Here is a 124,687-nt window from a genome sequence, read left to right on the forward strand (position 1 = left end):
GGGCACTGGCGTGTGTAACGAACGTATCAAAGAGAGAGCGGGTGTTCCCCAGAACGTCCCCCGTTCTGATGATTCACGAGCTCAGGGTGGGCTTTGGGCAGGGTCCAGAGCAGCCGTCTCCCAGGTCAGAGCTGAATCCCGGGGGCACCTCGGAGCACGCGGCCCCACAGCAAACCCCACATAAACCCGCCCCACACCCTGCAGGAGAGCGCAGGGAAAGAGCAAAGCCAGGCTTTGTTTTTCTCCCTGTTTATTGTGGCTAACATCAGCAACGCTCACTTGTCAGAAGCAATTTGCTAATTCCATTGCTGTTTGGGCACCGCGCAGCAAACGTCCTCCTCACAAACCAGGTCAGGCTACTCGCTGCTTGTTTTAGAAAACCCCAATTCCGCCCCAGGGCAGGTTAACTCGCGTCTCAGCCGCCCACCTCCAGTACCTCACAACCTCCTTCTGACCAAGCTCAACTCGCTGTGCACACTTTGCAATTATTCTCCTCCTGGTTCTTGAAGAGTTAGAGCAGAAACGGGAGAGGTTACAGGGGCCCTGCAGAGACTAAAAGCCACTTTAACGTTTACTCTCCAGGAAGCGGAATATTTCTTAGGGCGTGTTCATTAGTTGAAAATCAGCAGCTGAGTAGCTAAAAGGGTATTTACAAAGGCCACCAAAAATCCTTTCCAAGAAGGACCGTGTGTGTGTTTTCATTAGTGCATTGAAATGGCATTGCCAGGCACGGGACACAGAGCGCTCGGCACCTCCCCGTCCCATTACTGAGGGTAGAGCTCCACGATCATCGCGTGGCCCTGGAGAGAGAAGGAGAGAACGGTCACCAGAAGGACGAGCTATCAGACACACACCCCAGCGGATGCCCATCTCCTGGCTGGCTGAAGTAACAGAGGAGATGAGAACGCAGAGCTGTTCACTGGGAGAGTCGATGGACAGACAGCACAATGCGCCTCGGCCGAGGCGGCACGGTCCAGCCTGGCACACGCATCCGGCTCTGCCGGGGACAAATGAGGCGTTCGGGGAGGGGGACACGCTGGGACCGGCGCCCTCGGGCTACAGAACTGCCCCCAGTCACCTCCTGGCACAGCCTGTGGGGCTGCGGAACCGCCTCACCCATTGTCCTTGTGAAGATCTCTCTTCCCAAGGTGAGAAGAATGGTGCTCACAAACCACAATTTGGGAACCACCGAATCACAGATGGTTTGGGTGGGAGGGCCCTTCCCAGCCCCCCAAGTCCCCTGCCATGACAGGGACATCTGCACAGCTCAGGCTGCTCAGAGCCCGTCCAGCCTGGCCTGGGATGTCTCAGGGATGGTTCAGCCACCCCCTCTCTGGCCAACCTGGGCCAGGCTCTCACCACCCTCAGCACAAACTATTTCTGCATCATGTCCGGCCTGAACCTCCCTCCTTTAGTTTAAAACCATCACCCCTTGTCCTGTCACAACAGGCCCTGCTCAGAAGTCTGTCCCCCGTTCTGCAGAGGGCCCAGCGCACAGTGGCGTTACCTGCCCTCCCGCGGCACAGGCAGCGACCAGCCCGTACTGCCCGCCCTCCTTCTTCAGCCTGTGGGCAGCGGTGATGACGAGCCGGCAGCCGGTGGCACCGAAGGGATGGCCCAGCGACAGGGAGCCGCCCCAGTTGTTGAACTTGTCCAGAGGAGGAGCTCCGACCTGCAGGAACACACGGTCACCCGTTGCACCCACACCGCCGCACCGCGGCACCGCCAGACCTCCCCGGCCAGCCCAGCCACGAGGCGCCCGGCGGCACGGACCGGCGCCCGGCGGCACGGACCGGCGCCCGGCGGCAGCACAAACCCGCGCAGAGGCTGTGCTGAGCCCCCATGTCCTGGTTTTGTTAAAAACAAGTTTCTCTTTCAGTGAATTTTGCCTGTCAGCTAAATCCTTCATATTAGCTGCATTTTCCTGGAGAACCAGACACATGTTTTGGCAAACCTAGCAATGGAATGCGAGGTTATTGATAAGCACGGATGGACATCTCGCGAGAGGGGCGACGAGAAACAAGTGACCAAGAAACTGACCAACTGTGTATAACATGCCATTCACGTGAATACTTCATATAAAATGGGAGATCACGAGGATCTCGTCCCTTTTCCCTATGGCCGACATTAGGAGAGGACCTTGCTGGTCGTCCCTGTGAACTGAGGCCAGTGACAGGCTGAATCCAGCTCCGGTTGGCTGCAGAGTCCAGTCCAGGACTTCGGGTGCCGGCTCTGCAGCTGCTGAGACTTTCAAGATTGGTTTTGTATATTTTCTATTATTTTCTCTATTCTTATTAGTAGCATTAGTAAAACATCTTTAATTTTTTCCAGCTCTCTTCTCTCTGTCCTCCTCTCCCTCCCGATCGCCTGTGCTGAGTGGGAAGGGGAGAGGGGGAGGGGCAGAAAGGGGGAAGTGGGGGGGGAAGAGGGGGTTAGCAATACGTCCGCCAGGGTTTTATTGTCACCCCGGAATCTTAACCCTCGACACCCCAGCTGTCAGAAAGCACCAGGGCTGAACCTCCCACCCGTGTTAATTCCCTCCGCTCCAACAACCAGTCACGGCTCCACATCTCCACCTCCTGCTGACAGTGGGAACACCGTCGTTCCCAAAGAAACTGCTCGAGTTGGGGTTTGCCAACCCAGAGTTCCAGAGACATCGTGTCTCCTCGTCGAACATAACAAAAGCCCTGCTGTGCAGCGGGGAACTCAATCCGTCCTGAAGTTAAACTCAAGATAAAAACCTCCTGCCTGTGCTCTTACCTTTGACTTTCTGCCCATGTAGTTCTGTGCAAACCAGTCGGAATCCATCGCTTTCAGGTTGGCCAGTATCTGCCCCTGGGAGGGAGGGAGCAGCAATATTAGCAAGGCAAGGGCAGACTCCAAAGAAAGGCTACGGACAGCATGGACAGACAGGAGACACCTCGAGAGCAGCTGCAGCCAGCGCAACAAATGCATCTGACAGGACCAGCCCTGTTAGTCAACATGAGCTCAGCCTGAGTGAGAAAAACACGCTGTCCAAGGAACAGGCGCCCCAGGACAGCAGCGCAGATCCCCGGTGAGCAGGTGATGTACACAAGCGGTTTCTTTCACACAGGGCCTTGGGAAAGCAAGATACTCTTTGTGTGTTACTTTACCAGAATCTGTATTTCTTTGGTGACTTCAAGCAACACAAGCCACTCTCAGCATGCACTGTGTCAATGTAAAATGGTTACATATTTAAAATACATACGGTACGTATCTACAGACATAAAGGCAGAATAATACCCTATCTACATTTAGTGACGGTCTCAACAAGAGCTCTCAGCAACACAGAACAGAGCAGCATGTTACAGCTCGGGGCACTCTCAGCACTCCCAGCACTTACAGCAAAAGCTTCGTGGAATTCGAAGACATCGATGTCGGCCAAGCTCAGACCAGCCTTCTCCAGCACCTTGGGAGTGGCGTACGTGGGGCTGGGGAAGAGCCAAGGAACAGGAGATCTGCGTTAATGCTTCCTCTCATCATCATCCCCTTTTCCCACAGCGACCACATTATGTCCCTGCTCTCCAGGGTCCGCCTGCCCCGCTCCAACTGAAACACGACCCCCAGAACTACTGTGAGTGCCCCGGGGGAGGAGACCGAGGCGGGACTCGTTCCTGGGGATCAATATGGAAAGGGGCAGTGTCAGGAGGATGGAGCCAGGCTCTGCTGGTGACAACCAGGGACAGGACAAGGGGCAATGGGTGCAAACTGGAACACAGGAGGTTCCAGTGAAATAGGAGAAGCAACTTGTTGGGGTGAGGGTGTCAGAGCCTGGCCCAGGCTGCCCAGGGGGTTGTGGAGTCTCCTTCTGTGCAGACATTCCAACCCGCCTGGACACCTTCCTGTGTAACCTCATCTGGGTGTTCCTGCTCCATGGGGGATTGCACTGGGTGGGCTTTCCAGGGCCCTCCAAGCCCTGGCACTCTGGGGTTCTGTGAGATCGGGGTGAGGATTTCTGCCCTAGCGCTCTCCCACGCGAGCCGGCTCCCTCTGTCGAGTCACAGCTCACACACCGGCTCTCCCCCCTTTCTGAGAGGCCACAAGAGACGTAAGAGCTCACGAGACGCTTCCCAAAAATGAAACATGTCAGGCACATCAAGGCTGTTGCGCCAGGACAGACTGTCAGGGGATGATCCCGATCAGCGCCACCTACCCCAGCAGCAGCTGGTCCTTCGGATCCTGGGACACGTACACAAAGTCCCTGCACGGGAGAAACACCGTCAGTAACAGAAAGAGCAGCAGAAGGAAGCCAGAGCAGGGCTCAGCGGCCGCGCACAGCCGCCCCTTTCTACCTCAGGTAGGCCTTCGGTTTGTATCCCATGGCCAGAGCCTTCTCCTCGGACATGAGCAGAACTGCCGACGCACCGTCCGTCTGGAGGAGCAGAAAGCCCATGAGGTCACTGTGCAAGCACACCCGCACAAAGCACCGCGACGGCCCTCCCGACGCAGCCGGAGCGGACCCGAGAGACCGCAGCGGACCCGAGAGACCGCAGCTCCCGCACACTGCGGGAGCGTTGATCTGCTGGGGGCAGGAACGCCGTACAGAGGGATCCGCCCGGCTGGATCGATGGGCTGAGGCCACTCGTCTGAGGGTCACCAAGGCCAAGTGCGGGTCCCGTGCTTGGGTCACAACAACCCCATGGACGCTGCAGCTGGGGAGGAGCAGCTGGAAAAGGCCCTGGGGGTGCTGGTGCCAGCGGCTGAACGTGAGGCAGCGTGTGCCCAGGGGCCAAGAGGCCACAGCACCCTGGCTGGTGCCAGCACTGGGGTGGCCAGCAGCCCCAGGGCAGCGACCGTCCCTGCGCTGGGACCCGGGGAGCCGCAGGGTACAGCAGACACGCAGCTCGCGGTGCCGGGAAGGCGCGTTACCAGGAAGGAGGAGTTGGCAGCGGTGACAGTTCCGTACGGCTTGACAAAGGCCGGCTTCAGCTTCCCCATCTGCTCCATGGAGGAGGGACGGACCCCGTTATCTTTGGTTACTGTTTCTTTGCCTGTTGATGGAAAAACAAACCAAAGCCCAAAGAATGAAGGTAGGAAAGCCAGTGGTAAACCTGAGTTTGCAGTTCAGGAGTCCGGGGAAAAACACCAAATCAAACCCTGTGTTTTTTGTGAGATGTGGGAGGACGAAAAAAGGGAAAACCACTCATGGTATCAGGATATTTAACATGGCTAAGAAACCAGCACTTAAAAATAGAAGCTATGTTACTTTATCCCTCAAGACCATAAAAATGAAGCACTGCACTCTATTTACTGTAAGAAAACACTGCATGGAAAACCCAGCTGATAAAAGAACTGAAATTCAGATTATAAAGCCTAAATTGGACAACTGGGCCTAAGTCAGTATACATTTATGTGCCGGATTTTGAGGCAGTAAAAGCACTGGGAAGAACCCAATACACGTGTCTTCATCTTGGTGTAGTTGACAGAAAGTACCAATTTTAGCGTATAGATTGTATGTAACTGTGGATCTATGAACGTGAGGTCTGTCTAGGAAACCAACCACAGAGCAGAAGCGCCCAGAATTAGCGGGGTTACACCAGCCGCTGGCGGACGAGGGCAGAAAGAGGCCGCAGCGCTCTGCCGCGCACGTCCCGTTCCAGCGCCTCCCACCCAGCGCCTGCTCTACCAGACAAGGATTTGATCCGGTTTTGGGGTGAACGACGGGTCCTCCTGCCGGACCGGCAGAGCAGGGGGGTTCCGGGCCAACCGTGCTGACTTCCCTTGTGACAAAATTTAGATACACAAGGATATTTTTATATATTTAGATACGCATGTTTAGAAACATCCTCCTATGTCAGCAGTCTTCCAGGGAAACAGCAAACGAGAGACTCCAAATCCGCAGGATACCCAGAATGTTAGGAATCTGACCCCAGTACTTTCCCCGCTTCTCTAATCAAGTGTTTCCTTATGGAACCGGCGCACTGTAGCAACGAAAGGCGCGTGCTGTGACCTGGCACTTTGAAGGGCACCACGTCGAGCAGCAGGCCGTCGTCCTGGGCTTTCTTGGCCAGCGTGTGCGACCGCAGCGCGTACTCGTCCTGCTCCCGCCGGGACACGGCGAAGGCGGCGGCCAGGCGGTCGGCCGAGTGCCCCATGGTCTCGCTGGTGGAGAACTCCGCCACGGCCGGCAGCTGCAACACAGCACAACCGCGTCAGCGCGCGGAACCCCGGCCCGGCGCTCCGCACAGCCCCCCAGGTCACCCAGCAGAGCAGTCAGCGCCGGAGCCGTGCGCGCAGGAACCACGCCGGAAGCGACCTGGTCCAAGTCTTAGAGGAGCCACCACTTGCGAAGATTTTAGAAAAAAACGGGTAAAAATGAGGTCCAGACTGCAGCCGCCTCCGGGGGCTCCAGAAGCGCACTGATCTGCACACGCAGACGAGGCGCAGCCCCCGGTGCTGTTCACGCTCCCCCAGGAAGGGTGACCGGGCTGTTTGCACCAAGGTGACACAGCACGTCCCGGGACCTGAAAACTCCTTGTCAAACACCTCTTCAAGCAAAACCAGAGGCAGCGACCGAGCTCTGCTTCGCTTCTATTCCTCCAGCAGCACGCAGAAAAGCCCTGTACGCACCTGCGCCTGCAGCGCTCGTGTCTTGCGGGGAGCCCGGACCTCATTGCTGTGTGCTCCCTGTGCCGCGCACCCTGTGCCGCGCTCCCTGTGCCGCGCTCCTGCGCGCGGCCGGCAGCACGGATGTGGCGCTCGGTGGTGCTGAGGAGGAAAGTGCTTTTCCTTCCCAGCATCACTACATCATAATTCACCTCTCTCACGGCCTCCATGACACCAAACAACAGTTGAATTAATATACTGAGGGTGCTTCTCTCTGATATTAAGGATGTCATTTCTATTATTTCAGGAACACATTTTTTTCTGTCCCTTTAGGACCCTTGTGTAAGTTTTTTTCCCTTTTATGGGAAAAAGCTTCTACTTTGTAGTGCCCAGCAGTTCGTGCAGGAGTTGCAGAAGGAGAGGGAAGTTTTGAAATAAGTTGGGTTTACTGAAGACCAACACGTAAGAATAAATGCAGAGAGCCATGAATGCTGCGCGATGCATCATCCACTGCAGTTTTAACCACGTGCATCCAATAAAGCGAGCCCCAGGCAGCCAGCTCTCCCTTTTTAAATCCTCTCTGTTGAGGTTAAAAAAATGACCTAAGTCAACTTGTTTTACACCTTATCAAACTGTTTCACACGTTATAAAGCTTAAATATCTAAACGCTGGGAAAAAAATTACCTCGGGAGCAAAGTAGTCGGGGCGGATTTTGGAAATCAGAGCCAGCTTTTGGCCCAAGGTCTTGGCTCGGTTCAGGGTCAGCATCGTCTTCCTCATCTTCCTGCTGTGCCGGATGGGAACGTCCGACATCAACTCCACGCCCCCCGCCACGACGACGTCGCACTGTCCAGCTGCGATCAGACCCACGCCTGCCAGCGACAGGAGACTCCCGTGAGAGACAAGGGACAAGGGACACGGGCCCTGGCAGCGACGTGGATACGACACTTATTTCCTCCTCCAGCCCCTGGTTTTGGCCGAGTTATACAACACGTGCTTAACAGAGACCGGGCAGGTTGAACAGGTGTCCTGAATCACACTCGTTTTGGAACTCGCTTCCACTTCTCTTGGTCACGCACAAACAGTATCCCCGGTGACTCAGGCTTTGTGCTCTGTTTAGGCCAAGTCAAAGCTGAAAGCAGCCTGGAAGGCAGCAACTCGCTTATCAAGTCTTCACCTCCTGAGCTAACAACTGAGCAGAGGCTATCGCTGAACACAAAGGGTGTCAGGCCGCTGCGGGGCTGCAGCAGACACTCCATTCGCATCATATTTTGTTGGTTCAGAAACCATTTCCTTGCATTCCAGAATCTTTTGGGATGCTTACTTATAATCACTAAGCCGTGCAAGTGAGATGAGGGATGGAGAGCTGCCGAGTTCGGTCTCAAACCCCCCGCTGGCTGCTCCAGGGACATACCTGTGGTCATAGCCTGGTTTGAAGAAATGCAAGCCATGGTGACGGTGTGGGCCGGCGTTTTGTCAGAGAAGCCCGCTCCCAGGGCAGCCTGCAAGCAACAAAGAGCGACTGTTATAACCCGCGTGTGCTGCTCCGGGGGCCAGAGCTCCCTCCCGCCCTTGGCGGACTAAGCTCAGAATAAGTATTAACACCTGGAGTTTTCCCTCGGGCAGCCACCGCAGCAGCTCTTCCCCTCTCAGGCTGGCAACAGGAGCGGCTGCCGGGCTCTCGGTTGTGTTATACAGACAGTCGCTGGCCCCTCGTTAACAGAGGGACAAACTAATCACACACCTCAGCATTTCAAAAGAGCTTTCAACTACTTGACCTCATCTTTGTTTCACCTTAATTGCAAAGGCGGCATGTGTAAGGAGTTACTCAGACCCGTCTGTCCGAAGTGCCGTGACTTGTTTTGCACAGAACAGCGTTCGCACGGCAGCGTCTCGCCGGACCCGCCTGAGAGCAAAGCCTCCCACGCCGGGAGAGCCGTGCGCAGCGAGACCTTCCCTAGTTGGGACGTGGCCAACTGGTTTAAAGTTCAACAGTTGTTGCCGAGTTAAAATTACACAGAGCCTCATCTGACTGGCAGGTGACCAAAGCAAGTATCTGCATACGCCAGGCTACAGCCGCGCAACCTCCGCGTCCTCCCGGCCCAGGTTACGTCACGGCTTCGCCTGGTTGCAGAGAACAACAGCACAGGCTCCAGATTACAGAAAATCACATGCTGCCGCTGTAACGTTATGCAGGGGACAAGGTTCTTTCTGTGTGACACGCGAATTGTGCTTTCTGACTGCCAGAAAACAGGGCAGCCCGGCTACTCCATCTCGGGTCCTTCAAAAGCTGCATCTGACCGGCCAACTAAAACAAATGAATACCAGAGCACAGCGGTTCATCAGAGCATGCTCCCGGCCTCTCAGGCACTTGGGACACACCAGCATTTGAGTCCAACTGGTAGTTAAGAGTGACCAGCAGTCATTAACAAACGCTTCCCTTTGGGGAAGAATCAAGCAGAGGCTTCCCAGCACTCAAATGCACTTGATCTGTGGCAGATTCCAATAGGAGGCACAGTCCCACACAGTTATTTCACAGAAAACACTGCACAACAGTTCAAGCTCCCGAATAATGTTTAAATGAACCATAATGATGGAATGTTTCTTTTGCAAATGTTTGCCATCTCCATGCCAGCTGCAGAAATCAGCCCCGCAGGGGAGAGGCTGCACGGAACCCACCTCTCTGGCAACGTTACTGGTTTTCACCTCCTGGATGACGGTGCCATAAACGATGTAATCAACGACATCGCGAGGGACGCTGGTCCGGTTCAGCAAGCCCCTGAGGAGATCAGAACAAACACAACTCGTGCCGCGTCAGCAATAACCTGGTCACAGTCCCCAAACGTCGTCTTTCACCAGCTTGGCTGCAGAACAAGCTGCATCTTCTGCCCCCGCTCCACAAGGAATCTTGTGTGCGTGTGTATTTAATGACTGTATGATAAGACTGCAAATAATCACGGTGATAACATCAGTCTAAAGGATGACATGATTTCATGAAACCAACTGCTCTACCCCCTCCTCGCGCTCCGAAGTGGCTGTCAGTATCTCCCCCGGTTTGGAGTGTTCTGACATAACAATTACAGGCAGAAGGAAGTAACTTAGGGAGTGACGAGGCAAGTCCCCTTTGGTGCAGGAACCACCTGAAACTTCAGCAGACGCACAGAAAGTGAGCGGTGCGTTTTCAGAGTCCGTTAGAAAACCCCGCACAGTGCGCCAGAACACCCTGACGAACACGCAAGCCCCACTGCGGGCAGAGATTTAAGGCCAGTGGGGTTCAAATGGAGTGTTGAGCACTACAAAGCAAAAATGAGACTAAAGGCATCTCAACCAATAACTTCTGTTCTACAGCACATTAACCCCGCAAAGCCCAGGACGCGGCCCCGGCACCGCTGACACGGTGCCGGTCAGTGAACCAGCCTGCGTCAGCTACACGCGGCGTTCAGATCTGGCACGACTGCACCTAAACTCACTGTCCTTCCGTGGGCCTCAATCCCCTTTCCCCCAGTAAATTCTCACATCTCAACAGCGCCTTGTCCTCTGCCCCACAGGCAGAGCCGCTGCTAACGACCCACGGCTTTGTCAAACCCCCGCAGAACGGCAGGGACAGCCAACGCGACAGAATTAGCTTTTATTCTCATTGCCACTGGTTTGCTCTGAATTGCCCAGATGGTTTTTCGCTGAACTCTGAGCACACCCCAACAGCAGCTCCAGTCTCTGCATTAAGAAAACTAGTCAGAATTCAAACTAATGAAAATGTGTCAAACAGGACGGCAATGCGTAACAACACCCTTTACACAAGCCTCTAGTAAACCCCACTGCTTAAGCCACCTACTAATGCAATGCCAGACCATGAAAAATGAGGCACCTGGTTCATATCATTCAGAGACAAAGACAAAGCCTTGGCTTCCAGATCTGTTGAAGCCACCAACACTGGGATCCCAGCAGCAAAACAAGAGAGTTTTCTGGGCCGTTCTGGTATTCTATATACTTACTGCAGTGCAGCTCTTGCTAAGTCATGTGGCATAAGATCCGCATACCTGGAAGGTAAAGAAGAGAGGCAGAAACTTAGGGGTGTCAAAAACTGATCGAGACGTCTGTGCCACCGCTGTGGGCGCAGCTCAGCAGCAGAGAACCGGTGACACGGCAGCAACGCTGCACTGCATTTATAGTCCTGTAAATTACATTAAAAATTTGAGGAATAAATGGTTTGTGCTGAGGGTGGTGAGAGCCTGGCCCAGGTTCCCAGAGAGGTGGTGGCTGAACCATCCCTGAGACATCCCAGGCCAGGCTGGACGGGGTCTGAGCAGCCTGAGCTGTGCAGATGTCCCTGTCATGGCAGGGGGCTGGGGGGCTGGGAAGGTCCTTCAACACAAACCGTCCTGTGATAAGCAAACATTTCAAACCTTGGGTTGTGAAGACTCTGTGTACAGGTCAACACACAAGGGTCGTACTAAAAACACCCAAAAGCAGCAGTAACAGAGTAACAAAATCCCCCACCCACCCTAAGGTTAGGCCTGGTCCTAATTCAGCCGTGAATCTGGTGTCAGCACAAGCAGATTCTCTGCACCTGTCCTGCTGGTTTTGTGAAACTCTTTATCTCTCTAGTTCACCAACATCCTCTAGACGTGCAGTGTGCACCCTCCTTCTTCTTGGAATTCATATACATCGGCAAACTTCTCCAAATCACGTTTTTTTATTAGGGAAGCTGGAATAACTGAAGCAGTCTAACTCGCTGTCATCTCAGTACTTCTAGGCATTAGAGTAACTACATTTAAATGAACAAGACAACAGTTTCCATAAAGATTCTACTACTAACCAAGTCAGCATCTATTTTCTTCTTATTTTATACTTACGTGGTGCCAGACTGCAAAAACGGAATACGGACGCCCTCTACCACAACGATGTTCTTCACGCCACTTTTGGCTAAGGTCTTCTTGGTCTTAGGCTGGACTGCTAAGAGAGGAGTGATATTAACGAAAACACTGCAAGCTTGAAATCAGAGCCTGTAAGAACTAGTAGGAAACTAGGGAAATTGCTCTCTTTTGGTGCCTGGGACAAATGCAGAGCAGGTAGGACACCTGGGCTGCAATCCTGCCTCTGGCTGGTGCATCATGTAAACTGTGAGAAATGAGGTAACAACTCAGTATGTGCCCCTTCAGTGAGAGATTCACCTCCAGCTCCACTGAGGCCACAGCACAGCCGAGAGCAAAGGCACCAAACCGCCAGCCTGTCGGCACTGACGCTGCAGGAAGAGACAGCGCTGAGGCTGCCGCAGAGCTCACGCAGGGACGAGCTGGAGCAGATCCACAGCCTGAGTGAGATCTGTCACTTGGGGAGCAGCAAGGACTGCAAACAGCACCCCATCTTCCACAGGAACAGCCTATACATTGGTCAACAGCGGCTGAACACGAGCCAGCGTGTGCCCAGGGGACAAGAGGCCACAGCATCCTGGCTGGTCCCAGCACTGGTGTGGCCAGCAGGCCCAGGGCAGCGACCGTCCCCGTGCTGGGACCTGGGGAGGCCAAACCACCAACCCTGGGGCAGTTCTGGGCCCCTCACGCCAAGAAAGGCCTTGAGGTGCTGGAGCGAGTGCAGAGAAGGGAACGGAGCTGGTGAGGGGCTGGAGCACAAGTGTGATGGAGCGGCTGAGGGACCTGGGGGTTCAGCTGGAGAACAGGAGCTGAGGGGAGACCTTCTGATCTCTGACCTGCCTGAAAGGAGCTTGGAGCCAGGGGGGTCGGGCTCTGCTCCTCAGGAACAAGCGCCAGGAGCACAGGAAACGGCCTCAAGTTGCCCAGGGGAGGGTGAGGTTGGATCTGGGGAACGATTGGGCACAGTAAAGACAAGATAACTCAAGGTAAACCAAAACCCAGTTCTAGAAGTCAACTGACTTGCACTTCTGCAGGGAAGCAGCAGCAAGAACAGTGCACAGAGCTGCTCTGGGTAACTTGCTGCTTCTCCATAAGGTCTCGGAGCACCTCGGGTTCAAGCCAAACCACGTCACGATACAGCATCGTTCATCCGGCTGCTGTCAGAGCTCTGCTGGAGCAATGACAATTTCCTAATGCCATCAGGCCTGCAAATTTTAGTGGGCACACATGGCAGCACGGGGCAGCTCCTTTTACAAGCCAGAAAAGGACAAAACTCACAAAAGCAGATTAAGTCCAGCTAAATACTGTGCTCAAGCAAGCGTGAGCAGCAGGATGACGCTCCCACGCTGTGCCTGGGTTACAGAAGGCTCCCTGTGCAAAGCCAAGGGGACGAGGGGAGCTGCTGCCGAGACCAGCTTCCAAAATCCAGGCAGCTCAAAGCGTTACTGTCACCTGAGCCACCTCCCCAGCAAATCCCAGAATGCCAGATCACCCTGACCGCTTGTAACGGCCACAGCTTAACACCCCGCAGCGCCGCGTGTGCAGCAGCTGCACCGAGACCCGAGCCTCTTGCTGGTCCCACCGCCAGTTCCACAAGATTCTCCTGGCCAGGGACAGTCCCCTCCCCTCTGGGCAAGCGGTCTGGTTATGGCAGTTTGTAAACCCGAGTTCAGTCTCTCTGCCTAGGTTCTAGAAATAGCCGCCCGTCAGGTGATGGTGGGGTGAGCTGTGGGCTGGGCACGGCTGCGGGCAGCCAGGGACACGCGGGGACACGCGGACTCCGCTGCACACAGGGGTTTGCCCCGAGCTGTAACTGCCTGCAGCTCAAGAGGGGCACTGGCACTGAGGCAGCCTGCGCTGCCCTTCTGAGAGTTCTGTCAAATGAGACTCCGGACACGGGAGGTGGCTTCAAGACCAGTCTTTTCTAGCACAGACCCCGTGAGACTCCTGGTGTTTTCACTTTACCTGCAGCTTGTAACTGGGAAGAGCAGCTGAGCGATCGAGCAACTGAAAAACATGACATGAAAAAACAAGGTCTGTCAAACATGAAGTGTTAAAAACATTCCTGCTTTCCATAAGAACTGTTAAAAAAAAATAAGATAATGTTACAGTAAGACAACTCCACCCGAACATCTCTGAGATATTTTTAGTTTGCTCTGTTCATAAAAATGACACAGTTCATACCACCTCTTAACAGGAGATTCTTCCACATCTGGTGTGGGAAGGGAAAAATAGGACAATAATGGAATTAGCAATTAAAAAAATAAACCAAGATTGTAATTTGCAAGTTGATAACAGAACACAGATTCAGATACCAGCATCCTTTCCAAACCCAACACTTGAACCAGAACTTCATGTCTTACCAATTCAAGCTTTTAATAAACGTAAAGGTACTTACAGATCCTGGCAGCCCATGCTGAGGACGCAGGGAGGTTTCTGATGGCGTTGGTCAGCATGGAACTCATTTTGGTATCTAGAGAGATGGAGAAAGACCGGTATTAGTCCACCCTGGTCTACTTGGAACAACTTCAAGGTAAGCGATCGGCCTGCTTCACGCAGAGCCAAGCAAGTGAAGAAACAGAGGCTGCTCCAAGGGCAGAGAATTGGTTCCTATTACACCTTTTGAACAGAATCTAGCACAGGAGTAGTGCGGCTTGTGACTGTGGCCTGCAACTGTCCCTGTAAATAAACCCTGACTCCCCCAGTGACCCAGCACACTTTCTGCTTGCCCTCCCTAACTGTTCCACCGCTTCCCTCGGAAAACTGTCCCGGTGCCCGGCCAGTGTCGCTGCCAGCGTGACTCTCCTGGCACGCTCTCCTGGGCACAATGTCACCCCGCCACCCTCTTTTCAGCCGCCGATGCCGACCTCGGTAACTTCCCTTGGGCACCCCCACAGGAAGGAGAACAAGATGGAATCCGCTGCTCTAAAAACTTCCTCTGTACTTTTCCCAAAGCTCCTTCCAAACCAGGGTTTCCCTAAGAACAAATGCTCCTCTGCAGTTTTTATTGCCCGGGACAAAACAGAGTCCCCACAGCTCCAGTTCTTTGGCTGCTTCACAGCAACGTCCACCTCGCTCTGCCACGCTTCTAGCGCTCAAGCTAAGAGCGCTCTCTTCACCAAAAATATACGCGTTTGAGTCGCGAGCTCAGCACACGCGGGCGCCGCAGCTTCTCAAAGCCCAGCACACGCTGCCAGCCCTTCCGCTTCTCCAGCTCACACGGGTGACGCGCCACGCGATGCTCCTCAGCCCCACCGCGCCGGCCACGCTGCCACGCACGAACCCAGCCCCGCAAAGGCCCAGAAACAGCTCTGCCCTGCCCGAACGGTTCCTCAGCGGGCCCGGCCCCGAGCCCCGCGCAGCCCGGTCACATCCCCCCGCAACAGGCGCCCTCCGCACACGGGCACGGCTCGGCTGCTCCCCGGGACCCCCGCACGCACCGCTCCGGCCGCAGCTCCCGCAGAGCCGCCGCAGCCCCGCGTGCCCCGGACACCGCCGGACACACACCCGTGCGCCCACAGCCGCCCGCGACCCCGCGCTGCGCCCGCTCCCCCACGGCCCCGCAGAGCCCAGGGCCGCCCCGCAGCGCACACGGGCCGCCCCCCGGTGCACGCTCACAGGGCCCCGTTAGACCCCCCGAATTCACCAACACCCTCCCTCGCGCTCCCGTCCCTCTCGTACAGCACACCTCGCTGCCCCTCCAACCGGGATTGGGACGCCGGCCACTCCCCAGCCCAGCGCCCAGCGCCTGCCGCCCCCCGGAGCCCCCGGGACCCGCCGCCCCCCGGAGCCCCGGCCGCCCCGCACCTCCGCCCGCGCCGGCACCGCCCCGCTCTGCCGCCGCCGCCACTGCCCGCCGCGCCGCCACTCAGCAAGGGCCCCGCGCCCGCCCCGCTCGCCGGGCTGCCCAACAGCCCGCCTGAGGGACGCCGCCCGTCCCTCAACCCCTGCTCGCTCTCTTCTGCTCCCTTGCCCGCAGCTGACGCTCGGCACGGACGAAAAACATCCGAGTTCCCGCGGTGAGCAGAGACCAGCGAGGAGAGGCTGGAGCCGGAGGGGCGGGGCGGACAGGCAGCGCCGCGGGCAGCCGTGGGCGGGGCGGGGCGGGAGGGGAGCGGCGTGGCCGAGCCCGCGGGCGGCCTCTCCCTCATTCGACCTCGCGCGCAGCTAAGATGGCGGCCGCGGTGCGCGCGATCGGCAGCCTGGGGCGCTTCACGGCCGCCAAGTACGGGCCGGGCCGCCGCGCGCCGCCCGCCGGTGAGCAGCGCGGGGCGGGGCTGCCGGGGCTGCCGGGGCTGCCGGGGCTGCCGGGGCTGGCGGGGCGGCGGGGCTGGCGGGGCTGGCGGGGCTGCCGGGGCTGCCGGGGCGGCGGGGCTGCCGGGGCTGCCGGGGCTGCCGGGGCGGCGGGGCTGCCGGGGCTGCCGGGGCTGGCGGGGCTGGCGGGGCTGGCGGGGCTGGCGGGGCTGGCGGGGCTGCCGGGGCGGCGGGGCTGCCGGGGCGGCGGGGCTGCCGGGGCTGCCGGGGCTGCCGGGGCCGCGGGGGCGGCGGGCGCTGTGCCCACGCGTGAAGGTGCCCCCGGCGGGGGATGTGTCACGGGGCTGTGGGAACGGGGCGGTGCCGGGGAAGGGTCCCGCAGGTCCCGAGGGAGCTGCGGGGCGGGGGTGCTGCTGTGGGGTGTCCTGTGAGTGTCCCCGGAGGGTGCGTGGGTGTGTCCGTGCGGGGCGGTGTCCCCACAGCCCGCGAGGCGCGCGGGGGTCCCCGTCGTGTCCCCACCCCCGGGCAGGGTCTGTGCCCCCACGCTGGGGGGACCCGCGGGGGGTGTGTGTGTGTGTGCGTGCGTGCGTGTGTGCGCCTCACGCGGGGTGTGTGTGTGTGTGTGTGCGCGTGCGCGCCCCACGCGGGGTGTGTGTGTGTGTGTGTGCGCGTGTGTGCGCCCCACGCGGTGTGTGTGTGTGTGCGCGCCCCACGCGGGGTGTGTGTCCCCACGGGCTGTGTGAGTGTCCCCACGGGGGGTTGCTCCCCCCAGGTCCCCGAGGGACCTGGCCACGGTCCCCGTGTCCCGGCTCGCGTGGGGGTCTGTGCAGCCCGGGGGTCCCGGTGTCCCGCACGTGTGTGGGGTCTGTGCAGCCCGGGGTGCCCGTGCCCCGCTCCGGCACAGACGCGGCAGGCAGGGCTGCCCTGGGCGCCCGAGCTCACCGCAGGGCAGCGTGTCCTTGTGCGGTGTGTCTGTGTGTGCGTGCCCGGGGACGTCCCCATGTCCTTGTCCCTCTGGGTCCCGGATGCCCTCCGGGCACGCAGGTGTGTCTGTGGGGTGGGGGTGTCCCTGCGTGGAGGGGGAGGGTGTCCCCAGGCACGTTTGCGTCTCCACATGGGGGGGTCAGTCTTTATTTGGTGAGCAAGTGTGTGCAGCCGCTGGCCGAGGCGCCGCCGCGGTGTGCCGGCCCGGCACGGCCTGCGGCTCCCGGCTCGTTCGGCGCCTCCGCGCAGGGACCGGGTGCCCCGGGAGGGCCCAAGGGCCAGGGGAGCTCGGGGAGAGCGGTTCTTAGTTCTGCACCTTGGGGGACATCGCAGTCCGATATTGATGTGGAGCTGCGATCTGGCAGTGTTTAATTTAACCTCGCAGCTGCCTCAGGTGCGCCGCGGGAGCGAGTCTGTTGGTGAGCTGGTGTCTCCGGGAGCGGGGCTGCGGCAATGACAGCGAGCAGGGCTGCGGCAGCGCCAGCGAGGGCTGTCCTTGCATATAATGGACAATATTCTTCATCACAAACTGTCCTGGAGCTGCTCTGCGCTTCCTATCACTCACCGTAATTAATAGCGCTGTTCTGCCCTGACAGTGTTTGTTAAATTGGCTGCAGACCTCTCCAGGGCTGGCTGAAGCGGGCAGCCGGCGGGCAGGGTGGGAGCAGGGCCGGCCCTACCTGCCGAGCCATACGCCGCTGCCAGCGGGTCCCGAGGGGACAGCACAGCCCGGCTCCTCCGGAGTTCCCGGGTGCCAGCGGGTCCCGAGGGGACAGCACAGCTCGGCTCCTCCAGGGTTTCCAGGGGCACAGCACAGCTCGGCTCCTCCGGAGTTTCCCATGGGGCGGCTGGGTGCTCAGCACCACCGACCGGAGCACGGGTGGCCATCCCGAGCCGCGCTGGCTAGCTCTGATGCTGCCGGGCTCGCGCCAGGGCTCCGGGAGCTTTCCTGCCCGGCCTCCATGGATGCCGTTGCCACTTCAAGGGCCGCGGCACGGCCAGGTGAGGGGGCAGGGAGACAGCAAAGGAAATCCCAGGGAGGAGAGACAGTGGGAGGAAGCGGTGCCGCGGGGCGGTGTGGCCGGGCTGTTCTCGGCGGAGCCCTGAGAGCAGCTCTCTCAAGTGCCGGTGTCTCTGTCTGCAGACAGCCTTTCAGTTGGAGTGACCCAAGTGGTGAAAGTGGAGTCTGTGTTCCAGGTGTTAATTCTCGAGTGGGTGTCAGTGGGTCGGTGGAGGTGTCTGTCTGTCCTGCTGCTGCTCCCTTCAGCGCTTTGCAGGAGGCTCTTTGCGGCTCTGATCTTGGCAGGTCACCGTCGTGCTGCCAGATGAACCGATGCCTAGAGCGGACGTGTCCGAGTACCTGCGCTTTTAGCTTTAGATGTGGAACGTGTTTTCCAGAAGTATTCTGGGTTCTAAAATGAAACAGGCTAAAGAAACCTCACTCAGATACCGAGCAGCCGTTACTCTGATGAGATTGCCCTTCCCAAAACAGTTTGTATTAAAAAGTAGTGACATTTATTCACTTGTGCCTTTGCTATTTTATTTTATTCCTACTTCATATTTTGTGCTAGAACTGAAAGTGGGATTCAAGGTTTAAGGTTTTCACGGCAGCAACTCTCAGTCTGTTGGGAATTGCTGTGAAAGCGGGAGGTGTGTTAGATGATAGAAGGAGAAAAAGTTAGTTAGGCCATCCCCTTTCTATTTTTAATGGAGTTTGTGTGGTTTTTACGCTGTCCCTGGCTCAGGGTGTGCGGGGACACACCGTCACTTGCCTGGCGGCCGGGATTCGGTTGGGGTCGCTGTCCCTGCTGCGCCTCGCCGGGTTGGACACAGAAAAGTGGCATTTATTGAGTTGGAATAGTGCCATTGAAAGCGCGTCTGTTCTGCTGCGGGGCAGCTGCCGGCGGAGAAGTTGCTGTCAGACCGCGCTCAGTTTTGTGTGAAACGAGCACCGGTGCTTGGTTCCACAAGCACCTGAGCTGAGCGCACAGAAGGTTTAGGGAGACTGGTGCTGGCTGCAGCCGTCACAATCCGGGGATTGTCCTAGTCCAGAAATACTTTAAGCAGCTTTGGAGTGGAAACCGGTCCACTCTTTGTTTATAAAATGATACCGTGGGCACATGACGCGCGCCGGCAGATGCAAACCTGTTTGCAGGGACAGGCTGACACCGAGTTTCCATCGCGCAGCGTTGCGCGGGTGTCCCGGGCTGGGGAATGGAGAGCAAAGGTCAGTCCCCTGCCAGCACCGGGGACGCTGCGGAGAGGAGCAAAGTGCAGCCCCTGCGCTGGGGCCGCGGGGAAGCACCTGGGCTGAGGGGCCGCAGGGAAGCACCTGGGCTGAGGGGCCGCAGGGAAGCACCGGGGCTGAGGGGCCGCAGGGAAGCACCGGGGCTGAGGGTCCGCAGGGAAGCACCTGGGCTGAGGGTCCGCAGGGAAGCACCTGGGCTGAGGGGCCGCAGGGAAGCACCTGGGCTGAGGGTCCGCAGGGAAGCACCTGGGCTGAGGGGCCGCAGGGAAGCACCGGGGCTGAGGGTCCGCAGGGAAGCACCGGGGCTGAGGGGCACAGGGAAGCACCGGGGCTGAGGGTCCGCAGGGAAGCACCGGGGCTGAGGGGCACAGGGAAGCACCTGGGCTGAGGGGCCGCAGGGAAGCACCTGGGCTGAGGGGCCGCAGGGAAGCACCTGGGCTGAGGGGCCGCAGGGAAGCACCTGGGCTAGGGGGCCGCGGGGAAGCACCGAGGCTGAGGGTCCGCAGGGAAGCACCGGGGCTGAGGGTCCGCAGGGAAGCACACCTGGGCTGAGGGTCTGCAGGGAAGCACCTGGGCTGAGGGGCGGGACGAGGGTTTGGGCTTGCGCTCCCTGCCCCGGGTTTGCTGCCTCTGCCTGCTAGCATCTGTACCGAAGGATCCTCTGAGTGCAGGCCAAGGTCATCTGAGCAGCACTGAGATTGTTGCGAGGAACCATCAGGCCAGGTGCAATTTCTCAGCAGAACAAGGAGATCTGGGATTTGGGAGTCAGGAAAGCAGCATTTCGCTTGTGGACAGAACTCGTTCACACCGTGGGCTCAGTTCTCAGAGCGCTTTGAAACGAGACAAGTTTGTCTAGCTGCTTCCATGTGTGATTAGTGGAGCTGGATCAAGCCTTCTGGTGACAGACGGGGGCACAGATAAATCCTGTGTGTGCTGTTTTCGAGGCTCTCCAGCTGTACACCCGAGGATCTGGCACTAGGGGCAGCCCCGTTCGCTGGCGCGAGTGTGCGTTCACAGGGGTGTCGTGGGGCGGCTGTTTGGGTGGCAGGGAAGTGAACTGGCGGGCTGGAAGCTCTGCGGCGCGCAGCACGGCCTGTGGCTGCGCCGGACTCCGTGTGCGCGGGGCGGAGCGCCCCGTGCCGCCCGCTGCGGCTCTTGGGAAGGAGCCTCTGGGCGGTCGTGGCCCGGTTTGGCATTGCTGGCGGTGGAACATGCGCTGCGAAGGCCACCCCGGCAGCGCGGGCTCTGCTGGTGACGCGGGCCAGGCTGCGGGAGCGGGAGCCGACTCGTACGCGGGGTTCTGGGACACGTTACTCGGCGGGAGAGGGGAAAGGGGAGGATGCATTCCAGAGTTACGCTGAGACTACTGAGAATTCCTCTAACGTCTGTGCCATCTTTCCATCAGATTATGCTTGCCGTAACGTCTCCACCTCCCAGGCTCTTCAGAGTAAGTGTAAAGCTTTTCTCTGCGAGTTTGGTGCTGTGTGAGAACCCACGGAGCAGAAGCTGATAACGCGTTTCGGTTTGTTTCCAGCCAGAACCCACGTTAGCTATGACATCAAAGGGGACGTCGCTGTCGTACGCTTCAACACGCCCAATTCAAAGGTACGGCCGTGGCTGGCTCTGGTTGATAGGCAAACCGGTGGAAATGGCAGCAAGAGCGGTTGTGCGCTTGTACATTGAAAGTTCTGATTTAAGACTAAGAACTCGCCCACCCTGCAGCCTTTCAGAGCTGAAGTAGGAAAAGGAGCATTTAATGAGACATCTGAGATTGCCTCAGGGAGATATTTTGTATATGCTGAGCCAGCTTGTCTCTCTCACTGACATGAGATACTGCTGAATCTTATTAGGTTCTTGGATTCAAGATGGTCAAGGAAAGTGTCTGTTACATATTAAAAAACAGCTTGGGAGCTCATGGGACGTGTGAGGCCACACAGCCGCGTTGGTGAGGTGAGGGAGGAGCTGCCTGATACCGCATTACCTGATGACCTGCTGCAGGGCTTCATTTCAGAGGCTTTTATTTGCTGTATTATCACACAAGATGAACTCACTATTATAGCAAATCCGGGCTCAATTTGAGCACCCCCAGAGCGTTATAATTGTTCTGAGCAATGGCCTGGCTGTTGGGCCAGTTTCTGCATGGCCTAGTCCTTTACTTTTCAGAGGGCAAATCTCAAAAGGCTGTGGAACTGCTGCTCCTCCTGGCTTGGAAAGTCTATTTAGACCTACTGTTGGCTTTGGGTTGTTGTTGTCAGTCTGCCTTGTGTGCAGGTTTTCTGATGGTTGAGTGCAGTCCTTACTCAGGTTAAACCCCACTGTCTGCTGGGCTCCCTGCTTACAGTGTTTATTTGCTGCCTTCAGGTGAACACTCTATCCAGACAGCTGAACGCGGAGTTTACTGATGTAATGAATGAGATCTGGGCCAACGAAGCCGTCAAAAGCGCCGTCCTCATCTCTTCAAAGCCAGGCTCTTTCATTGCTGGCGCAGATATCGAGTGAGTCCGGGGCCCTGGGGCTGTGTGCGGGAGCTGCCCCTGCAGCCTGGCGTTCGGGGCCGCGCTCCGGTGCGCTGGGGGGTCCGAGGGGGGTCCCTGGCAGCTCCCCGGGGTGAGGCACAGGCTGGGAAGGAAATCTGTGTGCGCAGGATGCCAGACTCGCTTTGGCGAAGTTGGGACCTTGATAAACAGGAGCACAGCTCGCCATTAAGCCCCATTTGGCTGTAACGCTTGGTTGCTCCTTCCTGCGTGCTGGGGCACAGCCAAGAAAGCCCTGGCGCCGGGCTGAGCGCTGTCCTTTGGTCTGGGACGCGCCAAGAGCAGATCATTGACATGCAGGACTGGGTTTAAGCTGGGCCTGAGTGCTGGCAGCCTGCCAGCCCGGCCCCTTGGGCTGGGCTTGGCTCTGCAGCGTGGGGCACTCTCCCAGGGGGTGGGGCGGCCCGTGGGGGTGCTCTCACTGGATTTGGAGCGCCATTGGCTCCTAGTCCTGGCATCAGGCAGGACAGAAGAGTTGTTTGAAGACATTTAAAGCCAGAAAGCTCTAAAGAAAGAAGGCACATTACAAATTCAAAACCTTTTAACCTTTTTGCGTGGCTTTATTCAGGGGCAGGGACTTGATGCACGTTGTGGGGAGGAGGCGGTAGCCAGAGCTGCTAAGCAGAGTTAAAGGACAGGCTGTGTTTAAGAGCTGTCTGCTGGGCTCAGCACCACGAGCCCCCTGAATTTCGCCTGCCTGGCAAATGGTCTCTGTAAGAATCATTGGCGCAGGGAGTCGCTGATTGGCAGAGTGCAGCGTCAGCGCTGGCCGTCCGCTCCTCCAGAGGGCGATCCGGCTCTCCCTCCGCCCGCCTGGCAGGGGCTCTGGGGCTGCCTCCCACCCCCCTCTCCCCAGAGGGCTCCTGGGCTCCCCGCAGGGACACTCCTTCAGCTCCTGCGGGTGCAGCCCAGGGCAGCCCCGCGCTCGGCAGCCCCGCGCTCGGCGGCCCCGCGCCCTGTGCTCGGCAGCCCTGCGCTTGGCAGCCTGCCCGCGGTGCCCGGTAATCGGAGACCGGGGTGCTGAATAGCTCCTGTCTGTCAGTCACTGGAGCTTGGTGGGAAAAGGGGAACAAAGCCCTGGCAGCGCTGTCCGTTTCACTGCTGTTCTCTCAGTGCTTTTCCAGTCCTGACCAGCCTTTCTGCCTCCCGCAGCATGATTGAAGCCTGCAAGAGTGCTCAGGAAGTGACTCAGCTCTCTCAGGAAGGACAGAAGATGCTTGAAAAGATTGAGCAGTCTCCAAAGCCCGTGGTCGCTGCCATCAGTGGCTCCTGCCTGGGAGGAGGGCTGGAGGTATTGAACCATCCGGGTCTGACAGGCAGTGGGAACTGATAGGCCGGGTCTCGATCCGAACGATGCCTGCAGGACATTCACATACTACCAGAGGGATTTGAGACCTGCTGCGTTCGTTACATCCATTCAAATGAGTCTGTGGCAGGTTAATGGCTTGGTTGTGCTCCAGGGCTCTGCCGTGCTCATTTGTGTGGTGCTCTTGAGAGCTCGTCAGCTCCGGATCCGCAGGCCAGGCTGATATTTAGATGAGAGCGTCCCAGGGCAAACCGGCTGTTCCCAGCAGGCGCTGGATCTGGGTAAACGCTGCTGGCAGAGTCCAGCCCGGAAATTGCAGCTTTTCAGATGAACTGAGTCTCGCATCCCAGCAACTTCTCCTCTTTTGGAGGCTGTTGCGAGCGGGCTGCGCGTGGGAAGCTGGCCGGGCTCCGCCCCGACCTGTGTACCCCGCTCTGTCGCTCGCCGCTTCGTCATCTCCATTTAGGATTTTGTAAACTCAAAACCTGGTAATTCCTGGGGCAAAGTTGTTAGTGGAACAGAACAACCTCATGGCAGTGGAGTCTGTTCCGTTGCGTACCCATTTCTCAAGCTGTTGCAGCTGTTTGCAAGCGCTGTGGTGACAGATCTGGACTTGGTATCTGGTGATCAGCCAGATATCCGGGCTGACCTGCACACAGGACCGTCCTCTGAGGGCAGCGAGTGACTTTCACCCTTGGTGGTCTAGATGAGGTTCAAAACCAGCTTGGCTCAGGCTGGCCGTGTCACGTTCCCGTCGTGTTTGCCGTCCCCTGCCTGCGGGCGCTTCTGGTGCCGGAAGGAGCGTCAGTGAGCACAGGGGGAGCGGGGGCGCTGGAGCGGGAGGCGGCTCGGGTTTGGGAGGGCGCGGAGGAGACCCTTGCGCTGGCTGCCCAGTTCTTCTCTGGCCTTTCACAGGGAAAACTTTTGTTCTCTCTTTGCTGTTTTTAAGGTGGCCATCGCCTGTCAGTACAGAATAGCAACAAAGGACAAGAAAACAATCCTGGGGACACCTGAAGTGTTACTGGGTCTCCTGCCAGGGGCGGGGGGCACTCAGAGGCTGCCCAAGATGGTGAGTAAAAGGAAGAACGCCACTCAAGAGCACCTTCTGCATTGCACACTCCCAATCTGAACTCCCCTTTCTGCCCTTCCAGGTGGGGATTCCATCTGCCTTCGATATGATGCTGACTGGGAGGAACATCCGCGCCGACAGAGCGAAGAAGATGGGGCTGGTGGACCAGCTGGTGGACCCGCTAGGTCAGACGGGGCGGCGCTCAGTTCCCTGGTCTGCCGCTGCCGCGTAGCCTCTCCACCTCACTGGAATCAGTAGCGAAGCCGTTGGTGCGGCGTCAGTCTCGGGGGGTAGAGCACATGGACTGCAGGGTCCCTAACGGTGCTCTGCAGTGCAGCCTCCGTTCCCACCTTAGAATCACGTGCACGGGGAGCTTGAAATGTCAGGCTCCTGCTCGAGCTGAGTGAGCAGGGAAAGGTTAGCGCAGAGGGCAGGCCTGCAGAGGCTAATTATACAGATAAGAACGTGCGTGCCTCATTTATCATGTCAGAGAGACAGATTGCAGCCCATAATGAAAGGAGGATAGATGACCGATGCCTACATTTATGCAGCCTGCAGATGTTAATCTCCGTGACAAGATCTTGAGAAGGAGCCAGCCCCACAGCCCGTGTGCTCCGAGTTGCCAGTGGGCTGCAGGTTGGATGCAGAAATGCCTTGCAAACTGCAGACCAAACTGCGCTTCCAAGTGCTCAGTGGGCTAGTGAATAACGTCTTGCTCCTGCTGCTCCGTCACCAGAGAGGCTTTCTTGGGGGGTGACTAAACGGAGGGGCAAACCCTGCACAGCCTCCTTGGAAGGGTCCGATGAGCTGCAGCCAGGAGTTGGGCTGGAAAGGGCCGCGCCGGCTGGTGCTGCTGCGCTGTCGCACCGTGCTGAGCTGGGTTTCCCCAGGCAGAGCGTGGCCAGAGCACCTGGTGGCCTGAGCTCCTGGGGCTGTACAAAATGAAACAATCACAGAGAAGAGGTGCCCCTGCCCACCCTGCGAGGCGCAGGGAAGGCGCTGGCTGCGCGGTCTCACGGGCAGCGTTCCGCTGGATAGGATGTCCTCAGCCCTACTCTCGCTTATAAAATGGATCAGTAGTGCATGGGCTTGAGTTAAAATGGGCTGAGTAAGTGTCACCACTTTATACTTAAATGTGAATTGGCTTGTAAGAGCCAGCAAATGTGGCGGTTTATGTTAATGATGACGCGTGGCTTGCTCAGAGGAAACCTGGACTTTCTGAAGAGTCTGGAATCCCGTAGGAGGAGCACAAAAAACCAAATCGTGTGTGAGCATGAGAGGCGTTCCGTGTTAGTTCAGATGGCAGCCAGCGCCAGCAGGCTTTCTGCTGCCCGTTCTGTTCGCAAAAGCAGCTTTAACTAGGGTGATGTTTACCTGGTTGCAGAAAGCTTTGCGGGAGGCAGCTTCATGGGTGCAGCCAGTTCCCCTGCAGGGAGCTCCACGACGTTCTCTGATCTATTTACTGCTGCGCCCAGATCTAATTCTGGCATGTGCCATTTATAGAAGGAAGCAGATGTGAGTGGACAGCCCGGGGCTCCCAGGTTAGGACGCTGTGAAATGCTGAGCGGTAACGGCAGTAGAGCAGCCCCACGTGTGGGTTTCACCTTGCCTGGATAGTTCCTATAGCTCAGACTTAGAGATAAACAGCTCTTTCTTCAGCTGTGGGATCAAAGTGCAGCATTCGTTGGCGTTGAAGACCTCAGCTTTGGCGAAGGGAGAGAGCGGTGGGAGGGGGACGAGGGGGGCAGGTGTCTGGTTTGGTGTTTGACTGTCTCCCGTGTCCAGAGGAGGTGGCTGCTCTGGTGTCTGAGCTCCAAGGGCTCCGAAAAGCGTCCGGGGTGGTTGGGGCAGTTTATAATGAGGGATGATGACCTGTAACCTCATCAGGTCTGTTCTGCTGCATCAGAGACAGCCCAGGGCTGCGCCTGCAGCTGGTGGCGCTGTGCAGAATCCCTGGGCATTGCTCCTTCATTAGTGACTTGTGTTTGCCTGCAGCAGCTTTGCACAACTGCCTCTTCAGCCCTGTGCTCCATCCTCCCGTTCTGGTGCTACAAGTGCTGTGCTTGCAGATTCTGCAGATTCTGCAGCCGGCCCTCAGGGGCTGCTAAAACTCGCTTGGTGGTGGCTTGTGCACCTCAAATCCTGGGGCAGTTCTGGGCTCCTCATGCCAAGAAAGGCCTTGAGGTGCTGGAGCGAGTGCAGAGAAGGGAACGGAGCTGGTGAGGGGCTGGAGCACAATGTGATGGAGACTGAGGGACCTGGGGGTTCAGCTGGAGAACAGGAGCTGAGGGGAGACCTTCTGATCTCTGACCTGCCTGAAAGGAGCTTGGAGCCAGGGGGGTCGGGCTCTGCTCCCCAGGAACAAGCGCCAGGAGCAAAGGAAACGGCCTCAAGTTGCCCAGGGGAGGTTGAGGTTGGATGTGGGAACAATTTCTTCCCCAAAGGGCTGTGGGGCATTGGAACAGGCTGCCCAGGGCAGTGCTGGGGTCACCAGTCCTGGAGGGCTGGGCAGACGGACATGAGGTTCTCAGGACATGGAGCAGGGACGGGGTGGGTTATGGTTGGAGTCAATGATCTTGAGTGTCTCTTCCAACCGAAACGATCCTGCGATCAGTTGTGGGACAGCTCTGGGTCGGGCCGGGTGTGACTGTGCGTGGCTGTAGCTAAAGCAAGAGACAGATTTCCTGCACCCTGGTGTTGTGCAGGCCCAGCGTTCCACGTAAGGAGAGGTGCAACAAGAGGAGGGGGGCAGAACTCCGTAAGTTCTGTTGAGATACGGGGGTGTCTGCCATTATGCGAGATAAAAGGTTGAGGAAATAAGGGCACAATTTGCAAAAAGATGGTGCGATGCTGAAACAGGTCCAGAGAGGCGATGGGACCTCTGTCCTTGGAGGTGTCCGGAGACTGCTGGAACACAGCCCTGAGCGTCCCCAGCTAATCCCAGAGCTGGATTTAGCTGTGAGCTCGGTCCTGCTTTGGGCAGCGGGCCGGACCGGGTGGCCTCCCGTGTTCCCTCCCCACCGGAGCCGTTGGCGGTTGCGCCGAGCAGCGCTGGTGTTGGAGCGCCGTGCCGCCTGCTCCCGCCGGGCGCTGCCGTGTAACGCCCTGGGCGTCCAGCGCCTCGGGGCCACCTTAGAGTTCCTGCTGAGCCTTTCCGTGCTGGTTCATAACCCAGAGAAGTCAAACAGCCAGGGAGCAATAGAGTGGTAGCGGTTCCAGGGAACATCGCGTTGCTGTCCCATCCTTCCTTGCCTTCCCGCATCCTCATCCGTCGGTGATAACTTTGCCGCTCAAGACTCCTCGTTTGTTCGCAGGGCCAGGCGTGAAGACTCCAGAAGCACGAACCATCGAGTACCTGGAGGAGGTGGCAATTGACTTTGCCAGAGGACTTGCCAACAGGACGGTGTCTGCCAAAAGATCCAAAGGGCTAATGCAGAGTAAGTCTGAGGGCATCGCAGGCAAATCCCGAGGGACTGTGGTCACGATAATCCAGCTTTGCTCCTCAGGGCTGTGTTCATACTCCTGCTTAATTCCGTTCTCAAGCCGAAGTTATTCCACGTTGCAGGGATCTCGAGGCGATGGTTGGTAGGGCGAACATTGCTCTGCGGGTCTGAGCCACGGTGGCGCCGCCAGAGCTGCCCGTGGCGGCTCCGGGAGCGTGGGAGGAGCCGGGCCCGGGGCAGGGCCGCGGCCTCCAGGGCTCTGTCCGCCCGGCTTTAGGAGCGAGTTCTGCACCAGGCTTGTGTAATCAAGCACTTGGGGCTGCTCTGCACTGATCCTCCTCAGCAGCACCTTCGTGCGGGTAGCGGAGCCCCAAGCAGCGACACCTCTGCGTGGGTTCTGCTCCGCAGAGCTCAGGCCGTCACCGCCCGGCTTTGGAGGATATTTTAGCCCTAAATTAGACTTGTCTGAGGCTTCTGAGCAGACCGTGCTACCTGTGGCTGGGTTTCAGGTGCATGTTGCAGTTGCAGATATGCAATATTCAGACCTCTGCTCTATCTTTCTGGTTAATCATTTAAAGACAGGCTGTGCATATCGCACTGTGCTCAGACGTGTTCTTTCCCCTCTTGCAGAGATAACAGACTATGCCATGGCTCTTCCATTTGTGAGGCAGCAAGTCTACAAGACGGTGGAGAGCAAAGTTCAGAAGCAAACCAAGGGACTGTACCCTGCTCCACTGAAGATCATTGAGGTAACTCCCGCTGCGAGGCCCAAAAGACTATGGGGAAATCTGTGGAATAACGCGGCAACAGCCAGAGGGAAGGTGGTTCCTTCCCGAGTCAAGCCGTACATCGTGATCTTCATAGATTGTCTTGACGAGTGCGAGCGGTGGGTGTACCGAGCACGCACGGCAAAACTCAAGAGTAGCTTCCCAAAATATGGTCAGTTTGCGTGGTACTGGTACCAGTAAGGGAAGAGCAAGAATCCCGATCAGGAAAGGCCTGGCTGCAACGCTTTGTCCATGAAACTCAGCATCAGTTTTTCCGGGTTTCCTGTAGAGTCTCTAAAATGTTGGGTTAACCTCTTTGGAGCCAGGAAGATATAAATTGCTGTTTTCGTAGCGCTGGTGCCACAGTCCTTTAGAATCATAGAATGCTCGGGATTGGAAGGGACCTCGAAGGATCATCTAGTCCAATCCCAGTCAGTCCTGAGTTACAGGCACTGTATGATTTACAGACACTGTCCAAGGTTGAATGCTTATTTTAAAAAGGCTTTTCACGATCTAAGTTGTCGCCAAGACTTCTTTAAAACGGGTGAGCGCCCCTGTGGCTGCGAGCAGTGGCGTGGCAGGCGCACGGCCGGCCGAAAGCAGCCCTGGAGCCGCATGGCGCGCGTGGGAGCCGGCCTGGCAGAGGGCTCCGTGCCGCCGGAGCTCTCGGTGCCGCAGGGACAGGGCGATCCGCGGCTCTGCCGTGGGCGCACGGACGGGACGCAGGAGCGCGTCCTGAGCACTGGGGAGGGCTCCCTGCTGGAAACGGGAGGCAGCCCAACAGAAGTGTCGGTAAGGCGAGCCGCTGGCAGGCTGCCTTGACAGCGCTGTCTCTGCTCCCGTTTGACTAGGTTGTGAAGACCGGTCTGGACCAGGGGCGCGACGCTGGGTACCTCACCGAGTCCCAGGTAAGGCGGGAGCCCCAGGGCTGGCCGGGGAGTTGAGGGTCAGGGTTCTTCATCCGCGAAAGCAGTTTCTGCCTTTTCTCTGCCCGCGTTAGCTTTTCGAGTGGGGAACAGCCAGGCGGATGCACTGATCTGGGCTTCCCATAACAGGACTTGGATTTCTCTGCGTGTCTGAGCACTCTGGGGTTTTTGTTGGGTTTTTTTTCTGGTTGTCACATGGGACAGGTAACCCAGAGCTGCAGCTGCAATACTGTAAGTCTCGTCATTGTTTCCAGGCAATTTGGTGCACACAAGTAATTTCCTTCAAGAGTTAACTTCCATTTTTACCAGTTTTCTGTTTACCCTTTTTCACCGTCATCTTTGTTCAGGGCGTTGATTCTCCATTGCTCCTGTTTTGCTGTTTGTCCACCTCTCTAGTCCAGATACTTTGTGCTGGTGCTTTTCCACCCTTTGGTAACTCTGGGTGCTTCTGAAAACGAGCTGTTCTTTCTCAGGAGCGGTTTCTCCCCCGGGACAGGACTCCGGATCCCTCGGTCGAACTTACCCGTTCAGTAGTCGCTCCAGTCAGTGCACTGGCTCGTACTGGCCCTTCGGGGGGACCTGGGGCTGGAGAACCGGGCAGATGGGAACTTGGTGAAGTTCAGCAAAGCGAAATGGCCGGTGCTGCCCTGGGAGCAGTGACGCGGTGGAAGGGAACGGGGTGTCCGGCACGTGACAGGGACTGGGAGACCTGGGCTGCAAAGAGAAAGCTTTGTCACGGATAAACACCTGGTAGGAAGCAGTAAGGAAGGCACAGCTACACTCTTCTCGGTGGGGTCGGGTGGCAGAATAAGAGATAATGGGCACAAACTGAAGTGGGAAATTCCACTTAAATATGCAAACAGACCTCTTTGCTGTGAAGGCGATGGAGCGCTGGGATGGGTTGCCCGAGGGGCTGCAAATTCTCCCCAGTGGTGATGCTCAGATCCCAGAGCCGCCTGCTCCAGTCGGCCGTGCCCTGGGCGGCGGGTGGGCACGCCAGTCTGCGCGGCCAGTCTGCGCGGCCAGTCTGCGCGGCCAGTCTGCGCGGCGCCGGCGTCGCCCCCGCAGTGGTTCTGTGATCCCGCGAAGCAGCCGCGGGGCCGCCCTCCCTTCCTCTTCAGTTCCGGGTGTTCCTGGCACGTGGGTTGGGTTTAGCACCAGTAGCAACCGTTAAGGGTAGTCAAGGCTTTTGCACTTTGAAAGCCTGGCACACTTCTCTTGTTCTGCTCGCTGCTTCTCCCTGTGGCACGTCCAGCCTGTGCTGAGGTGAGCAGGCGCTGCAGAGGTGAGGGTGCACACACACACACACACACACACACACACACACACGTGTGTTCACACGCACGGCGAGCTGGGCCTGTGCTGGTGACACAGGCCGCCCGCAGACGTGGCCCGTGATCGACGCTGTTCCTGCTGCTTGGCTGCTCAGAACCGCAGCTCGCGTGCAGCGATAAGTGCACGTTGACACCCCCCGTTGAGCAGCTGGCCGGGGGTGTTTCATCTGTCAGTTAACTGGCCGCAGGGCTCTGTCTGACCAAGGCCTCGTGTCCTACACGCTGTCCAGTCCTGCTCGAGGTTTGCTGGCGGTGCTGGGTGTGGAGGCGGGACGGTGACGGGCTGCGGTGCGCAGCTCCGGCCCGGAGCAGGCGAGCGCACTCACCAGTTCTGCGTGACCCTTTATTCTGCACACACACAGAGTCTTTGTTCTCCCGTGCTTGTTCATCCTCAGCCATCTTCATCCCTCCCTTTCTCTGCCTTTTTCTCTGCCCTGATAAACAAGCTGCTCCTAATTGGTGTTTCCTGACTGGTCGCGGTTTTGCACGTCTGTGCTCACGCTGGGGTTTCCAGCACTGGGGAGGTAGGTAACGCTGGCTGCCCGCAGCGAGAGCGCCCGCAGCCTTCCCATCGGGTTGTCTCTGCGGCTGGGTCAGCGCCCACGTCTCTGCCGGAACCCGTCCGTCCCCATGGTGCTCAGTAACTCAGCAACTGGCGCCAGCTCCTCGCGCTGCCGTGGCCTCCCGCGCTCTGTCCTGTGTCTGTCCTGGCGACAGGGTCCTGCTCCACATGCGGCTGTCCCCTCTGCCTTCACAGTGACCGCGCGGCAGTGCCGCGGCTGTTCTGGTTGCGCATTCCAGCCACGTTTGCTCTGGTGCTGAATGAAAGGCTGGGGAGACTTGTTCCTTACTGAAAAGAATGAAGGTTTCTTTTTTCTTCCCTGAGAACAGCAGCAGGACGGAGATCTTCCCAGAGCCCCTCAAGAATAAGTGTCAGTGTCACGTCTGTCTTTCATGCCGCCTCTTTCCCTGACGAGGGGACGTGCAGGTTCTGCTCCAGGCTCGGTGTTTCTGATGTTTCAGCCGGCTCTGCCTCGCAGGAGGACGCAGCCTGCGCTGAACTGCGCTGCTTTGGGAGCTTCCCTTAGCCGGCCTGGCTCACAAAACGTTGGGTTTCTGTTGCTTTATGCTGTCTGCCGTCCTCCTGACTGCTTTCCTGTTTCATGCGGAGCCCTGGGAGTTATGCAGCTTTGGGTTTTGTTGCCTGTCCATGATCCTCCAAAAATACAGGGTGTTTCAGATAGATGGACCCAATCTGGATAGGTCGCATGGAACCCCAAAACTTGGTGCTTTCAGATGCTTTAAATTGCCCATGTGGCCAAGAGCCAACAGGACCTGGGGTGTGTGAGGGGGAGTGTGGGCAGCAGGTCGGGGAGGTGAATCCTCCCCCTCTGCTCTGCCTGGGGAGGCCACATCTGGAGCTGCGGGGCCAGTGCTGGGCTCCCCGGGTCAGGGACCAGAGTCACTGCAGAGTCCAGGGAGGGACACGGAGATGCTGAGGGGTCTGGAGCATCTTTGTGTGAGGAGACTGAGAGAGCTGGGGCTGCTGAGTGGAGAAGAGAAGCTGAGAGGGATGTGATCAATGGATCAATAGCTCAGGGTGGGTGTCAGGGGATGGACCAGACTCTGTTCAGTGGTGCCCAACGCCAGGGTGAGAGGCGACGGGCACAGACTGAAACACAGGAGGCTCCATGTGAACATGAGCAGAAACTTGTTTGCTGGGAGGTGCCAGAGCCTGGCCCAGGCTGCCCAGAGCGGGTGTGGAGTCTCCTGCTCTGAGACATTCAAACCCGCTGGACCCACCTGTGTGATCTGCTCTGGTGACCCCGCGGGATCTGCTCTGGTGACCCCGCGGGATCTGCTCTGGTGACCCTGCGTGATCTGCTCTGGTGACCCTGTGTGATCTGCTCTGGTGACCCCGCGGGATCTGCTCTGTGACCCCGCGGGATCTGCTCTGGTGGGGCTGGGGATCTACAGAGAGCCCAACCCAGCCAGGCTGGGATCTGTGATATTGTTTATGAGAAAGGACATTGAACAAGTGGTTTCCTGCAGCTTTCCAGCAGCCCGTGTGGGAGGCAGTGGTGCAAACTGGGCTGTGTTTGGCTCAGAACGTGCCCTCTGCAGAGGATACACGTGCCCTGTCCGTCTGTTCCTGAGCAGGTCACTGGGCTGGGCAGGTCCGGGGGCTCGCGCTCGCTCTCCCCTCGCCATGCTGTGATGTGTGTGTGCTGGAAGTGAGACAAATGCCGAGCTCTCTGCTTCCCTCTTGCCTTCCTTGCAGAGCTTTGGCCAACTCGCCATGACAAAGGAGTCCAAGGCGCTGATCGGACTTTACCACGGGCAGGTGCGCTGCAAGAAGAACAAGTTCGGAACACCTAAACAAGAGATCAAGTAAGTCTGAGCGTGGGATGCCCCAAGCAGCAATTGGAGAACTTCTACTGAAAGGTTTTTGGGACAAGCAGCCTAGAGTCCCACGGAGAGAGACATTTCCAGCCTCCACACGGCTCGTCCTCTGTGGTTTGGAGGTCTCGCCCACAAGTGAAATCTTCTTGCATGACCTCAGTAAAAGTAGTGCCTGGGTGGAGAGGATCTGAGCGAGCTTGATGGTGACAATGGAATCCAGCTGTTTCTGGCTTCACATGTGTCCCCCCATCCCTTTCCGTGCAGGACGCTGGCGGTGCTGGGCGCTGGGCTCATGGGAGCTGGGATCGCCCAGGTGTCCGTGGATAAGGGACTGAAGACCATTCTGAAGGACACGACGCAGAAGGGCTTGGATAGAGGACAGCAGCAGGTCTTCAAGGGGTACGTGAGCTGAAAGGAGTTTGCTCGGGACGGGATGGGGCTGCCGTTAGTCCAGATGCTCCTCTGCTTTAGGGCAGTCGGGAACTCCTGACACCTCTGCTCCTTCTACGTCAGATGTCACAGAAATGCTTTCTTTTAAGGTTGCCCCATGCAGTGTGCTGGGATATTGCTACGAAATAGGCCCAGTGTATTCAGCCTTAGCTCCCTAGGTAGGTAGATGACCCAACAGACGATTGCTTTAGCTTTTAGATGTAGCTTTTAGATGTAGCAGCTGAGTGGGGAGGGAGAAATCCCGGCTGCCCAGAGCCTGTTCCAGGGGAGGCGTGGGGCCAGGCCCCTGGAAAGCCGGGACTGTGTGCCCGTGCTCAGCAGTCACAGTGCCGAGCCGTGTGTCCCCGGCCCGTCGGGGCTGACCTGCAGAGCGCGGCACCGGCCGGGCGCTGCCAGCCCGGCTCCGCGGCAGCGGCAGGCCTGCGGGACCAGGGACCTGCTTGGGTCCAGCTCCGGGAGGGAGAGATCCCTCGGCGCTGGGGCGCAGCCCGGGCTGTCCCCGGGGCTGTGACAGAGCCGTCCTTCCCCAGGCTCAACGGCAAGGTCAAGAAGAAGAATCTGACGTCGTTTGAGAGAGACTCCATTCTCAGCAACCTGACAGGCCAGCTGGACTACAAGGGCTTTGAGAAGGCAGACATGGTGATCGAGGCTGTGTTCGAGGACATCAACATCAAACACAAAGTGCTGAAGGAGGTGGAGGCCGTGAGTATCGATTCTGAGCAGCGTGTGCCAGCGGTGGCCCCTGTATGGTGGGACTCGGGGTGTCCTGTCCTGCTGGGCTTGCCACGTCTCCTTTGCGCTGCGGTTTGGTGCTTGGTGCAAGTTATTTCTGTCAGTGCGCTGAGTGAGTGTCAAGGGCGGCCTTTTATTCGCTGGGGATGTTCACTGTGTGATAAGGAGTCAGTAGTTCGTGGCTGAACGGGGCAGTTCTGACATTCCCTGACTCCTGGGAGCAGCTCAAAAAAATATTCCCTGTATCTGAGCACGCTGATATGTCAGTAATGTCCTTTGGTATCTGCACAACTTGTGTTCCTTTACTGAACCGTCTGCCTTGCTGCCACTGCTCTGTGCAAGAGCAACTTGGGGAAATAACTGTATGGTAAAGGAGCTGGTCTGTGCCCCTTCAGAGTCCCAGAGTGCCGGGGTTGGAGGGCCCTGGAAAGCCCATCCAGTGCAATCCCCCCATGGAGCAGGAACACCCAGATGAGGTTACACAGGAAGGTGTCCAGGCGGGTTGGAATGTCTGCACAGAAGGAGACTCCACAACCCCTGGGCAGCCTGGGCCAGGCTCTGACACCCTCACCCCAACAAGTTGCTTCTCCTCTTTCAGTGGAACCTCCTGTGTTCCAGTTTGCACCCATTGCCCCTTGTCCTGTCCCTGGTTGTCACCAGCAGAGCCTGGCTCCATCCTCCTGACACTGCCCCTTTCCATACTGATCACCACCGGCTGACCGGTCTATAGTTACCCAGGTCCTCCTCCTGCCCTTTTTGAAGCCTGCAGTGACATTTGCTTTCCTTCAGTCCTCGGGCACCTCTCCCGTTTCCCAAGACTTGGCAAAGATGATGGAGAGCGGTCCAGCAATGACCTCAGCCAGCTCCCTCAGCACCCGCGGGTGCATCCCATCCGCACCCATGGATTTATGGATGTCCAGATCGCCTGACTGCTCCCTGACCCAGTCCTCATCAGCCAGGCAGACTCCTCCACTGTCCTGCCCTCCTCTGGGCCTCAGCGGTGCGGGATGCTCAGGACAGCCCCCGGCAGAGCAGACAGAGACACAGAACATTCAGTATCTCTGCCTTCTCTGTATCTTCTGTCACCGGGGCACCCTTTCTGAAGTCATCATTGCAATAGTCTGACAGGAACGTGGGGACTTTGAAAACTAATGGACTTGGTGACCTTTGAGGATCCCTTCCAACCCAAACTGTTGTGTGATTGTAATGCTGCAGATCTGGCTGGCTGGGGCTGCTGCTTCCGGATTAGTGTCCCATGCTGTCTGTCGTGACAGGGAAAACCAGCTTTGCCTTGTTTGTCAGGACTGCCAGGTGCTGGTTCTCGCTGCACGTCACGCTCCGGAGCCCATGCGTTCACACTGTCTCACCCTCCTTCACAGGTGATCCCTCCGCACTGCGTCTTCGCCAGTAACACGTCTGCCCTCCCCATCAACCAGATCGCCGCCGTTAGCAAGAGGCCAGAGAAGGTGAGTGTCCAGTGCCGTGTGCCTGCTGTGGGTGGCAAACCCCGAATCCTGGGGCAGTTCTGGGCCCCTCACGCCAAGAGAGGCCTTGAGGTGCTGGAGCGAGTGGAGAGAAGGGAACGGAGCTGGTGAGGGGCTGGAGCACAAGTGTGATGGAGCGGCTGAGGGACCTGGAGGTTCAGCTGGAGAACAGGAGCTGAGGGGAGACCTTCTGATCTCTGACCTGCCTGAAAGGAGCTTGGAGCCAGGGGGGTCGGGCTCTGCTCCCCAGGAACAAGCACCAGGAGCAGAGGAAACGGCCTCAAGTTGCCCAGGGGAGGTTGAGGTTGGATGTGGGACCAATTTCTTCCCCAAAGGGCTGTGGGGCATTGGAACAGGCTGCCCAGGGCAGTGCTGGAGTCACCAGCCCTGCAGGGGTTGGAAAGGTGCACAGAGGAGGTTCTTAGGGCCACGGTTTGGTGTCAGTTAGGTTATGGTTGGACTCGATCTTGAGGGTCTCTTCCATTCAGAACGGTTCTGACTGCGCAGTGCAGCTCTGCGGGGTGCAGCCGGCCTGCAGACGTGCCCGACGGGGTCACCAGCGGGGTCACCGGCGGGGCTGGGGGTGTGCTGGACGGGGAACCGGCTGCGTGGGTTCCATTGCACCCAGGGCACCTGCGATCCCCGCCGGGCGTGTGACGCGGACGCTGCGGGACACCAGCCAGGACCCTGCAGCCTCTGAAGTGGCACCAGGGGTCTGTGTCACCTCCCGAGGGCTGAGCATCATCCAGGGCAGCTTCGATATAAAACCAGGGAAACGTTTCCCCCTCCTGTGAGGAGCCTGCTTTGCCTACCTGGGGCTGCAGAAGGCACGGGTTGATGATGGAGATGATCCCGTCTCCCGCTGCAGCGGGTGGGCCGGGGCAGCAGCGGCCTGGGCAGGAGGAGGGAGGCTCTGGAGCTGGGCTGGAAGGTGTCACGCAGCCGCGGAAGCAGAGGAGCCCCGGGCTGGCTCCCGAGCGCCCCGAGGCCCGGCCTGTGGGCAGCGCTGCCGCGGCTGCTCGTCCTCCTGCAGGAGCTGCGTGGGCATCTGCAAACCGGACCGGAGGGTCCTTGTAGATCCTCCCAACTGAAGCACTCTGTTCTAATGCCCATAGAGTGGCAGCGCGTGTCCCCACCGCCTGAGGTTCCCGTGGCCTTCGTCACCCTTGTCCTGCTTTGCCACTGAGCCTCAGTTGCATCCGAAATGCAAACTGAGTCATATTTGTTCAGACTGGCAAATAACATCCTCTTTCTGTATAAATTGCCTGTTTAACGGCTCTTTATGGGGAAACTAATAGGAAATCAGTTAACTAATTAGTGTCTATAATGAGGTTTGCAGTCTGCAGCTCTCCTGCAAGGTGCCTCTGACTTACACAGATCTTAGTGCCAAGTGTAGCTTCCAGGAGGCACGAAGGTGACGTGCTGGTTACACGGTCATGTTAGGAAAGTGAGGCACGCAGCTAAATGGTCGCACCGAAGCGCTGCTCCCAGCGGCAGGCTGCGCTTCCTCTGTAATTAGTTCTGGAAACGCGCCTTCTTGTCTTTAAATTCACTTCATCACCAAGAAAAGAAACAAAATATTCACGAGCAGAACACGGGGACTCTGCCCAGCGGCCGTGGCTGCGGTTCTGCGCTCAGAGCCCCGAGGGGGCACCAGCAGCAGAACACGGGGACTCTGCCCAGCGGCCGTGGCTGCGGTTCTGCGCTCAGAGCCCCGAGGAGGCAGCAGCGGCGCGTGGCTGCGCGGCCGGCCCGGCCCCTGCCTGCGTGCCACGCGGTGCCCGGCGCTTTGGGCCGAGCTCAGCTGAGCCCCGCACAGGTTCTGCTGCCGGGCTGCTGACAAGCACAGAGGGAGCGGAGCAGCGCGCTCGGTCCTGTGGGCGTTGCACCCAGATCCTGGCTGGGCGAGAGCTGCGGGGTGTGCGCGGCGTCCCTGGGAATGGCTGTAGAGCAAGTCCAGCTTAACTCTGCCTAACCCTGAGCTCTTCCTCTGCCAGGTGATCGGCATGCACTACTTCTCCCCCGTTGACAAAATGCAGCTGCTGGAAATCATCACCACAGACAAAACATCCGAGGACACGGCTGCTTCCGCCGTCGCCGTTGGCCTCAAACAGGGCAAGATCGTCCTTGTGGTGAAGGTGAGGGGCCGCTGCACGAAATATGAGCGTCCCAGCTCAATAAATAAATAAAAGGGCAGGCGTGTACACTGGGAGGGGGCCGAAACATGTATGTGGATACACTGGCATTATTTCCTCACGCTGAGAAGTAAAAGTGGAGGTTAGAAGGAGGCGGGTGCTCAGGTGACCCCTCGCGTCCTTTGGAGCAGCCGTGGAAGGTGCAGGAACAGCCTGAGCCAGCGCAGGAGCCGCAGTCCAGCCCCACAGCGCCCAGGGCTGCAGTCGGGGTGGCACCTGAGCCGGAGGCGTTGGGGCGGGACTGTCGCCCCCCTGCTCCCCGGCTGGCTGCAGGGACGGGGGCAGCACGCAGTGACCCTCCTCTTGTGTGAGAGGGGGCGACTGCACCTGTGAGCGCAGGGCAGAGCCGTGGTGCTGGCAAAACCAGCTTGTCTGAAAGTGCTCAAGGCGCCTCTAAAGGCTAGCGGAGATCCAGTGCTGCTTCTCTAACGCTCATCCCGTGTCAGAGCCTTCCCTGAGTGGCAGTTTCAGCTCATCTGTTGCTTCCTGACTTTGTGAGCAGTATCAGAGGTGAAACAAGCACTTTACGCCCGTTTCCCTGGTGCTGAGCACCCTTTGCCTCGTCAGCCCATTGGGCTTGGTGAAACGAGGGGTGTTGTGCAGCCTGCTTGGGGCTGCCCCGCACCACGGAAGTAACAACACTGGTGAGAACCTCCAGAGAGAGAGCTGGCGGAAGTCTTCAAAGAGGAAAGAACTGTTGCAGCAGTCGATGATGCACTGTTAGAAATGGAGCTCAGCGTCTGCCCGCTGTGCCGGCGCCTGAGCTGCGGTCGGGCTGTGGAGCGCGGTCCTTGTGCTGCAGGTTGTGCTCACCCGCCCCCTGCCGCTCTCCTCCCCAGGACGGGCCGGGCTTCTACACCACGCGGTGCCTGGGGCCCATGCTGTCCGAAGTGGTCCGAGTTCTCCAGGTACGTGTCCCCTTGGCTACCCAGCGTCTGCCAAACAGCCGTGCAGACTCTGCTGCTTCTGGCCGGGAGGGAGGTGGTGGCCAGCCCGGTGCTCATGGCGGTGGCCAGCCCGGTGCTCATGGCGGTGGCCGGCCCCGTGCTCGTGGTGGCGGCCAGCCCCGTGCTCGTGGTTGCCCCCAGCGTGCTCGTGGCTGAGCTGCGCTGTGCTGAGAGCTGGCGCGGGCACCGAGGGGCTCTGTCCTCCCTGCACAGCCCCAGGGCGGGTCAGGAGCGCTGCGAGCACCATGACACAGCTCCTGGCTGTGACCAAACAGCTGACGGGGCTGATCGCAGCCCGTGGCCTGAGATCAGTGGGGACTTTCTGGGTTTCCAGGACCCTCACCCAGAGCTACTGTTGCTTCCCCTTCCATTCCTGCAGGAGGGCATTGACCCAAAGAAAGTAGATGCCATCTCTACGGCTTTCGGCTTTCCCGTGGGCACCGCCACGCTGATCGACGAGGTGGGTGTGGACGTGGGCGTGCACGTGGCCGAGGACCTGGGCAAGGCCTTCGGCGAGCGCTTCGGAGGAGGCAGCGTCGAGTTGTTGAAGCTCATGGTGCAGAAAGGCTTCTTAGGTGAGATGCTAGGCTGTTCCCATCTAATGGGTTTCCCTTTGTTCAAGGAACAGCGCCAGCATCCCCCAAGCTCTCCTGCCTCAGGTGAGAGCAGAGAACGGCCCTGGGGAATGGCTCGGTCTGCCTGGCAGAGGCCGTGCCGTGGTGGCGCTGGGTGACAGGAGGTGGCCGTGCCGCGGAGCACACCAGGACAGAGCAGTGTCATCAGTGGGACCTGCGCTGGGGGGGCAAAACCCCGAATCCTGGGGCAGTTCTGGGCTCCTCATGCCAAGAAAGGCCTTGAAGTGCTGGAGCGAGTGGAGAGAAGGGAACGGAGCTGGTGAGGGGCTGGAGCACAAGTGTGATGGAGCGGCTGAGGGACCTGGGGGTTCAGCTGGAGAACAGGAGCTGAGGGGAGACCTTCTGATCTCTGAGCTGCCTGAAAGGAGCTTGGAGCCAGGGGGGTCGGGCTCTGCTCCCCAGGAACAAGCGCCAGGAGCAGAGGAAACGGCCTCAAGTTGCCCAGGGGAGGTTGAGGTTGGATGTGGGGACCAATTTCTTCCCCAAAGGGCTGTGGGGCATTGGAACAGGCTGCCCAGGGCAGTGCTGGAGTCACCAGCCCTGGAGGGCTGGCCAGACGGACATGAGGTTCTCAGGACATGGAGCAGGGACGGGGTGGGTTAGGGTTGGACTCAATGATCTTGAGGGGCTTTTCCAACCCAAATGTTTCTGTGGTTCCATGACCTGCACTTGGACCGCGTGTGCTCCCAGCCTCCAGCGAGCAGGCCCTGGCAGTGAGGGTTGCTCAGGGGGTCTTGCAGCCTGTCCCTTGCTCCCAAGGACTGTGTGTTTTTGCTGCTGTACCACACAAACAGCAGTGTTATCTGATGGTCCCCTGGCCCGGGTGGCAGCGTCAGGGCTGGCACAGCCGCACGTCTTGCCGAGGCGCCAGCTGGGCACGGGCAGCCAACAGGCTGACCTGGAGCACAGGCGCCTGCACCGAGAGGACCTGCTCGCGCCAACAGGAGCGGGAGACGCGAGGAGATCAGAGGCGAAGGTGTCACGAGCAGACAGGACACGTGGCAGCAGGTGACTGTCTGTTCTTATCCCCGGCAGGTCGCAAGACAGGGAAGGGCTTTTACGTTTACCAGGAGGGCGTGAAGAACAGGAGCGTCAACTCCGGCATGGATGAGATCCTGGCACAGTTCAAACTGCCGGCCAGGCCCGAAGTGTAAGTGTCTGCAGGCGGAGCGGCCGCTGTCCCCCGCTCCAGAGGACACGGGGTCACGCCGGGCGGCGTTTGGCTGTTCCGAGCGGGCGCGCGGGGCTGCGGGCTCTGGGAGTCTGTGCTGGCAGGAGTGGAGCAGCCCCGGACTGCTCCGCGTTTGCTCGGGCACCGTGGCAGCAGCTTTCTGCGCTGGCGCTTGCCGGGCGGGGTTGGCGCAGCCGCTGCCACAGCCGTCCTGGTGCTGCACCTGTTGTACCGCCTGGCACCACAACCGCGCCTGGAGCGTTCCCGTCTGGGCTGATGGAGCCCTGACCGGTATTGCTGCCTGCTTCGGGTCACAGAGCTGGGTCCCTGCCCTCATGGGGACAGTCTCCATGAGAAACCGAACTGTCCCCTGCCTCAGGCCTCACTGTGTCCCCGTCTCTGTGCTGGCTTCACGTGCTCCTCCGTCCAGCCGCGGTGTCACCTGCCCGGCCCTTACAGCCTCTTTCCTGCAGCTGTACTGACGAGGACATCCAGATGCGCTTGGTGACGAGGTTTGTGAACGAGGCGGCCATGTGCCTGCAGGAGGGGATCCTCAGCAACCCCATGGAGGGAGACATCGGTGCTGTGTTCGGCTTGGGCTTCCCGCCCTGCCTGGGAGGTGAGTCGGTTAAGCAGAGGTTCGGGCTATAGGCTTGAGATCTGCGTAGTGGGCTCTGGCTGCTGGAGACCGGTCAGCTGGTACGGCCAGGCTTGAGCTGCAGTCCGACGAGCCGGGTGTCCTCCCTCGTGAAGCCTGAGCTGGAGGTGTTCGTGCAGCCTTTCACCCCAGGAGAGCTGCCAGGGAGACGTTTCTGCCCGTTCTCGCCGGTACCGCTGTTCAGAGCTGCGGCTGCTGGGGCCGCAGGACTCTGCCCGGCCATTTGCCGTGCGCGGGTTTGAGCGGGAGGCAGAGCCGCGCTGGCCCGGCTCCATCAGCGCTTCCCGTGAGGACTCCGAGGGCTCTGGCCGTGCCCAACTGCCACGGGCGCAGGTGTGCTGGGAGACGCGCAAGGAGATCCCCGGCTTTTGTGCAGCCACGTGGTGCTCAGTGGAAAACCAGGCTCTGGTACCTCATCTCTTGCCACTGCGCTGTGCCTGGGCAGCAGCATCTGGGAACCTGCTCTTGTGCTGCACACAGAGCTGAACTGGCGCCAGGGACCCCCGTTCACCCCGTGCGCTCACACACACACAGAGCTGAGCTGGCGCCAGGGACCCCCGTTCACCCCGTGCGCTCACACACACACAGAGCTGAGCTGGCGCCAGGGACCCCCGTGTGCTCAGACACACACACACAGCTGAACTGGCGCCAGGGACCCCTGTTCCCCCCGTGCGCTCAGACACAGAGCTGAGCTGGCGCCAGGGACCCCCGTTCCCCCCATGCGCTCAGACACAGAGCTGAGCTGGCGCCAGGGACCCCCGTGTGCTCACACATGCAGAGCTGAGCTGGTGCCCAGGGCCCCTGTGCGCTCAGACACACAGAGCTGAGCTGGTAGCCCCAGCCGCCATGTGCGGCCCTGGCCGGGCCCAGCCAGGCGCGAGGGCAGCGTTCGGGAGCCGCCTGCACCCCGGCGGGGGGGCCGTGGCGTCGGAACGGGCCACAGAGCAAGCACGAGCTGGGGTTCGGGTCTCGGCATGAGGTGGTGCTGTGCACCCAGCGCTTTCCCTCCTGAGCCGAGCTGGGACGGGGGGACAAGCGCCAGTTATCTGTGTCCCAGCCTGTCCCCAGCGACCCGCTCTGCTCTGCGTTGCCCCGCGCGGAGCCTCCCCGCTGGAGCTGGGTGCATCGGCCCAATGCAGAGCTCCCCGCCCAGGCGCCCCGGTGCTTGTCCTTCCTCGGCGCAGACGTGTCCCCTCTCCGCGCAGGTCCCTTCAGGTACGCGGACTCGTACGGAGCCAAGCAGCTGGTGGACAAGCTGCGCAAGTACGAGGCGGTGTACGGCAGCCAGTTCACGCCGTGCCAGCTGCTGCTGGACTACGCCAACAGCCCCGGCAAGAAATTCCACCAGTGAGCGCAGCCCAGTGCCACCCCCGTGACAGCTCGAGCCGGGTCCCCGGCCTCCGGCGACACCCCGTGCTCTGGAGGCTAAGCTGCGCTGCACCCGGGGAGGCAGGGGAGGAAGGAGGGGGCAGCGGATCTGCCTCCTGGCTTCTGGTCCTTTCAAGTGCCTTATCAGCACGTCTGTCCCTGCCCGGGCCTGGGGGCTCCCTGCGCGTGGGGGAATTCCTGCGTTCTGCTCTGCACTGCGCCCTCCAGAGCTCCCGGTGTCGCGGGCAGCACCCAGCACCCAGCACCCAGCTGGCCTTGCCTTAAACCCTCAACGGAAATAAAAATAACTCCCTGTCTCCTCTGTGGACTCTGTGCCTGCTCCTCCTGGCACCGGGAGGGAACCGCTCTGCTCGGAAATAAAGCTCTTGGTGGCCTCGGCGGGGCCGCTGCGTCCCTGCGGCTCTGAGGCCCACGGGGGGGCTGCTGGCGCGAGGACAGGCGGGGAGGGGGCAGCGTGGGCCGCAGCCGGGCTGCGTCACCCCCCGTCCGTCGGGCTGCGCGGAGCCGCTGGCGCTGCCCGGCGCTGCCCCGCGCTCCTGGCAGACGGACCCGCCGCTAATTGCACATCAAGCAGCCGAAGGCCAGAAGGGGCCCCCGTGGGGAGAGCTCGGTTTAAACTAAAAGGCTTTAAATCTCTGTGCACCTGTCACGAATTTCAGCGCTGGCCTGCGCCCCGGCCCCTGTGCTGCGCCCGGACGCTGGGGTCACGCTGCGCTGCTCCTGTCACCGCTGCTTCGCTCGCGAAGCCACCAGGGCACAGCGGGGCTGGGACGTGACCTGCCCAGCGCCAGCGCTCCCGGGGTGCAGCGCCCGGGACCTGCCCCTGCGGCGCACAGGGCTGTGCTGGCGGGTCTGAGCCTCGACCGGGCAGCCCTGCCCCCAGGGGCCCCAGCGCCACCCTATACCCCCAGGGTCCCCAGCCCCTCCCAGCGCCACCCTCTACCCCCAGGGACCCCAGCCCCTCCCAGCGCCACCCTGTACCCCCAGGGACCCCAGCCCCTCCCAGCGCCACCCTGTACCCTCACGGTCCCCAGCCCCTCCCAGCGCCACCCTCTACCCTCAGGGACCCCAGCCCCTCCCAGTGCCACCCTGTACCCCCAGGGTCCCCAGCCCCTCCCAGCGCCACCCTGTGCACCCAGGGTCCCCAGCCCCTCCCAAGCGCTACCCTGTGCCCCCAATGGTCCCAGTCCCTCCCAGTGCAGGGGTTGCTCTGGGTCTGTGGGGGCTCAGGGGGTCCGGTGGCACTCGCTGTGGCCCCTGGGGCAGCGGGGCGGTTTGGGGGTGTCTCTGGGCCAGGGGATTGTCCTTCAGGCCCCGAGCTTGCCTGGAGCAACCTGGAGAGCAGCATCTTCCCTTGGGGGGGACACAGATCCCTTCCCGACCAGTGAGGGGGGGCAAGAATGGGAGCGACCCCCAGAGCCTCCTTCCCTACCAACCCCCCTTTCCGCCCCCCCAAGCGAGGCGCTTCTCCGCTGCCCCGATTTTCTTCTGTACGTTTATTACGCTAATCCACAAGGATTAAGTTAAAACCAGTTCAATGCAAACTTCAGGATTTTCCAGCCCGTTTGGGCCAAAATTACCATCCAGTGTTAAAACGGGAAGGGGGGTGGGCTGGGCAATAGGGCCAGGCTGCCCGGGGGGGGAAAACCCACGGAAAACCCAGGTGGGGCACCCCGGAGCGGGGCCAGGAGCAGGGGGAGCCAGAGCCCTGGTCCGGGGGCCGGGGGTCCCCAGGGTTCAGCTAGATCTTGGGGCGCCAGCCCTTGATGAACTGCATGATCTTCTTCACCTGGAGCTTGGTGAGGCGGAAGTCGTCGGCCAGGATCTCCTCGCTGAGCTGCACGAAGATGCTGCCGTCGATGCGCTCGCGGGCGAAGAAGCTGACGACGTCCTCGGAGAGGCCGATGAAGCGCAGGCACTGGGACACCTCCTCCAGCGACAGCGCCGAGAGGTCGGCGGGGGGCAGCCAGGGCGAGCCGGCCCCGCCGGGCCGGGGGGCGGCTGGCGGGGCCCCCCCGTCGCCCCGCGCGGCCGGGGGCACCTCGATGACGCCCTGCGCCAGGTAGAGCCGCGTGACGCCCTCGGCCCCGCGCAGGACGGCGCTGGGCAGCGCGGCGGCCCCGCGGATGACGATGCCGTCCCCCTCGAAACCCTTGGGCGGGCGGGGGGGGGGCGCCGGCTCCTCCGTGGGGGCGAAGGGCTCAGGGGAGGAGCAGGAGGGGGGCGCGGAGGGGGCCGAAGGCGGTTTGGGCCACTCGGGGCTCTCCGGCCGCTCGGCCGGGCCGGAGAAGGGGTTGAGCGCCCCGAAGGGTGCGAAGCGCTTTTGGGGGTGCGGGGGCTTGAGGCGGGGGCAGCTGCGGTGGGGCTTCAGGGGGGGCTCGGCCCCCGGCAGTGGGGTCGAGCAGCCGCTGCCCCCCCCAGCGCCCGCCTCCAGGAACGCCCAGGGGTCCGCCCAGGTGGGCTGGGGCGCGGGGGGCGGCGCGCTGGGGGGCAGCGGCCGCACGGGCGCCTCCCCGGCTCTGCAGTCGCCCCAGGTGCAGGGGTAGCAGTACAGGGAGTAGGTGTCGGGCGAGGGGGAACCGCTGCGGGGAACCGACCTGCGGGAGCAAGGGGAGCATCACCATGAGCCACGGAACCGCTTGGGAAAGAGCTTAGAGACCACGGAGCCCACCCATAACCCCCCCGGCACTGCCCCATGTCCTGAGAACCTCATGTCCGTCTGCCCAGCCCTCCAGGGCTGGTGACTCCAGCACTGCCCTGGGCAGCCTGTTCCAATGCCCCACAGCCCTTTGGGGAAGAAATTGGTCCCACATCCAACCTCAACCTCCCCTGGGCAACTTGAGGCCGTTTCCTCTGCTCCTGGCGCTTGTTCCTGGGGAGCAGAGCCCGACCCCCCTGGCTCCAAGCTCCTTTCAGGCAGGTCAGAGATCAGAAGGTCTCCCCTCAGCTCCTGTTCTCCAGCTGAACCCTCAGGTCCCTCAGCCGCTCCATCACACTTGTGCTCCAGCCCCTCACCAGCTCCGTTCCCTTCTCTGCACTCGCTCCAGCACCTCAAGGCCTTTCTTGGCGTGAGGGGCCCAGAACTGCCCCGGGGTTGGCGGTTTGGCCTCCCCAGGTCCCAGCACAGGGACGGTCACTGCCCTGGGCCTGCTGGCCACACCAGTGCTGGCACCAGCCAGGGTGCTGTGGCCTCTTGGCCGCCGGGCACACGCTGGCTCGTGTTCAGCCGTCACCCCCTCCCCAGCCCGGCTCCGCAGGGACATCCCACCCCCCAGCGCCCGGTGTCCCCATGGCCGCTCACCCGTCCTGGAGCCCCGAGGAGTAGTAGGAGAGGCTGGGGCTGGGCGAGGGCGCCGGCGCGGGGCAGCGCAGCGGGGCCGGGGGGCTGCAGGGCGCCGGGGGGCGGCCGCCCCGGGGCGGCACGGGGGGCGCGTTCAGCAGCCGGCACTCCTCCTTCACCTGGGAGGGGGAACACGGTCAGAGCCAGTGGTGATGGGATCTGCCCCCGGAGGATGACGGGGGCCCGGGGGCAACCAGCCCTGGTCGAGCCATGAAGCTCTGGGTACCAACAGGAGCCCCAGGGAACTGGGGACCCCATGGTGCAGGGAGCCAAAAGATATAGGGACCCCATGGTGGAGGGGAGCCTGAAATTTTGGGTACTCTAACAGTGCAGGGGAGCCTAGAGGATTCAGGTACCCCATGGTGCTGCCAAGCCCAAGGGATTCAAGTACCCCATGGTGCAGAGAGCCCCGGGGAACCGGGGACCCCACGGTACCAGGGTGTCCTGAGCACTGGGGCGACAGAACAGAGCTGAGGAGGGACCACGGAGCCCCACAGCACTGGGGAGCAGTGTGGGGCTGGCTGTGCCGTGGGGCCCAGCACGGCCCCGGGCTGTGCACCCCCTGCCCGTGGCGTGGGGCTGCCGGGGGGGCTGTGCGGGTCACCCCCGCGTACCCCGGTGCATCAGCCCTGGCCATCGTTCCCCATCCCCGGCACAGGGCCGTGGTCTTACCGCCTCCGATTTGGGTGGCACGGGGGGCGGGGTGTCCCCGCGGGGCTGCTCCCCGGGGCGCTGTGCGGAGCCCAGCGGGGTGACGGTCCCCGCGGAGACGCGGTCCTGCCGAGGCCCCGGCTCGCAGCAGCGCTCGGCGCCGGGGCTGCTCCAGAGCTCCTCGTACGGGATCTCCAGCAGCTCCTGAGTCCTGAACTCGGGCTCGGCCCAGTCGGGCGTCACGTATTCGCGGTCGGGGTCGGGGAAGTCGGGCAGCGGCGGGCGCGGGGCTCCCCCTGTGACGCCCCGCGGTCCCGGGCAGCGCGCGGGGGGCTCGCGGGGGCCGGCGGTGCCGCAGGGGCAGAGTGACAGGCGCTGCAGGGGCTGGCTCAGCTCCTCGCGGGTGCGGGCGGGCAGGCAGAGCCGCAGGCGCCGCGGGCTGGCGCATTCCTCCGAGAAGTCGGGCTTGGCCTCCCGCACGGCCCGCGAGTACTCGTCGGGGTTGAAGCGGTCGTGGCAATACGCGGCGCTGTCCCGCAGCAGCTTGTCCAGCTGCGGGTCCCCGGCGAGGAGCCCCTCGGGCAGCTGGAAGCGCGGCATGTCGGTCAGCAGCAGGAAGTGGAAGGGGACCAGCTCGTCCCGGCGGAGGATGCAGCACAAAACCACCGTCTTGGAGATGATGCTGACCAGCTTGTAGCAGTGGCCCTCGCGGATGGCGTGCAGGTCGTAGGGGTTGCGCGCGGGGCGGCTGGGCACGGCCACGTTGACCGGCAGCCGCACCTTCTCGATGATGCTGCGGATGGTGTGCTCGCCCTCCTGCAGGCGCAGCTCCAGCGGGCTGCGGGTGCTGAAGCGGCCCTTGCACTGGAACGGGAGGCTGAGGCTCTCGTTGGTGCGGTGGTTCATGCAGATCAGACACGGCATCTTGCCCTTCACCTGCCGGCCCGCGCCCGCCGGCGCCGCCTTGCCCAGCTTGCGCAGCAGCGTGCTGAAGCGCGACTTCTCCTTCACCGTCTTGGCGCAGAGGATCTCCGCCTGGCCCATCAGCGTCAGCTCGTCCCCCGCGTGCAGCGTGAAGTTGTACACCTCGCTGTCCTCGCTGAACTCCCCCGACACCACCTGCACGGGGCCGGCTCCGTCACGGGAGCCGTGTCCTGCTGTCCCACCACCATCCTGACCCGTGCGTGTCTCCACCAACCCTTGCTGCCCCATTGCCGTGCCTTGATGTCCCACTAGCCCCCCTAATTCCTACCATCATACCTGCTGTCCCATCATCGTACCCTGCTGTCCCGTCACTATATCTGCATTGTTCTACCACCTAGTCCTGCTGTCCCACCATCATACCCCAATGTCCCACCACCATCCCTTGCTGGCCTATTGTCCTCTCTTGATGTCCCACCACCGACCCTTGATGTCCCACCGCCGCCCCCTGATTTTTGCCATCAGACCCTGCTGTCCCCTCGCTATCTGCAATGTCTCATCACCTACCTGATGTCCCACGACCAACTCCTGCTGTCTCCCCACCACTCCCTGACGCTCACCTGCTGTCCCACCACTGTCCCCTGCTGTCCCCATACCGACCTTCACACTGAAGGTGATGGCCTCCATGACGAAGACGCGGTCCGGGAAGATGCTGGCCACCTCCTCCACGCTGTTGAAGTACTGCACGGGCTCGCGGAGGTCCCGGTCCTGCTCCAGCAGCTTGAACTTCCCTGCGCGGAGCAGCCGGAGCCGGCTGTGAGAGGAACCCAGGGCCTGGGCACAGGGACCTGCTGTGACCCACCTTGGGACACCATCGCCCTTGGGGGCAGCTGCCCCCAACACTGGCTGGGGGTCCCCATCGCATTTTGGGGGCACCTCTGTGGGCTTCACTCGGAGTGTCCAAGTGCTGCAAGGGGACCCCAGAGCACCCCCCACACCCATCCCCACACAGGCAATGTCGGGGGGCTTTTGGGTGGGGCCAATCTTGAAGCTCTGGGCGTCAACACCACCCGAGCACCCCTGGAGCTGCAGGGACCACCCCAAAGAGGCCCCAGAAACACCCCATGGACGGGGAACCCTCCTGGGGCAGGGCCAGAGTAGCAGCCCAACTTGGAGAGAGCCCCATTGCTCCCCAGAACCTGCCCCTGACCCCCGAGGGCCCCGTGACGCCCTCTGCCCCACGCCTGGGGCAGGACGGGCATGGGAGGGGACGGGTTTGCAGCGAGGGTGGCGGCCGAGGCGAGGGCCAGAGTCGGGGATGCGGCCGGTAGCCAAACTGCCGCCACGCCAGCGCCATCGGCATCAGCACCGGCAGCGCCATCGGCATCGGCAGCGCCATCGGCATCGGCAGCGGCAGCGCCATCAGCATCGGCAGCGCCACCGGCATGGGCTCAGCTCGGCGGGGCCGGACCTGAGCGGAATGTTAATCCCGGGCGCCTCCGGCGGGGCCGCGGCACCGGGGCCGCGGGGATGGGCTGAGCCTGGAGCCGCGGTGCCCGGGGGCAGCGCCACAGGCTGGGCCCCCAGCACCGGTTAACACAGCTGCCGGCCCCCACCCTCGGGACAGGCAATTAACCCCTCCCCCGCTCCATTTCGCATTATTTATTTACTAGCAGGACTCATTACCGCCATGGCAGCACTTAGAGGGGTCATTAAGGCTCTTGCTACCGCAGCCGCCGGCAGCTCCAGCAGCTTCGTCTGCAGCACCAGCCCCGTCCCAGCCCTGTCCTATCCCTGTCCCAGCCCGGTCCCAGCCCTGTCCCAGCCCTGTCCTATCCCTACCCCATCCCTATCCCAGCCCTGTCCCAGCCCCATCCCACCCCTGTTCCAGCCCTGTACCAGCTCTGTCGCATTCGTGTCCCATCCCTGTCCCAGCTCTGTCCCCATCCCTACCCCAACTCGTCCTCATTCTCATTCCCATCCCTTCCCCATCACTCTGTCCCCATCCCTTCCCCATCCCGTCCTCATCTGTCTCCCATCCCAACCCCCGTCCCGTCCTGGTTCCCCCCATCCCACCTGTGTCCCTGTCCCTGTCCCATCCTTATCCCCACCCCCACGCCATCCCTGTCCCCCACAGCAGCCCTGCAGGCGGGAGGGGCACAGAGCAGCCCCCCCACCAGCGCGGCTCCTCCCCCAGACTGGGCTGTACTGGAGCGGGGCTCCCAGCCCTGATGCCCCAGGGCACACGGACCCTCTCGTCCTCGCCCCCCACCTGGGTACTGGAGCGGGATGTCGATCTTGGGCCCGATGACGTAGTGTCCCTCCTCCAGGCTGTGGGCTGTCACCGTGGTCCACTGCCGGCACGAGTGCACCAGCAGCACGTCCTGCGCGCTCACGCCCTCCACGCGCTCGCCTGCGGGACAGGGCTGTCACCGCCCCACGACACCCCGCTCCCCCGGCAGCCGGGCGGCCGGCCCGGAGCGGGACCGCGGGACAGCGGGACCGCGGGACAGCGGGACCGCGGGACAGCGGGACCGGCGGCGGGATGAGCAGGTGCCGCTGCCAAGAGCCGCCAGTTGCCCAGGAAACAATTTCTTTGTCCCCCCTGAAAAGCCGCAGCCGCCGCAAACAACAAGTTTATTGAGCTGGGGCCGGCACAGGGGCCCCCACCGCCGCTGCACCCCGGCAACCCCGCACGGCCCCAGCACCAGCCCCGCGCCGGAGGGGACGGATCCTGCTCCTGAGCGGGGACACCCGTATCCGGAGCGGGGATCCCCGCTCTGGAGGGGGATCCCAGCTCTGGAGGGGGATCCCAGCTCTGGAGGGAAGATCTCTGCTCTGGAGGGAAGATCTCTGCTCTGGAGGGGGATCCCAGCTCTGGAGGGGGATCCCAGCTCTGAAGGGGGACACCGCCTGCATGGCCGCTCCGGGGTGACCCTGCGCTGACGCCTGTGCCCCCCACCCCCCGCAGCCCACCCAGCCTGTGCGCAGGGGTCACCAGCGGGTACCCCAGCCTGGCTGTGCCCCGGGGAGGGGGACACAGGACGTGGTGGCTCCGAGCTCCTGCCAGCCTGGTGCCACCAGCCCCAGCGTGTCACCAGGAGGTGCCACCCCCACAGCACCCCCCACGCCACGGCCCAGCAGCCCCATGGATCTGGGGACAGGCAGCCCGGTCCCCCCTGCCCCCACAGCCCCGGCCTACCCGGGACAAGAACCAGCAGCAGCCCTGGAGCTGGGACAGCAGCTCCATCCCAACCTTCCAGGCCCACCAGCCTTCCCCCCTCCTCCTCCTCACCCCTCTGGCCCTCATCCCTCCTCTTCACCCCTCCAGCCTTCCTCCTTCCTCCTCCTCATCCCTTCCACCACCTCTCTCCTCCTCTCTCCCTCCTCCCCATCGCTCCAGCCTCCCTCCCTTCTTCTGGTCCCTCTAGTCTTCCTCCTTCCTCCTCCTCAGGCCTGTAGCCTTCATCCATAATCCTCCCCATCACTCCAGCCTTCCTCTCTCCTTGTTCCTCAACCCCCGGCCTTCCTCCTGCTCCTCTCTCCAGTCTCCTTCCCTCCTCTTCCTCGCCCCTCCAGTCTTCCCCTCTCCCTCCTCCTTGTCCCTCCAGCCCTTCTTCCTCTTCCCCATCCCTCCTCCTCCTCCTCACTTCTCCAGCCTTCCTCCCTCCTTGCCATCCCTCCACCGTCCACCCCTCCCTCCCTCCTCCTCATCACTCCATCCTCCTTCCCTCGTGCTTGCCTCTCCAAGCTTCCCTCCCTCCTCTTCCTCCTCCCCATCACTCTCCAGCCTTCCTCCCTCCCTCCTCCCCATCACTCCAACCTTCCTCCTCCTCCCCATCGCTCTAGCCTTCCTCCTCCTCCCCATCACTCTCCAGCCTTCCTCCCTCCCTCCTCCCCATCACTCCAACCTTCCTCCTCCTCCCCATCGCTCTAGCCTTCCTCCTCCTCCCCATCGCTCTAGCCTTCCTCCTCCTCCCCATCGCTCCAGCCTTCCTCCCTCCCTCCGTCCTCCCCATCGCTCCAGTCTCCCTCCTCCTCTCCATCACTCCAGCCTTCCTCCTCCTCCCCATCGCTCCAGCCTTCCTCCTCCTCCCCATCCCCGCACCCTTCCCCCCGCTCCGTCCCGCTCCGTGGCCTGGCCCGGCCCGGCCCGGTTCGGCCCGGCTCACCGTGCCCCAGGCAGACGAGGGTGGGCAGGCGGCACTGGCTGACGATGGTGTCGAGGGGCAGCGCCGCGGGGCTCCAGCGGAGCCGGGCCAGCCCCGCCGCCAGCTTCTCCATCGCATCGCGGCTCAGGCCGGCCCGGGGCCGCGGGGGGGGGCGGCCGCGCCGGCCTCCATCGGCACCGGCGGCCCGGGGCAGCGGCGGGGCCGGGGGCGGCGGGGAGCGGGGGAGCGGGGCAGCGGGAGCCGCCCCCCGCCCGCCCCCGGCCCCTCCTGCCCGCCCGCCCCGACAGGCGGGAACCCCCGCGCCGGGGGCGGGGGGAGGCGGCGGCGGGCGGGGACCCCTGGCCGGGCATCCCCGGTGGAGACCCCGAGGGTGGGGGAGCCCCGGGAAGGGGATGCTGCCCACGGGGTGGCGGCGGCTCCGCCCGCGCCGACCGGAGGAACCGCCGCTCGGCCGGGGGTACCGGGGACTGAGCCCAACGGCCCGGAGCTGCCCGGGGGTACCGGGGGTACCGGGGACTGAGCCCAACGGCCTGGAGCTGCCCGGGGGTACCGGGGGTACCGGGGACTGAGCCCAACGGCCCGGAGCTGCCCGGGGGTACCGGGGACTGAGCCCAACGGCCCGGAGCTGCCCGGGGGTACCGGGGGTACCGGGGACTGAGCCCAACGGCCCGGAGCTGCCCGGGGGTACCGGGGGTACCGGGGACTGAGCTCAACGGCCCGGAGCTGCCCGAGGGTACCGGGGGTACCAGGGACTGAGCCCAACGGCCCGGAGCTGCCCGGGGGTACCGGGGGTACCAGGGACTGAGCCCAACGGCCCGGAGCTGCCCGGGGGTACCGGGGGTACCAGGGACTGAGCCCAACGGCCCGGAGCTGCCCGGGGGTACCGGGGACTGAGCCCAACGGCCCGGAGCTGCCCGGGGGTACCGGGGGTACCGGGGACTGAGCCCAACGGCCCGGAGCTGCCCGGGGGTACCGGGGGTACCGGGGACTGAGCCCAATGGCCCGGAGCTGCCTGGGGGTACCGGGGGTACCGGGGACTGAGCCCAACGGCCCGGAGCTGCCCGGGGGTACCGGGGCTGAGCCCAACGGCCCGGAGCTGCCTGGGGGTACCGGGGGTACCGGGGACTGAGCCCAATGGCCCGGAGCTGCCCGGGGGTACCGGGGGTACCGGGGACTGAGCCCAATGGCCCGGAGCTGCCTGGGGGTACCGGGGGTTCCGGGGACTGAGCCCAATGGCCCGGAGCTGCCTGGGGGTACCGGGGGTTCCGGGGACTGAGCCCAACGGCCCGGAGCTGCCCGGGGGTACCGGGGCTGAGCCCAACCGCCCGGAGCTGCCCGGGGGTGCCGGGGGTCTCAGCTCCCTTTGGCCCTGGAGGGAAGGGGCGAGGGGTGACCCTGAGCTCTGTCCCCCGTCCCGGTGCAGCGGGGACTGTGCGGGGCGGGGGGTGCTGGGACGTCACCGGGGTTCCCAAGGGGACACCAGGGCTGGAAGGGCTGGAACACGCAGGGGGCTGCGGCGGCGGGGGCGACACGAAGGGCGCGGGCCAGGGACAGGCGAGGAGCCCGATCCCGCCCTGCACCCCAGTCCCTGGCGGGAGCCCCCGGCAGAGCTGAGGCACCAGCGACCCCGACCCCTCCACCAGGGCTGACTCTGTGCAGGGGGCCAGGCTGGGTTAACGCGGGAGGACACCCAGAGTTGCCACTGGAGCAGCGTCTGGATCCACCAGAGCAAAGCCCGAATGTGCCGGGACACACAGAAAACTTGTCAGAATAAGCAGGGATGGGGTCAGAGCAGGGATGGGGATGGAGCAGGGACGGGGATGGAGCAGGGACGGGGAGGGAACAGGGATGGGGATGGAGCAGGAATGAAGATGGAGCAGGGATGGGGATGGAACAGGGATGATACAGAAGCAGGAGGAGAACAAGACTCAGGACACTCCGATGGGCACGACCCCGAGCAGTGGGAGCTGAGAGCTGCCGGGCGGTGTCTGTGGGGAAGGTTCCCACCAGGTCCCCCCTCCCTGAACTCCCTGAACCCCCTTGTCCAAATCCACCGCGCCAGTGACCGATGGCTGCGCACGGGCCCCAGCTCCTCACGGCCAGAGGTGACCAGGCAGGGACAGACCCGTCCCTCCACACCCCAAAACGCCGTGGAGACCCCGGGGACGGGACGGGGAGGGTTCGGGGTGGCTGCGCTGCTCCCCAGGGCCCCGTCCCCCCGCCAGGGGGCCCCGCAGCCGTGACACCCGCAGCCCCGGCGGCAGCTTCATTACCGGCAGCACAAATCCCCGTGCGGGCTCCATGGCAGCGGGAGCGGAGCAGCAGAGCACGGCACGGGCACGGGCACGGGGACGGGGACGGGGACGGAGACGGGGACGGGGACGGGGACGGGGACGGGGACGCGGACGGGGACACGGACAGGGCCCCCGCTGAGCTGCTGCGGAGGTGACATCCCCAACCCAAGTGCCCAAAGGCTGCGGGACCCGCGGAGCCCCCGCTCCCCCGCGCTGGAGGGACTGGTAGGACGGTCCCTGCTCGGTGCGGGGGCTGGAGCCCCCAGCTCCCACCCGCACCGGACGGGCGGGAACCGTCGCTTCCCAAAGCGCGGTCCTGCGCAGAGCCGGGCTCTCGGGGGCTCCGCGGTGGGACCGGGCGGAGGCGGCACCGTCCCGCCCCGGAGAAACCACAGCCAGCGCTTCCGCACACAGGAGCGCCGGCTCTGCCCGCCGAACGCCCGCCGGGCGGCGGGGACGGGCGGGGGCGCCCCCCCGTTCAGCCCCGCGCCCCCGGAGCGGCCCGGCCCGGCCGCACCGCCGCGCTCCGGCCCGCAGCCGGGCCCCATCCTGCCTCCCGCGCCGCGGGGGACGTCACGGGCCCAGGAAGGAACCAGTGCAAGTTTATAAAAGCTTTTATTTGCTCTTGGTATGACCAAGAATGGGACAGTGATCTTTTATACAATTTGATACAGTAAGTGGTACAAAAGAATGTGTTTTAAATAAAAAGCCAGAGTGGAGTAGCAAAAATATTAAAAGATTAATAAAAAAATTGTAGGCATGGGAATTAATCCTAGACCTTCAGGTGATGCTGTTTTTCCACCGTCCGAGTCCGAGAGCGCGAAGCACCACGTTCCCCCCGAGCACCTCCAGAGGACACGTTCCACCTCGGCATTTACCTACGGTGCCCAGCCTAACCAAGCTGCGTTGCTGGTGCTGTGCCGAGGCGCCGCGCGGAGCTGCCCACGCCGGGGACAGCGGCCCCGCATCCTCCCAGGCCGGCGGGGGCTCCAGCACGGGCTCCGGCGCGGCTGGCGAGCGACCCCACGCGAGGCGCAGGAGCAGCCGGGCTGAGCGAGCAGAGGTCAGGCATTGGCACCAATACAGGTACTGCAAATTCCTCCTACGTTACTATTATTATCGTTTTCCTTTCAGCACCTGCACCGCCTCGGCTGCTCGCTCCTCCCCGCTGGGCCTCGCGCTCCACAACACAAAACACGGCCGAGCCCGGCAGCTAAAGTTCGTGTTTTTAATATGAACACAAGTAGACTGTCTAGCAATAGTTTATTAAGGAGAGTAGGAAGCGGAGGTGGGAGCGAGCGGCACCAGCGAGCGGCCTGTTCTCTACCTGTTGGTTTCAATGAACACAGCGTCTACCACGGACCCGAGGGACCCCCAGCGGCAGCCAAGCCCCTGGCGGCAAACAAAAAGCTCACGTTTAAAACAAGGATTATACAAAAACCCCCTTGCTGTCTGTTTCTCCATTTTTCCCTTTTTGATCATGTTAAAAGTGCAGATTTAACCACAAGGTAGCCGGTCTGTATTTACAAGGCTGAGCGGCCGTGGCGGGACGGGGACGAACAGCCCGGTGGCCCCGCAGCCGCTGGCCTGCGCCGCGAAACGCGCGGGGACAGAGACGCCAGACGGGACAACGGAGACACCTCGTCAGGCCACACACACCGAGCTGCTCCGAACTACAACCTCAATGTTAAAACATCGCCGTTTCATTACAAATAAATCAGCGCTATTTACTACTTTAGTTATTTACCGGAGACAGTCCCAAAGCCAAGCTCTAAAGGAGACGGTGAGGCCTGGGAGGGCAGGAGCAACCAGTTCCATGAGTTCCTGTCCCGGGAGGAGCAGCGGCTCCCTGCGCTCTCAGCGGGGGTTTCAGGGGTTCAGCTCCCTGTGCTGTTACTGAAGGTTTCAGGGGTTCAGCTCCCTGCGCTCTCAGTGGGGGTTTCAGGGGGTTTAACTCCCTGTGCTCTGAGTGGAGGTTTCAGGGGGTTCAGTGACCCCCGGCCGTCCTGACGGGCCCTGCACACGGAGCGAGACCCCCGGGTCCCAGCCCCTCGGCTCTAACGCTGGAGATGGGGCCGCTTTCCGGGAGGTGATAAACGCAGCGTGTGTGTCCTCCCTTCCCTGCTCCTGCTCTGGCTCGGCCTGGCCTGCCCACCGAACGCGCCGCGGCGGCTGACGGGGAGAGAACCGAAAGGTCCACGTGAACTGCTGTCAGTTGGGGAACCACATGTTATACTCATACACATAAAGTAGACGACCACATCACCCTCCATAGAAAACTAGTGCATGCAAAGAACTCTTCCATATCATAAACCCCACGGCTATGCAGGAGGAGAGGAGATATACTAGTGACTGACATTGCTAGAGGGAAATTAGTAGGTATCTTCCACATTTTTACCTTGAAAGCTAAAATCAGTGCTTTGTATTAAATTTTTGGCAAACATACCGCGTTGCCATCCTTTTAATTAACACATCACACCATGAAGAAATGCAAATAAAAGCAGCATGCAGGCAAAAGGAAAGAGCTGCGAGTGAGGAAAGAAACGGCAGCAGAACGGCTCTGAATGGCAAGATCACCAACGAGGAGACACGGCAGATTACATGGCGTGTTTTTCGCACCACCCTTTGTCCTCGATGCATGACACCAGCGGTTACGGAAAGCGATCAGTCGGGTACTCAAACGGGCACGTGTGGATGGTTATGTCTCCTGCACATGCTTCCACCAGCAGAAAAACAAAACGAAACCAAAAGTTCCTTTCCACATAAGGCACAGGACAAAATAAACCCCATTCACAGGCTGGAGGCGAAATGAGTGTTTTCCTGGCTCTTCTGCTGATGCATCTAGAGAACACGGTGACTCAAGCACATGATCCGTGACAGAAATTCCACTGTTGTACAAAAGAAATTGTTAATTCTAACTTTTATTCTTATACAATTTGCAGAATAGAGTTGCATATGATTGCTATGGTTTAATGTCAGGAGAACGGGACTATAATACAACCAAACCGTAGTGGTAAGTTGAGCGGGTACATTAAAAAATGAAGTCGCAGAGATGATTTTCCTATACATGTTGTTGAGAAAATTATAGTACGCAAGCTGTCCTAAACGGAAGAACAGAGGGAGGCAGGAGCTTGTTAAGATGAGGAACAGAACATCGGTTTAAGGTTAAAAACGAGCAGAGTGGTTTGTTTTGCAGCGAGAAGAAAGGGGCGGTGGATGGCGATTGGTGACCCGGAGGCGCTCAGCAGCACTTGCTCTTCCAGCCCGTCACCCCTCCGCCGCTGCTGATATCTACATTTTCACTGTTGGGCTCTTTTACAGGGGTCTGCAACGACACAACACAAGGAGTTAGACACGTTCTGGAGGGACGCACCAGAGCTGAAGACACGGCGGCTCCCAAAAGGCTGACAGCACCCATTACACTGTGAACAAACCGCGGACAGAGCGCGGCACGGAAACGCGGGGAGCCCTCCTTCCTTCACCAGCACCGCACTGCAGATCGGTTTAGCGGTGGGGTTTGGTTTGGTTTGAATAAACAGCAGCTGGAAAGCTGGAAAACCCAAACCTTTTGAACTCGCACCACCAAGGAAACCAAAACTACTTCTGGACTCCGCTCGTAGAGCCGACACCGGGATGCTGGTGGGGAAGGAAATCGCCAACACAACATGAGCTGGAGTTCAGAATGTGAACGGACGACCTCACAAAGCCAGGCGCGGCTCACGGAGAAGGGCTGTCCGAAAGCAGCCTGCCCTCCCGCAGGACACGGCCGCCCAGTGGGACCAACGCGCTCGTCCGCGCCACGGGACGGAACTCGGCCCGCAGCACAAACCCAAGGCAGCGCGTTTGGTCGGACACGGACATTTACTGATGGCTCTTCACAAACAAATCTGAACATTCACCGAGTCCAGCTCTGCACACCCGCAGCTCTGCACACCCGCAGCTCTGCACACCCGTGGCTCCGCGTAGCCACAGCTCCGCACACCCACGGCTCCACGCACCCGCGGCTCCGCACATCCACAGCTCCGCACACCCACAGCTCCGCACACCCACGGCTCCGCGCACCCGCGGCTCCGCGCACCCGCGGCTCCGCGCACCCACAGCTCCGCACACCCACAGCTCTGCGCATCCACAGCTCTGCGCACCCACAGCTCTGCGCACCCACAGCTCTGCACACACGGCTCTGCACACACGGCTCTGCGCACCCACAGCTCTGCACACACGGCTCTGTGCACCCACAGTTCTGCGCACCCACAGCTCTGCACACATGTAGCTCTGCACACACGGCTCTGTGCACCCACAGCTCTGCACACATGTAGCTCTGCACACACGGCTCTGTGCACCCACAGCTCTGCACACATATAGCTCTGCACACCCACAGCTCTGCGCACCCACAGCTCTGCACACATGTAGCTCTGCGCACCCACAGCTCTGCACACATGTAGCTCTGCGCACCCACGGCTCTGTGCACCCACGGCTCTGCACACCCACGGCTCTGCACACCCTCGGCTCTGCACACCCACGGCTCTGCACACCCACGGCTCTGCACACCCACGGCTCTGCACACCCACAGCTCTGCACACTCACGGCTCTGCACACCCACAGCTCTGCGCACCTGCAGCTCTGCACACATGTAGCTCTGCACACCCGCAGCTCTGCACACCAACAGCTCTGCACACCAACAGCTCTGCACACCCACAGCTCTGCACATCCACGGCTCTGCGCACCCACGGCTCTGCGCACCCACGGCTCTGCGCACCCACAGCTCTGCGCACCCACAGCTCTGCACACATGGCTCTGCGCACCCACAGCTCTGCACACACGGCTCTGCGCACCCACAGCTCTGCGCACTCACAGCTCTGCGCACACGGCTCTGCGCACACGGCCCTGTGCACCCACAGCCCTGTGCACCCACAGCTCTGTGCACCCACAGCTCTGCACACATGTAGCTCTGCACACACGGCTCTGTGCACCCACAGCTCTGCACCCACGGCTCTGTGCACCCGCAGCTCTGCACACCCACAGCTCTGCACACCCACAGCTCTGCACACCCACAGCTCTGCACACACGGCTCTGTGCACCCGCAGCTCTGCACACCCGCAGCTCTGCACACCCGCAGCTCTGCACACCCGCAGCTCTGCACCCACGGCTCTGCGCACCCACGGCTCTGCGCACCCACAGCTCTGCGCACACACAGCTCTGCGCACACACGCGGCTCCACGCACACACGCGGCTCTGCGCACATGCGGGTCTAGGCACACACGCGGCTCTGCGCACACACACGGCTCTGCGCACGCAGACTTGGGCGCAGGCTGCAGCACAGACGGGATCCTCGCGGGACGCTGCGTGTCAGGAGGAGCAGCAGCCGCCGGGGGAACCGGTGGCCCCTGCTTTGTCCCCAGCTGCCACACAACCTTGTGATAAAACCCCAAATGGAGCCCAAGAGGGTTAGTCCTTGGAAACGAGGTGGGAGGGAGAGATCTCGTCCGTCTGTCCTGCCCAGCACAGCTGAGCCCTTCCCGGCGCAGACCTGGCGAATCGCCGGGGTGGCGCAGGGACAGGACGGCTCGCACAGCCCAGGTGAAACGGTTCAGCCCCAAGCGCACGCGTGGCACAACCGGGAGCGAAGGGCCGAAGCAGCAGGAGCCCCGCTGCCGGGCTCCGGTGTGCGCCGCTCTCTCCAGACAGCATCACAGCAAGGGAACACCAAACCAGTGGCCGGAGCCCAGGAGCTCCCGGCGCACAGCACCGCTCCTGCAGGGCCACGTGCCTCGGCACGGCAAACGCGAGAGTGGCGGCAATTCGGGCGAACATCAAAAGCAATAGGAACTGAAAGTTTTGGCTCTTTTTTCCAAATGAAAGGCAGAGGCACTTACCTTTCGGAGAATGTCTTCTGCTAATGTGAGGAATGCCTTCTCAATGTTTATATTTGCTTTTGCACTAGTTTCGAAGAACCTAATACCATGCTCCCTAGCAATCTAGACCAGAAAAGAAAGAGGTTGTTAGCATCGCCATGGATTTACTCAAAGGTGCTGCTGTGACGTGGGGATTAGCAGCTTTTACACAGGCAATATTCTCCAGCCGTAGCAGGCAGCACGAGTGCGAGCTACGCAGAGTGCCACAACAGAAGGTTCAGGACTTACTGATTCAGAAACAGCAAGTAAAGTGTATTAAACACTTTAGTGTCAATGCCTGAACGTAAGACAGATATCACACAAGGCTGCCAGGTGATAAGTAACTTAAGGGATGCCTGAAAAATGTCAGTTTACTTTGATAAGCAAGATTTTGTCCACCACTTACCTGCTCGCCTTTTGCTCTAGGGACAACTCTCTTATCTTCCATGTCACACTTGTTTCCTAACAGCATCCTCTCCACGTCTTCGTTGGCGTGCTGAAATGAGACGAGATGCAGGCTGACGCGTGCCCCACCCGCAGCGAGTGTCCGCCTCCCTGCTGCGCGTCCAGAGCGGCTGAAGCCCCGCCTGACGTTCGCAGGCCCAGCCGCGCTGGCCTGAGCCGCACACAGGCTGCTGCAAACCCTTCAGACAGCGAGTTTGGGCCAAACTGCTCACGTACCCTGCAAGTGGAACCAGACACCCGCTACGGGTTTGACGGGCTCCGTTGCCAAACCAATGCCAGTTGTTTCCCTGTCCTTTTTATTTCTGTAGTTCAAGCATGAAGTCCTTTCGGGAAAAAGACCAAGTGCTGCTCTGCAGCCCTGGTTCTTCCCGTTAGTGACACCGGCCCGTCAAAGCTTCGCTGGTTTGCATTCCGTGGCGTGGGCACAGACCAGCTCCCTGCGTGGACTGCGGGGCGCCTGGTTTTACAAGTGCCAGATGGGCACATTCAGAGATAGGAGGGGACCGGCGCACCCACGGCCGCGGCTGCCACCCGCCCGCCCTGCGTGCCGCACGCGCTCCGCATGGCGCCGCCGCTTCCCGGCTGCTCAAAGGGTCCTGAGCACAGTTCTGTTGTAGACATGGTAGTGTCCTTACAAAGTGTGGCTATGCTGTCAACCACCGCAAAGCCAGATTACCAAGGACTTAGTAAAGAACTCCTTCCGCTGCAGTTATTTTCAGAGGAGTTACCAAGTTAGCCAGCAAAGGGAAATGAGGGCGCTCCAGCACCGCGCTGCTCCCAGCCATCGCGCTGTCACACCCAGAGCAGGACTGCGTCAAAAGGCAGGACCGTGCACGGGAACCACCTGTGCCAGGCCAGAGCGAGTGCCAGTGCTTGCCCAGGGCAGGCTGGATGAGCGCAGATCCCCGGCCGCGCGGCTGCCGCAGCGCTGCCAGCATCCACGGCGGCGCCCAAAGAACGTGCCAAGGACACGCACCGCGTGAGCAGGAAATTCCAGCAGCACAAGCATCACTTAAGTGGATAACTCAAGTACTTTGAGACCTGCCATGAGAAGCTTCTTGGAGAGTCTAATCTGAATTTACTTTCACTTCAACAGCCTTAATACTACTTTACAGTAGAATTACTAACAGAACTAGAGAGGGGAGAGATCCACGCTCCCACTAATAACCCATTTCATGCTCCTCCGGAGATCACCCCGTTTTTCCCTTCGGGTCACAGGGAGGAAGGGCAGCCGGACAGCACGGGCAGATTAACATACCGTGTACATTCATCTTTCATGCACACACAGAAGTGCTCCCGCAGCACCAGACACCTCGCACAGCACCGGACACCTTGCACAGCACCGGACACCTCGCACAGCACCGCCAGCCCCGCCGCACCGAACCGCGCGCTCCTGCCGGCCCTGAGCCCATGTGCCGGCACAGCCGCCTCTGCACAACGGGTGACTGTGAAATAACGGGGGGCCTTGAAATAATAAAGTGTCTAGCAAGGATGAAGGTGTCACCCCTCTAGGTTCCCCGGCTATTTCTAAATCCAGGGTTAGGTACCCCGCAGAAGAGCCTCCCGCACAGGACAGCGGTTCGGAACAGCAGCTGGCTAAGTGGGAGTTCTGCTCGAGAGGAGATCCTCGGCAATATTAACTGCCTGTAAAGCCAAAGCGCTTATTGACTTCATTCACAACATCTGCAATGATCCTGTACGTGACAGAGTAACACCCGCCACACGTTTTACCGAGAAGCCTCAAGAGTGCAGCCGGAGCCTCAGAGGACGGCTTCACCCGTCCCTCCTGCCAGCACCCTCAATCCCGAGCTTCCAGAGTGGAAACAGCTTCCTCAGGCGCCACACAGCCCTGACAAACCGCAGCCAGCGCGCACCTGAAAGCAGCCACACAGGCTTGTGTGACACAGACTGAAGAACACGAGGTCAGCGAGCACAGCCGCTCCTCACACTCGACGGTACGAGTGACGTGAGTCACTCGGCTTCCGGGCTGCTATGGAGTTTTTAAACAACCGAAAGGCCTTGGGTTCAAGTTTACATTCAACTCGTCGCTGAGACTCTTCCTGCGCTGCCTGGACCCCCACCCCTTTTGCACCCCCAGTGTCCACCTTCCCACGAGCAGTACAGTTTCCCATTCCTCACACCTGGAAACTGAAGTCCCAATATCACCCTTTTCCTGTGTAAGAACGTTCCAGCAGCACCCAGCGGCGGCGCTCAGCTCTGCAGGGCCGGCCTCGTGCTCTCCAGGAACATAACCAAGCTGCAAAATCCCAACTTTGGTTCCATTTGGGAACAAAGCAAGAACTAAGAGCTGTGCTGCTCTCTGACATCTCGGACTCCCCGGAGACCCAACTCCTGAGGATCCAGGCACTGAATGTTTCCACATGGGTTTCTTCTGCTCCACCTGACCCTGTCCTGGGCTCCTCGTTTGGCGCTCAGCTCCAACGAGGACAGGGCAGCTGTGCAGCGCGAGTGGCCCGCCAGCCCTGCCCCGCAGCCACACCAGCTCTAGCAGCCACGGTGAACCTGCACAGGACTCCGGGCACCAGCTCTGCGGCAGCGAGGTGACCCTACTGCAGTGTCTTCGAGCCTTCGTAGCTGTTATAAACCAGGCTGGCACTGGAGGTGGGCTGCTCTGCACCACTGCAGCTTACGGCTCAGCGCCGCTCCTCCGCACGCCACCCCCAGGCAGCAGCTCCCGGGTACCACCCGGTGTATTCCTCACCTCTAGGCATCCTCCAGCACAGAACCAGCTGTTCATGCCTGGATCTGCCCTGTAGGACAGCGCCAGCTCCTGTGCGGGGCTGCAAGCCTTCACGCTGCTGCTGAAGTGCTGAGGGGGGATGCAGGGCCCAGGCGAAGAGCAGCCCCCAGAGCCCCGAGGTGTAACTCGCACCCTCCACCAGGGCTGGAGCAGCAGCGGCAGTCCCGGAGCTGAGCTCTGCGGGACTCAGCACGCGCTCTGCGGTCACAGCCAACCGCCCGGTGCCGGGACCTCGCAAACGCGACTCACCTCATCTATGTTTCTGAGCCACTTGCTGATGTTCTCGAAGCTCTTGGCGTTGGTGATGTCGTACACTAGCATGATCCCCATGGCACCTCTGTAGTAGGAGGTGGTGATGGTGTGGAACCGCTCCTGCCCCGCCGTGTCCCTGCGCAGAACAGACACAGCCATCAGAAACGCCGCGGGGTGTGCGGAGCGGCCGCGGCTCTGCCTGGGGGACGGGCCGCGCTCTCCGCGACGGGGAGCACGCTCCGGCGCGCACCTGCGAGCACGGCTCAGCCCCCAGCTGCACGGCTCAGCCCCCAGCTGTACGGCTCAGCCCGCAGCTGCACGGCTCAGCCCCCAGCTGCACGGCTCAGCCCCCAGCTGTACGGCTCAGCCCCCAGCTGTACGGCTCAGCCCGCAGCTGCACGGCTCAGCCCCCAGCTGTACGGCTCAGCCCCCAGCTGCACGGCTCAGCCCCTAGCTGCACGGCTCAGCCCCCAGCTGTACGGCTCAGCCCGCAGCTGTACGGCTCAGCCCCCAGCTGTACGGCTCAGCCCCCAGCTGCACGGCTCAGCCCCTAGCTGCACGGCTCAGCCCCCAGCTGTACGGCTCAGCCCGCAGCTGTACGGCTCAGCCCCCAGCTGTACGGCTCAGCCCCCAGCTGTACGGCTCAGCCCCCAGCTGCACGGCTCAGCCCCCAGCTGCACGGCTCAGCCCCCAGCTGCCGCCGGGCGCTCAGAACACAAGGACAAGCTCCAGTAAGCCAGGCCCAAGATGGTGCAGAAACTTGGGCCCTCAAGTTTCTCTCTTGGTTTTAACTTTAAAGAGAATTGCTTTGTTAAAAGCCATTTCAGAGTCAGCTGTGACAGAGGCGGAAGCACCGGAGCGCTGAGCCTGGCTCACACGACCGTGGCGGCAGCTCTGCTGTCCCACCACAATAAATAAACCCAGCCCCAAGCCACAGGAGAAACCTGCTGATCTTGAACTTTGGGTTTCTATTGACAGCTTGAAACTTGCACTCAAAAGGAGAAACTGGCGTTGCCAAGTCTCGTATCTCAGGGAAGCGTACGGCGCATCCTGAGCCGCGGTGAGCACGGGAACGGGAGCGAGAACCGCTCCAGCACACGGGGAGCCCAGCTGGGCTGGGAGCTGGGCTGGGAGCCCAGAACAGCGCCGTCCCGGACGCCCCTGTCCCCAGCCGCTCCTGCCAAATGGACGGCAGAAGAAGCCGTCTCAAACCTCTGCCACCGTTTTGAAGTTACGTACCGTGCTCACGGACCACCCGAGTGGCCACTGCACAAACCGGCCGCTCAGCGCACGCTTCTGTGCAAGCTCCCAAAACACTGCTGCTTGTTCAGCGGTGCCACCGTCACCGTCACTGTCAGCCGAGCCGGGAACCACCGCTGGCCCCACAGTGCCCTCCCGCTGCAGCCCCTGCTCGGACCCACACGGCTCTGATCCACAGCGCTCTGACCCACACTGCTCTGACACACAGCGCTCTGACACACATCGCTCTGACCCACATCACTCCGCACTTGCTGCAGCTTAGAGCCCAGGAGAATTTTAGATCAAAGTGTAGGAAAGTAAATCCAGCAGATGTACTGTAACTGTAACATTAAAATGTAGATTTCTATAAGCAATATGCTGATAAATGATCATGCAAGATCAATGAACGTGTGTACTTTCAATCTAATTCCGAGGTCTTTGATGGAACACAGGACAAACCAGCTTGCATGCCCTTAAGTTGAGAATTAAGAGTTAACTGCACATTCTGGTGTGTTTCAGGGACGTCAGCCCGACAGACGACACGTTCACAGACAGTTTCACACGATGTACGATCAAAGGTGTGTCCAAGTTTGAGCTGGTCTAACTGGAGATAAACTCCAGAAAAGTGTCTCCCACGCAGCCCAGGACAGAGCCCTGTAAAACATCTCAACAGAGTTCCTACCCACACATCATTTATTTCCTCTCGCCATGAGTTCTGTACCCACTTGCCATCTTCACCTCGCCCATCGCCCCTGCCTTGCCCTGCTGAGCAGTGTCCGACAGCCTCACGAGGCGCTGGACACGGCCCCTGTGCCCCGGGACAGCTCGGGGGGCCCTGGGCCACGGGAACACCCGGTTGTCACTCACTGCTCGTCCTGTGCTCCTACAACCAACCTGCTCAGTTAACTCCGCTCTCTGGTGGCAGCTGAAGCGAAGCTCGGGATGGAGAGCGAGCTGGAGGGAGGAAGCAGACAGCCTGCACTGCTGCCCTGTTTGGCTTTTAATTGTTACTATATCTGCCCTTTCCCCTCCTTAATGGATTCTCCATTCATTATTCAGAGAGAAGTCTTAATGGATGCGAGAGTAGAGAACGGACCAAAGCAAGCAGAGGAAAGGAGTGATGGGTTTCGCACTGCCGAGGACCAGCGGACCTGCCCTGAGCAACCCACACGAGACACTGGGACACGGGGACACCAGGACACTGAGAGACCGGGACACCAAGATACCAGGACACCGAGACACCCCCGGGACACCAAGGCAGCGAGACACAGACACAGGGACACCGGGACACGGGGACAGCAAAACAGCAGGACACAGGCCGTGGGTCCACCTGCTACGGGTGCGCAATGGATCCTGGATGGGGGCAAAACCACGTGTGGTACCAGCCCGCTCCCCGCACTGAAACAGATGCGGACGAGGGCTGTGAAGGCGGCTGGGGGGACGCAGCCCTGCGGCTCAGGGAACGGAGAACTCGGTGTCTTCGGCTGCAACGGCAAGACCAAGAGGGTGTCCTGTGGCACCGGGGAGCGGAGAAGCACGAGGAAAGTGAAAGACCTATTTAAACGACTCTCATGCCCACATTAGGCGTGCACAGGCTCTGTCACATTAGCAGCTTAACCAACACAGAAAGGATTTCTGGGCCAGCTTTCCGGCTGACCTGGCAGAAACTAAAGAAACCTTAACACGTGCTATGAGTGTTTGTGAACGATTTACATGGATGCAACAAGGAGAGACGGTATCTGATGATCTGTGACGAACCTCCCAGCCCACACTGCTCAAAGTGAAGGTCTTCAGTAAATTAAACTAAATAATTCCTAGCAAAATAATCCTAAACATTTTATTACTGTCCCGCTGCTGCTGCTGATAATATTTTTCAAGTAGGCAGCAGAAGACTGCGTTGAAGAAAGGGGACTGCTGGCACACGGCTGGCACATCGCAGCTGCACTGGAGAACACTGATGGGGCAATGGGTGCAAACTGGAACACAGGAGGTTCTGCTTAAAGAGGAGAAGCAACTTGTTGGGGTGAGGGTGGCAGAGCCTGGCCCAGGCTGCCCAGGGGGTTGTGGAGTCTCCTTCTGTGCAGACATTCCAACCCGCCTGGACACCTTCCTGTGTAACCTCATCTGGGTGTTCCTGCTCCATGGGGGGATTGCACTGGATGAGCTTTCCAGGGCCCAGGGACTCTCTGCAGCAGTTCCCTGTCCTGCTGGAACTGAGGGGCCACAACTGGACACAAGATTCCAGGTGTGGTCTCCCCAGGGCAGAGCAGAGGGGCAGGAGAACCTCTCTGACCTACTGACCACCCCCTTCTAACCCACCCCAGGTCCCATTGGCTTCCTGGCCACAAGGGCCCAGTGCTGGCTCATGGTCACCCTGCTGTCCCCAGGACCCCCAGCTCCCTTTCCCCTACGCTGCTCTCTAATAGCTCATTCCCAGCTTATACTGGAACCTGGGGCTGTTCCTGCCCAGATTCAAGACTCTACACTTGCCCTTGTTCTATTCCATTAAATTTTCCCCGCCCAGCTCTCCATCCTGTCCAGGTCTCTGATGGCAGCACAGCTCCCAGTGTCACCACTGCTCCCAGCTTGGTGTCACCAGCAAACTGGCTGAGGGTCCAATTCCCTCGACACCCCAACGCGGGGCAGAGACTCCAGCCCGGCTGGGGACGAAACACACACTGGGGTCGGCAAGGTACGAAATGTCACCACCCGTCACTGTGCAAACAGCTGCAGGTCACTGTTCTGGAGAAAAAAGCACCAACGATAATGACGCTGACTGACCATAACCGCAACAGTGGTGTTCGGCTGATCAGCTCCAGTGGCTCCCGCGGTGACAGACCCGGGCCCTGGTGTGGCACAGCCAAAGGGACGAGGGCAGTGCCAGGTTTTGGAACGGCTCCAGCCGCACAGCCCCCACCCCCCCGCGGCAGCGGGGCCTGGGCACGGGTGACACGCTCCCAGCCGCCCGGGGAGCGCAGACAGGCAGCGTGGGGAAACAGGGACGATGGCACAAAGTATCTTCACCAAAAGCCCCCTGGTCAGCCCCGAACCTCTGCTGGGCAAAACTCCTCATACAGGAAGGGCTGCAAACTACAGAGCCTTGATTTTTCCTTCTTTCATCAAAAGCTCATGGCACAGGAACTTCAGCCTCTGCTTTCCAAGTTCCAGCTCAGATACGCAATTTTAAACGGGCAGGAACAGAAAGCAGATCCGGGCAACGAGTTCCTGACTGTGCAATGTTTAACAGTTGCAGTTTCATGAAACTCAGCTCACCCAGACCCCTCTGCTCCTAAAGCACTAAACCCCGCAGGGTGCACAGCTCCACGATCTCTGGCTTCTTTGTATACACATTAGACATCCCCAGTATTCCATATTTCCATTTCCTACATTTCATGATGACTTTTTCCTAAGTTTAGCCATTCCAACGTTTTATTCTACCTTTGTATCCCATGGTGATTCACAGCACCTGCCCTTTTGGGGTTAAAAACATGACACAAAAGGACTTTCAGAAGCGCTGGTTTGATCCGGGTTGAAGATGTGGATGTTCAGCCTGGTGAGCTCAGGAGCACGAGCCGCCCAGCACGGCCAGCGACGCTGCCCCCGGGCACACAACCCCACCGAGCGCGCCGCGTTCTGCCGGAGGCGCCTGCGGGACTGAGACCCGAAACGCGAGCGGGCGCACTCAGAGCGCTGCAACCAGACGCTTCAAACGCGCTCGTTCGGGAGCACAACCACTAACAGGCAGCGGGAGAGCAGCTCTGCCTCCCAGCCGGGACCTGCAGCTGCAGACACCGGCACCATCCAGCCACACGAGATCTTCAGCAGTGGGGCCAAAATGGGCAGATTCAAGCTGTAAATGAGCTCTGAACTCTGGGCAGAGCTTTAGTTTGGAGAAGAGGAGACTGAGGGGTGACCTTATTAATGCTTATAAATATATAAAGGGGGAGTGCCATGAGGATGGAGCCAGGCTCTTCTCGGTGGCAAACAACGGTAGGACAAGGGCTAATGGGATCCTCCCAGCCAGGGGATCTGCCAACCGCCCGGCGGTCACGGTGGCTACAAACCCACACACATCTCCTCCCGGTTCTTAAAAACGCTGTAGGTGAACACACATGGAGCTTCGCCGCTCCTGAGTCACAAAACAGCCACACAATTCCATCTCGGATCACCCTTCCGCAGCCGCCCCGGGGACCCGCCCTTGCTGCCGGGCCGGCACTCACCAGATCTGTAGTTTGATCTTCTTTCCTTGTAATTCAACAGTTTTGATCTTGAAGTCTATCCCTGAAATAAACAAGCACACAAGTAATTAGTATTTACTTACAAAAGGCAATTCCACATCAACTCACACGCGCTCTGGACCGAAGAGCGGCGGCTTTGTCCCTCCCCACGCGGAGGAATAGTGGAATAAATCAGAATTGGTCGGAAGGGACCACAAGGATCATCTGGTCCAGCCTTTCTTGGCAGAGCCTGGTCTGGCCAAGCTCGCCCAGCCCTGTCCAGCCGAATCTTCACCGCATCCCACGTTGGGAAATCCACCACTTCCCTGGGGAGGTCATTCCAGTGCCTGATCGTTCCCACCGTGACAAATTCCCCTCTCGTGTGCGATCGGAATCTCCCCAGGAGTCACTTGCACCCATTGCCTTTGTCCTTTCCATGGGACTCCTTGTACAAAGGGACATTCCAGCTTCTCCGCAGCCGCCCTTCAAACACCCGGAATAAATAACCCCTGTGGGCTGCGTGCCGCTTACAGAGGGACAGGCGCCGTACAAGGACGGGGCAGCCACGAAATCGGTCACCTTGGGGACAGAATGAAGACAAGGGATGGGTGACAGCAGTACGGAACGCAGCATCACACGCCCGTCACCTCAGAATCGCTCCTGTCAAGCTGCAGCTGTTCTCCCAGGACGGATGACGGAGCAGAGGCCGAGGTGCCCGTCTCACCTTCCTGGGGTAACTCTAACCCAAGGCAGAGGCGTCTCTACAACAGGCAAACACGACCTCGCAGGCACCTGGTGAGGAGCGTCCGCCCCGCGCAGGGAGACGCGAACGCCGGTGCGGGGCCCTGGGGAACGCCGCTCAGCGCAGCGCGCCGGCGCAGCGGCCGTCCCGGCAGCGGCACGGGGAGCCCCGGCGGCTCGGGCGCCGCTCACTCCAGAGCTGCGGGCACGGGCTGCAGCGCGCGGAGCAGGACGGACACCCCGCCCTCCCCACGCTCCGACAGCGCTAGAGCTCTGACTTCCAATTCAAATCACAGAAACACCGCTGGCGGTTTTTCATGCTTTTCCAAAAATCTGGTTATATTTAGAGTTTTTGAAAGGCAGCAGCTGCCATCGCGCACTTCCCTCCTAAATCTGCAAGGTCATTTTATAGCAAGTAAGATTAAACAGAATTTATGAAGCACACTATTATGTAAGATGCCTGCATGGGAAGTCTGCTGCAAACTCCTTATAGCTCAATATACTGCACACACGACTTCATTTCAACATTGAAATACTAAATCAGTAACATCTTTTCGCACACAAGCTTAGGCGGTGGGAGGGAGGGAACCCCCTCCCCACAGCACCGTGTCGCGTGGGGAGGAACCTGCTCAGACAACACGAGGTGGAACCCAGGGAATACCGGTTCAATGAGCCCCAGACGCAGCGCCCCACGGAGCCTCCTGCGCTCACCAGGTATCTCATAAACGTGAACCAGAGCTCACGGGACAAAGCTCCCCGTTTCTAAGGCCCTGCAGTGGCACAGCGAGCACTGAACGAGGCCGCCCGCCCGCTCCGGGCTGTGGGCTCAGGACCCTCGCCCCTCGGGCTCAGGACAGTGCTCCGTTTATTCCCAATTAGCCCAAGTGGCACCTCCTCGCTCCGGGGAAGTGCAGCAACCACCGGAGCTAGCGTCAGTTGTATGTGCTCTGGAAAACAAGCCCGAACGATTAATAGCAACACACAAAACGCCCTGAATCCCCCTAAGAACCCCCAGGCCTGGTGGCGTTGGAGGAAGCAGTTTGCTGTGACGAGGTGCGGCGCAAACTAACACAGCACTGGCCAAACATCCCCAGAGCAGTATTTGATACAGCGACACTTACTTTTAGGCTCTGCCCAGATAAAGCGGGATGTCCGACAGCCACTTTTTATGCCTTAAGATAAAGTAAACTATTAACTTAGCCAAGGAAATTAACCCTTCTCTGCACTGCGAGGGATTTGGCTGACTCTAGTATCCGGGGATCAAATAAATCTCTAATCCCATGTTATACTCAGCTTCCATTCCAATTACAATATAATACTCGCTCAGCCTCCACAGCACAAGGATTGTTATAAATAGCAACAACTATTTGCCTCTAAATACTCTCAGAGTGGTTTTACCAGCCTGGAAGAGCTGGACCCGCGCACGGCTCCGGTGCCGTTCGGCTCCCAGCCCTGCCCGCGACGTGCCCGCAGAAACGCGGGGGTCAGGAGAGGGGACGGGGAGCTCCCAGGAAGGGTAACGGGTATAAGACGTGAACAGCGTGCAGAGGGGGAGATGACGGCCACAGCAGGATAACGACAGAACCCAGGAATTAAAGATGAGCAGGAAATTACTCCCTCATTAAGTGTTGGTAAGATACTCATCAGCTTCAACAGGACAAACTGGAATGCACGGAAGAGCCTGGAAGTGTCCTGCCCGCTCTTCAAACACCCCGTGTAACCCCGGGCTTTCAAAGAAAATGTGGAAACGCTTGTTCCGCCCTGTGCAGCTCACACAGCGAACGGCGGAGCCTCCCGGCAGCCCAGCCCTCTGCCGGGTCCCTCCAGCGCCGCACGGCGCCCCTGCCACAGCAACGGACGGGCCAGGGCTGCCCCAAACCACAGCTCTGAACAGGGGACGGAAGCACACGGACCCAGCCTGGCCGGGCTGCAGGAGCTCTGCAGGTCCCCAGCCCACCTGCTCACACGGGGTCACAGAGCAGATCATGCGGGGTCACAGAGCGGATCACCCAGGGTCACCGAGCAGATCACCCAGGGTCACCAGAGCAGATCACCCAGGGTCACCAGAGCAGATCACACGGGGTCACCAGAGCAGATCACACGGGGTCACCAGAGCAGATCACAAGTGGTCACCGAGCAGATCACACAGGTGGGTCCAGGTGGGTTTGAATGTCTCAGAGCAGGAGACTCCACACCCGCTCTGGGCAGCCTGGGCCAGGCTCCGGCACCTCCCAGCAAACAAGTTTCTGCCCATGTTCACATGGAGCCTCCTGTGTTTCAGTCTGTGCCCGTTGCCCCTCACCCTGGCGCTGGGCACCACTGAACAGAGTCTGGTCCATCCTGACACCCACCCTGAGCTATTGATCCATTGATCACATCCCTCTCAGCTTCTCTTCTCCACTCAGCAGCCCCAGCTCTCTCAGTCTCCTCAGCACAAAGATGCTCCAGACCCCTCAGCGTCTCCGTGTCCCTCCCTGGACTCTGCAGTGACTCTGGTCCCTGACCCGGGGAGCCCAGCACCGGCCCCGCAGCTCCAGATGTGGCCTCCCCAGGCAGAGCAGAGGGGGAGGATTCACCTCCCCGACCTGCTGCCCACACTCTTCCTCACACACCCCAGGTCCCGTTGGCTCTTGGCCACAGGGCACATTGTTGGCTCGTGGTCACCCTGTTGTCCCCAGACCTGCCGGGTCCCTCTGCAGAGCTGCTTTCAGCAGGTCCCCCCAAGCTGTGCTGGTTGGGGGGTTGTTCCTGCCCAGGTGCAGGACCCCACACCTGTCCTTGTTGAATCCATCGGGTTTTGTGTGCCCAGCCCGGCCTGGCCAGGGCTCTGGATGGCAGCGCAGCCTCTGCTGGCTCAGACCGTCCCCCCAGTTTGGGATCACAAGCTATTTATGGATTCTTTAGGTTACTAGAGTGTGAGTATCAAGGCTTAGGAAGCACCACTAGCTGCTCTGCCCTCTCCCAAGCACTGGAGGTCACGGCAAACGCGGGGCTGTGAGGAGTGCCGGGAGCCGGCAGCCAGCCCTGTGCCACGCTCTGTGCCACGCTCTGTGCCACGCTCTGCCGTCCCTGCAGCGCCAGCGGTTATCGCCAACAGCTCCGACGGAGCACCGCGGCTTTGCTTGTGTGAGTCGAAGCACCCAAACGTCTCGGTGAACACAGAACTCACGTGCTCAACGGTTTTGCATTCCCATTGCTCTCAGATGAAAGACATTATGGAAGACCCAGGACTCGTGCCAGCACAACGGCGCGTTTTAAATCCATAATCACCGCATGCAAACAGCCCTGGATCACCTCACACCTCTCGAGCCCCTGCCAAGGCTCTGCAAAGATCACAAACGGTTACTGAGGGGTGAATGCGGAACGCCATCGGTGCAAGGAGGAGGGAGCGGGAGTCCGAGCCCCAAGCAACGAGCCCTTTCCAACATTCCCCAACAAAGGCGGCATTGAGCAGGGCCGCGGGAGCCCCGCGGGGCAGGACGGGAGCCCGGCCGCCCCCCGCGCCTCGGAGCCGCCGCCGCCGGCACCGGCAGCTCGGAAACCACCGCAGCTCGTGTCTCACCTGCCCCTCTGTGCTTCGCAAACGGGCTTTAACACCACTACGTATTTTCAGCTCGGGAGCGAGAAGGACACATGCACAAGTTCATACTCCAGTCTCATCTCTTCAAGCCGACCCTGCTCCGGCCTGAGCTCCCAGCGCCCGCGGTGCGAGTTCAACGGCCGCAGGACACACCGCGGCCCTCCCGCCGGGACCCCGGCCGGCAGGACCGAGCCCAGCCTCCCCGTCCCCACCCCGGCCGGCAGGACCGAGCCCAGCCTCCCCGTCCCCACCTCGGCCGGCAGGACCGAGCCCAGCCTCCCCGTCCCCACCCACAGCTCACGGCGCGGGCGGAACCGGCCCGGTGACTCACGCACGAGCGGGAGAGGAAGAGCCGTGACACGGCTGGTTGGCACCAGGACACCGCCACCGAAAAGAAACCTGCGTCTTCAGGTGTGCTTCCAGCCTACAGCAGGGCCCGGTTCACAGCCCTAAAATGATTTTATTGCAGAGATGGAATGAAAGAAAATGTATCAACAGCAGGAAAATACAGAAATAACTAAGCCTGAAACCTTCAAAATTTACAAAATTAACTTTGGGGCAGAGACCTTGTAGAGCTTTGTTTAGGCTTTTTTGCAACTATCTGATTATGAGACCCCTCAGTTCTTGAGACCAACTAATAATGCTGTAAGAGCTTCTCAAGCTTAATGCCTGAGCCAGCAATGGCTTCTGAAGCGCTCCTAAGGCAGACGGCGCTTTACCGAGCTCACCGGCGCCCGGCGCGCAACGCCAGGAGAAAGCTGCTTCCTCTAAGCCCTCCCAGTGCCAAGCTTTCCCAGCGTCGAGTCCAGAATCACACACTCTTGAAGTCCAGGTCAGTCTTGCACACAAGATCTAATACTTCAAAACGTTCTTCTCCTGAGAATACACAGACATTGACATTTGCTATCAATGGAGGAAGATCAGGTATTTTGCAAGAAAGCTTCTGATGTGAACAGGCTGGCTCCTTCCAAGGAGAGCCCAGCACAAGCGCACCCAGCCGGAGGTGAGAGTTCTGGCTTTAATGAAGCTTTAGTGACCTCAGTCACTACTCAGGTCTTTCAAAATATTTATTCTACAAGGTACTGAGACCCGCACAGCAGGAGCACACGGCACTCCCACCCACACACCAGCGCTTCCCAGGCTGTGCCTCGACGGCATTTCTCAGGTGTTTTCCTTCCCTGCCTCTCCAGCACTGACCAAGTCTCTCCCGGCGCTGGGTCTCCAGGCGCTGGGGTCTCCAGGCACCAGATCTCCTGGCGCTGGGTCTCCAGGCGCTGGGGTCTCCAGGCACTGGGGTCTCCTGGCACCGGATCTCCAAGTGCCGGGTCTCCAGGCGCTGGGGTCTCCAGGCCCCGGGTCTCCAGGCGCCGTACCCGACACGGGCAGCAGGGACTCTGTGGAGACGACACTTTGCGCTTGCTGTGAGAGGCGTTTAAAGCACAAATTCAGAGAGTTTATTTCAGAGGAGCAGCCTCAGCCCCAAGGCGGGTGACCATCCAGCGCCCTGCAGGCTGGCACCACTGAGTCTGGCTCCGCAGGGACCTGTGCGAGCACACAGGCGTGACACAAACACAGGAACCCGTCTGAAAGAACCTTAACTCTGCGTCTTATCTAAAAGTGAGTGAAAGCTGAAGCTTTATGAGCGAGCGAAGGCGGCTGCGGCAGCGGGAGGAGCCCCTGCAGCCACGGCAATTCCTTCTGAAGCGGGATTCGCTGGCCCTGGCAGAAAGCGCGGCGCTCGGCTGCAGGAGAGAACACTGCTCAGGGCCAGGCTCCGAAACGGGTCGACCGCGTTCTCCTCCCCATGCGCTCGTGCCTCACACCTCACGGGAATCTCTCTAACGAACGGGATCTCCGGGACTGCTCATCTCTGCACAGTCTTCGTTCTGCACTGAAACAGCAACGGGAGTCGCCACAGAGTCTCAAACTTCTGTCCACCGAAGCGAGTCCGAATGGGACTATCAGAGAGGTGGAGCCGAGGAGGAACCCGGAGCCCTTGGCTTCTTTGAAACAGCACGGGGGCATCGAGCCAGGTACGGGACTGACACTTCAGATCATCAGTGCCTGCTCTAACAAGCCGATTTTCACCAGGAGTGAGGATCACACAGTATTGAGCTCTTCCTTCAGCCCTGACCAGGTGCAGCAGAGTCAGCTACTCGGGAAGGCAGAGTGTGAGCAGCAAGAACACACCAGCAGTGGAACCAGGAGGAGTCTATCGACGCGCTGGAGCCCGGCTACACGCAAACAGTGATCTGAGTCCAAACCCTGCAGGCAGTTCTAATTCTGCTCCTGGTGGGAGGACGTGCAGACAGTTCTCACGACACCTCCCGGTCCTCCAGCACCAAACCCCCCTCCTCTCCGGCTTTCCAGCGTGTTTAATCTCGGGAGTAAACAAGATAGTAACCAAGTGAATAGGACAGCCAGTGCTCTGTGCAAGAAAGCTCAGACCACACGCTCAGCGCCCGTTTAACTGTGTGTGTGCGCATACGGACAGCGCAGACACGGCTCCAGCCTCCCACACACCCAGCCGCACCGACAGCAGCGCTCGGACTCTCCTACACCAATTCGCAGTGCCAAATTCTCTGAGGAAAGAGAAAGCCCAGTATTGTCTAACACAAACTGCCACGTGAAACAAACACCTTGGAAAGGTGAAACCAAGGTGAGCGAACACAAGTTCTGCCCAAAGCGCGGACCCCGCGGGCCCCTGGGAACGCAGTCCCAGCGAGGCTCTGCCTTCTGTCCTCTTTCCTAACGCTGGAGCCTGCAGGCGCACAAACCGCTGCAGGAGGCTCCGAGAGCGAAGGGCCCGGGACGAGCACACGCGGCTGCACGACAGTGGAACCAGGAACCCGTACAAAACAAGAGGAATAATGAATGTAGTAACTGCCACATCGACAGAACTTTCCCCAAAACGAACCAGACGTTTGGTTAGCAGAGGGGAACCTTCAGTTCCGTCATTTCTGACATTCAGTGACCAGCACTGTAACAAAGCACCGGATTTCTGCGACAGCAAACCAGAAGTTCAATTAATGTGTGTGTTTCGGTGTTCCGTGTTCTCTGTGCTCAGGTTTTCCCAGCGCAGCGTGCGAACCCGAGCAGCTCAAACCCACCGGTCCTGCTCCGCCGGGCTTCGGGTCCTGACGACTCAGCACCCACAGCCCCACAAATTACATCCATTACTCCATAGCGCAGCGCGTCCCTCAGCACCCACAGAGCCACACAAATTACATCTCCACAGCGCAGCACATCCCTCAGCTCTCACAGCCCCACGAGCTCCATCTCCATAGTACAGCGCGTCCCTCAGCTCTCACAGCCCCACGAGCTCCATCTCCATAGCACAGCGCGTCCCTCAGCTCTCACAGCCCCACGAGCTCCATCTCCATAGCGCAGCACATCCCTCAGCTCTCACAGCCCCACGAGCTCCATCTCCATAGTACAGCGCGTCCCTCAGCTCTCACAGCCCCACGAGCTCCATCTCCATAGCGCAGCGCGTCCCTCAGCTCTCACAGCCCCACGAGCTCCATCTCCATAGCGCAGCACATCCCTCAGCTCTCATAGCCCCACGAGCTCCATCTCCACAGCGCAGCACATCCCTCAGCTCTCACAGCCCCACGAGCTCCATCTCCATAGCGCAGCGCGTCCCTCAGCTCTCACAGCCCCACGAGCTCCATCTCCATAGCACAGCGCGTCCCTCAGCTCTCACAGCCCCACGAGCTCCATCTCCATAGCGCAGCGCGTCCCTCAGCTCTCACAGCCCCACGAGCTCCATCTCCATAGCACAGCGCGTCCCTCAGCTCTCACAGCCCCACGAGCTCCATCTCCATAGCACAGCGCGTCCCTCAGCTCTCACAGCCCCACGAGCTCCATCTCCATAGCACAGCGCGTCCCTCAGCTCTCACAGCCCCACGAGCTCCATCTCCATAGCGCAGCACATCCCTCAGCTCTCACAGCCCCACGAGCTCCATCTCCATAGTACAGCGCGTCCCTCAGCTCTCACAGCCCCACGAGCTCCATCTCCATAGCGCAGCGCGTCCCTCAGCTCTCACAGCCCCACGAGCTCCATCTCCATAGCACAGCGCGTCCCTCAGCTCTCACAGCCCCACGAGCTCCATCTCCATAGCACAGCGCGTCCCTCAGCTCTCACAGCCCCACGAGCTCCATCTCCATAGCACAGCGCGTCCCTCAGCTCTCACAGCCCCACGAGCTCCATCTCCATAGCGCAGCGCGTCCCTCAGCTCTCACAGCCCCACGAGCTCCATCTCCATAGCGCAGCGCGTCCCTCAGCTCTCACAGCCCCACGAGCTCCATCTCCATAGCGCAGCGCGTCCCTCAGCTCTCACAGCCCCACGAGCTCCATCTCCATAGCGCAGCGCGTCCCTCAGCTCTCACAGCCCCACGAGCTCCATCTCCATAGCACGTCCTGTCCCTCAGCTCTCACAGAGCCCCACAGATTACATCTCCACAACGCCGCACATCTGCCGCCGGAAGCCTCGGGAACCTGCCCTCGCTGCAGTGGTCCCAGGGAGCCCCACCACAAGCGGGCAGGAGAGAGCCCCCACAAGGCTGGTGTCCTGTTAGAGACTGGTCTTGACGGAGCCGGCCACGGCAGCACAACGCTGCCACGGCAGCACAACGGTGCCACGGGATGCCGTTGCTTCAATCCCACCCGCCACACGTGACAGTGTGATTGGTGCTGCTTTCCCCCACGGCACGTCTGCTCCATCACCCCCAGGACCGTCCCCGCTCGGCTGCAGAGCAACAGCTGCACACAGCTGCTCTGCGCAGCAGCGCTCCCAGGAGCAAGTGCAGAGACTACCGGGGAAACAGCTGTACTTTAACTACTAGGGATCCATGGCACCTGAAATATCCTGGAAAGTGATGTTTTTGTAGAGCAAGAATCAAGAAAAGTAATTATGACCACACCTCTGTCTCTGTAAAATCATGCTAAAGATTCTTAACCGGTGATATTTGCTGGTGTGATGGTGAGTACCTTAACAATGAGGGTCTTGGGGACACGGGTTACACCAGGGTGGGTAATGGTTGGATTTGATGATCCTGAGGGTCTCTTCCAGCCAAAATGACTCTATGATGGATAAACCACTCCGTTACTTACTTCTCTTTAGGAATGCAGCAGATTCTCAACATCCAAACAATCCATTTACCTTCAGCTTTTAACACAAGAGATTAAATGAGATGAAACTAGAGATTCTTTAAAAAGGTGTCTCTCCCTCTTCACCAGACGATGCAGTCCCAGCCCCTCCAAACCACCCTGTGGCTCCCCCTGCACCTTTACTTTTCCACTATGATTTTATAGCGTCTCTATAAAACTATCTTTACAGGTTAAGTTTCACTAACATCGTATCCATACAGATAAATGCCAGAGGTGGCCACATCACGGCAGAGCACAGGACATCAGCAGCAGCCCCCTTGCCAGATCCCCTCCTACCAATTAACCCACTCTTAACGAGGCAGACGACAACGCTGCGAGACGGCAGCTTCTCAGCGTGACCTACATCGTGCCATGGGGACGCTGCAGCTGCTGCGCTTCCAGCGCTGCCCACGCCACGGGCAAACAACTGCAGCGACATACGTGGTGCATGCAAACGAACACAGACCAACCGATACGGGAAACTCGCCTGAACGTTCACTTGGGTGACAAACCCAGCCCGGTCGCTTATATCCCTCCAAATATCTGGCCTAATTCCCTCCAAACAATGGAGGGCCATTGTTACCCAGCCTGACCTCTTATCTGGAAAGGTTACGCACTGAATTCACTCGCAGCTTCGCCGTTTGTAGAACAGAGGATCCTCGTGCTCCGCTGCTGCTTCTCACCTGTAACTGCAACACAGCCCCGAGATGCATCTCACAGCCCATCTGCGACTGCAACACAGCCCTGAGATGCATCTCACAGCCCATCTGCAACTGCAGCCCCGAGACGCATCTCACAGCCCACCTGCAACTGCAACACAGCCCCGAGATGCATCTCACAGCCCATCTGCAACTGCAACACAGCCCCGAGATGCATCTCACAGCCCATCTGCAACTGCAGCCCCGAGACGCATCTCACAGCCCATCTGCGACTGCAACACAGCCCCGAGATGCATCTCACAGCTCACCTGCAACTGCAACACAGCCCCGAGATGCATCTCACAGCCCATCTGCAACTGCAACACAGCCCCGAAATGCAACTCACAACCCACCTGTAACTGCAACACAGCCCCGAGACGCATCTCACAGCCCATCTGCAACTGCACCCCGAGCTCTCCAGGCACCTCAGATCCCACAGCAGCCCATCCAGCGACCACCGACACGGTCCAAAGCTCCGAGGTGCAGAGCTCTGAAGCAAAGGTGCCTCCCCAGCCCGCAATCTTCCCGAGGCGTTCCCGTTTCCCCGCAGGGCAGCAGGCGCGCTGTGAGCATCCTCCGTGTGTCGCTTCTTCTCAAGGACGCGCATTAAATCCAGGGCAAGACCACAGCCTTCCAGCACACCAAAAATGTCCTCTCATTGCTGGCCTCACCTGAAACCTCCTCAACGATCATTCTGCAGATATTTATATTAAAACCAGGAGTTAGCACTGCCACATTAATCCTGGAGTAAATCACATCAGCAGTCAGCACTGCTACCAGAAATCCTTTAAGAGCACTTGGGGGCAGCATTTCAAACAAAACCCAACAAATAATCGAGGAGACAGAGGTGCTGCACCTACATAGCAACTGTGACCTTCCACCGTTCCACTGTTCTTGTCACCTGCATTTACAAAATCAACCACCTTCAGAACCAGATCTCGAGATCTCTTCCGTTCCACATTACTCCCCTGCAAAACAGAGCTTTCCAGGATCCCATGTGCTGGGGATCTGGAAACAAAACTCTCTGTAAGGCTTTTCCTTCTGAAAACAGAGCTTATGTCCGCACGTTCGGGTCCCAGCGGCCAGAGAACAGCATGAACCCATCAGGACTGCAGAGGCTGCTCCTCGAGTGGCGTTGTTCAGGTTTTACCGGAGTGATGAGACGTGAAGTGCTGTTCATCCCCACACCTGGAACCGAACAGCAGACCCATGGCCTCAGCAGGGGACAGCGGCCCCGCTTCCAGCCAGCCCAGGCACAGCGGAGGCCTCGGAACACACACAGCTCGGAGGGCATTTCCAAACGACTGCGACAGTGATTAACTACGAATCTGACACGTATCTCGAGTTCCAGCTCCCTTACTCCACCTACTGCACACATGCAAATAATGACCTGTGAAGGCTACTCAGGAGGTTGCTTTGCAAAGATGAGCAGAAAACAGCTTTCCTGTAAAGTGAAGATAGACAGGGAACTGCTGGAGAGAGTTCAGCGCAGCCACCAAGATGCTGCAGGGAGTGGAGCATCTCCCGTGTGAGGAAAGGCTGAGGGAGCTGGGGCTCTGGAGCTGGACAAGAGGACACTGAGGGGGGACTCATTGCTGGGGATCAAGATGGAAAGGGGCAGTGTCAGGAGGATGGAGCCAGGCTCTGCTGGTGACAACCAGGGACAGGACAAGGGGCAATGGGTGCAAACTGGAACACAGGAGGTTCCACTGAAAGAGGAGAAGCAACTTGTTGGGGTGAGGGTGGCCGAGCCTGGCCCAGGCTGCCCAGGGGGTTGTGGAGTCTCCTTCTGTGCAGACATTCCAACCCGCCTGGACACCTTCCTGTGTAACCTCATCTGGGTGTTCCTGCTCCATGGGGGGATTGCACTGGATGGGCTTTCCAGGGCCCTTCAACCCTGACACTCTGGGGTTCTGCGATTCCTCCAGAGGAAGGACCTCAGACACGTGAGCTTAAAAACATTAATTAGAGGAGCCTGACTGGAGGTCTGCAGGGTAAGGTGGCTTAACGACCTAAGGCTGAATCTACAGGAGCTCAGAACAGCCCAGTTTCAAGTAATCGTTCCTTGAGAAGCACCACGGGCTCCTCCGCGGTCAGAGGGAGCGATGGCGGCACAGGCGCCTCAGTAATCCAGCCCCACTGCTGCGTGATTAATAAACGCACCACCGGGGATTTTAATTGATGGTGATGGCTGAGGTAGGACAAAGAACCACACGGTGCTTTTCCATCTCCAGTAATGACAGGGCAATGGACTTTGGGCCGGGTCTAACCGCCACAGTGCCACCCAGGAACCTGCGGGTGCCCAATGCCAACCAGCCTGCGATGGCCACGGTGGCAGCCTGTGGTGGCAGCGGGTCAGCCCACAGTGAGGGACGTGCCCAGGCCACGTGCTGGTGGCACGGTTCTGATCTCCCGGCTCTGATTTGGGACGCGTTGGTGGCACGGTTCTGATCTCCTGGCTCTGATTTGGGACGCGTTGGTGGCACGGTTCTGATCTCCCGGCTCTGATTTGGGACGTGTTGGTGGCACGGTTCTGATCTCCCAGCTCTGATTTGGGACGTGTTGGTGGCACGGTTCTGATCTCCCGGCTCTGATTTGGGACGTGTTGGTGGCACGGTTCTGATCTCCCGGCTCTGATTTGGGACGTGTTGGTGGCACGGTTCTGATCTCCCGGCTCTGATTTGGGACGTGTTGGTGGCACGGTTCTGATCTCCCGGCTCTGATTTGGGACGTGTTGGTGGCACGGTTCTGATCTCCCGGCTCTGATTTGGGACGTGTTGGTGGCACGGTTCTGATCTCCCGGCTCTGATTTGCGATGTGTTGGTGGCACGGTTCTGATCTCCCGGCTCTGATTTGGGATGTGTTGGTGGCACGGTTCTGATCTCCCGGCTCTGATTTGCGATGTGTTGGTGGCACGGTTCTGATCTCCCGGCTCTGATTTGGGATGTGTTGGTGGCACGGTTCTGATCTCCCGGCTCTGATTTGGGACGCGTTGGTGACACGGTTCTGATCTCCTGGCTCTGATTTGGGATGTGTTGGTGGCACGGTTCTGATCTCCCGGCTCTGATTTGCAATGTGTTGGTGGCACGGTTCTGATCTCTGGGCTGATTTGAACGCGTGCACTCTCCTTATCTCCTGAACTTTGCCCAGACGCTGGTAACTGGGACAATGACCATTTCCCAATATAAGGGGTGCAGACGCCAGGTCTGGACACGGAGGGACAGTCACTTCCAGTGGGTAAGAATCCGGCACGTGTCACTCCAGCATGAATCCAGCAGATGTGTTTAAAGCCCAGCTGCCATGAATTCGAGTGCAGCGAGTCCACCTGCCCCTCACGCCAGGGACACCAAACCCGAGGTCCCCAACAGTGACCAATGTCCAGAGAGTTTCACCTTGGTGCATGTCACCCGTCCGTGCAACAGGGACAGCAGCCACTTCTCAGGCCAGAACCACTTTAAAACCTTCTCATCGTCCCTCCCCGGCTGCCTTCAGCTCATTTCTGAGCACTAACGCAGCTCGTGTGGTGAAGTCCAAGTGCACGTGGCAGCACAGAAAGAGCCGAGGTGGCCCCAGGAACCCAGCGGATCGACGGCTGAGCAGCCCATGGGATCTCATCCCTCCTCATCAATCCTCACCTTCCTCCCAGGGCAGGAGCTCCTGGAGTCACGTGAAACTGCTGTTAAATTACATGTTAAAAAAGCCTCTGGTGGGAAAGCAAACGAAAGCTTCGCTGCGGCTCAGGCCTGCGAGACCACGTGCTTCATCACAACCACTTACTGCTTCCAGATAAAAGAAACTTTATCGTCTTGTCATTCCAGCAGCTAAACCTTGCGCAAGGCTCCCACAAGCAAAACAAAAGAAAATGAACGAAAGAACTGTTTCAGCGATGTTTTATGCATACCAAGAGACAAGACAGACAATAAGGTTTTTATTCGTAAGGTGGAAAGGGGGGGAAAAATATAAATGAAGAAGCGAAGCTCTGCAAGGCCCAGTGCTTGCTGCAGAGCTGCCCGCCGGCGCAGCCCTGCCCGCAGCCCTGCCCGCAGCGCAGCCCACAGCCCTGCCCGCAGCGCAGCCCTGCCCAGTGCTTGCTGCAGAGCTGCCCGCAGCGCAGCCCTGCCCGCCGGCGCAGCCCTGCCCGCAGCGCAGCCCTGCCCGCAGCGCAGCCCTGCCCATAGCGCAGCCCTGCCCATAGCGCAGCCCTGCCCAGTGCTTGCTGCAGAGCTGCCCGCAGCGCAGCCCTGCCCGCCGGCGCAGCCCTGCCCGCAGCGCAGCCCTGCCCGCAGCGCAGCCCTGCCCGCCCGCAGCCCTGCCCATAGCGCAGCCCTGCCCATAGCGCAGCCCTGCCCGCAGCGCAGCCCTGCCCGCAGCGCAGCCCTGCCCGCCAGCGCAGCCCTGCCCAGTGCTTGCTGCAGAGCTGCCCGCCGGCGCAGCCCTGCCCATAGCGCAGCCCACAGCCCTGCCCGCAGCGCAGCCCTGCCCAGTGCTTGCTGCAGAGCTGCCCGCCGGCGCAGCCCTGCCCATAGTGCAGCCCTGCCCGCCAGCGCAGCCCTGCCCGCCCGCAGCCCTGCCCGCAGCGCAGCCCTGCCCGCAGCGCAGCCCATAGCACAGCCCTGCCCGCCAGCGCAGCCCATAGCGCAGCCCTGCCCGCCAGCGCAGCCCTGCCCGCCCGCAGCGCAGCCCATAGCGCAGCCCTGCCCGCCCGCAGCCCTGCCCGCAGCGCAGCCCTGCCCGCAGCGCAGCCCTGCCCGCAGCGCAGCCCTGCCCGCAGCGCAGCCCTGCCCGGCGTCAGCGCACACGGGGCGAGGGCCCACGTAACTCTGCCATCGCAGCTCCCGTTTGCCAGTGCATCCAGTGCACCCAGGGACCGGCAGCGCGGGAGCAGCTCCGCACACGACCAGCACCATCTGCATCCCCTGGGAAGCCCTGGCTGGGCAAGCCCTTTAGGTCCCATCCCAAATCGCGGTGGGGCAGTCTGGCCTCCCAAAAGCTGGCACACCCCACACAAACTCACAACTCTAACTCTGCTTTCAGCCACCAAGGATGTGCGCTAAGTACGTTCAATTGCAGCTGATTGAATCAGCGTTCATGCATGTCTAAGCCTACCTATGCTACGCTGGTTAGCTAGAAAATAAATACGGTCTATGAATCTGCTTTCACATAAACTGCTTCTATTCATGAATGAGAAAATTTGTCACCACCTGCTGTAACAGTAATTTTGCCCTCAAATCACATAAAAAATAAAATTCAAGGTAACAATTACCCTGGCTGATTTAGACTCAGCAGATTGATGAGACAGATAACACACGAAGGAAGGGAAGTAGCTTCATTCAGGAGAGAACCAGCTCCACCACAGAGGCGGGTTCTGTGTCACTGAAAAGGTTCAGCCGGTCAATCCGAGGCAACCCGTCAGAGCTCCGGAAGAGCCGGCAGCTCTCGCCTTCCCTGCTACTCACCAAGCCAGTAATTACCGCCCCTAATTACCACCCCTAATTAGCACCCCTCGCTGCCAAACCGCCCCAGACAGCGCGGACGGAGCATCGCTGGGTCTGCAGAGCAGGACGCCTGCTGGAACACGCTGGGGCTGCCCCGAAACACGCCAAACCTGCCACGGCCACCGCACCAGGATCTCCTTGTCTAACAGCAACTCGCCACTCGTTCCCAACCAGATGTTTGCACAATGCAGTCACTATCAATATGTTTGCACAATGCAGTCACTATCAATATGTTTGCACAATGCAGTCACTATCAATACCCAAGACATTAAAGCTTTCAATGCTTTATGTGCTTGATGGCAGGTCTGGAGTTTCGCAGCCACTGCAGCTCTATGAGATGGCCCAGGACAAGCCACCCAGAGCAGAGTGTGGCCGCAGGCGGAGCTTTGCCATCACCACCACACCAGCACCGCGCTCCAGAGGCACCGCGCTCCAGAGGCATCGCGTTCCAGAGGCATCGCGCCTGCCGAGCACTGGAGATCCACGGGACCCGGCCCCTGCGCTGTCAGATTTCGATCCAGAACTGCTGCTCAGGGACACGGCCTCTCTTCAGACCCAGGCTCCAGAGAACAGCCTTGGGTCTAGAGTCAAACACTGCGCGTTCAACTCCAAAGCTCCTCTGCTTGCACCACAACCCCATCTCATTGAACTGAAGCACTTGCTGTATGATTTAGTGTCTTTTTCGGTTACCGAATATCCGCTATCCAATCCCTAACTTTCAGAAAAAGCTTTAATCTATGATCTTTCGGCAAACACAGAGACTTCCCAGAGTCAAAGCAGGGCAGCAGGTCCTTGGCTTTGGTTTAAACCAGGCTCTAGGAACCTGTAAGAAGACGTCCACAGCTGGAGCTGCATGGCACAGCGTGACCGCGCAGGTTCCTGCAGCTCCCTGTCTCGGTGATTGCGGATTACCCCACCGGCTGGGCCCACCCAGCCCTCAGCTCCCCGGGGAGAACACGAACGGCACCGTTCTCAAGCCATTAAGCAGGAAAAAAGGTAGGAAAAAAACCCCACAAAGGCCTATTGCTACACTATTGCCCAGAAGCACATTTATTGCAAGTTTCATCAGGTTTTTTAGCTGTTACCGATACTGCAACACTCAAAATGACCTCATAGAGAGAGCCTGAGAAACAAGAATTACGCAGCTTTGAAAGGGTGGAAAAACTGGAAGAATGTCACCCGACACGCCTAGAATCAGGTCATTGTTACCCCAAAACACTGGCCTCTCCCAGGGCAGCGCTGCAGCCGCAAGGCTCCTTTGGGTCCTTTGGTTTGCTGCCCACGGTGACAAGGCTGGTGACACCTTGTCGGGCAGAAGAGCCTCGTGCCAGCACCAGCTCTCAGCTCCAGGAAAGGCTCGATGCCACCAGACGATGAGAACAGACAGGGCAGGGCAACCACGGGGACTCCCAGAGTCACCGCATCCAGTGCTGGGCTCCCCGGGTCAGGGACCAGAGTCACTGCAGAATCCAGGGAGGGACACGGAGACGCTGAGGGGTCTGGAGCATCTTTGTGTGAGGAGACTGAGAGAGCTGGGGCTGCTGAGTGGAGAAGAGAAGCTGAGAGGGATGTGATCAATGGATCAATAGCTCAGGGTGGGTGTCAGGGGATGGACCAGACTCTGTTCATGGTGCCCAGCGCCAGGGTGAGGGGCACCGGGCACAGATTGAAACACAAGAGGCTCCATGTGAACATGGGCAGAAACTTGTTTGCTGGGAGGTGCCAGAGCCTGGCCCAGGCTGCCCAGAGCGGGTGTGGAGTCTCCTGCTCTGAGACATTCAAACCCCCTGGACCCACCTGTGGGATCTGCTCTGGTGACCCTGCGTGATCTGCTCTGGTGACCCCGCGGGAGCAGGTGGGGCTGGGGATCTGCAGAGAGCCCAACCCAGCCAGGCTGGGATCTGTGACTCAGTTCTCTTGGAACAAACCCATGTCCCTCGGCGCTGAAGGAGCCAGGAGCGGTGGCACAGTCAGCTCTCCCACTCCAGCTCCTTGTGCCCCACATCTGTCCTGTGACAAAGCATCTGGCTACGACTGAACCGGACTATGTCAGAAAACGTCAGCAGGTTTTACACAGCAAGAAATTAGGTTAAAGAACAGCTCTGCCACCAGCTGGACCTGCAGCACCGCTGGGGTGCAGGGTGAGAAACCACACTGCTGGCAGCAACCCGAGCGTGGGGCGCCTGCTCGGGGCCCGGCAGCCGCGCCGAGCTCTGCAGAAGGGAGAGGAACCTGGACGCGCTCGGAGCGACACCTCGCGCGGCTTCCCCGCCCGCGACACCTCGCGCGGCTTCCCCGCCCGCGACACCTCGCGCGGCTTCCCCACCGGCTGATCCTCCTGCCTCTGGAGCAACGTTGTCAGCAGCTCTTTAAAAGCTGCTGGCCATTACCCAGCGCTCTGCAGATCCAGAGGAATCATCCAGCAGGAACCCCTCTGGACTGCAGCACTTCCAATGGGATCCAGCAGCAGCTCTGTGCCCACCAGGAATGGGGCCGCCAGCCCAGCTCCAGGAACGGGGCCCCCAGCCCAGCTCCAGGAACGGGGTCCCCAGCCCAGCTCCTGCGCTGCTCGGGGCTGCCAGCGGGCCCAGGTGGGTGCTGGAGCACCAAGTGTGGCCTGCACACGCAGCAGGGCCACCCTCCGCGGCTTGCCGGGGACAGCAGTGCCATCGACCCTGCATTTCCAGTCACTGATCACCTCTGGCACCATTCTGCCCAAAACCCAGGTGGAATTTTCCCTGTTGTGACTCGTGTCCACTGCTTCTTGCTCCCAGCAGCGCCTCAGCAAACGCCCAGGACCCAACGTGGCCAGTCGCCTCCTCCTGGCGCGGGGACACCAGCCCTGCGGCGCGGGGACACCACGACCAAGCAGACACCAGCAGTGCAGTTTCTGACCCTCCCTCCAGCAGCATTTCACCAGTTCTGCTTACTGCAGTAGGAAGAAGCAGCACCAGGTTCCACAGAGAACTCACTCTTCTGGTCGCAGACACCGACACCAAGCATAAAACCCGAAGGACCGGCCAGTACTTATCTTTGGTTTTGCCAGAAACTTGAGTAGCTAAAAAAAAAGTTTGGTTGTTTACTGCCAAGATCAAACCACTATGTTGAGATGAAAGCACTGCAAAGCACGCTTCGTGAAACAGAAGCGTTGGTGGGATTAATTCACACAACAATTAGACAGCTATACTTCAGACACACATCTCCGCATCCTCTAAAGCGACAGGCGCATGTACTGCCGGGGATGGAGGTTCTTACTTTCCTTCACGCCAGTCCCGAGCCCAGCTGGCCCACGCTGGCTCTGCCCACGCCGGCTCTGCCCACGCCGGCTCTGCCCCGGAGCCCAGCCGGCCCACGCCGGCTCTGCCTCCCCGAGCAGCGCTGGAGCAGTCCCGGCTCAGGGGACGGGGCGGGAGGCTGCAGGAAATCAACACTGCTGCCTAAGGAGCTGGAAACACCTCGGGACTGCTACCAACAGTGTCAACTTCTAATTATTGACCTTCAGACATTTACTATAGACCATCAAAGAATCACAGGGTGGGAGGGCCCTTCCCAGCCCCCCAGCCCCCCTGCCATGACAGGGACATCTGCACCAGCTCAGGCTGCTCAGAGCCCCATCCAGCCTGGCCTGGGATGTCTCCAGGGACAGTTCATCCACCATGTCTCTGGGTGCCTGGCCAGGCTCTCCCCACCCTCAGCACAGGAGATGTGCGATGGTAAAGCAGATGAAGAAGTGCAGACAAGCGAGGTGCGTCAGGAAGGCAGGGAGGTGGTGCTGGGGCTGCACAGGTGACATCCCATGGTTGGAAGGGCAGACAGATGACGCTTGGCACAGACAGGTCACACACCAACAGGTTAATTCATGTGCGTGAAGTTAATAACTGAACTAAAATGTAAAATCACCTTTACTTTAGAAGACTAAAATGGTGGTAAGATCGAGTTAAGACATAATCATCTCAGACTGCAGAACAAGTTTTATCCAGGACCAGGTGCACACTGTTCAGTCCATGTTGCCATGAAACAGGCACACGAGTTTGATCTCAGAAACCACTGATGAGACAACTTGACAAGATCAGCTTTAATGAACCTTTCGATAGCTGCATAAATCAAAGGGCAGACCAGGAAGTGGTAGCACACCCCGACCTGAACTAAACAAACCCCTGGAGGTATCACAGTACCACCCACCTTCACAGCCACGTTTGAGGGTTCTGACACTCAGATCTCGGGCCAAGACGGCCGCCCACGGGGCCAGCGCTGCTCCAGCCCGCGGGGCTGCGGCACCGCGGGGACTCCCAGCACGCCACACCGTGTCACCGGCGAGAGGCCGTCCCTCTGCTGCGCTTTGCTCCCACCATCCCGCAGCTGCCCCGGCGCAGGATCCGGAGCACTCACCATCGGCGCAAACAGGAGAGAACACCGGCTTGAAACACACCCTGGCCAAAAAGGCTGCACAGCACGGACGGCAGCGTCGGTATTCCCTGCTTAACAGCAGCGGAGTGAGCAGACAGGCCTCTCGTGGGGAGCAGTGAGTCACATTTTGGAAATGCAAGACACAAATGGGTATTTCTCCAGGTTACGCAGCATAGAACAGTCACAATCCCAGTGGGGAAGAAAGCCTCAAGTTGTTTTAGCTACGAAGAGAACAAAAACATGCAGAGACTTCTAGTTAAACCCACACAAGACTTCTAGTTAAACCCACACAGAAGAGAAAAGCCCACGCAGTCAAGTCGTACCGAAACACTAAACAGTCGAGAAAACTTGCACAGCAGCTCCGCTCTCCCTCCCGCTTCCCGCGGGCCACACAGGGAATTCCCACAGCGCCGGAATTCCACCAGCCTGCTTCTCACCAGGCGTTTCCGAAGTGCCTGACTTACCCCTCGCGAGGGACACACGCGATCGGCTGGAACCCCTTCCGTGTGTCACCATGTGTCCCGCAGCACAACGGGCAGCGCTGCCGCCGCCGGGGGATGCTGCTCTGCCAACCAGCACCAGCGCGCCGCAGGGAGCGGGCAAACCCCGCACACAGCACCAGCGCGCCGCAGGGAGCGGGCAAACCCCGCACACAGCACCAGCGCGCCGCAGGGAGCGGGCAAACCCCGCACACAGCACCAGCGCGCCGCAGGGAGTGGGCAAACCCCGCACACAGCACCACCGCGCCGCGGGCAGCAGCCGCGTAGCACAGGCTAAAATCCCCTTCCATTCAGGGTATTTTTTTCCTATCTATCTCCTGATGAAGCTCTATCAGCAGACTCTCAACCGATTCTCTAACTCAAGATCAATATTGTTGTTAAGGGCAGAAAGGATTAAGCATTTTCTCAGGAAAAGGAGAGGGGAGTAACGGCTTTTCTTTCTAAAGAGGTGAAACAAGAACTCGAGAGGAAACGCCTTCTCTGCACCCCAGTCGTGCTCATCACTCAACAAGGCACCAGAAGACAGCCCTTGGTTTCAAAATGAAGGTTGCGTCCCTGTCGGAGCAAGTTTTCTATCAACATCAACCAGCATTTCAACTGGTCTTGTGGAACTCAAGCACAGAGCAGGAATTATTCAGACAGCCTGTCACAAGAAGCTGCAAACCGAACTCGAAACACGCTTTGTCCCAGAGAACGGCACCAACGTCACCCGCTCTTTGTCTTTGCCACCTACAGCTGAAGTGACAGCTCAATGTCCTCCTGGACACGGCGCTGGCTTAACCCGAGCAGCTGACCTCCGCACGCTGTGTCCCGTTCCTCTCTGCGCCTGCGACCTCCGCACGCTGCGTCCCGTTCCTCTCTGCGTCTGCGACCTCCGCACGCTGCGTCCCGTTCCTCTCTGCGTCTGCGACCTCCGCACGCTGCGTCCCATTCCTCTCTGCGTCTGCGACCTCCGCACGCTGCGTCCCGTTCCTCTCTGCGTCTGCGACCTCCGCACGCTGCGTCCCATTCCTCTCTGCGTCTGCGACCTCCGCACGCTGCGTCCCGTTCCTCTCTGCGCCTGCAACCTCCGCACGCTGCGTCCCGTTCCTCTCTGCGTCTGCGACCTTCGCACGCTGCGTCCCGTTCCTCTGCGTCTCCGACCTCCGCACGCTGCGTCCCGTTCCTCCCTGCGTCTGTGACCTCCGCACGCTGCGTCCCGTTCCTCCGCGTCTGCGACCTCCGCACGCTGCGTCCCGTTCCTCTCTGCACCTGCGACCTCCGCACGCTGCGTCCCGTTCCTTCGCGTCTGCGACCTCCGCACGCTGCGTCCCGTTCCTCCGCGTCTGCGACCTCCGCACGCTGCGTCCCGTTCCTCCGCGTCTGCGACCTCCGCACGCTGCGTCCCGTTCCTCCGTGTCTGCGACCTCCGCACGCTGCGTCCCGTTCCTCCGCGTTTGCGACCTCCGCACGCTGCGTCCCGTTCCTCCGCGTCTGCGACCTCCGCACGCTGCGTCCCGTTCCTCCGCGTCTGCGACCTCCGCACGCTGCGTCCCGTTCCTCCGCGCCTGCGACCTCCGCACGCTCCGTCCCGTTCCTCCCCGCGCCTGCGACCTCCGCACGCTCCGTCCCGTTCCTCCCCGCGTCTGCGACCTCCGCACGCTCCGTCCCGTTCCTCTCTGCGTCTCCGACCTCCGCACGCTGCGTCCCATTCCTCTCTGCGTCTCCGACCTCCGCACGCTGCGTCCCGTTCCTCTGCGCCTGCGATCTCCGCACGCTCCGTCCCGTTCCTCTACACATCTGTGACCTCCGCACGCTCCGTCCCGTTCCTCTACACATCTGTGACCTTCGCGCGCTCCATCCCATTCCTCTCTGTGTCTCCGACCTCCGCACGCTCCGTCCCGTTCCTCTCCACGTCTGTGACCTCCACGTGCTCCATCCCGTTCCTCTCTATGTCGCTGACCTCCGCACGCTCCATCCCGTTCCTCTCAGCGTCTTTGGGTCATAGTAACACGTTGAGGTACCAGCTGCCTCGTGGTGTCAGTGGAACACAAACAGCCCGTGAGTGCAAGGGCAAACGAACAGGAGCAGCCGGGTGCATGTCCTGCGCTGCCGCTGCCGGGATGAGCCTAAGGATTTCAGCAGCGTCCTCGCCCCTGCCAAGTGGCGTTACCCCGAGGCAGTGACAGCAGCAGCGCAGGACAGGAGCAAGGCTGTGCAGGGCTTGTTTCACGCTGGGGCAGGGAAGAGGGAACACCAGGCATCGGCGCCGCTGCCAAGCGCTTTGTATCACAGAACTGCAGCTCTGACAGTGAATTTTCACGAGTGTCACCTACCCCCATGTTCCCATGTCCCCGGATGCCCTGCGCACACTGCCAGTGCAGGTTTTTATGGTGACATAAGAAGTCAGATCAGGGAGCGGACCCGCTCAGCTGCTGAGAAATAGCTCTGGTAAAGAAATGAGCGTCCCGCGGGGGCGGCTGCAGCTGACCCACCGCCCGCGCACCGCGCTGACCACGCCATGCGCCTGCTGTGCCCACTGCGCCCCCAGCCACAGGGGAGGGGCGGCAGGAGGACAGAGAGCAACACACGAGCCAGTGCTCCCACCTGCTCTTGTCATACCCTCTTGTGGACCCCAGAACCTGCTTCTTCCAACTCCGTTACAACCAGCACGCAGCTAAAAGCATTTTCACAATTCAAAACTGCCCCCCGGTTTGTTTTCCTACGCTTGACAAAGTTTTTCTCCATTCTCTATCTGGGACTCCTTCCTTTCAAATACCAATTTATCACAACCATGGGCAAACAAATCCTCACAAGATGCACAAAGGAATTTGTCATATTTATGCTTTTTGATACCTGAAGACTTTGTTTTTTTAATTCACTGCTTAAATATTGCAATATGCAATGATTCCACAGCAAGGGCTTTACCTCTCCAAATCACCCTAAGGAAGGCCAAGGAAATAACATTTAAAAAATGAGAAAAAACCAAAGGATTTTGTCCCAAAGTAATTTTCACACACCTTCGCATTTCAAACACCCCAGTTTTGGCATCAAGAGCTTGCCGTGCTCAGAATAAAGCACGGGGTGACCCAGCCTCCCGCCACCCCGCTCGTTCTCCTGGCTCTGGATTGCGGAGCTGCCGCCAGAAGCAGAAACACCCGACACAGCCCCGTCCACGGTGCGAACCAGGAGAGCCTGACCTGCCAGCACACGCTCCATCCCTCAGCACCCTGCCACAGCTACTCACACCGCATGGGACCAGGAGAGTCTGACCCGCCCGCACATGCTGCGTCCCTGCAGTGCCCTGCCACAGGTACTCACACCGCATGGGACCAGGAGAGCCTGAGCCGCCAGCACACACTGCGTCCCTCAGCACCCTGCCACAGCTACTCACACCGCATGGGACCAGGAGAGCCTGAGCCGCCAGCACACACTGCGTCCCTCAGCACCCTGCCACAGCTACTCACACCGCATGGGACCAGGAGAGCCTGAGCCGCCAGCACACACTGCGTCCCTCAGCACCCTGCCACAGGTACTCACACCGCATGGGACCAGGAGAGCCTGAGCCGCCAGCACACACTGCGTCCCTCAGCACCCTGCCACAGGTACTCACACTGCATGGGACCAGGAGAGCCTGAGCCGTCAGCACACGCTGCGTCCCTCAGCACCCCGCCAGAGCTACTCACACCGCATGGGAAAACATTCTGCTGGTGACTCATCTCCATTTGCATTTTACTTAGTCAAACAATGGCAATTACGTGCTTGGGTTCGGTTTGGATATTCCGACTGTGAGCCGGACAGCCCAGTGAGAACAGGCCCCGTCCCGCCGGGGCCCGGGCAGCCAGCGGCAGGCGGCACCTGCGTCGCCCTCCACCGCTCACTTCAGGCTGTCATCGGTGCCACACGGGGAGCGCCAATAAAAGAATTACTACAGAAAAGTCAGATCTCAAGTGTGCACTGATTGGAAGCTACTTACACCAACATTTTTAATATTCAAAATCAAGTGAACCTGCTGTTAGCACGAGTGGACTGGAGAGCTCTTAAAAACACAAATGGTTTGTGATAGACTAAGTCGTCCATCATTTATTCCCTTTCCATCTGAAAGCAGCACCGCGGCGTGAGGCCGAGGCCCCTGCTCTTCAGGGAGGTTACAATGACTTAGAGATTCTTGCAGAAGAGCCATCTGGATTATTTATAGCACTTCTGGACAGGGTCATGAAACCATCCACACGTCCACCTCATTGCACCCAAAAGCTTCCCTCTTGTCTTCACAGGAAATATTAGACTGAAGCGACTCAAAGCCAAGTGTTCAAGACAGTGCACCGAGTTACATGTGCAGCGAGTTCTTTCCAAACTGCCCTCGTGGACCATGCTCCGGCAGTCCTTAAAACGTGTAAAGACGAAAGCAAATACAAATGACTAATGTAAAGTTGAAATGCATTATTATTGTACCTTCACTGACATATACAGACAAGCCTCTGGTTTTATAGAATTAAACCCCTTCCCACCACTCGTATTTTCCATCCATGGGCAGTTTCGATGTTCTCTGAGGCCAGGAAGCCTGACCCAGCCCCTGCCTCCAGCCAGCAGCACCGCCACACGTTTTACAAGCCCGACTGCCCCAGGTTCTTGGTGGAGCTCGGTGCAAACACCAAAGCATGAATCAGAGCTAACAAGCTACCAAGGGGTTAGTTTCTATTTAATATAAGGAGAGGCTCAGCCAATAGGCCAGTACCTTCAATGCCACTGACTGTGCACCTAAGTGCTTGGGAAATTGTATTTCCTGGTAGCTCCGGGTCAAAGAGCGGGCGTGAGGGCTCCCTGCAGCTCCGCTCTCCCTGCTGCAGGCCCAGCGCTGCCCACAGCGGCTGCAGCGGGACCCCGCGCAGGAGCCGCCCGCAGGGCCTGCGCGGGTACGGGCACCGCGGCACCGCGGCCCCAGAGCCCGGGAACCGAGGGGCCGGCGGGAAGCTGAGAGCAGATTTTCAGGCAGGTTGATTATTCAGTCACTTGTTTGCAATAATGCAGAGAACAACTACGTGGACAGGTGCTTTAAGGCAGTTCCAGGTTCTTCTCTCATGTATGGGCCACTTTTTTAAGGCACTAAGGCAGAGTTTCCCTTTCGACTGACACCTTCCCCCAGGCTTCCGCACCCACCCGTTACTCGCAGGAGGAAGGAGCACACACAGCTGAGCCATCGTTGCGCAGTTAAGCACCTGGAATTCAGCACCACACCAAAAACCTATCTGCGCTGCATTCCACCGCAAGGGTGCAAGTCTGACACACCAGCGACTCACCAAGCCTGGTCTAGACAATCAGCTCCAAATTTCAGAAACCAAACTTGTTTGCTTTCTGCTGTACACGTACCCCAGACTGCTCTATATTGGTCTGACTGTTCAGAACCGCTGCCGAACTCAGCACGTGCACACCTGCTGCTAAACCTGATGTTATTCTGCTTCAACACTCAAAACACTGCAGGGTTAGACCAAGAACTGATACTAACTGCTAAAAATCCCTGATCGCTAAAGGCGCAAATTCTCTGGAGCAAGAGCCACCACATATCCGCTGACTCCTTAGCTAAGGCATCGACTATTTTTAACTTTGAGAATTGAAATAAACCTTCCCAGCAAGCTCAGAAAGCAACAAACGCCATGTGATCCAGGCGAGAATCTGCCAAGCAGCGCAGAATTACACGAGGCCAGGGCAGCAGGAGAAATACAGCCTTCCAGAGTCAAGGTATGCGGCGTGAGGGACAAGATAGAGTGGCTGCCACCCGCACCCCCAAACGACCCAGCAGGACCCTCACTTGAGGCCCAAAGAGCCTTCATGTGACAGCTGTGTCTTGACGCTTTGTTGTCCCCCAACTATTTTTTTGCCCTTCCAGTTACCCAAGGCTTGCTTAAGTGCGCCTTTTTACGTCTTGTAGTCTCAGCTGCAACTTTTAGGGTGACATTTCGACACCGCTGAGGAAGTACACAGAGCGCGCTTGCATCCAGCACCAGGATTTACACCGATGCTGTGTTCTCCAGCCCCAGCGAACAGTTGTGCGGCCAATCATTTAAAGGATTTATATCAAGCACCAAAAGCCAGATCCAGTGCAACCCCCCCCGCCCAGTTTCCCTTTTCTCCAGGCGTGCGGTAGGTGTCTGCACACGCTGTACCGGGGGGACCGCACCAGAGAGCAGAGCTGCGAATTCTCCTAAATTGCCAGAGTCAGCCACCAAGGAGGTCAGGAGCTGCTGACCTGGACTCTGCATCTGCAAAACAAGACAGCGTGCAGGAGAACAGCAAAGCGCCCTGACAAACCGGGGGAGAGGGCGTTAGGCACAGGGGAGCAGAGAGCGCTGCCCAGCGACGGGGTCACGGCAGCCCTGCCGGAGCCCCGGGCGCGCAGGGGCGGGCAGGCCGGCGGCACCGGGGCACCGGGCCCCCAGCTTCTGCCGGGGCGGCGGCGCCGTGCGGGGGGCACCGGCAGCTCCCGCGGCGCTGAGCCCCGGTGATGGACGGGGCCAGGTGCGCGCCGCGCTGGCACGGGGCGCGGGACGAGCTGCCCGGGGGCGCGGAGGGTCACCCGGGGGCACCGCGGGCACAGCGAGCCCGCCCGGGCACAGCGAGCCCGCCCGGGCACAGCGAGCCCGCCCGGGCCGGGGTGTCGCGGCGGGGCCGGGGTCCGCGGGAGCTGCGGGGAGGGCGGGGCGGGGCGCGGGGCACTGACCGATGGTGGAGATGAAGGTGGTGTTGAAGGCATCGTCGGAGAAGCGGAAGAGCACGCAGGTCTTGCCGACCCCCGAGTCCCCGATGAGCAGCAGCTTGAACAGCAGGTCGTAGGTTTTCTTCGCCATGGGGAGGCGCGGCCGCCGCCCGCTGCGGGCCCCGGCCCGGCCCCGCCGCCCTGGCTGCCCGGGGGCTCCCGCCGCGGCCCCGCCCGCTCACCGGCCGGCAGCACCGGCCGCGCCGCCCGCGAAGGCGGCGAAGGAGGAGGAAGGGGGGCCCACAAAATGGCTTCCTGCCGCGGGGCGGCCCCGGCGCCTGGCGCGCTCCCCGCGCCGCCGCAGCGCGCTGCTCCTCACGGGGAGGCGGCGGCGCCCGCCCGCATAACCCCGCGGCGCGCTCGGCTCGGCTCGGCTCGGCTCGGCTCGGCTCGGCGCGGCGCGGCCCGGTGCGCTCGGCCCGGCCCGCTGGCTGCGCTCCGCTCGCTCCGGCCCCGGGCGCGGCGGCTCCGCTCAGGCTGCGCGCGCCGCTCGCTCACCGCGCAGGCCTCCGCCCGGGAGCGCGCACGCACTGACGTCAGCGCGCACGCACGCACGCGCCCCTGCCGGCAGCGGCGCTGGGGGAGGGGAGGGGAGGGGCGGGCGGCGCGCGCGCCCGCGGCTCGCCGCAGCGCCCCGGCGTGGTGACGTCACCCACGGCCGCGCGCCGGGGCGGGGCCCGAGTGGGCGGCGGCCCCGCCCTCCCACCCGCCGCCGGAAGTCCCTCGGGGACGCCGGGCTCCTATTGGCTGCGCCCGCTTGCCAGTCTCGGCTCCTCCCGGGGTGACGTCACCGGGGCAGGGCGCGAGCGCGGCCCTGGGCGGCGGGGCGGGGCGGGGCGGGGCGGGGCGCCCCCTGGCGGCGGGCGGGAGCGCCGGTCCCCGGGCAGGAGCGGCCCCGCAGCCCCGGGAGGCGGCACCGCCCCGCACCGACCGGCCCGCGGCCGAGGCGCCCGGCGCCCGCCCTGGGGACCCGCCCCGCAGCTCCGGGAGTCGGTTCCTGTGCAGAGGCGCCCGGGCACAGACACGGGGACAGACACGGGGACAGATACAGGGACAGACACGGGGACAGATACAGGGACAGACACGGGCACAGACACGGGGACAGAGGCAGCCCCGGCAGCCCTGCCAGGAGCGGGGCGCAAACCGGGCAAACGAGAGGACACGGCCTCAAGTTGCCCAGGGGAGGTTGAGGTTGGATGTGGGAACAATTTCTTCCCCAAAGGGCTGTGGGGCATTGGAACAGGCTGCCCAGGGCAGTGCTGGAGTCACCAGCCCTGGAGGGCTGGACAGACGGACAGGAGGTTCTCAGGACATGGGGCAGGGACAGGGTGCGTTGTGGATGGACTCAATGATCCTGAGGGGCTTTTCCAGCCCAAAGCAGTTCTGTGATCCTGTGACACCCGTGGGCTGGGGGGCGACGGGGACTCAGCCGCCACGGGACCCGGTGCCCCCCGCACCCGCTGTGTTGGGGGGGGCCCGGGCGGCTGCTCGGGGTCACTCCGGTGGGAGGGACACGGACGGTCGTTCCCGGTGGGAATGAGGACAGTGCCGGTGGGAGGGACAGGGACGGTGGGAGGGACGGTCGTTCCCGGTGGGAATGAGGACAGTGCCGGTGGGAGGGACAATGCCGGTGGGAGGGACAATGCCGGTGGGAGGGACGGTCGTTCCCGGTGGCTCCCGCGGCTCCCGCTGCCCCGGCCTGCGGCGCCAAAGCTGCAGAGTCACTGCTGGAGCCGTTCCAGGGCCCCGCCAGCGGGGCTGGGGGAGACCTCGGCGCCTCCACGCGTATTTCGTGCGCTATACGCGCTTTGTGGTCTCCCAGCCCTCCGGCCGCCGGGCTCCGTGCGGGCTGCTCCCCGCGGGGCGCACCGGGGCTCGGAGCCTGGGGCTCCGGCAGCGCGGCTCTCCGGCGCTGACACAGCAGATCGGGCAGGAGCTGCTGGCTTCACAAAGGGGGTTATTTTTAGCGCTCTGCTGTGGCAGTTTAAGGGCACCGTACAAAGCGCTTCCTGCCCGGGCTGAGCAGATATGGAGGAAAACGCCCGAGTCCGCGGAACCCGCCCCGGTACCCACGGGGCGGCGGCGGGCGGCGCTCCCCGCGGCCCCAGAGCTTTATTAGCAGCAGCAGCGCATCACTGAGTGTTGGCACCGATGTTTGCAATAGCCTCTTGTCCTGGAGAGTTTGTTAGTGCGGTTCAAAGGCGTTTATCTTTGGGGATCACAGGGAGGGGGCAATACGCAGCCTGGCACATCCCCGAGTGGTTTCTATCTGACGCCCAAGAGTGGCTCTGAGATTAAACGTCACCCCAGAGGGAACGAATGGCACAGGAGACACCGCCAGGGACAGGGGCGCCCTTGCTCTTGGTGGGTCCTGCTCACACCGTTGCTGCAGGGACAGGAGATTTGGGGTGTCTGGCGAGAGGTGGGATGATTCTCACAGCTCCCCCCGCCACATCCTCTCGACGATCTTCCGTCCCGCTCTCAGGGCTCCGGCACAGCGAGGGGTAATTACGGAGCCAGGAGCTGCGGGGTGCAGGGGCAGGCCGGCGCTCAGAGCCGCCGCGGTTGCGACACCGCGGATCCGTGTCCTCGGAGCTCGCCGTGGGAGGGGACCGTGAGTCACCCGCACGTTGGGCAACAGTGTTTGAGTTCGGGGAGGTTTGCTGGAGGACAGCGGTGCCGCGCCAGCCTGGCTGCTTCTCCAAAGCCTCCCACCAAGCCGGGCCCAGGCACGGCGAGCGCAGGGCAGAGACCACAGTGAGCCCGCAGCAGCCCCCGCGCCGCCCGCGAGGCGCTCTGTGTGCTGCAGCTCCTGCCCGGCACAGGGACAGGGCTGCGCGGCCACGGGCACGGCTCGGCCCGGCCGCAGGGGCTCTGCAGCCACCGTTCAGTGTGCCCAGGGGCCAAGAGGCCACAGCACCCTGGCTGGTGCCAGCACTGGGGTGGCCAGCAGGCCCAGGGCAGCGACCGTCCCTGTGCTGGGACCTGGGGAGGCCAAACCGCCAACCCTGGGGCAGTTCTGGGCCCCTCACGCCAAGAAAGGGCTTGAGGTGCTGGAGCGAGTGGAAAGAAGGGAATGGAGCTGGTGAGGCGCTGGAGCACAAGTGTGATGGAGCGGCTGAGGGACCTGGGGGTTCAGCTGGAGAACAGGAGCTGAGGGGAGACCTTCTGATCTCTGACCTGCCTGAAAGGAGCTTGGAGCCAGGGGGGTCGGGCTCTGCTCCAGCCCCGGCCGCCCGCCCCGGCTCTGCCAACGCACGGGGCTTGGCAGGTTCTTCGCAGAAAGGGCTCTTGGTGGTGCAGTTGCCATTGCTGGAGGGGTTCAAAAGGCGCATAGATGAGGTTCTTAGGGACATGGGTTAGTGCCAGAGTTAGCTTAGGGTTGCACTTGGTGATCCTGAGGGTCTCTTCCAACCAAAATGATTCTATGATTCCATGTGCTGGCAGCGGCTCCCTCCCCAGCTTTAACGCCTGAGGGCTCGGTTTTCCCGTGTTGCTCCCCCAGGACAGCCACCCCCTCCGAGAGCTCCAGCCGCTCCGTCTGCAGCCCAAGGCTCCCGCTGGCCGGTGCCGGGTCGCGGCCCCACGCTGCCGGCGCGGCGCGGGGAAGAAGCTCGGCATTGTTGCCGGCGGTGCTTTGCGGAGCCAGTCGCCGCCTTGTTTACCCAGGGTTGGCACCGGGGAGTGGAGCAGCGGCTGAGTTAGGGGCAGGGAAGCGGCGCTGGCCGGCTCACCGCCACCGCTCGGGCCGCCGCGAGCCCCGGGAGGCGCCAGGCCGGGGTGTCCCGGGCAGAGGGCAGCGCTGCCCCAGCTCCTCGTTCTGCATGGAGCAGCCTGAGGATGCAGAATGAATGGTCCCTGCAAGGGCGTTAAGGACCCACCAGTGGTTACCTACAGAGGGAGGTGAAGCGTTAGTCCCTGGGTGCTGCGAAGGGCCCCCCACCCCTCCCCAGGGATTTATCCTGCTCAGAGGAGGGTCTGGAGGGGTCTCGGGTGTGTGGGAACAACCGGTGTGTTTGTGGAGCGCCGTGGGGCCAGAGCTCTGCCTGTTTCTGTTACACCTCGCCGGCAGGTACTAAATCCTTCAGTCTCCGAGCAGCGATGCTGGTGTAGCCGCCTTAGGGACGTTGCTCATGCCGCGTCTGCCGAAGGCGCGGATCCGAGACCGAAGCCTGGCGCCTGCCCCGCTCTCAGCCCCCATGGGACGCGGGGACAGCGGGACTGTGGGACCTCGCCTCGTGGCTCGGGGACCACGGCCAAGGGCCACCGGGCACGTGTGGGCCCCGGGCGCAGCCCCCGCGCCGGGCAGGGCTGCAGCTCCTTCCAGCCCCCGCCAGCGCGGCCGGTGGCCGGCAAGGCGGCACAGGACACCCCGAGCCGGCAGCGCCGCAGCCCCAGCGTTCGTCCTGGGGTCGCTGGGGGGTGTGCTCCCCGGGCAGCCCCCCGGGCCGCAGCACGGGCAGCGCTCTGCAGGAGCCTCTGTTCCTCGCCTCCCGCGGCTCAGGAGGTGAACTCGGTGCTACCGGCTGGTGCAAGGTCTGCGGGTTATTTGGAACACGGGCGGTTTCCTGCAGTGACCCGTGGGAAGGTGTTGGAGCTCTGCCCCCCAGCTGGTCCCGCACTGCCGCCGTCTAATTATAGAGGAGTCAGCTGCCGGCAAACTGATCCATCCTAAATCCAGGCTTAGTTCGAGCTGCGCCTGCCCCCCCGGCTCCCCCAGCTTGCAACATGGGGGGGTCTGGCGGGAAGGATGAAGGGCGGGGGCAGCGGGAGGATGCGGCCCGAGCTGCTGCCCAGCGGGGGACAGCGTCACGCAGGGACATTTGCTCTTGTCCTGTCACTTGCTACTTGGGAGAACAGACCCGCACAGCACCATTGAGCCCCAGCACCATTTTTCCGCTGGCAGCCAGGGCAGAGGGTTTTGGCAGCCGGGGGAGCCCCGGTTGCACCCACGGCTTAGGCAGAGCGGTGGCAGGGCTGGCGGTGGCAGGGCTGGCGGTGGCAGTGAGCTGTGCTGAATGTCACCAGGCCTGGGGTGGGGGACTACGGGGATGGGGAGCAGGAGGAGGAGGGGGCCAAGCACCATCAGCCCATTCTGCACCCAGCCGAGCTGTTTGGAGCAGCTCTGAGACACCCGCAGGGTTTGGGGAGGAGGCAGCTGGTGACACCGCAGCCTGTGCCGGTGCAGCCGGGGGCTGTCGGTGCTTGGGGGACCTGCTGCACCAGGGCAAGTGCGGCGGGTCCTGGTGCATGCCTGGCGCTTTTCCCTTGACCACGGCCCAGCAGAGAGCGGGGGTGGCCCAGCAGAGAGCCGGGGTGGCCCAGCAGGGAGCCGGGCTGGCCCAGCAGAGAGCCGGGGGTGGCCCGGCAGAGAGCGGGGGTGGCCCGGCAGAGAGCCGGGGGTGGCCCGGCAGAGAGCGGGGGTGGCCCAGCAGAGAGCCGAGGGTGGCCCGGCAGAGAGCGGGGGTGGCCCGGCAGAGAGCGGGGGTAGCCCGGCAGAGAGCCGGGGGTGGCCCGGCAGAGAGCCGGGGGTGGCCCAGCAGAGAGCGGGGATGGCCCGGCAGAGAGCGGGGGTGGCCCAGCAGAGAGCCGATGTGGCCCAGCAGAGAGCGAGGGTGGCCCAGCAGAGAGCGGGGGTGGCCCAGCAGAGAGCGGGGGTAGCCCGGCAGAGAGCCGGAGGTGGCCCAGCAGAGAGCGGGGGTAGCCCGGCAGAGAGCCAGGTGTGGCCCAGCAGAGAGCGGGGGTGGCCCAGCAGAGAGCCGGGATGGCCCAGCAGGGAGCCAGGTGTGGCCCAGCAGAGAGCGGGGGTGGCCCAGCAGGGAGCCGGGATGGCCCAGCAGGGAGCCGGGGTGGCCCAGCAGAGAGCCAGGGGTGGCCCAGCAGGGAGCCGGGATGGCCCAGCAGGGAGCCGGGGTGGCCCAGCAGGGAGCTGGGGATGGTCCAGCTCCTCCAATGACCGCGGTGCTGGTGGAGATGGGACAGGACCGCAGCGTCTCAGGGTGGCACAGCACCACCGGCAGCACCGTCACCGCCTGTCCCTGCCCTCCCACCTCTACCCGCTCTGGCCGGTGCTGCTGCCCAGCCAGGGACAGCCGAGCGGCCGCGGCGGGGCGTGGGACGGGCACGGCAAGGTCTGTGCCACCTGCTGCCAGCACCCAGTGCAGGCAGAGCCCTGCTGCCGTCTGTCCTGCTGCCATCTGTCCTGCTGTCTGTCCATCCCTGCTGCCATCCGTCCTGCTGCCATCTGTCCTGCTGTCTGTCCATCCCTGCTGCCATCCGTCCTGCTGACCGTCTGTCCTGCTACCATCCGTCCTGCTGCCATCCGTTCCTTCTGTCTGTCTGTCCCTGCTGTCTGTCTATCACTGCTGTCCAGCTGTCCCTGCTGCCTGTCTGTCCTGGTACCTGTCCATCCCTGTTGTCCGTCCTGCTGTCTGTACATCCTGCTGCCATCCGTCCCTGCTGCCCCTCTGTCCCTGCTGTCTGTATGTCCTGCTGCCTGTCTGTCCTTACTGTGTGTCCGGCCCTGCTGCCCTGCTGTCACCGTGCCACGGGTGCCGAGCTGGAGGGCTCTCCATGGCTGCCCCCCATCGGCACAGCCTTCGGCGTCACCACGAGTGACGCTGCTGTGATTTGTCCCAGGCCGCTGCCAGAAACTGTCCCAGCTCGGCCAGGCTTCCCTCACTAATTCCCTAAGGACCCCGGCCCACGGCTGTGCCGAGCTGACCCATGGCTGTGCCGAGCTGACCCACGGCTGTGCCGAGCTGGCCCACGGCTGTGCCGAGCTGACCCCGGCCCCGGAGGGCCCCTCACCTTGAGGCTGGGACGGAGGGTGCCAGGTGTCCCAGCACCTGGGGATTCCTGGGGCCACAGCCCCCTCGGCTCCCCCGGCCACCCACAGGGGCTGGGAATTGGCTCGTTTGGCACTTTCCAGCATTTTTTCCAGCGCAGAGCATCTCCTCGGAGCTTGGCGGCGTTCCCATGGGAGCGTGGGGCTCGGGGGCTGCAGCCCCTTCCCAGCCCAGCACGTGCCCAGCACAGGTGCAGACGCCCGGCACGGCCAGGGCCAGGGCGAGAGCTGCCTGTGCCGGGGTCCCTCCTGTGCTGGGGTCCCTGCAGCGCTGGGGTCCCTGCTGTGCTGGGGTCCCTGTGGTGCAGTGTCCCTGCAGTGCTGGGGTCCCTCCTGTGCTGGGATCCCTGTGGTGCAGTGTCCCTGCAGTGCTGGGGTCCCTCCTGTGCCGGGGTCCCTGTGGTGCAGTGTCCCTGCAGTGCCAGGGTCCCTGCAGTGCTGGGGTCCCTGCTGTGCTGTGCCGGGGTCCCTCCTGTGCCGGGGTCCCTGTGGTGCAGTGTCCCTGCTGTGCTGTGGTCTCTGCAGTGCTGAGGTCCCTATGGTGCCGTGTCCCAGCAGTGCTGGGGTCTCTCCTGTGTCGAGGTCCCTCCTGTGCTGGGGTCCCTGTAGTGCTGGGGTCCCTGTGGTGCAGTGTCCCTGTGGTGCAGTGTCCCTGTCACCAGCTGCATGGACAGCCCCCCCTCGCCCCACGGCAGCACTGTGGACCCAGCAGGGGCAGGGCTGGGAGGTTTGAGGAGCAGCAGGGTGGGAAGAACCCCAAGGGGACACTGTCCCCAGCGTCCCTCCCCACGGCCCCCGCCCGGGCTGGGGACCACCAGTGGCCAGGACGAGGCAGAGCAAGGGATGTCCAGGGGTGGCACAGTGTCCCACAGATGGCCACAGTGCCCTGGGGGTGGCCACAGTGTCCCAGGGGTGCCAAGATGTCCCAGAGACAGCTGTGGTGTCCCAGAGATGGCCATAATGTCCCAGGGCCAGTCACAGTGTCCTAGGGGTGGCCGCAATGTTCCAGAGGTGACTGTGCTCTCCCAGGAACAGGCTCGGTGGCCCAGGTGTGAGCAGGGTGCTGGCAGTGGTGTCTCAGGGGTGGTCACAGTGTCCCAGAGGTGGCTGTGATGTCCCAGAGGTGGCTGTGATGTCCCAGGGATGGCTGCAGTGTCCTATAGAGGTGACCATGGTGCCCCAGGGATGTCAGTGATGTCCTGGGTGGCCGTGGTACCAAACCCAGCCAGGTGTCCAGGGGCTGGGTATGGCCTCTCAGGGGTGTCTGTGTTACCCCAACAGCAGCCACGGTGCCCAAGCGGTGGCTGCGATGTCTCGGGGTGGCTGTGGGACATGGGGACACGGGACGGGGAGGAACAGGAAAGCCCAGGCCATGGGAATCAGGACTCCCCAGCTGCCCATGACCCAGGGCCCCACAATCCACCCATGCGCCCTGTCACACGCCAATGGCCACACCGTGACACCACCGGCTGTGTCACCAGGACCCCCACCTGGCCATGGCTGCCCTGGGGTCCCCAACCCACACCCTGTCTGCACATGTGGGTGGATGGAGCTGGTGATGGGGTCCCCTGGGGCCCCACCTGCACTGTATCCCCCATGGAGTGAAGGGTGAGGGGCTCAGGGCTCTGCTGTGGGGGCTGCTGGGGCGGGCATCGCTGTGCCCTGCAGTGTCCCTGCCCATGTGCCCGGGGCTGGCCCAGGAGGGGCACAACGAGGGGCCACTGTCCCTCAGCCCCACTGCCCTGGGGACAGCCCCAAAGGTCAGGCCAGAGGCCACCGATCCGGTGTCAACATCTGCAGGCAAGGGACCCACCCTACAGGTCACCCTGTGTCACCATATCCCTCTGTCACCATGGCCCTATGTGTCACCCCATGCTGACATGTCACCCTGTCCCCCTGTGTCACTTTGGCCTTGTATCTTGTCCTGCCTAAATACCCCCCTTTCCTACGTGTCACCCCACCCCTACCCATCACTGCACCCTGTCCTGCGGGGGATCTGGGGCAGGGGCACCATGGCCAGGGCTGCCGGGGGAGCAGGACGATGGTGCCCTTGACCCACCCCCCCGCCCTGAGGACACCGGGGCAGTGCCACAGGCAGAGCCCTTGAGCCCCCCGCCCTGGGGACACCGGGGCAGTGCCACAGGCAGAGCCCTTGACCCACCCCCCTGCTCTGGGGACACCGGGGCAGTGCTACAGGCAGAGCCCTTCAGCCCCCCGCCCTGGGGACACCGGGGCAGCGCCACAGGCAGAGCCCTTGACCTACCCCCCAACCCTGGGGACACCGGGGCAGTGCTACAGACAGAGCCCTTGAGCCCCCCGCCCTGGGGACACCGGGGCAGCGCCACAGGCAGAGCCCTTGACCTAGCCCCCAACCCTGGGGACACCGGGGCAGTGCCACAGGCAGAGCCCTTGAGCCCCCCGCCCTGGGGACACCGGGGCAGCGCCACAGGCAGAGCTGGGCAGTGCTACAGGCAGAGCTGGGCAGTGCTACAGGCAGAGCTGGGCAGTGCCACAGGCAGAGCTGGGCAGTGCTACAGGCAGAGCTGGGCAGTGCCACAGGCAGAGCTGGGCAGTGCCACAGGCAGAGCTGGGCAGTGCTACAGGCAGAGCTGGGCAGTGCTACAGGCAGAGCTGGGCAGCACCGGGGTCCCTGCCCGGCACAGGGACCTGGGAGGGAGGGGGACACAGGGGCGGCAGCTGAGGCAGGACGGTCAGGCCTGTGCTGGCCCCACACGCGGGCTGATCCCCGCCCCATGGCCGTGCCCGCGGTGTGGGGCACCTGCAGGACCCTGACCCGGGACAGGGCAGGAGCGCAGAGGTGGCCCTGGTGCGGACCCTGTGCTCCCCGCGCCGTCCCCAGTGCCGCGGGCAGCCCGTGGGGCAGTGCGGGCGCCACTGGAGGGGAGGGGCAGCGTGGAGCCGGGGCCGGAGCCTCAGCCCGTGGGGAGAGCGGCACCGCAGCCCGGTGGGACCCGCACCCCGCCGTGGGGACGGTGCTGCCCAGCCCCACTGCGCAGCCTGGTGGGGTCAGGCCCAGCCCTGCAGTGCCCCGTCCTCCTCCTCCTGCACTCGCCCCCCATCTCCCCTCCACAGCCCCCGCCATTCCCATATCCCTCCTCTGTGCCCTTTCCATCCTCCTCTATTGCCTCCTCCACCCGCCTCTGCCCTCCGTGTCGTGTTCTCCAGCTCCCTCCTGCATCCCCCTGCACAGACCCTCCCATTCCTCTGCCACCCCCTCCATCCCTCCCTCCATGGCTGCTGCATCCATCCCCCCTTCCACCCCCCATCGCGCCCCCCACTGTGGCTTCCACCCTCCGTCCCTCCTCCATCCTCCTCCCCCCTCCCCCTCATTGTGTCCCCCTCCCCCGCACGCCCCCTCCATTGTGCCCTCCCTGCTGCACCCCGTGCCACCCCACCCCCCGCCATGCCCTCCGTTGTGCCTCCGTGCCCATCGCTGGGGCTGTGCCTCTGCGCGGGGACCGTCCCTCCCCAAAACCTCCTCCTGGAGACAGAGGACTCGGATTGAACCCAGCAATCATGTGTATGGCAGCAAATACCCTAATTAATTAATTATGGGATAATCTCTGGTTCCGGGGAGCGGGCGGCTGCTGAGACTCGATTAACCGCGAGGATGTGTAATCTGCCCCCGAAGCCCCGGCCGCCTCCCCCATAAAGCGCCGGGGATTATTCCCCCCGGGCCACAAGCCCGTGCGGGGACACGGCAGCCGTGCCGGGGCCGGCGGAGCGACAGGGGACGGGGACCGGGAGGCCAGGGGTCGCTGCCGTGAGGGCACACGCAGGGCTGGCTGGCGAGGGTGACGCTGCCCTGGCCCGGCAGGAGGTGGGGGCGGTGTCCCTGTCCTGGCTGCCGGGACTGCAGAAAGGGCTTTGTCCCGGGGGGCTGCCGGGGCAGGGCACCTCCCGCTGCCTCTGCTGTCCTCCGTACCGCACCCTGCGGCCCGGCCCTGCATCCCTGCCCCATGCCATGTACCCCCATCCTGCATGCTAGTGCTGCATCCTGCATCTCACATCCTGTGCTCTCCACCAGGCAGCCCCGTCCTGCGTCCTGTGTCACATCCTGCACCGTGCACCCTGCATCCCAGTCCTGCATCCTCACATCCTGCATCCCAGTCCTGCATTCCCACATCCGAAACCTGCATCCCACTTCCTGCACCCTGCATCCCACATCCCCATCCTGCATTTTGTACTCTGCATCCTGTGTTCCAATCCTGCTTCCCATTCCTGCATTCTCTATCCCACATCCTGCATCTCACATTCCACGTCCCAATCCTGCAGCCCAGTGCTGTACCCTGCATCCTCCATCCCAGTTCTGCATCCTGTATCCCTGTTCTGCATCCTTTATCTCACACCATGCATTCCAACCCTGCATTCCGTATGCTGTGTCCTGCATCCCAGTCCTGCATTCTGTATCCTGAATCTCACATCCTAGTCCTGCATCCTGCATCCTGCATCCTGCATGCCAATTGTGCATCCTTTATCCTGTATCCTGCATCCCAGCCCTGCATTCTGTATCCTGAATCATACATCCTAGTCGTGCATCCTGTATCCTGCATCCTGCATCCTGCCTCCCAGCCCTGCATTCTGTATCCTGAATCTCACATCCTAGTCGTGCATCCTGCATCGCAATTGTGCATCCTTTATGCTGCATCCTGCACCCTGAATCCCGCAAACCACTTCTGCGCCCCCACGCCAGTCCCGCACCGTTTATCCCGCATGCCAGTCCCGCACTCAGCGCCCGCAGCCCGGAGCCGCACCCGCGCCGGCGGCCGCTCCGCCCGGCGCGCAGCACAAAGGCCGGACTACAGCTCCCGGCGTGCCGGGGGGCGGCAGCGCCCCCCCCGCGCCCCCGCCCGCGCGTGTGCGTGTGTGCAGCGAATCAGGCGCGCCGCCCGCCCCGCCCCGCCCGCCCGAACCCGCACCCGCAGCCGGGCGGGCCGAGCGGCCGCGCTGCCATGAGCCAGCGCCCGGCGGGGCCGCCCCGCCGCCCCCCGGCCCCGCGCAGCCTCCGCCCCGCCCGCCGCCCCCGCCCGGCCCCGGCCCCGGCCCCGGCCCGGGGGCTGCAGCGGGGCCGGCGCGGCTGATCCCCCGCCGCCGCCATGGCCGGCAAGCCCCGCAGCGGCTGCGAGGCGCTGCGGGTGGTGGCCCGGTGCCGGCCCATGAGCAGGAAGGAGGAGGCCGCGGGCTACGAGCGCGTCCTGGAGCTGGACGTGAAGCTGGGCCAGGTGAGCATCCGCAACCCCCGCGCCGCGCCCGGGGAGCTGCCCAAGACCTTCACCTTCGACGCCGTGTACGACGCCAGCTCCAAGCAGGCGGATCTGTACGACGAGACGGTGCGGCCGCTGATCGACTCGGTGCTGCAGGGCTTCAACGGCACCATCTTCGCCTACGGCCAGACCGGCACCGGGAAGACCTACACCATGCAGGGGGCCTGGGCGGAGCCCGAGAAGCGGGGCATCATCCCCAGCTCCTTCGAGCACATCTTCACCCACATCTCCCGCTCGCAGAACCAGCAGTACCTGGTGAGGGCCTCGTACCTGGAGATCTACCAGGAGGAGATCAGGGACCTCCTCGCCAAGGACCAGAGCAAGAAGCTGGAGCTGAAGGAGAACCCTGAGACGGGGGTGTACATCAAGGACCTCTCCTCCTTCGTGACCAAGAACGTCAAGGAGATCGAGCACGTGATGAACCTGGGGAGCCAGACGCGCTCCGTGGGCAGCACCAACATGAACGAGCACAGCTCCCGCTCCCACGCCATCTTCCTCATCACCATCGAGTGCAGCGAGACGGGGCCGGACGGCGAGGAGCACATCCGCGTGGGCAAGCTCAACCTGGTGGACCTGGCCGGCAGCGAGCGCCAGAGCAAAATGGGCGCCCACGGAGAGCGCCCCAAGGAAGCGTCCAAGATCAACCTCTCCCTCTCTGCCCTGGGCAACGTCATCTCCGCGCTCGTGGACGGCAAGAGCACACACATCCCCTACCGGGACTCCAAGCTGACCCGCCTGCTGCAGGACTCCCTGGGCGGCAACGCCAAGACAATCATGGTGGCCACCTTGGGCCCGGCCTCTCACAGCTACGAGGAGAGCCTCTCCACCCTCAGGTTCGCCAACAGGGCCAAGAACATCAAGAACAAGCCCCGGGTGAACGAGGACCCCAAGGACACTTTGCTGCGGGAGTTCCAGGAGGAGATTGTCCGGCTGAAGGCCCAGCTGGAGAAACGCGGCATGCTGGGGAAGAAGAGGAGAAGGAGCAGCCGGAGGAAGAAAGCGGCGGATGGAGAAAGTGCCACGGAGAACGAAGGCGAGGATGACAACGAGGAAGGCCTGGAGAAGAACATGGAGAATTACTTGAAGGAGCAGAAGGAGAGGCTGGAAGAGGAGAAAGCCGCTATCCAGGATGACCACAGCCTGGTGAGCGAGGAGAAGCAGAAGCTGCTGCAGGAGAAGGAGAAGATGATAGAGGATCTGCGCAAGGAGCAGGAGGCCACAGAGCTGCTGGCCACCAAGTACAAGGTACCTGTCACCCTGCGCCATTGCGAGTGACGCTGGGGGAAGACCTGCCCTGCCTCCTGCCCGGTGGGGCTTGGGTGGGTCCCAAGCAGGGTGTCCAGGCAGGGTGGGCTCCCCAGCGAGGGTTCCAAGCAGGTGTCTGGGGGCAGCCCCTGTGGCTGGGGGTGCCCGCAGCCGGGGACCTGCGTGGGGACCTTGTGCGGGAGCTCCCGGGGGCGCGGGGACACAGGGCCGTGGGGAGCGGGTCACTGGTGCATGAGCGCGCCGTGCTCAGCGCCCGTGCCCTCGGCACAACAAAGCGGCTGGCGCGGGGAGGGAGGGGAGGGATGCTGCGGATTCGTCCCCGGTGGCCCTGGGAACACGCCCAGGGCTGGGCCTGGGGACACGGCCCTGCCGTCCCTGCCGTCCCTGCCGTCCCTGCCGTCCCTGCCCGCCCCGCGCCTGTCCAGCCCCACGGGCAGCGCCTGGCCGCTCTGCGGGGACCCCCGTGTGCCCCCCAGCTCACATCCTTCCTGGCACCCCGAGCGGAGCGGGGTGGGTGAGCGCACGTCTCTGGCACCCTGTGAGGGGTGCTCGGGGACGTGGGGCTGAGTGTGGGGGGCTGGGGCAGCCATGCTGGGGGTCGGGGGCTGCCCCACTGCCCCCCCAGCCCTGCTCCTATTCCCGGTTAGGCTGGGCGATCTTGGCCCCATGGCAGTGGGACCAAACCCGGGCACCCTGACAACGGTGTCACGTTTGGGCACAGCTGCTCCGTCACTGCCGTGGCCGGGATGCCGGGGCCGGGCTGGGGACCTGGCACGGAGCCTCCAGGGGACACACCTGGGCTGTCGGTCCCTGCCTGCGGATTCGGGGGCTGAGCAGGGGGGTGCGGTCAGACCCCCCTCCATGGCCACAGCCGTGCTGGCTGCAGCCCCAGGGACACACAGCCGTGCCCAGGGATGGGTGACAGTGCCCAGGGACGCGTGGCAGGGCCCAAGGATGCATGGTCATGCCCAGGGATGTGTGGCCTGGATGCGTGCACGGGCGCGGGGGCTCACGCTGTAATGTACCGTTGGGGCAGAGCCGTGGGGGGACACCGGTTGCTGTGTGGCCTGACGGATGCCCCATGACGGACGTCCCATGGCAGATGTCCCCTGGGGTGTCCCGGCAGAGCAGGGTGCTGGGCGCAGGGGTGGGCTCCCCGCAGCCGGTGCTGCCGCGGTGCGGCGCAGGTTGTGGCTGGCAGCCGTCCCGCGCGGTGTCCTCGTCCGGCACGGTGCGGCCGCGCTGGCTCGGGGCCACCGCGTGTCCTGTAACTGCTGAGTAACGAGGCAGGGCTGGAGGCGCGATGACGCCGCGTCCCCTTCGGTGGCCTTCAGGGCCGCCCAGTGCTGCAGGACCGCGGGGTGCGCTATGGTCACACCAGCGAGGCGTCGCCCTGGGGGCAAAGATCCCCCCGTGCCAGCGGTGCGGGGCAGAGCCAGCTGATTGTCACCCCGGGCACTGCCAGGGCCCTGCCCAGGGGACGTCACGGGGTGCACGCTGTGGCCCCTGGTGCCCAGGGCAGCTCCGCCACACAGCACAGCCTGGCAGGGAGGCACCGCTGTCAAAAGAGCCCCATGTCCTGCTCACACGTTTGATGTCTCCGTAGTGACCACGGCACAGGCGGTCGCGGTGACCGGGGGGCACACGGGGTGCCCCACACGTGGGTGACACACGCTGGCTCCCGTCTTTCTGTCACACTCGTGGATGAGGGTGCTGCCTCTGCTGTGTGACACCACCGGGGCCGGGCCCCACCGTCCGGCTGGGACACAGGGGGCACCGAGCCCCCGACACACGTGCACCTCGGCACCCAGATGTGCACCTCGGCACCCAGGTGTGCAGCAGGCGGGTGCGGCGGAGCCTCAGCCCCGGTGCTGTGCGCGGCCCCGTGCCATGCGGCTGTGGCAGCTGCCGGGGTCAGCGGGTGAGCAAGAGCGGGGGAAGTTATTTGGGTGCCGGAAATGAGTTCCGTGAGAGGCTTAACCTTCCATCTGTGCCAGCGTGAAGGACATCGGGACTCATTTCGTTAGAGGGAACGAGTGCTTGGGCAGGGCAGATCGGCGGAGCTGAGAGACCCCTCTATCCCGTGTGATGGCTCAGCTGGTGTGGACCTTTGGGGAGGGGACAGCACCCTACCCGGGCCCAGCACCGTCCCCACGCCCCCGGCACCGTGTAGGGGACATTTGCCATCACAGTGTGTGACTGGGACCAAGAACCGGCTTTGGAAGAGGGGGCGCGAAGGGCCCAGAGCCCCCCAGGGCCCCCAGTGCGGCTGCTATGGGGAGCACGGGCAGGGGAGGGGACAGCACAGGGCCGGAGGCTGCCCTCGGGGGTCTCAGCCCCCCCAGCAACCCGGTGGCTTCCGGCAGGATCCCCGGCCAGCGGCACCGGCCAAAGGCAACAGGGCCAGGGGGATCCCTGTGCTGGGGCTGGGGGTGCAGGGCGGGCCGGATGGGTCACCCGTGGGGGGTGCGCCCTGTGGCGCTGAGTGGCCGTGGGGGTCTCACAGTGGAGCTTTGCATGTGGGGTCCTCGATCTAGGGGTGCAGGGGGACCCCAAGGGCACACACCCGCGGGGGAGGACAGGCACTCGCCGGGTGTGAGGGTCAGCGGCTGGTGGGGACACCCTGGGGACGGTGACAGTGACGGGTGGTGCTGCAGCAGGCGCTGGCGGGGACATCAATTTTTAAAGCCATGTGCAGTGGCGCGGGGACATCTGGATCCGTCCCTGCTCATGCCCCTGAGCCCCCGTCCTCCCCTTCCCCAGTGCCAGCCGCGCCGGCCCACCGACACCCCGACACGGGACACGGCTGCGGGCGGGCACAGGGCTGCACGCGTGTCTTGCACGGGTGTGCACACACACGGGGCGTGGTGTGTGCACACACGGGGCATGGTGCGCACACACGGGGCATGGTGCACACACACGGGGCATGGTGCGCGCGCACACGGGGCATGGTGTGCGCACACACGGTGCATAGTGTGCGCACACCTCTGCCTCTGTGCAAGTGTATTCGGTGTGTGCACACACCGGCACACGTGTGCATGTATATTCAGTGTGTGCACACCCCAGCATGCCTGTGCACGTGTATTCAGTGTGTGCACGTGTATTCAGTGTGTGCACGCACTGGCACATGTCTGTACATGTATTCAATGTGTGCACACACCAGCACACGTGTGTGTGTGTGTATTCAGTGTGTGCACACACCGGCACACCTGTGCACGTGTATTCAGTGTGTGCACACACTGGCACACCTGTGCACATGTATTCAGTGTGTGCACACACCAGCATGCGTGTGTGCGTGTATTCAGTGTGTGCACACACCAGCACGTGTGTGTGCCTGTGTATTCAGTGTGTGCACACACCAGCATGCGTGTGTGCGTGTATTCAGTGTGCACACACTGATGTGTGTGCCTGTGTATTCAGTGTGTGCACACACCAGCATGCGTGTGTGCGTGTATTCAATGTGTGCACACACTGACGTGTGTGCCTGTGTATTCAGTGTGTGCACACGCCAGCACGCGTGTGCACATCCCTGCACACACACAGGCATGCACGCGTGTGCTAACGTGTGTGTGCGTGGGTGTGCACACCTGAGTGTGCTCGCATGTGTGTGCGCTGGGGCTGTACACGAGCGTGTGTGTGCACGGTGTAAGGGAGAGCAGACAGAGCCTCCGGTTTGGCCGGGGCCGGTCCCGGCAGCTGCTGCACATCTGGGCTCGCAGCTGGGCGGAAGGAAGCGGGACCCCGACCAGCCCGGGCTCGGTGCCAGCGGCCTGTGCCACGTCCCCGCGGAGGGGACACGGCGCCCGCTCCCCGCTGCAGCACCCCCAGCGGTGCCGAACCAGCCCTGGGCCGGCGGGTGTCCGAGTCCCCCCGTCCGCTGGGACCACAGCACGTGCCGCACCGGAGCTCCCACCTCCCCAGGGTGGGGGAGGACAGGGTGCCCCAGGCAGCGGCCAGGGACGGGGGTGACCCCTGGGACAAGCGCCGTGGGGCCGTGCGCTGACCCCTGGGACAAGCGCCGTGGGGCCGTGCGCTGACCCCTGCCCACTCTGCGCCCCCAGGCGATGGAGAGCAAGCTGCTCATCGGCGGCAGGACCATTGTGGACCACACCAACGAGCAGCAGAAGATGCTGGAGCTGAAGCGGCAGGAGATAGCCGAGCAGGTAACGGCACGGGGGCCGGGGTGCCGGGGTGTCCCAGCGGCCGGTCCCCCCGCCCTGCTCTGAGCGTTCCCCACGCGCTGCAGAAACGCCGGGAGCGGGAGATGCAGCAGGAGATGATGCTGCGGGACGAGGAGACCATGGAGCTGCGGGAGACGTTCACCTCCCTGCAGCAGGAGGTGGAGATCAAAACCAAGAAGCTGAAGAAGGTGAGAGCGTGGCGGGGGACACAACCGACCCTGCGGCCCCCGGGCCCCGCAGCCCCCGGGCCACAGGCTGAGGGCTCCTCTCTCGCAGCTGTACGCCAAGCTGCAGGCGGTGAAGGCGGAGATCCAGGACCAGCACGACGAGTACATCCGCGTGCGGCAGGACCTGGAGGAGGCGCAGAACGAGCAGACGCGGGAGCTGAAGCTCAAGTAGGTGCTGGTGCATCCCCCATGCCCCGGACCAGCCGTGCAGGGGTGTGCGGGGCAGGATTGGGGTGCACAGAGCAGGGCTGGGGTGTGCAGAGCAGAACTGGGGTGTGCAGAGCGATCCGGGGTGCACAGAGTGATCTGGGGTGTGCAGAGCGATCTGGGGTGCACAGGGCAGAGTTGGTGTGCACAGAGTGATCTGGGGTGTGCAGAGCAGAACTGGGGTGTGCAGAGCGATCCGGGGTGCACAGAGTGATCTTGGGTGTACAGAGCAGAACTGAGGTACACAGAGTGATGTGGGGTGCACAGGGCAGAGTGGGGGTGCACAGAGTGATCTGGGGTGTGGAGAGCAGAGCTGGGGTGCACAGAGCAGAGTCGGGGTGCACAGAGCAATCTGGGGTGTGCAGTGCTAAGCTGGGGTGAACAGGGCAATGCTAGGGTGCACAGGGTAGAACTGGGGTGCACAGGGCAGAGTTGGGGTGCACAGGGCGGAGCTGGGCGCACAGAGTGATCTGGGGTGTGCAGAGCAGAGCTGGGGTACCCAGGGCAGAGCTGGGGTGCACAGAGCGATCTAGGGTACAGAGGGTGGAGCTGGGGTACACAGGGCGGAGTGGGATGCACAGAGCACAGCTGGGGTACCCAGGGCAGAGCTGGGGTGCACAGAGCGATGTGGGGTGCTCAGCAGAGCTGGGGTGCGCAGGGCGGAGCGGGGTGTGCAGAGCGATGTGGGGTGCGCAGAGCAGAGCTGGGGTTCACAGGGTGGAGCGGGGTGTGCAGAGCGATGTGGGGTGCGCAGAGCAGAGCTGGGGTTCACAGGGTGGAGCGGGGTGCGCAGAGCGATGTGGGGTGCGCAGAGCAGAGCTGGGGTTCACAGGGTGGAGCAGGGTGCGCAGAGCGATGTGGGGTGCGCAGAGCGGCACCGGGTGTGCAGCCGGAGGGAGCGACGCGCCTGCCGGCAGGGCCGGCTGAGCGCCTCCTGCCCTGTGAGCAGGGGCAGGAGCTGTGGCACAGACTTGCCCTGTTGCGCGGGGTGCATTGCGTGCAAGAGCGTTAAAACGTTGCTGAAAAGGAGAGAAACCAGAAAGCACACGAGCAGAAACCAGAGCGCGGCAGCCCCGCGGCTGTGGCTGAGCGACTGTGGCTGGGACGGGAGGTGGTGGTGGGGCTGGAGCTCAGCGTCCCCCAGGGCACGGGGACACTTGCCCGTCCCCGGCGCTGTCGGCAGAGGGGGAGCAGCCGGGGGGACTCGGGGTGGCCCCAGCGCCGCAGGAGCTGCTGGCACCACCGCGGCACCCGGCAAAGCTGGGCGGCGTTTCCCCCAGCGGGAGCCACAGCTGCGGGTCCAACCCCTCGCTGGGTTTGGTTTCACTTTGGGCAATGAGCGTATTCAATGTCTTTAAAAATACCCACCCAGACAAATATATATACGTATATATATATAAACATGTTCAAGATAAAATATTTATACTTTTACTAGAAATAAAATGTTGCTACCTGTCCTTTCACACACAATTCCAACCTTTTAAGAGCCGGTGGCTCCGTGAAGCAGCTCATCAACTCGCAACAATTTTCTGCAGCTGCTCAACTTGCCTCGCAAAATGTGGACAGAAAAGATTCCCTTCGGGTCTGTTTTGCAGCACAGAGTTTTCCTTTGTTTCGTGGTGGGGCAGCGGGTCGGGAGGCTGGCGGAGCCTTCATCCTCCCCGTCCCTGCCCTCCCGCTCCCGCCTCTCTGTTGGCCACATTTATTGCTTCAACTGCTCCGTTTCTGTCCTGTCTCCATCGTCTGGACATTTTCCCATTTCCCTGTCTCCCTCTCTTCCCGACATCCCTTTCCTCTCCCTTTCCGACCTGTTTTCTGTCACTTGTCACATTAACTCCGTCCTCTCCCGCTCCATCTCTCTCTTGGCCGCTCACTCGCTCAGGTACTTGATCATCGAGAACTTCATCCCACCAGAAGAGAAGAACAAGATCATGAACCGCCTGTACTTCGACGGTGAGGAGGACCAGTGGAAGTTCCAGCCACTGGTGCCCACCGGAGGGTACGTCCCTGTCCCCGATCCGCGCTCTGCCTGTGGGGCAGGGGTGTCCCCAGGGCTGGGGGAACATCAGGGGTCCTGGGATGGTCGCAGGTGCCTGCGGGTGGAAATCATGTCCAAGCCAAGCCCCAGCAGGAAGGGCGACGCTTCACCCCCTGTAGACGAGCTCCATTCATCACTGTTTGGGCACGTGTTCAGTAGGGATCGATGTTCTCTAATGTATGTTCCCCTCTTAATTGATTTCTCAGAAGCAGCAACCAGATGAAGAAGCGGCCAACCTCCGCCGTGGGGTACAAGAGACCCATTAGCCAGTACGCCCGCGTGGCCATGGCCATGGGGTCTCATCCTCGCTACCGGGTACGTGAGAGGGCACCAGTGCCTGCTGGGGAACAAGAGGTCATTGGGTAAATGGGAGGGGAGATGGATGGGTGGGTGGATGGGTGCATGGATGCGTGGTGTGTGGGTGGGTGGATGGACGGGTGGATGCATGGATGGGTGGGTAGATGGGTGGATGGGTGGGTGGATGGGTGGGTGGGTGGGTGGGTGGGTGGGTGGATGGATGGGTGGGTGGATGGTTGGATGGATGGATGGATGGGTAGATGGGTGGATGGATGAACAGTGGAAGAGGAAATGGAATAAACAAACAGCAGCCGATTTGAGATAGGTGAGATCAAGCCGCCAGCGTTATCCTCCCCCGTGGCAGGATGGGTGGCCATGCTCTCGGCTGGTCCCTGAGCTGCCGCCCAGCAGTGCTGGAGCTCCTGCTGTCGGAAGGGACAGGGCCGTGCAGAGCCTGAGCAGAGCAGGGGCCCGGGCTCCAGTTTGGGGCCAGCCCTGAGGCTGCGACAGCCAGAGCAGGGTCCCGCTGCCCGGTGCGCCCATCACCTGCTCTTGGCAGCGTGGACTTGGCAGAGCTGGTGCCGTGTTCTGCCACCCAGTGACTCCCCGTGGTGGCTTTCCCTTTGCCCTGTCCCGCTGCAGGCTGAGAACATCATGTTCTTGGAGCTGGACCTCTCCCCTCCGGCCATCTTTGAGTTCGAGCGGAGCAGGGACCCGGCGGAGCAGGACCCCCGGGCTCTCCACCTGGAGAGGCTCATGCACCTGGACAGTCTCCTGGAGCGGCCGGCGGCCTCGCGGGTGCGCAAGTCCCGCTCCTGGTGAGTGCCGGGGCCGGGGCGCGGGCTGCGGGTGCGCCGCTGGGGCGGGCTGTGGGTGCAGGGCTGCGGGTGCGCCGCTGGGACGGGCTGTGGGCGCGGGGCTGCGGGTGCGCCGCTGGGGCAGGCTGTGGGTGCGGGGCTGCGGGTGCGCCGCTGGGACGGGCTGTGGGCGCGGGGCTGCGGGTGCGCCGCTGGGACGGGCTGTGGGTGCGGGGCTGCGGGTGCGCCGCTGGGGCAGGCTGTGGGTGCGGGGCTGCGGGTGCGCCGCTGGGGCAGGCTGTGGGCGCGGGGCTGCGGGTGCGCCGCTGGGGCGGGCTGTGGGCGCGGGGCTGCGGGTGCGCAGCTGGGACGGGCTGTGGGCGCGGGGCTGCGGGTGCGCCGCTGGGGCGGGCTGTGGGTGCAGGGCTGCGGGTGCGCCGCTGGGGCGGGCTGTGGGTGCAGGGCTGCGATGTGCCGCTGGGGCGGGCTGTGGGTGCGGGGCTGCGGGTGCGCCGCTGGGGCAGGCTGTGGGTGCGAGGCTGCGATGTGCCGCTGGGACGGGCTGTGGGTGCGGGGCTGCGGGTGCGCCGCTGGGGCGGGCTGTGGGTGCGGGGCTGCGGGTGCGCCGCTGGGACGGGCTGTGGGTGCGGGGCTGCGGGTGCGCCGCTGGGACGGGCTGTGGGTGCGGGGCTGCGGGTGCGCCGCTGGGGCAGGCTGTGGGTGCGGGGCTGCGATGTGCCGCTGGGATGGACTGTGGGCGCGGGGCTGCGGGTGCGCCGCTGGGGCGGGCTGTGGGTGCGGGGCTGCGATGTGCCGCTGGGATGGACTGTGGGCGCGGGGCTGCGGGTGCGCCGCTGGGACGGGCTGTGGGCGCGGGGCTGCGGGTGCGCCGCTGGGACGGGCTGTGGGCGCGGGGCTGGCGGAGGAGCTGCAGCAAACCCCCTGTTCCTTTTGGGGTGGAGATGGCCATGGGGTGTGATGTATTTTGAAGTATGGCTGACCTCTCTTTGCTGATGGTTGTTGGATGAGAATTCAAAATAGGACGTTGTGTATCGTCATATGCACCTCAGCACAGACACACATGGAGCTGCTGGAGAGGGGCCAGAGCAGCCCCTGGAATGACCCGAGGCTGGAACAGCTCTGCTGTTGGGGTGTTCAGCTGGAGGAGAGAAGCTCCGGGGACACCTGAGTGCACCTTTCAGTGCTTAAAAGGGCTGATAAGAAAGATGGGGACAGACTTTTGAGCAGGGTCTGTTGTGACAGGACAAGGGGTGATGGTTTTAAACTAAAGGAGGGAGGTTCAGGGTGGACATGATGCAGAAATTGTTTGTGCTGAGGGTGGTGAGAGCCTGGCCCAGGTTGGCCAGAGAGGTGGTGGCTGAACCATCCCTGAGACACCCCAGGCCAGGCTGGACGGGGTCTGAGCAGCCTGAGCTGGTGCAGATGTCCCTGTCATGGCAGGGGGGGCACTGGGGGGCTGGGAAGGTCCCTCCCACACAAACCGTCCTGTGGTTCGATGATACATCCCAGATGGTGAGACACGAGGTCGCGTCCTGCCCAGCTGGGTGTCCCTGGGCGCTGCCCGTGTAGGTGCCTGAGACAACAGGTGGGTTTTGGGGAAAGGGGAGGCAGGGGAAGGAGAAGGAAACAGTTTTCCTGTCCCGCCCCAGGTGCCAGACGCCGCGGTCGCTGCCGTCCTCCACCACGCATGTGTCCCTCGCCGCCAGCTCCCCGCGCGCCACCACGATGCCAGCTCAGGAGTGACGTCCCGGAGCCCCTTGTCCCCCGACGGCCCAGGCCGGGCCCCAGCCGGCAGCATCTCCACTGGTCCCAGTTCGTCTTTGTCTTCAGCTACTTTGTGTGCTCGTGTGTTTGTGTGAGCTGCTCATGAACAGCCCCCGGGGCGAGGGGAGCTGCCCCCCTTCCTCCTGCCCCCTCCTCCCCACCCGGATCTGTCACTTTATTTATTTAACGTATTTATTTATGGAGTGGTTGATGCGCCGAGGCAGGAGGCGCCTTGGGACTGGAGGACGCCCCAGGCGGGCAGCGGGCACCACGCCGGGCGCGCCTCGGGGACAATGGGCTCCCGCCACCCCGGGCCACCGCCGCAGCCCCCGCGCGGCTGGGACATGGGGACACTGCCGGTGGTCACTGCTCGCCATCGCACCCCGCAGAGCCTGCAGGGGGGCACGGGCCCTTCTCTGGTGGCTTCGGCAGGCGGTGCAGCTGCCCCGGACACCGGTGAGGCTGCCCCCGACACCAGTGCGGCTGCCCCGGACACCGGTGCGGCTGCCCCCGACACCGGTGAGGCTGCCCCCGACACCGGTGCGGCTGCCCCGGACACCGGTGAGGCTGCCCCCGACACCGGTGAGGCTGCCCCGGACACCGGTGAGGCTGCCCCCGACACCGGTGAGGCTGCCCTGGACACCGGTGAAGCTGCTCTGGACACCGGTGAGGCTGCCCCGGACACCGGTGAAGCTGCTCTGGACACCGGTGAGGCTGTCCCGGACACCGGTGAGGCTGCCCCGGACACCGGTGAAGCTGCTCTGGACACCGGTGAGGCTGCCCCGGACACCGGTGAGGCTGCCCCCGACACCGGTGAGGCTGCCCTGGACACCGGTGCTGCGATTCCAAGCAGTTTGGTGATTTCTACAAGGATTTGGGGACTTTGCGGTGGCAGCTCCTCGTGCTGGGCTTGTGAGAGGCCCAGAGGGACTCTCCAGCTCTGGTGGCAGCAATGACATCTCATTGAGTCCTGGGCATGGCTGGCAGCCAGGAACGCTGGTTCCATCCACAGAGAGGACCTGCACATTAACCAAACCGCGCCAGTCCTGGTGGTGCCAGGACTTTGTCCACCTGTGCCGCGCTCTGGAGACGCCAGCCCTGTCCTGTCCCGTTGCCTGGCACCCAGCTCCCGTCCCTATGAGGTGTTTAACTCCTTACAGCAAGCGCAGGAGGTGGGAATCTCCATCCCCTCCCAAAGACGCCCGCAGTCGGGGAGCGATGCTACCTGAGAGGATCCAGAGGAGTCTCCACCATCCTGGCAACCGAAGGCAATGGAGAATGCCGGAGAAGATGGAAGAAGAAACGCTGAGCCAGTGTTTGAGGCGGTGAAGGTTTTAACGCTCTAGCGCAATGACGGTGATGCCTGGAGCAGGGATGCCAGCGTCGCTCTCCCCGGGGCGGGGTGGCACCGCGTGGAGGTCACCTCGGGGTTGGGAGATCTTTCCTGGGGATGGCGTGGGGCGTGGAGGGGCAGACGTGAGTCGCGGGTAAGGGGACGAGCCACGAGGCCGTGCCGGCGATCTGAACCCGTCCCAGGCGGCAGCGCACGCGGGCGCCCGGACGTGCTCAGGGTTCCTAAGGGTTCAGCTTTCAGCGGTTGGATTGAGGGCAGGTGGTCCTTGCTGAAGACCATCCCTGGCAGGCCAGGCCAGCAGCTGTGCCTTCCCTGGGATGGTTTCCAGATGTGCGGAGGTGGGCAAGATCCATTTGTTTGACAAGATCCTAATGAACGAGGGAGAGACCTGCAGGTTGACGTGGAGGATGCGGGTTTTCGGAGGGATGGGCTCTGAGGCCAGGCCCGGGGCAGGCAGGTCGGAGAACACTGCAGGTGGGGACCGTGTCTTGGGGTGATGGAGAGTCACTGCTCACCCTGATGGCTCCTGCGTGGAGGGAGAGGGAACGAGGCACAGACACGGAGCAGAACCGTAGAATCATTAAATAGTTTGGGTTGGATGGGACCTGCAAAGGTCATCCAGCTCAACCCCCGCAGCGAGCAGGGACGTCTTCAACGAGCCCTTCAACTAGAAGCGTCAGTTGGGTCGACTTGAGAGCAGCGCAGGTGCCACCAAACAGGAGTGACCCCGCACGCTGGGGCACCCACAGCCCTTCCTGCCGTCTCCCAGCCCGTGTCCTGCTCTGGCCTCTCCCCACCCCATCACATCGTCCCGCGCCGTGTTCCTGGTCGTTGCCCTCTGCCACCATCTCTCCCCACCAGCGCCCCTGACACCGTCTGCCCCCCGAACGCCGCGGTGCCGCGTCCCGCGCAGCAGCGGGCGGGCAGGCGGTGTGGGAAAGCTGTCTGTCCATCGCTCCTCGATCCGCAGAGCAGCAGCCGGTCTGGCCACGCTCGGCCTGGGGCGGGGGCACAGGAGGGTGTGCGGGAGCTGGAGATGGGGCCGTTCTGTGCCGGGGTCAGCTCCTGCCCGCAGGTACCGCTGAGCTGGTTGTCCATGCGCATCCCCCGAGCGAGCTGGCTCTGCCCTGTGGAACCCGTGGGGCGAGATGCCCTGTTCCTTGTTTCAGCTTCAGGGGGGCGTCTGGGAGCCCGTGTCAGGAAGCACAGAGCCGAGGGGAGAAGCTGTCTGCCAGGCTGCCCGCGGGAATGTATTTTCCTCCTTTCCTTGTTCTTGAATTGCCCCAAGTTCATCTTCAGCCGAATCAGCGGCTCGTGGAGCCCTGAGACGGGGAACCAGTGACAGAGTCTCTTTCACCACTTTGTCTATCCGGGGCATGGGAGGCAAATCTCGAGAGCTGATGGTGTCCAATGCCAGGGTGGGCTGATGGTTGGACTCGATGATCTTGAGGGTCTCTTCCAATGTAACTGATTCTCCGGCTCATTGCCCCGGCTGGCCCGGCCGCGGAGCGTGGTGCAGAGGGGTGGGTGTGCTCCACAGGGCCCGCGTGGGTCCTGACCCGCGTCACCGTGGCACAGCTGGTGGCGGTGGCATCACAGGACACGCTTCCAGCGGAGCACAGGACGGGACACGTGTGCCCAGCGCAGGGGCCGGGCCGAGCCACTCCCAACATCCAGCGCCGCTCCTATGGCGGCTGTGGCGGCTCCGGCACCTGCTCCGGCCCCACGCGGCCACCGGCCACCGGCCACCGCGCAGCACAAACAGGGCAGGGCAGGAGCAGCCGCCGGTGACGCGAGCGGGACCGGGGGACCGGGGGGCCTGGCGGTGACGTGTTCCCGCTTCCCTGGCTCGGGTGGCCCCGCGGCCCCTGCTCGGCGCCTGCCTCGGGTGTACATTTGTAATGTTCTGCGGTCTTTGTACGTCGGTGCGTGTGTGTTTGCCCCGGGTGTGTGTCGGTGTGTGTGGGTGCGCGCGTGTAGCCAAGGGGTCTATTTACTGTCAATGTGAGGGGCTGTACAGGGGAAACTCCCAGCGGGGGGGAACGGGGCTTTTTTTTGTTGTTAAATTGTTTAGTTATTTTGAGTTCCAGGTTTGGAGTTTCGTTTGCGAGGGGGTGGGTCGGGGTCTGTTCTGGATTGATCGACAAGGTGAGGGGCCTTGATTAGGACCAAATTTTTGTGCCTGTTGCTCTGGTGATTTATTTAGAAATCAAAAGTTTACTGTATGGTGGCCCATCCTTGTCACTCTATACATATGAATATACAGGACATATTATAAATATATATATATTATACATACTGTATGGAGAGAGGTCATTAATCACCCTCTGGCTCGGGATGGACACCTCTTGAACCCGCTGTAATGTAGCTCTGACCCGGTGCTGGGAAGGACCAGAAAGCGCCAGCGCCCGTTGGAGAACTGGCAATGACACCAATAAAGGAATGAGCATCATCGCAAAGGGCGTCTGCGGCTCCTTCCTCCGCACCCACGTGTCCGTCTGTCCCAGCGCAGCTGCGCGTCACGTACCCACCTGCGGGAACCTCGGGGCTGGGGAGGCACCCGGGTCCGGCCAGACGGGGCTCTGAGCACCCGAACTGGGGAAGGTGTCCCTGCTCATGGCTGGGGACTGGGGGGGGGCTCTAATGCTCCCGTCCCACCTAAACCGTCCCGTGATTCCATCATTCTATGATTTCTGTTTTGTGTAACAGAGAGTATTTCTACTAAAACAGCTGTTATTTGCAGGGAGCTTCACTAGGACAAGGTCTAAGCAGCACAAGCTGGGTTTGCTAGGTAGGAGCCCTCTCTTGATCTATAAAAGTCAACGTACAAGCCCTAAGAGTGCAGAGAGGCCCATGTAAAGTTGCTGAGTTTATTTGGGGGGGATTTATTTTACGTGCTTGCCATGTTCCTCCCAGCTTAGCAATGATGACACCAGGAGCGGGTCCCAGCACGGTCTGGTGTGTCGGCACGGTCTGGTGTGTCGGCAAGGTCTGGTGTGTCGGCACGGTCTGGTGTGTCGGCAAGGTCTGGTGTGTCGGCACGGTCTGGTGTGTCGGCAAGGTCTGATGTGTTGGCACGGTCTGGTGTGTCGGCACAGTCTGGTGTATCGGCACGGTTTGGTGTGTCGGCACGGTCTGCAGCAGCGTGGGGCACGCGGGGTGGCAAAGGGGGACGCTGGCATCGCGGCTGGCCACAGGATCCTGAAATCACAGAGTGTCCTGAGCTGGAGGGACCCACAGGATCGTGGAGTCCAACTGCTGTCCCTGCACAGGACACCCCACAGGTCACCCCGTGTGTCTGAGGACGGTGTCCAGTCTCTTCTTGAACACTGTCAGGTTGGGGCTGTGACACCTCCCTGGGAGCCTGTTCAGTGTCCAGCACCTCTGGGGAAGAACCTTTTCCCCATGTCCCACTGCCCCCCCGGCACATCTGCTGCCGCTCCCTGGGCTCTGTCACTGTCACAGAGCAGAGCTCAGCACCCATGGGTCACACGCATGGGGAGGGGGGGATTGCCAAGAAAGGAGGGAAGAAACTGGGGGTAGAAGTAAAAATAAGTGAGGATAAATGGGGACAGTTACACCCCAAAAGGAGAACAGGGGCCCATGGACATTCAAAGGTTTGCCTCGGTGTTCGCTGTCGGGCTCTGGACCGGGGCAGCAGCGTCGCTCCCGCTGTGAGGATCAGGCTCGTGAGCACCTGAGGAGCCTGGACACACACAGACCCGTGGGACCCGAGGGGACGCGTCCGGAGCGCCGCGGGTCCCGGGGCAGCGTCCCGGCCGCGCGCTGTGGGCTCGGGGAGCCCGGCGCTCGGGTAAAGCCCCCGGGGACTGGAGAAGGGGAACATCATACCTGTTTTAAAACGGGTAGAAAGCAGGATCCTGGGAACTACCGACCCGTCAGCCGCGCCTGTGCCCAGGGGGGCCATGGCGCAGAGCCTTCTGGAAGCTGTGCTGAGGAACATGGGGGACGAGGGGGCCATTCGGGACACTCAGCACAGCCACAGCGAGGACAGGTCCTGCCGGACCAGCTGATGGAGGAACTGCATCAGCGGGCAAAGGAGGGGCTGGGGCAGCTCTGCTGGGACAGGCTGGAGCTGGGCGGTCAGCTTGAGAGGAGAAGCTCCGGGGAGACCTCAGTGCGGCCTTTTGGTGCTTAAAAGGGCTGATAAGAAAGATGGGGACAGACTTTTGAGCAGGGTCTGTTGTGACAGGACAAGGGGTGATGGTTTTAAACTAAAGGAGGGAGATTCAGGCTGGACATGGTGCAGAAATTGTTTGTGCTGAGGGTGGTGAGAGCCTGGCCCAGGTTGGCCAGAGAGGTGGTGGCTGAACCATCCCTGGAGACATCCCAGGCCAGGCTGGACGGGGTCTGAGCAGCCTGAGCTGTGCAGATGTCCCTGTCATGGCAGGGGGAATGGGGGGCTGGGAAGGTCCTTCAACACAAACCATCCCGAGGTTCCATCGCTCTGGTGACCCCGGGCTGTGGGGGAGGCAGGAGGTGCCCTCGCAGTTTCAGGAGCAGCGATACGGA

General features: G+C 61.4%; 5 protein-coding genes across 13 annotated transcripts; 2 read left to right on the forward strand and 3 right to left on the reverse strand.

The window, feature by feature from the left end:
- Positions 1 to 251: 251 nt before the first annotated feature.
- Positions 252 to 15,277, reverse strand: HADHB (hydroxyacyl-CoA dehydrogenase trifunctional multienzyme complex subunit beta). 4 transcript variants are annotated; one of them, XM_080341074.1, is made up of 16 exons: positions 15,246 to 15,277; positions 13,837 to 13,911; positions 13,404 to 13,445; positions 11,421 to 11,517; positions 10,560 to 10,604; positions 9,247 to 9,346; positions 7,982 to 8,069; positions 7,252 to 7,439; positions 5,972 to 6,152; positions 4,891 to 5,012; positions 4,314 to 4,393; positions 4,175 to 4,222; positions 3,365 to 3,452; positions 2,761 to 2,835; positions 1,508 to 1,672; positions 252 to 800 (listed from the first exon to the last, which is right to left on the reverse strand). In XM_080341074.1, the coding sequence occupies exons 2-16, from the start codon at positions 13,901 to 13,903 to the stop codon at positions 765 to 767; spliced, it is 1,422 nt and encodes a 473-aa protein (XP_080197200.1). In that variant the 5' UTR covers positions 13,904 to 13,911; positions 15,246 to 15,277; the 3' UTR covers positions 252 to 764. The 4 variants fall into 4 exon arrangements, with proteins under 4 accessions (XP_080197200.1, XP_080197198.1, XP_080197199.1 ...); XM_080341072.1 differs by having other exon boundaries at positions 11,421 to 11,520; XM_080341073.1 differs by lacking the exon at positions 15,246 to 15,277 and adding an exon at positions 15,127 to 15,185 and having other exon boundaries at positions 11,421 to 11,520.
- A 317-nt stretch (positions 15,278 to 15,594) lies between these two features.
- HADHA (hydroxyacyl-CoA dehydrogenase trifunctional multienzyme complex subunit alpha) lies at positions 15,595 to 42,655 on the forward strand. 2 transcript variants are annotated; one of them, XM_080341119.1, is made up of 20 exons: positions 15,595 to 15,695; positions 20,330 to 20,371; positions 20,459 to 20,529; positions 21,286 to 21,419; positions 22,611 to 22,749; positions 23,714 to 23,833; positions 23,916 to 24,018; positions 27,148 to 27,270; positions 27,907 to 28,025; positions 28,895 to 28,951; positions 32,585 to 32,694; positions 32,971 to 33,105; positions 33,687 to 33,858; positions 35,268 to 35,354; positions 37,370 to 37,510; positions 38,407 to 38,475; positions 38,894 to 39,089; positions 40,185 to 40,299; positions 40,794 to 40,939; positions 42,184 to 42,655. In XM_080341119.1, exons 1-20 carry the CDS (start codon positions 15,611 to 15,613, stop codon positions 42,327 to 42,329), a joined length of 2,310 nt encoding a protein of 769 aa, XP_080197245.1. In that variant the 5' UTR covers positions 15,595 to 15,610; the 3' UTR covers positions 42,330 to 42,655. The 2 variants fall into 2 exon arrangements, with proteins under 2 accessions (XP_080197245.1, XP_080197246.1); XM_080341120.1 differs by lacking the exons at positions 40,185 to 40,299; positions 40,794 to 40,939; positions 42,184 to 42,655 and adding an exon at positions 39,143 to 39,397 and having other exon boundaries at positions 38,894 to 38,974.
- Positions 42,656 to 44,108: 1,453 nt separating this feature from the next.
- Positions 44,109 to 51,563, reverse strand: GAREM2 (GRB2 associated regulator of MAPK1 subtype 2; the record flags this gene model as incomplete). The annotated part of the gene is made up of 6 exons (XM_080342215.1): positions 44,109 to 44,964; positions 45,669 to 45,826; positions 46,380 to 47,477; positions 47,940 to 48,070; positions 49,552 to 49,692; positions 51,452 to 51,563. The coding sequence occupies 6 exons, from the start codon at positions 51,561 to 51,563 to the stop codon at positions 44,109 to 44,111; spliced, it is 2,496 nt and encodes an 831-aa protein (XP_080198341.1).
- A 2,781-nt stretch (positions 51,564 to 54,344) lies between these two features.
- Positions 54,345 to 96,358, reverse strand: RAB10 (RAB10, member RAS oncogene family). Of its 5 annotated transcripts, XM_080341080.1 has the most exons (6): positions 95,835 to 96,358; positions 68,574 to 68,634; positions 63,112 to 63,250; positions 60,043 to 60,132; positions 59,619 to 59,720; positions 54,345 to 57,070 (listed from the first exon to the last, which is right to left on the reverse strand). In XM_080341080.1, the coding sequence occupies exons 1-6, from the start codon at positions 95,959 to 95,961 to the stop codon at positions 56,987 to 56,989; spliced, it is 603 nt and encodes a 200-aa protein (XP_080197206.1). In that variant the 5' UTR covers positions 95,962 to 96,358; the 3' UTR covers positions 54,345 to 56,986. The 5 variants fall into 5 exon arrangements, with proteins under 5 accessions (XP_080197206.1, XP_080197203.1, XP_080197204.1 ...); XM_080341077.1 differs by lacking the exons at positions 54,345 to 57,070; positions 59,619 to 59,720; positions 60,043 to 60,132; positions 63,112 to 63,250; positions 68,574 to 68,634 and adding exons at positions 87,853 to 88,861; positions 89,935 to 90,283; positions 90,323 to 91,146 and having other exon boundaries at positions 95,835 to 95,924; XM_080341078.1 differs by lacking the exons at positions 54,345 to 57,070; positions 59,619 to 59,720; positions 60,043 to 60,132; positions 63,112 to 63,250; positions 68,574 to 68,634 and adding exons at positions 87,853 to 88,861; positions 89,935 to 91,146 and having other exon boundaries at positions 95,835 to 95,924.
- Positions 96,359 to 107,834: 11,476 nt separating this feature from the next.
- Positions 107,835 to 118,779, forward strand: KIF3C (kinesin family member 3C; the record flags this gene model as incomplete). The annotated part of the gene is made up of 8 exons (XM_080342556.1): positions 107,835 to 109,247; positions 113,330 to 113,431; positions 113,515 to 113,637; positions 113,726 to 113,844; positions 115,766 to 115,882; positions 116,128 to 116,236; positions 116,861 to 117,036; positions 118,686 to 118,779. The coding sequence occupies 8 exons, from the start codon at positions 107,835 to 107,837 to the stop codon at positions 118,777 to 118,779; spliced, it is 2,253 nt and encodes a 750-aa protein (XP_080198682.1).
- Positions 118,780 to 124,687: the final 5,908 nt, after the last annotated feature.

Source organism: Nesoenas mayeri, assembly GCF_963082525.1.
Source record: "Nesoenas mayeri genome assembly, chromosome: 3".
NCBI classification, from domain to species: domain Eukaryota; kingdom Metazoa; phylum Chordata; class Aves; order Columbiformes; family Columbidae; genus Nesoenas; species Nesoenas mayeri.

Excerpts from the sequence above, each read along its gene's own strand:
- HADHB (XM_080341072.1), bottom strand. The coding sequence starts at position 13,903 with ATGAGTTCCATGCTGACCAACGCCATCAGAAACCTCCCTGCGTCCTCA. Across the intron at positions 3,453-4,174 it reads AAGGACCAGCTGCTGCTGGG|CCCCACGTACGCCACTCCCA; the intron begins GTAGGTGGCGCT and ends GCTCTTCCCCAG. Across the intron at positions 1,673-2,760 it reads ACATGGGCAGAAAGTCAAAG|GTCGGAGCTCCTCCTCTGGA; the intron begins GTAAGAGCACAG and ends GTGTTCCTGCAG.
- HADHA (XM_080341119.1), top strand. The coding sequence starts at position 15,611 with ATGGCGGCCGCGGTGCGCGCGATCGGCAGCCTGGGGCGCTTCACGGCC. Across the intron at positions 27,271-27,906 it reads ATCCAAAGGGCTAATGCAGA|AGATAACAGACTATGCCATG; the intron begins GTAAGTCTGAGG and ends CCCCTCTTGCAG. Across the intron at positions 32,695-32,970 it reads ACACCTAAACAAGAGATCAA|GACGCTGGCGGTGCTGGGCG; the intron begins GTAAGTCTGAGC and ends CTTTCCGTGCAG.
- RAB10 (XM_080341076.1), bottom strand. The coding sequence starts at position 90,831 with ATGGGACGCAGCGTGCGGAGGTCGGAGACGCAGAGAGGAACGGGACGG. Across the intron at positions 88,862-89,934 it reads ACGGGACACAGCGTGCGGAG|CTAAAACAACTTGAGGCTTT; the intron begins GTCAGCTGCTCG and ends TTCTCTTCGTAG.